The following is a 124489-nucleotide window of genomic DNA, read 5'->3' on the forward strand; positions in this document are numbered from 1 at the left end:
AATCGGTTACATATTACTAACATAGTTGTAAGCAAACATTGTCAAAATATTGAACTCCCGGCCCCGTTAGGCTGACGCCATATGAGCCTTAATAAAATATATATTTTGGATTAAAAAAAATAGTATGCGTTGCTATAATAATTTCTCAAATATTGACGTCAGTCGTTGTGTTCATCTTTGATTGCCCACCGCATCCATGTGAAAATGCTATTTTCAGGAAGTAACATCGTTAAACTCTTTGATTACGATTTGGAGGCCCTGAAAAGTGCCGTTTTGTTTGGTTGTTGGGTATTGTTTGTTCACTCCACCAGTGTTTACCGTGTGATGATGACAGAAGGATGGTAAACAGTTGTTGGATGGTGCGTATCAGATAAAATATACCGAAGTGGAACGAGATATGATGAAAACCACCCTCTGTGATCCTAGACGAGATGCCTCCAATGTTATGTATGGATGAAATAAAGAAAAAAAACTCACCAATGTAATATAAGATAATTAACAATACCGAACACAATTATCAAATTTTCTCATCAGCAAAAACATGTTACTTTATAAAAAAAAGGTAATTTTCTTTTATAACTTTTACTTTCTGAGTGTTTATTCAACCCAATGCGAATTTTATTGGACTAACAACACCTAATACTATATGTAGAACATATGGAAAATCTCTTTTTCTAATATTTCTTCACTTCTCCAGTGAAAATGATCACAACAAAACAGACAGCTTAAACCGAACGACCCGTTCTCGAGTGGAAACACACCTTTGTTTCTATTTAGAAAAATTGAAATAAATCGTGTTATATATCAAGTCAATTTTAACACAATTGCTCCCTCTACTTTTATGTATTTTCAATGCCGATTTCCGCCAGGCAGCTTGGTTTTGATGTCTCTGTTAGGGACCCGCCGCATGTGTCGTCAATTTCGACCAATAAGAAGTGGGTATTTCCGTTAGGATAGGGGTTGAGTTTTTTCAATTGTTCGATATTTAGTTTCATGACATATATTATTTCCTTCAATATAGAAAATTGTTATGGAGTGCCGAAATCGGTTAACCCAAAAATTTCATCAATCCATCATGAAATGACTGAGCAATAAGCGTTTGAAATCGGACAATTTTCATAATGTGCTTGATTTTTGATTTACAATTTGTACCCCAATATGTTCCCGAAACACGTAATCCTACGTCAAAACAAACAGTTGAATGATTTCATGAGAAATTTGGCTCAAATTATGCAACCGTGAGTACTTTCAACATTGTTTTGTTTCTTCTATATACATTCCATATTGAATGCAAATAATTACGACATGATATTTTGCTTGCCAATACAGATATACTTCGCCTACTCCTTCACCTAGATATGTACCTCATTGAGTCGATAGATAATCCAGGGGTTAGACATCAATTGAATATAGGCTACCCAAAATCAAAATCAATATGACGTAATTTGTTTACCAACATATCATTTGCGAGGATTGAAATCGTTGAAATCACGGAGATAGCGCTGCTTCATTTCTAAGGGTGGGTTTAGACTAGGGATATATTCATGTGAAGAAATAGGATGAGATTCATAGAAATCACATCAATCGTTTACACTAGCGTGAACTTCTATAATGAATATATTCATATTTTCGGTGAATTTATTCACCTGAAGTAGAACTGCATCCAACTTTAGTGATTTCTCACCAGTGAGAAATTCACAAGCGTTTACATATGCTGAATTTATTCAAGTTATATATACCTCGAATAAGTGTATCATATTTATTCTCACCCGTTTACACCTATTTTCAGGTGAATAAATCCATCTATAGCATGAGCGATTTTCATATTTCGGTTTCACATGGATGTGTTCACATTTAACATGGAGTTCAAAGTTAGCCACTATACGACTATATAACCGGACCGAGTTGTAAACAACAGTAATTGACAGAACCAAAATGTCAGTGAACCGCAGCAATATTAGGTACACTGGCAATATGAGGGATTTGACGTTTTAGTCATACCCCTGAGATAATCATTTTCTGCATCCAGTGCTGTAATTCGATTTTGAAAAAAATAGCGCTTGGTTCGTTATGGCGGTTTTGGCAGAACCCCGTCTAATTGCGGGTTTAAAATTCAGGGCCCTCAATAGACCATATTTGTGTTGCTAAAAAAATACATACAAGTCAAAATTTCAAGACAATCTGATCCGAACCTGAAAACTACAACAGAAAAAATATGTCTCAATTTTAAGCTGGTGATTTTCACCGTTTGAATAAGATTTGTCCAAATATTCAACTTGGGGTTTTTCGAGTATAAAGAGAGCCAGAATAAACACCATTATACTCACTTGACCATCATTTGACCGAGTGTTGATTCCTTCTCCAGCAGCACCTTCCGGTATACCTTTTCCGTCCTGGCCGCAATGTTCTCCCAGTTGTACAAACTCTCCACGATACTGTTCCTCTCAAATGGACACATATAACCACTCGCGCGATTATCCATTCCTCCTTGCAGTCCTCCCAAATCCCCATTGAAATACATGCATCCGATCCGCTTCTTATCAGCCTCTTGTCGAATCGCTAGCAGCAAGCCACGATACACCGATTCCACCGTCGGTTCGGTCAGTATGATTAAGCCCTCGGGCAGAACCTCTGGGATACCGCCAACCCGAGTTGACACTACTTGCAGCCCACACGAAGCTGCCTCCACGATAGCCATACAGTACGCCTCCGTCAGTGAAGTATTCAGAAATATGTGCCCCTGCGTCAAAACGTCCCGCACCTGGGAGTGTTCCAATCCACCGAGCATTGTGACACGATCTTGCATATTATTTCGCTCCCGAATCTCTTCCAACAGCGCACGTTTTGGTCCATCTCCTCCGATAATAAAGTGTACATTGGAAAGATGTTTGAGCTTCGGCAAAATTCCCGCCAGCAAGTCAATGCCTTTGCGGTAAACCAGCCGAGAGACTACGATTACATTGATACGATCCGAATCCGACGGACGATTGCAAGGGTTTGGTGTGAAGTGGGCAGTATCTACAGCGTTCGGTATCACCGACACCTTATCCTGATGGACCTTGGCACGGAGTACGGTATTTTCCTTTCCTAGAATACGACCCTATGAATTATTGAAACGAGATGCACCCAGAAGCACTTACCTGTATGAGACACACATATACAATGATTACAATTAGCTAGAGAAATCTCCAAGAACTTGTTAGTGACAACAGCCGACAGATCCGCAAATCCGAACAAGCTGTGATCGGTGAACACAGACTGCAAGAAGGAAACTGTTAACATTCTTCAACAATTGGACAACATACAATTACCCTCAACCCCATCAGCTGACCAACATTCATTGCTTCGTGTGCCAACGTACTGAAAGCCGAATGGCCATGCACTATTTCTATTCGCTCCCGGACAAAGATGTACCTCAGCAGAGGAATGTTACAGATCATCGTAGGAAGAATCACTTGATTGTAGAACACCTTGATCGGAATGTAGTAAATTTTCAGCCCATTGGTCATGTAGCGGATACCCTTTCGATCTCCGTAGGAGTGAGTCACGATCACCACTTTGTGACCCCGGGACAGCAGACACTGGGACAGGTTGAAGATGTGCTCTTCCACTCCGCCCATGTTTGGGTAGAAGAAATCCGATGCGATGCTGGAAGCAAAAATCACGTCACGACTTCTCGAGCTGCTGGTGAGTTGAACCGAAACACATACCATACTCTCATCGTAAGTGATCACAAATTTAGTTGCTTATGTTTCATCATTTGTTTTGGAAAAATGTCCACAATTTCAAGGGATGAGGACGCCGGAACGCCGGCGTAGAAAACTGGAAGATGAAATTGTCAGCTGATGCTAAATGTAAACAATACTAAGTGGAATGAAAACGACCGGGAGCCTGAAGATCAATGAATGAAATGTTTCACACTGTCATTTTAAATTGATGCGATTGGCAGTTTTTTATTCCTTGAGGGTACCTACATCAACTATCAAAATTTCAGAAAAAGTTAGTTCTACAAACCTTCTTAAATCGAGTTTACAAATATTCGTTCGTTTGAGAAATCCTATAAGTCCATGTTTCTAATTATCACCACGGGCAACGCTGCGATAAATATATAATTTCATTAATTTTTTAAATCCGAACCGTTAGAGGCATGCGCTACTCAACTTAATTTGGATGACTTCTGATTCGGAATCAACGAAACACAAAATGACTTCTAAAAAGGGCAAATATCAATGTAACGGTACATAAAAATAGGAAGGAAAAGGACGTTCCAGCTGTGAAAGTAGAAGATTGCAGCTGCAGATAGGTTTGCTTGGTTGAAAATACAAGCGAACCGGACTGATACCTGCAAAACTTGATCGTTATCAAACATCATCAGAAGAGAAATATCTCGAATGGATTAGGTGAACCATTCAGAGGAAATCCTTATGGGTAAAATGTTCGACATTACTCTAACGATTTGAGAGGCAAAGCATCTCCCGGAAACTGAGAACTGTAATTGACCTTGTTAGGCAACACATTTCGCCGTTTCCCATAAAAGTGTACCACTATACCACCGTCGAGGAAACTACGAGAAATTACGCGCGAAAACAACTATTTCGTTGGAAAGCAGTGGCCGGAAAACTCTCAATGGCCAAAAATCCACTTCAACCTTCGCTCCTTTGAAAGACTTTAAGGAGATCGCGGTGGAAAAAAAACACATACGTGACGCAGTACGTTTCGGCTACTGAAATCGAAATCAGATCAATTGAATCTCCTTGAAAATCCTGCATAATCAGATGGAAAAATCAACATAAATAATATCTCATATTCCGGATATAGATTATATAACACAGAAACCCAGGATGAACATGGCCAATTATTGTTTTCTTACTATATTAAAGTGACTTTCAACACTTTGGCTGGTTCGTCACTGTTACTTCCATTTTGGAAGAATGTCGGGAGTGAGAATTGGCCCTTAGTGTGAGAGATATGGGTGTTACCACTAAGCCAGATTGCGTCCTCCTCCAATAATTCAATTCAAGTAACAATGTTCATGATATGAATTGTCCAACGAAACCTTTTGAAAGTTTACTTGCAAATAAAATGTATCGCATTTAGTGAATATACAATATACACCTGCCTCATAACTCTTTTTTACCTAAAAAAAATTAAGCATTGTATGACTGTAAAATCTGGCAATAGCGCAGATATAGCACTCCGTGAGCGTATCGCATGCAGCCGTCATGCTTTCGTTCGTACGAAGCCAACATCGCACAGATGGTTCAAAACTAGTGATGAAACGGATAGTAGTTTGGCCGGACACCAGATACCGGTATCCCGAGAATTCGAAAAACGGTAATTCTCGCGATGTTTCTTTTTCATCGATGAATCTGTATGTTTTCGTGTGCGTTCTCTGTGGAACGCTTGTTTGGTTTTGGTTAAATGGCGATGCACGGAAGATGGCTATAGATGCGATACCACTAAGCAACACCAAACAAGATAAAGCACGACACTTGATACTTGCAAATATTGCCATTTTTGTTGCTTTATAGGCTGCCAAAGGTGTATTGAAGTGGTTAAGGAATGTGGAATAACAGTGGGTGCTGCTAGAATAAATATTCAATCTCATTTGACCGAGTATGAATATGTCAAACGCGAAAAAGACCGCCGGAAGTGCGATGAATACTCAGTGCAATGCATGCATTGAAATAAAGAAATAATTTGCGATATTTGACTAGTTCATGTATTGTTCTCGCAAGGGCAAGAAAGAATCACTGCTTTTAGAACTCCTTCTACAAAGGCAAGGGTCAATGACTTACCCTCTTCAGGCTCACCGAAATTTTCTAATAAAGAGTGATTCATAAAAATTGTTTGCATTTCTGAATAATATCCGAAATGATAAAACACCAAATAAAATGAAGCGGTCTTGGCTTGGAAACAACCCTCTATAATTTTTTGGTAAGCATGAAAAAGCATCTCGTCCTGTTTTTTTACTAGAAAGAGGAGGACACAAACGATTGTAAAACAAAATGATATGCGAATGTCTATAAAAAAGGAAGTTTTTTATGTTTTTTTTCAATGAAATCGGTTCGAGCTCTGTGGACAATCCAATATTTTCCAAATTTTCTGGAAAAAAGCTTCAGCTTGAGCTTGAGCTTGGATAGACTGTACATTTCGTAGTTGCTCTCCGTGATTGACTTGAACCAGCAAAATTGCACAAAGAACACACCGAAGTACGCTTGGGAGGAGCAAATCATTCCCATTGTGCATGTTTCGGTGAATCGAACTTTAAATAGTTAATAACTACGCCGGCTACGTCCTTACAGTCACCAGGGAAAGAGATAGAATGTTAGTTTGATATCGCAGCCCGAAGGCCAGAAGGGCCGCCTCTATAGCGTGGTTCCCTTGCGATTATCAAAAAAAGGATAGTTGTTAGTGGGGGAAGGTAAGAATCAGGAATCACTTTGGTGAGCGATGTGATTAGGAGTTTATCCATTCCTTTCTTTGCATAATAACCATGGATAACAGTTATTACAATCATTCTTTTTAGGGGCTTTGGATCCTCTGCTCTGGTTCTCAATAAATTCAGGTTCTTTTTCGCTACTATAAAGATCTGGCGTTTTTAAATGACTCGACAAAACATGGTCCTAAAAATCTAATGTATTTCGCGTTACGATGATGGAGATTGTTAATGGGGTATCTAAGAAGGTAACCGGAAGAACTCCACTATAGTGGTTGGTATCGGTGGCATATTATGAGACTTTTCGCGCGTAGTACTCTATTGGGATCTCAAATCGTGACGAAGGAAATTTTTATTCGGCTACCTAATAAGGTAACAGAAAAAACTTCTAATAATGAATCGAATCGGTCATATATAGCATGACTTTTCACGTCAAATACTCAATTTTGTTGTCAAATCGCGATGCCGGAGGTAATTGATTGGCTACCTTAAAAGGTAACCGAATATACTTTTCTATGACGTTATATATTGTGTGACTTTTCGCGCGTAGTACTCTATTGCATTTTCAAATCACGACGCCGAAGATTATTAGTGAGCTACCTAAGAATAACCGGAAGAACTTCTTTATAATGAATGCGATATGTTCGAGGGTTTATCATTCCTAGAAGCACACAAGGAGCTAGCTGATAAGGAAACCGAAAGGACTTCTCTATAATGATTCGAGTTGGCAATATATTATGAGACTTTTTGCGCGTAATACTCTATTGAAACTCATCTATAACGAATCGAGTCATGCGATATATTCTATGATTTTTATCGTCCAGTACTCTATTATATTCCTGAAACATGAAACCGGAAATTATCAATGGGCTACCTGAGAAGATGGCCGATGGAAATTCTCTATAAGAGCTCGAATCAAAGTGTTGTGTTTCTCGCAAGTAGTTCTACTATATTCAAAATTCAGAGTGCGAAGCTGAAGATTATAAGCTATCTAAGAACACTTTTAATAGCATAGAAGACACACAATTTCATATAAATACTAACTACAGTCAAACACAAAACATTATTACATCAAATTGAATGATTTTAATTGAAATTACATTTAATTGAAAAACTGTACCTAAAATCTGAGTTCCGTGAGCCTTTAGAAGGAATACACAAATTCACAATTGAATGTATCTTGTAAAAAAAACTATTGTTACATATAGAACAGATAACTGAGACAAACATAGAACACTATTCAAGCTAGTTATAAGACATATACTTAGAACAAACCGGTGAAGAAAATCGATACCTGTCGCGTGTAGAGTCCCTATTAGACACACAAATGCAAAAAAAACGCGCATTCATATTCACATAGGTATATGCATAAAATTTTGTTTGGTCCAGATCCAGAATCCGGAATCAAAATGCATAATTTTAAATCTGTAATGAAACTCCAAAGTTTTAAACCTTTACTATGAAATTAGAAATTTAATTTAGGCTCTACAGTCTCTCTTGGGAATATTCAATTGGGATCCCTAATAAAAAAATTGATATAAATGGATTGTAAACCCAAAATAAAATACGAAATTCATTGAAGTTAAATGAACTAAAAAGCATTGCATACTGGGGAAAGTGGGAAGGGTGGTATTAATCCAGTCACACAAAATGTAGAGACCACTCCCCCATATGTTATAAAGTTATTTCATACACAGCCAAGTATGATACGTATACGGAAACACACGATACGTACACAAAGTCACTAGAATATTTACAACAAACCAAAACCAAAATGGGATGGGATATTGAATGAAGAATCTGTGGACTACCTAAGTGAACGACATCAGACATTGTGTACAACGTTTGAGCAGTAATTTGAATTTTAAACATTACAGAACATAACATTCGTATAACTTGAATGATATCTACGTTTATTTTGTTCACTACTTTCTTTTTCGAGATTTTATTGGATAAACTCCAAAAAGGTTTTTTTTAAAATCAAGGGTTTTCAAAAAAAATCGGAAAAACAAAACCGAATTTTTGGATTTTTTTTGAAAGCTCAAACAGCTTATCTTACGTTGGTTAACAAATAACGAGATTAAAATCACAAGTGATGTTTGGATATGGAAACTGAAGAGCGATCGAAATAACTTACAGAGATGCACATTCAAGAAATGAGAATAAATCAATGATATTAATAAAGTAAACATTTCTGATTGATAGCACGTTATATGAACATAAAACAGTATTTGAGCCCAATGTTTTTTTTTCTCCACTGTTTATAAAAAATGATGAATGTCCACGTGAACAACATCAGGAGGGGTAAAAGAAATGTCCACGCTAGTCCACGGAGAGAGAGAGGAGGAAGGGTTTGTCTAAAATAGTGTTTTTTCTCTCCACGTGGTATGTGGACAGCCCCTATGTTATCGACTCGGGTATCAAATAGGAGCTGAAAAGAAAAGGGACTTCCATGATAATGTGAGAAACTTCTGCGGGCGCTACACAATTCGTCCAACGTTTCACTCGAATGTTGGACTCAAACATTTGACTCGATGAATCGTCAAATGTTGTGACGAATGTGCTGCTACACGGTGAAGTGAATGTTCGATTCAAAGCAATCGGCCCAAACAATCGGCGAGTATTTGGATCGAATGTTTATTGTTGTTATCTACCATCAAAAACGTTAGGAAACTGAATGACGATGCGAGTACTCAAATCGCTGCCGTAGCAATTGTACTGATATCGGGCTGTAAATTAAAAATGCTTCAAATCAACATTATTAGAATGCAATATTTCGCCGAATATTTTGAACTTTGAGAATCAATTTCACAGTTCCTTCACCTAAAACTTGTAAACAAACCAATCTGTCAAAGATAGATTCAGACGAATCGTGTAGCGGTGTATCGAATGTCATCGAGTGTCGAATCAACGAATGACAAAAATCCTTTGACTCGTGCCACTCGCGTTGGAAGGTTATCTACAACGAACGGATTACCTTCCAACACGAATATTCGACACTCGACATTGGTGGTTCGTAGCTCGTCAGTCGACTACACGATGCGTCGAATCATCGAGCGTCCAGCATTCGAGGGTGTTCGTAGCATCGTGTAGCGCTGGCTTTCGCTATCTCGTGTCATTCGCAGCGCGGAATAAAGGGATTGTAATTTTTGAAATATTTCAACTATGAGCGAAACATTTCTCCCAAACAGAGGTGAGTGTCTGTACTGAAAGTTGGCATGTTTGATTTTCACGTTACAGTTTTAAAGTTTTCATTATGCGGCGGTTACATTGGATGTAGTTCTGTGCGAAAATGATGCCGTAAGAATCGTGCGTAATCGAGAGAAGTAAACAACAAGAGGAACCGCGGGTAGGACGGACAGTGGGGGTATAATGGACAGGTGGTTGATTTGTATAGTTACATTATGAATTTCAAATTTCTGTTGATGGAAACCCCTCCTACATGCTATTCTATAATATTTAAACCATCCTATGACAATGAATACTGATCAAAGGTGGAATAGTGAAATAAAAACCGAAAATCAAACATGATTCCGCGTGTGGATGTAATTTTTGCCGCTTCGATATTTAGCATTTTGAGTGGTTTACTTGCAAAATTGAATTCGCTGATGGTTATATTTCGGTTTGTGAGTTAACAGAGAAGCGATATTAGGTATATACGGAAAAGTAAATTCATTCGTAAGTGATAAATTTAAATTGTTGAAATTATTGCACTGGTGGGGTTGAAATGGACAGTCACATTCAAAATCACATCCAATGCATGATGGAAATTGAAGGGAATAAATCTTAACTCTTTTTTATATTGCTTTCTCTTTTTGTTCTATTTCAGCTACTGGACAAACACTGAGAGAGAGCGAAACTATTCCTCTCGCGAACGATAAACTTCTACGCTTCGTATATTATTAACCTGTCCATGTTCCCCCCCCCCACTACATGTCCATCATAAATGGAAATGGAAAAACACATTTTAATAAAACATTTGGCCAATTATTTCGAAAATCAGTATATTGAACTGTAAGAAACTGCTTTTAAGTTTTGGAAAACATGAGTTTCCAAAGATACAATTGAAGTTCTTTTTAACATGTCCGTCTTACCCCCATCTCCCCTACATAGGCTTGTATTGGTGTGGTTACATTGAGCGAACAAAATAGTTTGAGCCAAACATTTCCAACAAACTCGTAAGTAAAATGTGTATATCGAATCAGGTATCCGAAAAAATGCTCATGAATTTCTACCACTGCTCTATAATGGGTACTTTCGGATCAATCAAGGCGAACACAGCCTTGTTTTTGAATATCAATAATTTATTTACTTTTTATTGCATTTAAAAAATTATGTATGCTTATCAGTTTTAAAATATTTTTGTTGCTTTCCTTATTTGTTATACTAATGAATCAAGGTGTATATTTGATAAGAAAAAGGAAAAGATAGTACAATAAAATAATGTAAATATATGAACTAAATAAAGGCATTCTAATAGCAATAGTTTTTTTTCCCGATTCTTTTTTTTTCTCAGTTTTATAATAATAAGTATATATGAATGGAATCCAATTTCAGCTATACTCGTCCTTATTCTCCCCTCTATCCATTAGTCATGGGTCTTTTGTTTTGTCCTGGAATACATACATTTACTTTTTTAATTGTTGTATATACGCGTTTGTGTTTCAGATTAAGTAATTTTAATCATTTTGCCGCTCTCTCGTCAGTATTTCCATGCGGGGGAAACTCATAGTTCCCCACAGCCGTTTCATGCGCTTTGCTTCATTGCTAACCATTTTACCTACGTTTTAACCATGTTTATGCCCATTCCTGTTTCGTCTCTCTCGCTCTCTAATGTCGATAGAATATTTTCGCTTTAGTATAGTTTTGAATAATTATAATAATTGTTTCAGAATACCCAGTGTCCTCCATTTTCAATCATAATAAAGTTTTTGAGCCCCAACGAACGCTTTTTTCTATCATTTCCAGATGGGTGACCGGAATAAATCGCCACAGTAAACAACTGCAACAGAAACAACCGCTTAGAAAAAGTGTAGTAGGCTAGAAATATTTGGCGCGGGAAAAACATCATGTGCCTCACATTTCTATTATAAATTTATTCTCTTGTTCTCGTTTTTCGAAATTTATTCTGAGGACAATGTAATGGGGACGAAGTCCCCATTTGGCGAGGATAAGGAATCGAGGCGGCCCATGCCGCCAAGATGACGCAATCCGAGTCCACCGCCGACCCGCCGTCGGAAGCGGCGGTGTCTCGCACGCAAACCTGGGATCCACTGATTGCCCGGTTAGTTTGAAACATAGGATACGATCCTTTAGCAATGTCCGACCGAGCTCTAGCGAGCGTCGGACGGTATACGTCTGCCCGGGGCGTTACGTTTGCCTGGGGCGATACGTTTGCCCGGTTAATTCTTGTTTTGAAATACAATACCGCGCCACAATATTTATAGCCTACTACACATTTTATAAGCGGTGGTTTCTGTTGCAGTCGTTTTCTGTGGCGATTTATTCCGGGAACCTCCAGATGATACCCGCTTCCGCGTTCGTAGATTATATCCAATATTTCAGAGTTTTTCTCAATTATAACAATTATCCCTCCTCCGTGGGTTAGGAATAAATTTTAAGCAACTTTTGAAATCAGTGGGTGAAACGTAAATCGTGGACTTGCATTGAGGACAACACATACAACCACACCACTTCCCCTTCTTTCCACTTATGGCAAATTATGTCGCATAGCACCACTTCGCATCGAGAAACAAATGGGAACACGTTCCGCAAAATTGTGCTGCTCTCGTCAATTCAATTAAGCCCGTTCGGAACGATTACTAACGGAAATGTTGCATAACACAACACAGGCTGAACGGACCGAAACAGAGATGCATGCGTGACCGATGTCGATGCGCGTTGCAATGTGAAATACACGACACTGTACGAAAATACCTGCTGCTGATATTTTGTTCTGATTTTGTAAATTTTGGATGCAAACTTGTAAATGTTCCTATGTTTTAAACTGCGTTCTTTAAATGCTTTCGTGCTCGTATGATGATGCAATCGTGTTTGTGTGTGTGTGTGAATGTATGTGTGAGTGAAAGTGAATTTGGTGATTTTTTATTTTTTTGTTTTGTAACTTTTATATGATAAAATTGACCATAAAATCATTACTTTTATCCACTTGCCGTTGCGCGCCCTTGGTATGATTAGATATTTAACTTTTTAGTCGTATGTGGTTTGTTTTTAAGGTATTCATCAATTTATTTGAATTTGTTCTAATCTACGATGTTTGCATTAGGGTTAGCTTTTACACGTGTTTTGTTTCCTGGTTAATTTTTAGCTTGCGGAAGATAATTTTTTGAATAATAAGCCCTTCCCGTTTAGCTTTAGTTATGTTTTTTTTTCTCCTCTAGTGCATTGGTAATCGGCTTTCCAACTTATCGCCATTTATCAGTTCTACTGTGTATAATTACATTACATAATTCCTTATGGCCATCGTCGTATCTGAATGATTTGTGTTGTAGGGGTTTTCACCACGCTTTCCGCTAGTAATTTTACACGACCATCGAGTAGAAACGAAGGGCAAATTTATGTTCCTTAAACGCTTTCGTTTTTTTTTGCGTTTTGTCATCCATTCAAAGATATCAGAACAGATTCTTCAATTCAATACACATGTTACTATCGTTTTAAAACCCTACGCGCGCTTGCATCTAATTCGTTTAATTTATCAAAAAAATCGAATTACATAGCGCCTTCAAGTTTACAGTTTTATTAATGGTTTGCCCTAAATAGATCATATGTACTGCCATTACTTAAGATTACCTATACACGGGGGTCTAGTATTTCCATTTTTGTAGTTTCCTATCGTTCATTTAACATGTTCCAAAAAATGTGTGTGTGGCTAATGAATTTTATTTTCATTCTGTATGTGGAGTGGATTTTTCGTTTTCGTCTCTCTTGTTTGAGTATTTGATTAGTCTGATGAGGCTATTTTTGCTATAAACGCACTAATATAGATACACTTACTTAAACCATCGTACTTCGTTTATTTGTTTATTTTACCTTCTGCTCTCTCTCTCTTTCTCTCTAACTTTGCGTGTTGTTCAAACATCAAGATAACGTTCATATGATCGAGTGGAGACATATTTATTATGGTGTGCGGAAATTGTTGATCGTTACAGTAGCGATTAGAACAGAGCAAGACACTTAGGATGAGACGACCGAGTACAGTTTGATAAGAGCACATTTGGGTCTCTTCTGGGCAATGTGTTTGAGTAAAATGCGTGAACAAAAAGTGCATGTTTGAGAGTAAAACGTTGCGCGTCCACCAAGGTGAGTTCGAACTGCTGATGATTCGGCGTATTCCTTTTGAGTTTCCTCGAAATTTCTACTTTTTTGCCTGTTAGGATTTCTTCCCATAGGAACAGAGATGGTAAGTGGACACTGATTTAACACCAACGATAGATTTGGAGGATTTTTTGGTGTACTGAAATTTATTCCGAAGTAACCCAACCATTGGGTGGTAAGCAGTGGCGTAGCGTAACCGGGTGACACCCGTAGCGGGTGTCTTGGGTGTTACCCCCTCCATTGAAACTTCGTTTTCAAGTATTTTGGCGTAACCTAGCTTCGAACGAGCTCCAGCCATTTGCTTCTAAATTCACTCAAACATATTTTCGGCGCTAGTGAGATATGATTAATTCTGCACCGAAAGCGATCATGGCGTTCTAGTTCGCATACTTGTTTATAATGAATTGCTAACTGAGGCAGAGTTCTCTCTTTCGTTCTGATGGACTCGTACCAGGGTCCTGGCATCCTCATCCCAACCAATACAAATTGAGCGTAGGCAGCCTAGAAAGGGCTCACATTGCCAATTCAATCAAGCTGTGAGGTTTCTGACGTTTGAAGATTGTTTCGCAATGTGAGTGTTACTTGGGGTTATATATCGAACTCAAACTTTGTCTTAAACCCATTCTATGATTTGGAAGCGTTTGTAAACCTTGAGCTGTAACACATCCAATGCAATCCAATGATTGACCTTGTCCAGGTTGATTCCAGCGGCCCTGATAATGTCTACGGAATCTTGATATCTCTAGCGAAAGCTCTCTTTCCAAAATTTGGTCGCAGAAAATTTAACAGTTAAGGAATGGACTTTTCAGCCCGCTGTCAAATGCTAACATGTATTGAGCTTGAATAGCTTCAACAATGTTGGCTACTTCCTCAGACGATTTTGACAGTCTTTGTAATTCTCCTCCATTCTTATCCCGGGTCCGGAAGGTCTTTAATACAGCCTTTTGAATGGCTTCCGACTAGACTATTTCTTTCAACGGCAAGAAAAATTATCAGTGCATTGAGTCTGGTCACAACCTTCCCAGAGGTAATCCTTTATCTTAAGATCTACTTCACGTGGTACATCATACCAGAAGTACTGATGACACAGAATTCTGAAAGGAGTTCCCGGCAGGATTATATAAATCTTCATCGTAGGTCGCAAAATTTGGGTTCACAACATTATAATGAGCACATCAGCTTTCATGTCTTTTTCATGTCTAAAATGTTCCACACTGTGAATTTACAAACGAAATAAGCATGTTATCCTCATAAATTCAAAGATCGGTCTTCAAACCCCATGAATACCACTTTTTTGTTGCTTTCTCTACAAAATCTAAACACCTCCGGTTGTCTCTGAAAAGATCGTGAACCGCACTTCATGAAATTTAAACTGTCATTCTCCATTTTAATTAGGGAAATCGTTGCTCAAATCAGCAACCTATTTCCATTCAAAACGGAAAAAAACACGATACATTTTTTTTCAGGAACTTTTCCATAGCGAGTTTGTCACAGAACAATATCAACAATCGCTGACGAGCAACGAAATCTTGAAGATCTTTTGAAACAATATAATATAGTTATCATGATGATAATATAGTTATCATTAGCTTTCAGCTAAGCTAAGATCTACATCTTTTACTTTATACTTTTATAGTTTTTGAACACCACTGATAACTTTAATGTTGGCATCATCCGAATAGTGATCCCCGATTTTTGAAATTAATCGTTCATCAGCTAATCGAATACTTTTCAGCAGTTTGCTATTCGATACGATTAATCGCCCCAAATAATCGATTAATCGATTAATCGTCACACTGAGAGAAATAATTAGTTAGACTAATATTTCTCATCTGCTAGAAAGCCATCTGGAATCAAAAAAGTGTTCATTCCGCATGAAAATCAATTATCATCTTCTACGCTCCCCCAAACTCGCAAGAGAAGCTCAATTCGTGTTGACTGCATTGAGCTCCGTTTACGAGTCTAGGGGAGCGCCAAAGATAGTGATTGAATTTCAGGATAAAACTGCTTTTTTTTTTCTCTGGGTTTGGATCGATTAATCGACGTAAATTATTCGTTCGCTTCGATTATTGGTTGCGAAGTATTCGTTCGATTAATAATCGATTTCTTTAGGAAGTATTCGATTAATCAATTAATCAATTAATATCGGGGATCACTACATCCGAACACATGGGAAGAAATAGCCGGTAGCAGGACCCTAGTGTCACCCCTCTGAGGGTTTGGGATCTTGTTTAATACTGTATTTTGTGAAATGAATGCAACTGCTTTAGAGTTGTATTCACTCTCTAAGTCACTCCTCGGCCAAACATAACGTTTCCTGGCTTTGCGAAGACGATTTCGTAGATGCTGCAGCTTGTTGCTCCACCACGACACCACAGACTATTAGAGCACAGCATCCTCGTCGATGATGCACCTGTTTAGATACTCGTCCCAAAGGACAGCGGAAAACATTAAGTTCAGCAACACAAAACCGCATTAACTAAAACCAAAATCGCAAGGGTCCGAGACGTTCGAGCTGTGGCTTTCGCTAGCGATTTCGAAGGCTTATGATGATGATCGATGTTGGGCATTGACAACGGTGGCTCGAGTAAATCGACATACTTCTCATTGACAAATACCAAATCAAGCAGCCTCCCATTCACGTTAATCAGGTAATTAATTTGATAGAGACCGCAAACTACAACAAACTCTATCAAAGCTACTTGGAGGAAGCATTTACTGGTAACAAAGAATTTATGTTCTCATCATGCATCTAACACAAGTGGCAAAGATTGTAATCCCCTACAACCATACACGTCTTTTATCGCCGACAAGTTCAATTTGTTTCTGAACACACGCAGAATGATTCTCGTATAGAACCGATCCACTGTTGGGTTTGAGGTATACACTGACTTAATACGATGAATTAGCTATACCAGATTTCCAAGAGATCTTTCTTAATGTTTCTAGAGAAAAGTACAACCCTTGAAACCAGCATTGGTTTATTTTCTAGATGTTCCCACGCATACGTTGTTTATGCTTATTCATAATTTCATGCATGACATATCTTCACTGGGTCATGTCAATTCACAACTAATCGATTATAGCTGAACCTTTTCCATTTCACACAAGTGTTGCAACTTAATTAGGGCACTTGCGTTCCCAATCATTTAGCGTTGACTCAATAATCGATATACATGTTGCACCATACTAGAAACGGTCTCATGGCATCGTATTTCATGGAACACCCATCGCGCTAAGCAATTATATTCTTTCGTTCTTTCTATGAGCCATCCGCACACGCCTAGAACATAGCGACAATGCGTTCACGTGTGCATATTGGTATTTGTCATTTCAATTCACTTACTTCTGATTGGATAATCAGTAAATAGTTGTTCCAGGTTTCTCCCACCAATTTAACATGTTGTATTAGAAGTACTAGAATTAAAAACTTTCCTGATTGTAAAAGAACGTGAATAAAAGGATGATGTTGTCAACCATGAAGGAGAGCAAACGTCTCTTTATTTTAAACCAAATGAAAGGAAACAAGTCCTTTAGTTAGTGTTACGTGTTTAATGCAATGTGTTGCGCGTTAATTTAAATACATCGCGAGATATCCCAAACTCATTTGCTACATTCTTTTGTACTCATGAAACAAAAACATCTGAAGCACAATACCAACCGTGCGCGTATAACAGTTGCACAACAAAGCGGCTGTTATACTCTCTTCGGTGGACGAAAAATTGCGACTTCCTTCGGCTCTTATCTCTGAAGCGCTATAGAAGACGATTCCGGTATCGTGCGCGTTATAGTTACGAGTGATTGTAATTCGCGCTTTTTTCGGCGGCTTTTTCTAATGCTCGATGAGAGCGTGCTATTCACGCCATCTTGGAAGAAGCTCCTGGAAGGACCAACTGCGCATTGCAATTTGGCGAAATACGACGCGAGCAACTAGAGGATTGGCGGTGCGACTAGTGGGAAATTGATGACAGCTTGACAGAAGACACCTGGAGAGTACTTGGAAGCCCGATCCATGTACTTATTGTGTTTGTGTGTGCCCAGGAAATGTAGTTATTTTTTAGTTATTAGAAGGTCTAGCATTATTAGCCAAACTTGCTGCAACATTCAATGTCACACACAACATTATATATGCTCTCTCATGCGACAAAACGCACCACGCATGCGAGAAAAGCTCAGTTGAGCGGTAAACAGCACAGCGAAGTTATTGAGAACAAAATCAATCGCTCGCACTATGAACCAGCAAGAGTAGCAGCGGCACGAAGCTGTATTCTATCTTTTAAGGGTACTTGTAGTGATCCCCGATTTTTGAAATTAATCGTTCATCCACTAATCGAATACTTTTAAGCAGTTTCTTATTCGATAAGATTAATCGATCCAAATAATCGATTAATCGATTAATCGTCACACTGAGAGAAATAATTAGTTAGACTAATATTTCTCATTCGTTAGAAAGCCATCTGGAATCAAAAAAGTGTTCATTACGCCTGAAAATCAATTATTATCTTTTACGCTCCCCTAAACTCGTAAACGAAGCTCATCTCGCATCGACGGCATTGAGCTTCTTTTAGGAGTTTAGGAGAGCGTCAAAGATTATGATTGATTTTCAGGATAAAACTGCAGCGGCTGTACGGTTTTTTTGCTCTGGGTTTGGATCGATTAATCGACGTAAATTATTCGTTCGCTTCGATTATTGGTTGTGCAGTATTCGTTCGATTAATAATCGATTTCTATAGGAAGTATTCGATTAATCGATTAATCGAACGATTATCGGGGATCACTAGGTACTTGCTCTGTTACCACCGGCGTGCATAGACGGGTTATAGACGGCGGTCGTCTTTTTCATCCTCCGAGACGGGAGAACGGATCATGTTTGAAGTAAATTAAGGTTATCCAGCACTGCCTCCAGTGCTGGCGGATGCATCAGCCACGGAATTCAATGCGATCGAGATATTGTGGCGGATACAGAATATTCTGGTCCGATTAATCGCTGAAGATTCGCGAGGATTTCGCAAAACGCAAATAAAATATTGAGCTGAAGTGGCTCTTGATGAAAGTGCGTACATTGTTGCTGGTTCTTTTGAAAACAGGCCCCGGCCAAGAGGATATGATCCGCGAGTCAAGATGTGTTGCAAATTTAGCTGTCATTGCCAAACTATCAAACTACTCGGTGAGCTCAAGGCAGATCTATGAAACTAGGTGCGCCCATTCGCTAATCATAATTATCTCGAAACAATCGTCAAATTTGCGAAAAATTAAAGAAGGCAGTTTTACAAATAACATATTGAAAATATCTTAAAATTTGAATGGAGATTCTTAAATTCGATTACTTAAAACACGACGCTTTTTTCATCATTTGGCTATACATTTTACAACACACAACATTTACAAAAACTCCCCAATATGATATAAAATCATCATCAGACACAATTCCAGTTCAATATTACGTAATACTGTATTGCATAGAATACATGTTCGAAACAGAAAAGTAAATTTTAATTCATTATTTTTAATTTTAGAAGTGTGTTAATGTCATCCTGTAAATTCTGTAGAGTGGTTTCCACATTTTGACCCACCAGGTAGTATGTTAAGCGCCTTGATTTACACCAGCTTAAGAGTTTGGCAGTTCTCGCAAGTGACAGTGGTGGAGCATACAGCTCATCAATACATTCCTTAATCTTGTGGAAGAAAATTTATCGCCCACGCGGTGCGCAGTGTAAGAAGTCAAGATGGCAGATACGCGCGGTGCGAAAGAATGTGGTTCGGCTGCTTCCGATAACAAACGTGGATAGAAATAGGGTTGGAAAAAGAAAGCAATCACTGGGTTTTATGGCAAACGCGGTGAGCAGTGCAGAAAAGCACATGGTGAACGGTGGATTTTGATGAGAAAGAAAAAAGAAATAATAGAAAATGAGTGTAAAGACAAGTAAGGCGGTGAAGAAAATAGATGGTGAGAAAGCAGTCGCTTCCGGTGAGAGAACGAAAAAGTGAAAGTAAACATAAGAACAAATAGTGCGGAAAAGAAAGCTGCAGTTTAATGCTGATTATAGGCCAGCGGGGCATCTCGCACAAGTGCAGATGAAATTCCGCAACGAAGGATGATGCAATTTGGAATTTGCTGCTTGTGAGCGATGTAACGAAGGACTTCTCTATAACAAGAAATAAATAGAGACCCTTCGTTATAAGACTCTAAGTTGCTCGATGAGGACCCATGCCAAATGCGAGAAGAGCTTGCTCCAGCACTAGAAGTTACCTGTCAAGTCGTTTCCAAACGATTGCGTGCATTGGAAATGATTCAAAAACACCTAACCTCACTATGATTCGAGCCCAAGAGTCGATTGAGCTTTTTTTTTCGTCTGTGAGCAACAGCTCCTGAGACATAAACGAAGGTAAGGAAATGCCTACGTGAGCATAAGAATGTGGTGGAAAATGAGCGAATCAACGATTCGAGTATGACAGGATTTGGACAGATCAATTTTTCCCATTCCGATTTTCATTTTCTATTATTTGTACCGTGAAGCTCCCCAGTGCAAAATTCCATCCACTTGACATAAAATACTGTTTTTCACACTAGCTACCTTATTTCTTCTGATAAATTATTTTTGTGTATACTTGCAAAACTATAATTGTTTGAAAAATTGGCAGCCAAGTACTATCAGTTAAGCTTAACTATATAACTTTCAGCCAATACTGTTAGTCGATCTGTCATTCACAGTTTTTGTTGTTTTCCTTAGCAAAGTGGCAAAGAGCAAAGCAAAGAGTATTGTCCACAGTTGTTATCAATTTACAAAGTAAACCATTGAAAATCTCCGGAAAGTAGAAAAAAATAACGATACAGGTACGGTGCATTGATTTAATACTTTTTTTATATCTTTCCATTGCAAATTCGATCGGTTATCACCAAAATAAACATGGCTGGAACAAGAACACCCATATTTCTACTTGTTTTTATTCCACCCAACAGATTTCAATTGCTATCATGCGATGAGTAAAACAAACGCCGGTCAGAAACGCATTCAATAGAATAGGCCGAAAATAGCAGACGCTGTGGAAATGGCGAGAACCGGAGTTCCCTTTCGAAAGGCGGCCAAATTGTACGGAATTCCGTATTCAAAACTGCGCGAGAAGGTCTTAGGAAGTATTCCAGATAATGTCCTGGAGAATCAACCGTTCTCGATGCCACAGAAGAACGAATAGTTGAATGGCTTTGGCTAACAGCGAAAGCTGGATTCCACGTGAACACAAAGAGATTACTGTTGAGCGTAGTACATTAAGTGAAGAAATCAGCTCGTTCCAATTCATTTAAAAACGAAATACAGCTCGTAAATGGATCAATAGATTTATCAAGCGGCATCCAGGAATATTAAAATGGGTGCCAAGCGTAATGTCAAAGCATCGTGCAGCTGTTCCCAAGCAACAAGGAGCAGGAGCTGGTTTCACGAAATCCATGAGTATTTCGAGGAAGAAGCGCTTTCCAATGTGTTAAAATTCCCGGAACAGATGTTCAATTTGGATGAAACAGCAGTACGTACAATACATACAAAGAAACTAGTTTTAGCTGGTTCCGGCCAAAAAAACGTCCAGGCAAAGGTAGTTAACATCGGTCGAGAATTATACACTGCACTTTTTTTGTGGAGACGCAGCCGTGCAGTTAGCGGCAACGTTGATGCTATACCCGTACAAATCCAGGATACCAAGAGATCTGGCAGAGATTGGCCGAAAGCTGGGCCGCAACAAGAATGGGATCGGGTTGGATTTCCCAAATTGTTCCTGTTTCTCAAGGATGTCTTTTACCTTTGGCTTGTCCAGCAGAAAATATCGTTCCCTATGACTCTCTTTCAAAATGGACATAAGTCTCATGTCTCTTATGAAATGATGCTGCTATGCATGAAAAAAAAACATAATCCTTGTTTGTCTCCCACAAAATTCCACCCAAATAACTTATAGCTGCTGGACGCCAGCCTTTTCAGACCACTCAAAAGCTGTGGATGGAATGACGAACCTACAATCGACATTGATCAACGGTTTCCGGCGATGTGGACGTTAGATCCTGATGCTGTTAATTACTCAGGTCTTATTGGAAAATCCAGTGAAGCGTCTTCATCACAAGATGCGTTGTCAATAAATAAACGTCATATTACTACTGTAATTCATTCGATTATTGATTTCGACTCATTCACAACATAAAACATTATCAAATCTACTACTCAAAATGATTCATTATTATAACAATTTGATTATTGGAATTAGGAAAATAATGTTTTTGTGTTTTTGCCGGTTGGAATTAGGACCAAAAGTTGCAAAATGTTTTCCATCATTATAGGTGGTATGCATACAACAACACTCTCATCCGTTTGTTTATCAGTAGTGGAACTAATACAACGCAAGTAGATTTGAGAACATTATACACGCGTAAGCAGTAATTTTTAGAGTACACAAACGTTAAATATTGTCTTAACTGAGCGGTATATGGGTACTTCACGGTACTACTTATTTGAAATCGTTACCAATATCATCAATCTCGAAAAGTTTGAGCAATAGTTGTCAACAAAAGTCCTAAGAAGCAGTATATCTTAAGGAGATCGTATCAGATTAACAGAACCTAAGAGATTTCAATTGAATTCTGCTGATTAACTTCTCAGCCTACGATATTTATTGCTGAGTCCTAACGTCTAATAGTATCCAAGTACACCACGAGTGAGACTCGATGTTGTAGGAAGATGTTGTAAGTTAGAAGATTTTAGAATCTATCTAGAATGTAATGAATGTACTTGACTGAATATCAAGTTCGGCTTAACCCTTTATAAGACCGCGGCAACTATATTACCACTTACAAAAAAAAATTTTCGTCGCACTTGGAATATTATTTCAATATTTCACTCAACCAAACACTTTTGAAGGTATCTGGCAATACTCCAATTTTCTTATAACTGCTAAAATGTACAACATGAATTTGAGAATCATTATTATGTAGAGAAGAAAAAAAACTGTAGAAAAATATTGTTTTAATTTTGCATTACCTAAGCCACAATAAGTTGTGCTTACTAGGTAGCGGAAAACAGAGTTTGCCACCATTTTTCTCAACTATTTCAATAGTTTATTTTTCATTAATGGTAAATATGTGTTATTCCTCATGTAAGGATTATATTCTTTGAAATTTGAGTCGATCCCTTGCCTGGTTTCCGCGGCCGTATATAAAGGGGTAACAGAAAGAAAATCCGACTCCACATACAGAAGAGGTACTTCTGTGTGATTGAGTAGAGAAACATGCGTGACGAGTTTCATCGACAACGACTGATTCACAGAGTCACATAAGTTCCCAAGCTCCCTGTAATCACGAAACACCTGCTAATCTTTTCCCGGTATACTTTTACAGAATCCCCATTTACACTTTACACCAATCGCGAATCAGCGTCCTCAAACCAATAAATTTTCACTTTCTCCGCTCAATCTCAGCGGAAAAATCAGTTTATCCACCGCCATCCAAACCAAGAAAGTTTGAAATCCCCCGCGTGAACGTGTAAACGCCGAACCATCAACAGTACGCGAATAACTTTCAGAGTTTGTGCAATTTTTTCTGCTTGTTGAAACCTTCGTCGTATGTGTCCCTCTCGCGTAACGTTTATCTCGGCCCGCGCGGATATCCATCTTCCGCGCACTCGGTAGTCAAACAACAAAAACTAATATTTTCATCTGTACACCGAAATTACACGACAGAGACTGGGGCAGGGAAGGAGGGGGGATGCGGGGGTTAGCAGTTTCATTGTTTCATATGGTTACGACAATGCTGCTGCTAGCGGTGCGTGTGAGGTTGATGAATGTGTGTGTATGAGTGCTGGAAAACTTTAGATTAGATGACTTTCTTGTGTTTTCTTTTGTTTTAGTTTAACAGATTATCATACGATTTGTTTCGTTCTTGTCGTCGGGAAGGTAAATCCTAAACCTGCGCGTGTATGTATGTGTGTGATTTTTGTTTTAGAGTTGCTTGATAAATAGGGGGGCTATATGTGACTGATTTTTCCAGAGCGTGCTGACGAATGTAAATTTTCTGATGGTTAGCCATGTAATATATTACTTTATAAACCTATTCTACGATTTTCTGTCTCGCCATTCCATTTGCGGTTTGCTTTTGATAGTTATTCTCCTTGAGTTTTCGATTGCTTTTGAAAAGCCCTCTATATTTACCACCGATTACCACGATTTGGGTTGGGTTTGCTTCGTCGCCACTAATGATAGACTAAACGAACTCCACCAGGTGGCGTCTGTACCTGCTTTAGTGTTGCAATTGTGTGTTATATGTTTATACCAGCTCTAGTAGCTATTCTATGTGTGTGTGTTGCTGTTTGAGCTACTCCTCCGACTATCCTGACAAATCGGACTCTGCTTGATTGATTCATCTGCCTGTAATATAGAGAAGATTTGTTCAGCAACGATTAGAGTGAATTTTCTCGAAATGTATCTTACCCATTTTGACTGCACCGTCACTCGGTGGTAACGACATGGCTTGGCCGCCGTTATTCGATGCTTGCTGCCTCTTCATCGTTCGGTCCTCGTATCTGGTACCACCTTGGGATGCCATCGGACGGTTCAGAGTGTTGTTTGGTGAATTGGGTGAGTTGTCACTGTAGCTGCCACCGTTACTGCTATTCACGTTCCGCGAGGCAATCGTTTTCGTTACAAAGTCTTGCTCCTTCCAGCCATGCCTCTTGTACATATCCCTCAGCTCCTGATGCTGCCACATGGTGAACAGCAACTGTCCGGCGAATTTAAGTACCCTAGGTGTATACTTTAGCCGCTGTCTCGTCATATTCATCAACCGTTCGACCCCGCCTGCTTCCAGCAACGATCGGGCGAACTCGGCATTCTTTTTGATCACCTCATTAAGCGTGGCAAGCACCGCGGCAATGGTGTCATCCGAAGTGCCCTGATCGCACTGCGGATTTCCGGAGGGTAACTTTTGAACCAAATCCCGCATAGCATACTTTCCAATCAATTCTTTATTTCTTTGGTCAATAGCTAGGTTCCGAAGTGCAGTCGCCACCGCACACACCACCCGGTCCACCTCCATCCGCAGCAGCTCCACCAGTATGGGGAGACCTTTCTCCTTCCGCACGGTGGCACGTATCTCTATGCTTGGCTGCCAGTAGCAGGCCGCCAGGTTCTGCAGTGCCCCAGCTGCCGCCTCCAGCGTTTCGGGATTCGAGCAACTCTGCAGTAAGGCAAGATAGGAATGTACAACGTCGGGCTGCCACAGTTGCTCCGCTCCTGCAAAAGGGAATGTTTGTGGAAATTTAGAAGAATTAGTGCAAGTGACGATGAGAGATGAAAAATCTTAAATTTTTCAATTCAAGACGAAAGAGAATAAAATAGAAATATATCTAGCTAAATTTTAAGATCTAGATTCTAAGTGAAACAGATGTTTCTCGAAGAAACAAGAAATTAAATCAGGATTTAATTCCCGTTTCTCGAAGAATATTATAGTTCAACTCATTGTTCTTGAAGATAGCAAACGGCTTTTACTATAAAAAATCAAAATAGTACACTTTTCATCATTAGAAAAAAAGGTGTACAATCGAATTTTTTTTTTGCTTGGAGGTAAAGTAGTCACCTAGTGGGGACCAAGTGGTCACCCGCCAATATCAAGCTAAATGGGATAGATTTATGCGTTTTTTTGTCCAAACTTATTCAAATCATATTTGTTATAGTAGGTACATGCATGAAATAAGCTTGGCCTATTCACCTAGAATCTCAATTTAAATTTTCTCTTGCATACAAAAGCGTTGTAAGAAACACATAACGTTCCGCATAATGAGGCTTGGTTTAGTTGGAGTGGTATATTTATCCAGTGTCAAAGCCACAAAAGTATCTTCTTCAAGAGCAGAATGTGATAAGGTATATCAGCTTTAGTAAACAGAACATTGTAAGTTGTTATTCACCTATGACCACTTTGCTCCCAAACATGAAAATAATGTCTATGCTAATTAATCACTGAGATTAAACAAAATATCTGTTCACCTCTCCCAGAATATGTGAACAGTCGTCCAAATTGATGAATTGTCCAACATATCAGATTGAATAAACTAAATTTCACGAGGAATATCTTAGATACCATGCGCACAGAACTACGGCCGAATGGCTATCGAGAGAGTAATTTCTGTTTTTATTTATATTTTGACATGCGACAGCTCTGCTGAAGTACAGGGTGACTCAAAAGTCATTAAATTCTTCAAACATAAGGTGACTATCAATACGGCATCTACAGTCAATAACTACCAAACAAGCAGGTGAGCACTTTGCCCCCCATGACCAATTTGCCCCCACTACCCCTACTAGAATTTAATGACACGCTTTCAGCAAAGCTATTGCACTCATTTCTGGTTGGAAAGAACAATAGTTTTCTGATTATAAAAAAACCCAGTGAATTGCTAAACTGAAATACTTTAAGCTTCTGGTAGTCAAATATGGTAGAAAACTTTGATGACGTTTTTCTCAGTTGCCGATTTTGGAACATGGGACAACTATGCGTAGAACATTACTATCGTTCTACGCATAGTTGTCCCATGTTCCAAAATCGGCAACTGAGAAATCTCGTAATAGGGAAATGGAGAAACTAAAATAAAACTGTATGATGTATAGAGCAATTCTAGGCCAAATCGACCAAAAACAGTAAATTTTTACTCGACCCTCTTCTATATCCTATTTTTGGAACTTGGTACTTATGAAGGTGGTGCCGTGCCGGACTTTCTTTCTGAAATTTCAATACTTTGCAAAATCGTAACCGTTTTAGTGAAGTAATATGAAAAATAAGAACTACATGCGATTCAACATGAAAAACTATATACAGGGCGGACTCGATTATATACAGTCTCTGATTTCTATTTACTGTATGTTAACGAGTCAAAAATATATTTTTTTAATTCGTTTTTTATGCATGTGCTTTTCTTTTTTTTAATGTAAAAGGAGAATTTAATGTTTGATTCATTCTCTTAAAGTCGGAAAAAACCTTTCTCGCATAAAAAAAATATATTCATCCAGATTCTCTCCTGAGGGGATAGACCAGGGGTGGCCAAACTTTTAGGCATTACGGACGACTAATTATATAAATATTAGGCCGCGGTCTACCATCGTTGATTATCAAAAAGTCATTAGAAAATGAATGAAGTACTAGAAGATAAAACAGAGTTTCAATCTTCCTGTACTCGCTTGCAAAATTGTAACTCGTCACAGACTATGCGTGTTCGTGTAATTTTGCTGTAGTGTATTTTCACGCGTTATTGGTATCTATTTAAAGTAAAAAAAAAAGATAAATTGAATGGAAAAATTCCAGAAAATATTTTTCTTCAACATCTGTTTCGATAGTCGTTATTTAATTCAGCCTCCTCAAAACAGAATTTTTGACTCTCGGTCTGTGAGACCGTATGCTCGAGTATAGAAGGGTTAATCAAAGGAAAACATAGGTCTTACTGAAAGGGAAATTGTCATTAATGAGCATACAAAATAATTATTTTCCATAAAAATATATCCGACATGGTTATTATATTCCTCAATTACCTAGAGGTATAAGAACTATCTATTGTTAATATTTGCCCCTATTTTGTAAATTGATTCGAAAGATCAATTCGATGCTTATAACTATCACACCGAGCAAATTTTCGTATTTTGTGAATCGATTGAATCTTATCGAAGCGAGTTCTCTCTCGAACGTCATATTTTGTGAATAGCATATTTTGAAACGTTGCCGAAATGTTTCCTAAAGCAAAATATCAGGAATACAGCAAACCAGCTCTGAAAATTATGCCAACAGCTTTCACCCGTCTGTATTTCTAACAGCAAAATAGAGCTAACGAGCTCTATTAAAATATAATTACATTATAGGGCTCAATATTTAATTTTAGAAATTACTAATTTCACATTCATCATTATTCTGTTCTATTTTTGATCATATTTCTTGCAAGAAATCTGCACAATTAATTTGCATTACTTATCATAGTTTTAAAATAAAAATCCAAGTACTTCATTAAAACTCGCATTCGCAGTCGCCAAAGGTGAAGTTTTCTCCAAAAATGTAGTTTTTTTGATTTTATTGATTTTCGAAACCTTATGCCGGATGTTTCCAACATTTTCAAATGGCTATTCAACAAATAATATGCCTAGAGGAAACATTGTTGAAATTGTTCCAAGTGACATTTGTTTGCTTTATTACAAGTTATGGTCGAACAACTGGATGTGTTAAGAATCAGAAAGAAAATATTAAAACGGAAAAAAATTAATGAAATCTCTTCTCTTACAACTAATAGGTTTTATTGAGGTTAGCATAAACACCTTATAGAATGGTCACGGCAAAGGGTGAAGGGATAATTAATCCATTACGTTTGGAGGTGTAACTATCCTAGACCAGCTGGCGGGCGACCAGTAGACCGCGGACTACCGTTTGGCCATCCCTGAGATAGACGATCATATTTGATGGAAAAAATCCTTCTAAGCATATGTTCGAACTTCAACAATGACAGAGTTATAGAACTTTTTCTTTGTTTTGGACTCTGTTGCCTCAAACTGGCTCTACATTAGAAAGTACGCTACAGAAGACGATTCTGTTGCTTTAATTTGAAAGATGAAAAGTTTAGTACAGGATATAGTAGTGGAACATCTAAATTAGTGGATTTTACTAACATTTTGGAAGTGATATCTTAAAAGTTAATAATTTTTAATGTGTTTATAGTTATAGTTTTATCCTAAAAATTATATTAAACTTGATTGTTTCTATCAATTAAATTGAAGCTCTCTAATCGCTCTAAAAGTTGTTCTTCGAGACCCAACTACTATACTTCTTAGTTTGGCTGCAACATCGATATAAACAAGTTAAAATTCAAGCAAAATCTTCAAAAAATCACAATATTGTAATAGCCACTTAAATTTCACTGTAACGTTGAAAGGTTACCTTTTTTTTTGAATAAGTCTTATTTAAAATATAAAAAAAAAATTTTTAACTGTATATAATCGAGTCCGACCTGTATAACGTTTTATCCTAGGACTTGAAAACGGTTAGTCCTAGATAAAACATTTTATATATTGTTTTTCATGTTAAATCGCAAGTAGATTCTATTTTTCATGTTTCTTTTCTTATTACGATTCATATTCCGAACACTAATTTTAAAAGATTTCTGCATAAAATATCATTTTATTACATCCATTTATTGTAGATTCTTACCATTTCTAGCATTTAAAATGAAAACAACAAAGAAAATAGTTGAAAAAACTACAAAAACTGAAAAATTAACGATGCTTGATTCTTACGGAATTTGCTAACGCAAACATTTTATCATTGGTTTTGACTGTCACTGTGACTGTATCGATACCTGTAAATGATGTCAAAATAAAGCCTATACCTCAAAGAATGTTTGTGTTTTCATTATTGAATTATTTATCACATATAAGTTTAGTAAATTTACATTTAAAATTGAAGTGTTCGGAATTTGAGACTGACGCTAGTTTGAAAAGCAACCTTGCTTGGAAGTTGCCATTCATCAACGAAGATAATGAAGTAAAGAAACTGAAGTTTGCTCAAGAGCATTCAATTCAGATAAGTCGCTAGAGTATTAGAAGAAGATTCTGTGGGTTAATAAGTCCATGTTTGAGCTTTTCCAGAAGAAAAGTCGTGTACGTGTAGGGCGCAATTTGGGAGAGCAGCTCCAGGAACGACATGTTCAAGGCACTGTAAACCATGAGAGAGGCAACGTTATGGTTTGGGGTGTTTTCATTGACCGGCCGATCGCCACACCAACATTCTGCGTGAAAATCTCCAGGTTAGATTTATTGAAACTGGTCTGGAAAGTCAATGTTTGTGCTTCAGCAAGACAACGATCCTAATCACAGCAAAATACTTTCTCATACTCGATGTCCGCGTCGATGACCGACGTCACAAATAACCAGAACTACTTTGAGGCTCTTAGGAGAACCTAGTAAGATCTTGATAGGTAGCACCTGAAAACACTCGTGTAGACTATGCCGAAACATATACAAAAAGCACTAAAAACGAAAGAAGGGCACACCAATTATTGAAAGACTCAAGAATACATGAGATTGTTCTTTGAATTAAAAGTTAAAGGAGTGTTTTTAACGTAGAACTACGTCTTTCAGGAAGGGTGCCAAATCAGAAAACAGATTTTATGAAGTATAGTTTACGTTAATAACTATTTTCACAGCGACACAAAATGTTCACCACCTCGAAAAAACACCAAAATCAATTTTTCAGATAGAAAAACGACCAAGTGCCAAAAAAACATCTATTTTGACAAAAAATTTTTTTTTAGATATATATGAATCTCGACGAGTAATGCGAATTTAAGACATTTGGCATCCAAAAAATTTTTTCAAAACCTCGATTTTCGGTGATTTCAAAAAAAAACTCAAATTTTAACGCTTGTGACACCAGTAAATAAAGTTCGAATGAGCTAATATTTTGCATAGGGTATATTTATTGTGCAAATCAACATTTCATAGCAAGTTCCGAATAAAAAATCGAGATAACTATTTCTATTGGCACCCTAAACCATACTTTTCGTTTCGCATGCCGAAAAAAAAATACCGATTTTTGCCGATTTTTGAAAAAAAAAAATTTCGAGATGACACTAGATCTCGACGTTTCATGCCATTTTAAGAAATTTGGCATCATTTTTTTTTCGAAAACCCCGATTTCCTTTACTTTTACCCCTTGGGTGATTTTTTCGATTTTCAAAAAACTCAAACTTTGACTGCTTTGCGCCACTCTCCCTTAAGACCGATTGAGCTGATATATTGCATAGGGTGTTTTTTCGAGGTGGTGAACATTTTTTATGGGGTAAACTCGAGATGACCCTTTTCATTGGCACCCTAATAGACATACACTGCATGTTAGGGTGGCAACGAAGATGGTCATGTCAAATTTTAAAAACCGACCATGTATATTTTGTTTGTCGGCTCAAAAAAATTACCTGTGCAAAGTTTCAGCTCAATCGACATGATTTAGGGGTGCCTCAAAGCGCTCAAAGTTTTGTTTTTTTTTATCCTCGAAAATCTTCCAAGGGGAGGGTAAAGGACATTTAGAAAATCGAAATTTTTTCGATGCCAAATGACTTAAAAATGCATGAAACGTCGAGATCTGGTAATCTCGAAAAAAAATTTTTGGTCGAAAATCGACTTTTTGAGACTTAGCCTGAACGTCCAAAAAATTAAAACTTTGAGTGCTTTGAGGCACCCCTAAATCATGTCCGATTGAGCTGAAATTTTACACAGGTAATTTTTTTGATCCAATAAACAAAATGCACATGGTCGGGTCTTAAAGTTCGAGAATTATTTTTTTCCATACCTTCATTGCCTCTCAGGCTGAGTCTCAAAAGGTCGATTAACAGATCTCGACGGTTCATGCATTTTTAAGTCATTTGGCATCGAAAACAAAAATCGATTTTCCAAATTTCCCCTTGGAACATTTTCGAGGATAAAAAAAAACAAAACTTTGAGTGCTTTAAGGCACCCCTAAATCATGTCCGATTGAGCTGAAACTTTGCATAGGTCATTTTTTTGGGCCAATAAACGAGATGTACATGGTCGGTTTTTGAAATTCGAAGATGAAATTTTTTCCATGCATCCATTTCCACCCTACTGCATGCATTCAAATACAGCATCTTTCATGGAAGTATTTTTTTTCAAATCCTAATAGGAAAACCTTACTGTTGGCATGTTCTGGGGTTCAATCACACCTCTAGCGAAATATAGGAGTAAAAATGTTTATAGTTTGTGATCGATATCTGAGTGGGAAGGAGAAGGTCTGGTGCGTTCACATTTCTATACATTCTAAAATAATATCTGAAGTGATTCACAAGCGGATTGAATAATATAATACCGTGGTTCAACGTCGAAAATGCGGTCGTGTCCTAGATACAACCCCTTAAAAATTTTTTGTCGAACTTGTCTCATTTTAACGATCAAAACTGAGTCTCTCTTGTATAGAGGCGAATGAACTGTAAAGTTTAAAGCCTCTCAAAAACAAAGAATCAATCAATCTTTCTTGTTTTTCAATGTTTCATGAATGGAATCAAAAAAGATTGCAAACGATATATGTTTATTTATTTTTCTTTTTCTTCTTGAATGGCATTAACGTTCCCTGTGGAACTTTTGCCTTCTCAACGTATGCATTAACTAGCGTCATTTATCGGTACTTAGTTGAGATTTCATAAGCCAAATAACACGCCTTGAATGTATTCCGAGGGGTAAGCTCCAGAATACGCGTTACCACAATGCAAGTCGAAGGAAATTTCTTTGACGAAAAATCCCCCGGCCACAACGGGAATCGAACCCGAACACCCGGCATGGCAATGTGAGACGCTAACCACTCGGCCACGGGTGCACTATTATTATTTATGTGTTAATCAAATATTTGACGCGGCACTTACCTTTATAGTGCGCCGTATTCTTATAAGCCATCCTCGCCGGATCCCCATTCGAAGTGGAGTGATCCTTCGCGTCCGCTACCTGCTGTTGAGCAGCGGCTGCTGCCGCCTGCTGTTCCTTCTTCTTTTTACTTGCCCCAAAACAGCCCAAATTTTCGCCCTTCGACGAAGCCGCACTTACAATCACATTACCGTGCGAGCCGTCGATGCTGCTGTGATGCGGAATAGGATTCTTGTCGTAGTTCGGATCCTCAACCTCCTGGCAGCGGTAGGACAGGTTCCGCAATATGCACACACAATTCTCCACAATTTTGTTACCAATGTTGGACTTCTCGATCGCTATCCGAATAACGTACAGCAACGAATCGACGAGTCCCTCACATTCGCGCAGCTTTTTCCTTGCGTACTCGCCGGCCGAACTGACATTCCGCAGGATTCCGGATGCGTTCCGGAACACTGTACTCCAGCACGTTTCGCCCGGATTTGTCGGGTCCCAGCCCGAATGAGGAATGATAATGTACGACACGATCACCACGATTGCATCGTCGATAATGAACCGCTTCAGGTCCTCGCAGGAGGACATGTTCCAGATGATGCCCGTAACCAGTTCTTTTATGTCCGATTCGGACGTCCGCCGTAGCAGATGGATCAGAGCCTGGATACCTCCGGCACTGTTGATTGCACGTTTGTTTTCGTCGTTCTGTCGACCATAAGAGAGGTTCCGCAGGGCACCACAGGCATTTCGATAAACATCCGTATTTTCGTGACCTAGCAGTTTCACGAGTGGCGGTATTCCCCCGAGGGTTCGCGTTCGCTGTTTATTAGGGTCGTCCATGTAGCAAAGATGCTGCAAGTAAGCCGCTGCGTTGGCCTTGATGGCGTTGTTAGGATGACTTAAGAAACCAATCACTTCGGTTAGGTTCGGATCTCGCCACTTCATCGGACGCTGATCCTCGAGATCGGGACCTTCCGGTCCATTTCCGGTAGGCCGATTGTTGCCACCCGGCGAGGTTACAATGTGATGCTGTAGAAACACGTGGTTGTGAATTTGCAGGTTCGACATGTGCTGCTGGAGGTCGTCATCACCATCGTAGTAGCAGGCTCCCTCCGGGGGCACACCCCGTTGACTGGCACTAGCGGCAGCTTCGTAGGCAAGTTGCTTGGTGGCATACGTGGGTTCGTTCGCACCCGCTGGCTCGAGATGACCGTGGGAGCTGATGGTTCCATAGGGAGGCGTTGAAACGTAACCGTACACCATTGCCGATGGGTTGTCCGGATAAAGTCTGTCCACGGGACCTCCCGGAGAGGGCGCTATAACGTACTCTCCCATTTCGTCGTACTGTCCCTGCAAATAACCGGGTGGCAACAAATTGGCCGACGGATTGCCCAATTGAGGCACATTCATCGGGAGCGGTATCGAGGATTCACTGTTTTCGCTCGAGTTGTGTGGCGTTGAGCGATCGTTGATCTGGTACTCTCCGAGGTAGGACTGTGGATGAGGAGGATGGTGAACTCCTGCCGGGTCGTAGCCGGAATCCGTGTACTGCGCATAATGCTCGTAATCCTGGTAGTGTGTCTGATATTGTTGTGCCTTATCGGCCGGTCCTCCCATCCCCTTCGCCCCAGGCGGAAGATGGCCCTGAGAAGCAGCCGCCGCAGCGGCCGCCAGCTGTTCCTGTTGGTCTAAATGGTTGTAGTTCATGTACTGCGACCGAGTCGTGTAAATTCCCATCGGCATCGACACATAGTCGATCGGTTGTCCATCGGGTCCCATTTCGAGTGGCATTGCTACATAATCAAACGGCTGCCCATCCGGTCCCAAGTGCTTCACTTCGCGTACAACCTTCGTGATGGTCGTGATCTGCTGCGTCGTTTGTTGTTTGTGAGTACGAGCGATTAGTTCATCCTCACTATGCATTGATGACGGGTTTTCTTCGGAATTGTTGCAATTGGTCAGTCACGTTTCTGTTTAACTTAACACCGTTATATTGCACGTGATTTTACAGCCAACTAACACTCACTGCCTGACACTCTAGCCATCCAAACATCTCTGTTCACCAATGAACATCGCACACTCACTTGATTTTCTTCCTCGCACTGAACAGTGGATTGAATCATAAAACACATACAAATATGTTCCACTTTATTATCACCGAAACGCTACTTCCGGAAGGCTCACCACATCGTAACCTACTCCCTCTGTTCACCTTTCCACTTTCCACTATCCTTATCTAATAGAAGCACTTTGTCTCAATTGACAATTTCGTTATGTTGATAACAGACGTTTTCCAGATAAATGAATGGCGCTGTAATTAACCTATCACTTGTTCTCACCATTCGCGCGATGGCCTCTTCGCCTCCCTGATTTGACCGTGGCAGCCAGATTGAGGTTTATGGTGTGATGGCAGGGAAGCCTGTCATTCAACGGAAAAACTTTTTTCGTTTGTCACCCAAAATGGGGTCCTCTCGCCACCGCTACTGTTGTGAGTCCCAGCGAAAGAACCACATAGATTAGAGGACAAGACCGAGGAGTAGTGGTAGTAGTCCACGTCGTTTGTTTCTCCGTCTTTTTTTTTCCCGTGCTCGTGTGAAGTCAAATCCGCTTCGACACCAACATGAAGGGGGGAGATTGGAACACCCGTCTGCGTCCCCGGGACGCAGTGTGAAAGGATCAATGTAAGAACGCGCTCCCTGGTTCAGAAAGCGTTTGCGTGTTCTTAGAGCGGCAGCGTCGCCCCTTGTGCTTTCTCGTGTGGTCGTTGTCGTTGATGATGAGGAGCAGCAGTCTGTTAGCGCTTAGATGTCATTGGTTTTTCGCTTCTCTTCTTGAGTTCTGAAGCAAGAGGGGATACACCAAACACACGAAGGGAGAGACAACGAGACTTGTTATCAATTCAAAGATACTTGAGAGTTCAGCGGGCAATCCTTGGTGGCTTGGTTTTCATATGCTGCAAAGAAAAGGGAAGAAAATAATTCCCATAAGTATGTATGTTTTTATGTAATATATAAGGAAAATAAAATTAAAAATAATCTTGAGAGTACACAAGAGAGAATGCAAGAAAGCAATCGAATAATTATTAGAACGGAAATTTTGCGTTTGCAAACTATCGTTTTTGAGAGATGACTTCGATTATTTAGATTATTTTAGGTTAGTGTTGCGAACCACCTCCACCGTTACTAGATTTGAAACACTAGACCAAAATCATAAATCACAGGTCAACCGTATATCAATTCTAGTTAGTTTCACTGTTGTGGCCAATGGCCACGTTCATTGTATTCAAATTGGTGCCGCTTCACGTGAAGGACCATTCAATAAAATGTCATCACCATTAAGGGAACAGTTTTAGCAATACACTCTGTAAGTTGTATTATATATTGGTGGTGTTGTGCTTTAAATGATACCATCGAAGAGTTTATGTTTCTCCTCATCGCTATACGGATGAGTCATTCCGAACAGCTGCGTGTGGTCCAATCTACAAGACTTGTGTGTTTGCGCACGGCTCTCGTTCATATTTCTTTACACTATCAATTGTTTGGCTTCTCACACGGGCTAATTAAACTGTGACCCTCAATCAATCGCGTTTATAATGGATCATCGATTGGAATACACAGAGTAAATAATCATAATAATATTTGTTTCATACTCAGAGGGAAATCGAACCGGCAAGGGATCGAATTCCCTAACGAGAGATCGATTTATTTACAAGGGAAGGCCCTTGGTATGTGAGACATGGCATTTTAGAAATGTGAATGTGTTAGCTGCTGTTATTGCGCTTTGTTCATTATTATGTTTTCGTTTAGAGAAATAATCAATTGTCAATTAATGTCATTAATCAAAAGTAGAGGGGTGATAAAGGCTGAATATGTACCGTATCCTGAATAGTAAAATCTCACGACGAATTAAAAAAAATCTTAATTCCAATATATTCTGTGTTAATCCATCTTCGTTGTATCTTTTCGATTATTCGTCTTTTGAATAGACAATAACAATAACATACAATTACCAGTCCGGGTGGTGAGGATTATACAGTAATACCTGGTTTTGTGCGGTATTTGAAAAAAAATGAAGTCATCGGTGTTTTATTTTTTTTTTGACTTTGATATGTATTTCATCGTTCTACATAGGGATTGTGTCAGCTAATTCCCATTCTCATGTTTTGATTTGTTTGTTTTAAAATGTAAGTAGCAGCTTATTGAAAGGAGCAAAGAGTTGATTTTATGATGGAAACTTTTTTATGCAGTGGTACATAGGGACCGTATTAATTTTTGTTTTTTTTAATTGAGTAGCGAACACGATTTTTCAAAGCTACTGGTGAAGTTAAGTATGATTTTTTATGCGATTTTTTGTGCGGTCCCTATCCCTCGCACAAAAACAAATTTGCCTGTACTGCCGTTCTACGCATAGTTGTCACATGTTTCAAATTTTCTTCCAATTTGGCTACCAGAAGCTTAAAGCATTTCAGTTTAGCAATTCACTGGATTTTTTTTCATAATCAGAAAACTATTGTTCAATGAAATGTGAACAGATCCCCTCACTTGAATCAGTCAATCTTGGTTACGGACTTAAAAACTCATGGGGGGACAGTTATGCCTAGAATATCAACATGGGACAATTCAACTTGATGTTGTTTTTTGATATACTGGGAACAAACAATAAGTTTTTTTTGTGTTTTCCGAAAGATTATGCATAAAAACATCGTTTTATGAAGAAGGGAGTGATCTGCAACACCTTTGCAGAATTTAAATCTCATTATTATTAGGCATTCGCTAACAAGGTGCACACATGTTCTGCTAAACTTTGAGAATTAGTTCGTTCTTTCGAACCAGAAATGAGTGCAACAGCCTTGCTGAAAGCGTGACATAAAATTCTTGTACTTGAACCAATTTATTTATTATGGATCCACAAAAAATACATGGCGGGCAGTTATGCTTGGAATATCAACATGGCAATTGATGTTGTTTTGACATAGGACTATGTCTTTGATTTTTATATAGGGGGGTAACTCTACGAAAAATGTAACGATTCATTTTGAGTTTTCAAAAGCATATTACACAAAATCGTTATCGCGACATATGTTGTGTTATATATCATCGGACAGGAAATTTATCCACAATTTTTTTGGCTCAAGACAAGAACAGTGAATATAGTAAAAAAAAGTTACCAATTTGACAGTTCAAATGGGTATGTTTTTTTCGATTTTACCAGCCTCGTTTTCCCCCACAACGCAACGAGCAATCTTTCTGCCTACAATTATGCGTTAGCTCATAATGTGATTAGATGCGTATTATGAATGATCCTCGATTTGCCGATAATAGGCATTTATCAATTGTCAGAATCAATGAAGGGATGATTTAGGAATGATCTTGAAGATGATATTGGATGATTTCACTCTATACTTCCCAAAGATCCCGAGAGCCTGTTTAAAAGGTTGAACGTCGATAGAAATTTTATTAGATTGAAGTTCAGGTTGTTGTCCAATCAATTCGTGCTCTATTCACGTTTAACGTGTAGGCTTGTTACTAACAATTTATGGAATTGTGGTCCAGGATGTCATTATATCGAGCACGTTTTTTGGTTATGTAAAAAATGCAATTCATGAATTTAACCGGCTGCTGATCTAGAAGTTCGAAAAGGTATACTCACGCAAATGTTCATGACTTCCATTTGATGTATCAAAAAAGACAAAAATACAGATTTTGAACAATGAAAAAACTCAATTCAAATTACAATTACTACACACAATCACAGTCCTATGTCAAGATCGGGTCCGTCCGACTCATCTACTTTTTTTTAAAGCTGGGAACAAACAATAACTTTTTATGTGTTTTTCCGGAAGATTAGGCACGAAAACATCGTTTTATGAAGAACAGTGAAAATTGACAAAAAGTAACACGAGACAACTATGCGTAGAACGGCAATGTATACTAGTGATGAAACGGATGGTGGTTTGGCCGGATACCGGATGTCCGGCAAGCTTCGAGGCCGGAGAAACAGCATGGTGTGCATGAATTTTACGAAAGATTACATTTTAGGAAGTAATAAACACATCTTTACATAAAAAAGGGGAGAAAAGAGAGAGAAAAGAGAGAAGAGAGAGAGGAGAGAGAGAAAAGAGAGAGAGGAGAGAGAGAAGAGAGAGAGATGAGAGAGAGAAGAGAGAGAGATGAGAGAGAGAAGAGAGAGAGAAGAGAGAGAGAAGAGAGAGAGAGAAGAGAGAGAGAAGAGAGAGGAGAGAGAGAAGAGAGACAGAAGAGAAGAGAGAGGAGAGAGAGAAGAGAGACAGAAGAGAAGAGAGAGGAGAGAGAGAAGAGAGACAGAAGAGAAGAGAGACAGAAGAGAGAGAAGAGAAGAGAGAGAAGAGAGAAAAGAGAGAGAGAAGAGAGAAAAGAGAGAGAAGAGAGAGAGAAGAGAAGAGAGAAAAGAGAGAGAGAAAGAGAAAAGAAAAAAAGAAAAGAGAGAGAAGAGAAAAAGAGAAAAGAGAGAGAAGAGAGAGTGAAGAGAGTGTGAAGGAGAGAGTGAAAAAGAGAAAGAAAAATGAAAAAAGGGAAAGAGAAATGAAAAAAAAGGGAAAGATAAATGAAAAAAAAGAGAAAGATAAATGAAAATAGAAAGAGAAATGAAAAAATAGAAAGAGAAATGAAAAATAGAAATAGAAATGAAAAAAGAGAAAGAGAAAGAAAAAAGAGAAAGAGAAATGAAAAAAGAGAAGAAAGAGAAATGAAAAAATAGAAAGAGAAATGGGAAAATAGAAAGAGAAATCAAAAAAGGGAGAGAAATGAAAAAAAAGAAAGAAAAATGAAAAAAGAAAGAGAAATGAAAAAAGCAGTGTTTGCCAATTGATGAATTCTCTGGAAAATCGCTTTCGTTCGTTCAAATATCATCATACAGAAATGATTTCCCCCAGCGGCATTCTATTCTTTTTACGTGCTGCAAATCACGACACAATATAGAACGAGACAACTCTGCATCGGTTCGCACTTCATGATACACCAGCACGCAAGCAAAACCATCATATACGCTTTCGGTGCAGAAAGTTTATTTTCTTCTTTGCCTCTAACATATACATATCGAACCTCTCCATGCATCATCAAACAGCAAGATCGTACGGACTACGCAAAGCGAATGATTCATATTCAGCTAATGTAGCAGTTCCTGATTTTTAAGTCTCAGAGAGTGCAAACTATATGATTATTTGGTAGTCAGATTATATTTTCCATTATTAACGCTGCTATCCCTTAAAATATATATATTCATATGGCCGCATAGATTTACTAACAACATCGCTCCAGTGAGAAACAAAAACTCTCTCGTTTTAGGCGTCGTGCACAAATTACGTAACGCTAAAAATCCGGATTTTGAACCTCCTGCCCAACCCCCACCCTACATAACGCAATTTCCTATCTCTAACACACAGTAAGTAACGCACACTCGACCTCCTTCCCCCCCCCCCTTCTCACGTTACGTAATTTGCGCACGACGCCTTATCTCTTTTCCCATTCGTTGCCCTCCGCAAATGGTGACCTAATGATGACGTAATTTTTCTTGAATCATTTATTGCTTTGCACTTGTCTTTGCAGTGGGTTTCGCTACAGTAGAACGGGACGACATATGCGGCTCAAACTTGTATGCAGGCTTCGAAAATGGTGTGCGATGTTTGATACAGCTCGAATATGCAAACAACAGTCTTCGTTCCTCTCTTGGTTTAATCATTTAGTGTAACACAAGTGATTACTGTCATTCATACAAGTATCTGAATGATCCACTCATATTTGGTTATATGTTCGTGAGAGGTTACTTGCATGACACATTGTGTATCATTCGATATTGATCGAAATTCAAACACTGGAAAAAAAGTGAAAGAGAAATGAAAATAGAGAGAAATGAAAAAAAAGAAATGAAAAAAGAGAGAGAAATGAAAAAAGAGAAAGAAATGAAAAGAGAGAAAGGAATGTAGAAAAAGAAAATAAAAAGAAAGAAAGACAAGGAGAAAGCCTTATTGTAGAGGCTTTAAATTTTTGCTTTTGAACCATTTCTAACTCTGACGAAGACATTCGGGTGAAGAACTTAAATTCCAGTTTATTTGCTCGTTAAGTGTTTATACAGTTATGTGCTGGACCGGAAAAAGATTTTTTCCGTCACCAACAGCTATCGATCCATCACCTCTCCTGTTCTCTGCCATTTCGTTAAGTTGTTTGAGAAAGCAATCCAGTTCCGTAAGAGGAGTACACCATCCAACAATTCACTCGTTTTCCATTGTTTTCTATCATCATCCAACGTAAAAAGTAAGTGTCCGAGACGACAGCAACGGTTCTTTTGAACGTTAGAAAGGCAGTTGTCATTTGAAGCAGATAATGAGGTAGCCTACCTCGGACTGATTCTAGACATACATTTGAACTTAAGGTCTTATATTGACCGAAGTATTATGCGAATGCAATTTATCTATAAGGTCTTCGCACACATAATTTATTCCTCTATAGAAGTTCCAGTTCCATGGAAGTGCCGTTCCATTGTAGAAGGGTTTTGTCCGAACACACTGGCTGAGGCTCCAAGTTCTTTGGTTGATGCTAAAGCTGCCTCCTAGACGAGAACAACCGAATTACATGAGATAGTTTACCTATATACCCTTGAGATGAAGTTTAACCGCGTTTGCTGACCGTCGACCAAAAACACCGGCGCTTTGATGATTCAACAGCCGGTTTGGCCTTTTTGAAGCGTGAAACGTGGATTCATTACCACACTCCAGAGTCCAATAGGCAATCTGCAGAAGGGCACTGAGGCATATTTCGAAGACGTTTCGTACTACAGAAAGGGAATCGAACTGTTGGAAATTCACAGCAATACCAAGTGTATTGCCCTCGAAGGAAACTATGTTGAGGAATAAAATACAGCTTTGCCCAAAAAACGATTGTTTTCATTTAAAATCCTGGGCCTTTTTTCAGCCCATGTAGTAATTCTCTGTCACGACATAATCACGACACAACACACGACAGTCGTCCAACAGCGAAAGTACGTATTTCCGGAGCTCTCTCGCCAGAAAACATCAAAAGTGTCGCATCTGGGGAATGGTGTAAATTGAGTTTTTGCGATCGATTCCCGAAAGCGTGGCATCTATTATGATTTCCACAATGTTATATCAACAAACAGCGCAAATATTCAGCATCTCCTCTGTCAGTTGAAAAATACACTGCCAGTAGCCAAGGGCGTAGCTAGAATTCACCCGAAAAAAGGAAGAATTGATATAGATATAGATATATTTATCGCTCCTATTTTGCTCGCCATGATTTACGGTCTCCCGAAACTCACATTACAAAACAACGTCCTAGTTTCTCCATCTACCATTGTGTGTATACAGTCAAGGTCCGGTTCTATTTTTGCTCGTCGCTATTTTTCACATGAAGCAATACACTTTATCTTGTCCTTTCGACGTCCATTGTGCTGAAAGACAGACAGCCAGGACAACGAGACAACACAACTACTGTAATACTGGCAGGCAAACCACCGTTTCCCGCGCACCCTGTTCTGCTATGGTCTACAATTTCCAAAATTATAATTGCATGCCGCTCCCAGCGTAAGCAAGCAGACAAAAAAATGACGAAGGGAGAGCCAAGCAAAACTCTGTATATTATGATTAATTTATTATCATTATTACTTTTATGTTTGTTGAGGAACTGTCTGATGCATAGCGCAGTTATGCTCATTTCCTTTGTCTTTCCCATTTAGCGCTCTCATCTGATAGAGTATTTGCATTTTCATCCTTTTGTCGCCTGCCTCCCATCCCACAGTTTTTTCATCCTACCTCCAACCAAATCTCAGCACTGTCAAGCATAATTGCGGTGCTACTGTGACAGTGATACCGCTGATGATAACTCACAGAGATTTTAGCGGATAGCGATAATGGAATCGTCCCGCCCGTTCCTTGGGCAAATATCCCACAAATCTATCCGTTTTGCCGGACGACAATTTCGGGCTATGCATACATAGATATTCGCTGCTAGATGGCGAATGTCCACCTTATCAGAAGCTTGCTCTGTCCTGCTGCCGCTCTGTGTCGAACGGACGACGATCTCGCAAAAGGCCCTCTCACCATTATCATCAGTATCATCGTCATTAGATAAATACAGAAAGATAGCAGGCTGCTTCCGGTTTGGGGAACATCCCTCTCGTTGTGGGCGGATTTGATTGATTGCGGAAGAGTTTCAAGCCTGGCGGCGGAGACGGTTGAACGCACTACTGCTATGTACTGCTCACCAATGTATCCGCCGGTTGCTTGCTTGGTGATGGTTTGAGGAGGGTGTGGAACCTCGTACGGAATTGGAGGAAATTTTAATCACAAATGATGATTGAGTGGCAGATTTTCGGCACGAGAACAGGTAGAAAGTTTGCCAACGACTGATTCTACGTCAAATTATTCGGAGAGTAACAACAAAATTAGCTGAATAAGTTGTTCAAAAGGTCATTGAGTATCGTATTTGAAATTGGGATTCATTTTCAGTTTGCCCTCGGATTATCAAGCGCAGGTGGGATCAATGTCTTACATTTTCTGGGAGGGCAAGGGCAAAGACCCGGGGTGAAGCAAGGCAGCTGAAGAGTATTTTGAACACTTTCGATACATATTCAAAGAATGATACATCGAAGAAAAAACCAATGTTCAGATATGGTCTTTCAACAAAACAGCCGCTATAAGTCACGAGCGATTTTTATCGGCATGGTCGAACTATCTAACATATAAGCTTGAAGTGTTGGTCACGCACGAACAGTATCGACTCCAAAATCAAGAATAATTTAACCTATTTTCAAGACTGCTCTCGCTGGCAACTAGTAGTGGGTCGTGTACAAAGCATTCGGTCATGGAGAAAGCGCGACGGAAGCAGTCATTTGTCGGGCAATAACCAAAGTGTTAGTCACCGAACGACTGAGGCAGCCGTGTAATTAACCATGGGAATGCAGCGCGCAAAACAGAATTGCAATCGTTCGAAATGGAGTAAGGAAACTAAAATTAAAGAAAAAAAACTGCGAAGAGAATCAATTGATAGAAAAATGACAGTACGATTTTAATCTGTTCAACTTGAGCTTGATTGAAAGAAGCAACATTTTTGAACATTGCTTCACTGTAAACTGTCGGGTTGGCTGCCGACTCTGATTGTGTCACCTCGGCGCCTCGGTTCCTTATCCTCGTTAGATGGGGACTTCGCCCTCATTACATTGCACAATGGTCCAGGAGATGCATTTAAGTGGAAATTAGCATTTAGAGCTAGACAGTTATTCTCCAGACAAAAACTGTCTTAGACAAAGTTATTACATATGACCAAAATTGTCGATGAAATAAAAAATATAACTCTCTTATCTTTAGAGATAGAGGTAAACATAGTTCGACAATGTTGTAGTCCCAGTTTTTTGAGACATCTTTGTAGAAAAAAGTTTTTCTCATTCTCTTAAAATAATCGATATAGCGCCTTTTTTATATGTTACTTTAGGGTCACCATGAAAAAAAAACTATTTTTTCGCTCTAACTTTTATATTTCAAATTATACATGCAAACTTTCTTCGAAAGACTTTTATAGCTTACTAATACAAACATTTTTCGATGTAAGACTTGTCGATATCTCAACATCACTTAAAGTTATTGGTAAGAACCATCAAAAACTTTGAGTAGGATTAAGATATAGACAAGTATTGCATCGCAAAATGTTGGTATTGATAAGCTCTAAAAGTCGTACGAAGTTTTGATGTAGAATTCGAAATATAAAAGTTAAAGCAGAAAAAACACGTTTTTTCATGGTCAATGTACTTAGAAAAAAGCGCTAAATCGACAATTTTAAAAGATAGAAAAAAGCTTTGTTCTACAAAGTTGTTCAAAACAACCGGGACAACAACATTGTTGAACTATGTTTATATCTATCTGTAAAGATAAGAAAGTTAGATTTTTCATTTCATCGACAATTTTGGTCACCCTATTTTTTATAACATAAAAATGAGCGCTCTATCATATGTAACATCTTTGTCTAAGACAGTTTTTGTCTAAACAATAAATATCTCCCACAAAGTTGTTTTTAGCGCTTTCTATCTGAGTTGCATTAGAGTAACTATGAAAAAACGGGTTTTTTTACTCTAACTTTTTTATTTAAAATTCTACATCAAAATGATCTTCGTATGATTTTTAGAGCTTATCAATACCAACATTTTGCAATGCAGAACATGTCAATATCTTAATCCTGCTCAAAATTATTGATGGGTTTTCATAAAAAAACTCACGATTTCAATTTTAATTTACTCAAATACAAAAAATAACATTGTTTTGAAAATTACATATTATATAGAGTGAAATCTGTTCTTACAAATTCAACAAACAAACATTTTTTATGTTTGCCCCAGAAATAATGACAGACAAATCAAAAGAACGTGTTTTTTAGGAAGACATATCAATAACTTTGAGTAAAGTTGAGATATTGACAAGTTCTGCATCGAAAAATGTTTGTATTAGTAAGCTCTAAAAGTCTTTTGAAGACAGTTTGCATGGAAAATTCGAAATATAAAAGTGAGAGCAAAAAAACAGTTTTTTTTCATGGTGACCCTAACGTAACTTAGAAAAAAGGCGTTATGTCGGTTATTTTAAGAGATAGAGAAAAACTTTGTTCTACAAAGATGTCTCAAATAATTGGAGCTACAACATTGTCGAACTATGTTTACCTCTATCTATGAAGATAAGAAAGTTATATTTTTTATTTCTTCGATAATTTTGGTCACCCTATTTTTGACAACATAAAAACGAGCGCTCTATGATGAGTAACAACTTTGTCTAAGACAATTTTTGTCTTGTGAATAACTGTCAAACTCTAAATGCTAATTTTCACTTAAATGCATCTCCTGGACCATGACCATGACCTTGAGCATTGACCTCAGGTTGAAAAATTTCGATTTTCAAAAAACTCAAACTTTGACCGCTTTGCGCCACTCTCCTTAAGTCCGATTGTAGCTTAAGCTTTTTTTTTTCATTATATATGGACGTTTCAATGACTATTGAATATTTGAGTGATCTGATGGATTACGGGTTGTGTTTTTTTAACTTTTGTTTAAGATTCCTCTCCAAACGTATTTGATTTGATTATTTTTAAATTATTTATATTCGAATAAATATGTGTTCCGCATAATCAACAAAAAAAAGTCGATTTTTCAGACCCTGGAGATGATCAGGGTTGCCACTCAATTTCAACTTTGGAATTCTCGCATTTTCCCGATTTTTTCCGCATGATTTCACCAAATTCCCGACTCTCAAGAATGAAAATTTAATATTACTGTGTCGTTAGTTAAAAATTGATTTTTGAAACCCGAATTGCGAAAATATTTTTACTTTAAAGGGTGTCCTACATCAAATTTCATCAAGGAAAAAAACGTTGTAGAAAATCATCCATTGGGTATTTTCTCCCAAAAAATTGGGTAGAAGTAGTTTAGAGTGTATTGTTTACACTGTATTTTTATCGCTGTCAGCTTTTCCAAAAATGGAAAATCGATTTTGCGCTAGCACCTGGAAAATCCTCAACTCCCTTATCGCGACATCGGAAAATAACTCGGAATCGACCCACCGTTGACTAGTCGTGTGATTAAACGAAACTATGTGCATCAAACGGAAGAAAAAATGCGGTCAGAGTGGATGTTCTATTAGTGATCAAGATCACAAGTGTTTAAGCGGAATCCCAATGTTTCAGTCAGGGATGTGGCCAAAATTTTGAATCTGTCCAAGTCCTTCGTTCAGATAGCCAAGAACCGGGAGGGACTGCATACTTACAAAATGCAGAAGGTTCCGAATCGTGACGAACGGCAAAATACGGTGGGAAACTGTACACTAGGATGGCAGTTAGGGGTGCCTCAAAGCGCTCAAAGCTTTGATTTTTTGCTTCTTGAACATCTTTCCGAATTTTTTTTTTTCGATGACAAATGACTTAAAAATGCATAAAACGTCGAGATCTGGTTTATCTCGAAAAAAAATTTTTGGCCGAAAATCGACCTTTTAGGACTTAGCCTGAGTGACCAAAAAATCAAAACTAAATCTTGTCCGATTGAGCTGAAATTTTGCACAGGTCATTTTTTTGGGCCAATAAACAAAATGTACATGGTCGGTTCTTGGTCGATTTTCAGCCAAAAGTTTGTTTTCGAGATGACACCAGATCTCGACGTTTTACGCTTTTTGAAGTCATTTGGCATCGAATCCAACGATTTTCCAAATTTCTTTTACTCCCCCCTTGGAAGATTTTCGAGAATCAAAAAATCTAAACTTTGAGCGTTTTGGGGCAGCCCTAAATCATGTCCGATTGAGCTGAAACTTTCCACAGGTCACTTTTTTGGGCCAATAAACAAATTGTATATGGTCGGTTTTTGAATTCCGATGATGAAATTTTTTCCATACATCCATTGCCACCCTACTGTACACCCAAGATACTCACGAAGCCTCATTTACGTCAAGGCAGACTTCCGGCAACTTCCGGGACTAATGTTCTTCATCGCCCAGCACAAGTTTGATATTCCGGACGAAGTAAGGGGGCAGAAACTTCCAAAGTTTGCCAAGAAATATATGATTTGGCAAGCGATCTGCTCAACGGGGCAAACGGGGTGCGTCGTTCGTGACTACCGGTACTGTAAACGGGCAAATCTACCTCAAGGAGTGTCTACAGAAGCGTCTGCTTCCTCTGTTGAAGCAACACGAGGATCCTACGGTCTTCTGGCCGGATTTAGCTTCGTGCCATTTTTCAAAGCATGTCCTCGAGTGCTACGAAGTCAACGGAGTCACTTTCGAACCCAAGGACATGAACTCCCCTAACGCACCGGAACTAAGGCCCATCGAAAAATACTGGGCTATTATGAAGCAGGCACTACGAGACCATCACAAAAGAGGTCAAATCTAAGGAAGACATGAACAAAAAGTGGGTTTCCGTACAGAAGAAGCTGTAGCCAGATGTTATACAGAAACTTATGAGTGAAGTTAAGCGTAAGGTGTGAACATACGCTTATGGTATTGAAGTTGAATGAAGTGAATATGTAAATAGCTTACTAATGGGTTATATTTTTTGTCTGAAACGTTTTTTCCGTGATGCGATTTGATGTTGGACGCCCTTTATTGTTTCCATGTCCCGCATGGGACAAAAAAATGTACGGTGTGTTTCTCACCAACAGATTTTGGGTTGGATGTAGGGTTCAGGGGATACGGACGGGATCGTTTCTGAGATAAATGCACCTGGGACGAGAAGCGCTTTGAAAATTTTCTAATCTTTGATTTTTATTTGATATGCAGATAATATAATTTTAGCAGAAGACGTTGAACACAATTGTCCATACTCATTTATCAACGAATACTTCCAAGTATAACTTCATCTGTTACTGATCATTCAACAAGAGCCAAAGGTTGTACCGCTCATGACAACTCTACACGAGCTGTGGATTGTACCGCCCGGTGACCAATCTACCCTGGATTCCTCGAGTCAAGAGAGATGCACCACCATTGATATGAGGTACAGACTAGGGGGCGTCGCTGATCAATGGTCAGTTGCACCCCAATAGGAAGTATCCCGTGTCGGCCACACATACATAGTACTGGAGACTGCAACATCCCAATTATGAGAATGTTTGTAATACTAACCTCGAGCCAACCGCGAGTAATCGGTTACATATTACTAACATAGTAGTAAGACAAAAATTTTCAAAATATTGGACTCCCGGCCCCGTCAGGCTAACGCCACATGTGCCTTAATAAAATATATATTTTGGAAAAAAAACTTCATCTGTTCCTTCTCTATATCCGGAATGTTGGAAACCACATCTAGGTTAATACACGTAACAAGTTAAGTAACAAGAGATGGGATATGTCAAAGGTGATCGTATGGAGAATTTCTTTAAAAATCCACAGTAGAACTCACGACAGCTGGTACGAAATATTAGGACATCTTTATCGGATATTTTGGCGGAATCTCTTGCTGGTATGATGGCGGATTTCGTTGCAAATCCATTTCAATACTTCCAGGTAGCAGTAGATTGGTTTCTATGAGTTCAAGTTCAACAAGATATAGATTTCGCTTTCAGCCGTTCGGACTTCGTAATTTTCTCTATAACAGCTCTTACAAGTCCCGTTAGATCATCGAAAAGGAACCATCGGGTACGTCTGATATGCATGCATAAACGATTTAACTGATCCTGCTGCCTCAACACAAATAGTCAATTTCGGTCCCTGCAGCCTATCGTCCACAGCATTGGCAACAATCTTGAACACCTTTGACCGGAAAACTGATGCAAAACTCCGTATAAAGATTGAATTCTTTCCTCAAGAAATCATTGAAACATTGAATTTTTATAAACAGAGCAGGATTTTTTGCAAAACACAGATTCACGCTGCTTAGAAGGTCGTAACGCGCTTAATCACATAACATTTTAGAGCGCCGAAAAAAACCACTGAGAAAAAAAATCCCGACTTTTTCCCGATGGATTTCGATTTCCGACTTTTTACCTCATTTCCCGCTTTTCCTGATTGGGTGGCCACCCTGGATGACGCATCATAAGGGCACAATAATAATGCGGATTTCTTCTGTTAAAGAATATAGAGGTTTGAATACTGAAATAACGTACAATGACAAAAAAACCGTTGCTTTATTGTTTTCTGCCAACAGATTCCAATACACCCATACCTCGCTATACGGCCGCTCTTTATACGGCATTTTGCTATAACGGCCCTCTTCAATTCAGGCACGTCTTCGATTCACGGCCTAAAATGTTTCGTTATAACGGCAAAAAAAATGAGGATTGGTTCAAAAATCAATCTTGTACAGAAGTGAAAAAATATTTGCGAGACTATAACTTAAGCAACAAAAAATTAGGTATGTATACATACACATATTTCATGTAACATGAAGTTATTTCATTTTTATTTATAGATTATTGTTGGTTTTTATGTATGTATGTTGCATCTTTTATGTTTATGTTATGGATGCATTTTTGTTTTAAATGAAATAAATTTAAATTAATTTAATTTTTGATTCAAATTAAATAAAAATGAAAAGATAAAATGCAGTTTGAATGATAACCATGTTACATGTTTGACAAATTTGGAACCGATCTGATTGAATTTGTATGAATTTGTATTAGAATAATTGATTCTTTATACGATTTTTTATAATTTCATGGAACCGATCTAGGCCGTAAACCGAGATATGGGTGTACCATAAATTTTCGCATTTTTTTCCTGCCGCACTCTAGACTTGTTGGAATTCATCGAATAGTTGCCTTTTAATCCCACCTTACGGAGACCATGATTTTCGTCGGGTGAAGCCCCGCTCTGGGCTTAGCTAGTGATGGTTCATTCCGTTCACTCTAAAACTATTTTCGTTCAACGTTATGAGAAATAAGTTATCGATGGGAGGAGCTTAAGTTGCAATATTTACTCTCTCTACTGTGTCCATATAACGAACGTCGTATGCACACAATAGTACAGAACAAATTGTATGGGAAAATAGGAATGCCTCAAATTTTCGTTAATTCCAAACAGTGATGGCCAAACGGTAGTCCGCAGTCTACCGGTCGCCCGCGTAGGTATTCCTAGGCACCCGCCACCTAGTGTAGGATAGTATCACCTCTAAACGCAATGGACCTTTTGCCGTGATCATTTTATAACATGTTTACGAAAACCACAATAAAACATCCTGGTTGTAATATTTATAAATGTTCTGAAGAATGCAACTCCATTTTATCTTTCATGACTCGATTTGTTTCAACTAAACTGGATCTTTTGCAACTGTTTTTTAAGCTATAGGATTATTGGTGAGAAAATAATCCGTTGTTATATTTCTGCTTGGATGAAGATATGGTTCGGCTAACTTTAAAACTACAAATTCGCCCAAGGATGTTGAAGTTCGTGTTTCATCCTTACCTAAGTAAGGGAACCCATTTATAACGTATTTAAATTGAATATCTACTGCCAACCAAAACTTTAGACCTTTCCAGGAAGCATTAGAAGGGCACAGTTGCTCGTCTATTAGAATATTTTCAACATTGACTATTGTGTGTAAATTAGTTCCATATTTCGGATATCATAGTGAATTTGTCGGTGCGTAAATGTTTGGATCGTTTCGTTTTTTTTGTATCAAATCGGAATCGAATGATTTGCATAAATTCATCTCTGAGCATGGTATTTGGTAACTTTGTGGTTGAACTCTTCCAATCTCTTTCCAAAACACGAAGTTCTTCTTTTTCAGTGCAACTCTTCACATGTTCTGTCATGTTTTTCAAATGAATTATTCTTCTGCTTACATACTTTTTTCAGATTCCAGAATCACGATTCCATCCTTGCATCACTTCATTTTCATCTTCTTCAGAACCAGAACACCCCTCACAGATACGAACTATGTTTTGCGAAATTTTATTTCGTTTTCTAGACATATTTAGATGATAAAGAAAGCATTTTTGTTCAAAATTGAGGTTCACAGTAATATTTCTAACTCAAAAAATATTCTAGTATCTTATTTTAAAATATTCGAACAACTGAAACCTTCAGAATCTGATCGCACTCTGACATCAATTGACATTCTGCGATTTTTTTTTTCCAATTGTAGCTTTTCGGCATCTGTTGTTTATCGCTTCTTTGTTTAAGATTACGATTACGGATAATGATGATACATCAATGAAAACTAAATTTTTGGAAAAAAAACTTCGCCTCTAATGACTACGAATGTGAGTTTTAATCAAGTATTGTTATTTTAATTTTAAAACTATGATAAGTAAAGTTAATTAATTGTGCAGATTTCTTTCAAGAAATATAGTCATGAAAAAAACCACAGTGAAGAGTGAGAAATCACAAAATTCCAAAATTATATATTGGGTCCTATTATGTAATTCTAGTTGAACAGAATTTTGCTGTTATAGATACAGCCTGGTGAAAGCTCTCGGCATAATTTTTCGAGCTGTTTGGTTTGCTTGTTGCATTCCTGATATACAGGTCGGACTCGATTATATGCAGACTCGATTATATGTGATTCGATTATATACAATTTTAGACTCGATTATATACAGTTTGAAATTCAAAAAGAAATGTAACCTTTCAACGTTAAGGTGAAGTTTTAGTGGCTATTACATGTACAGCGGGGTAAAAATCGTGATTTTTGAAGATTTTGCTTAAATTTTCACCAGGAATTGTTTATATAGATATTACAGCCAAATTAGGAAAGATAGAAGTTGGGTGTCAGAGAATAAATTGTATAGCGGTTGAAGAACATCAATTTAGTTGATAGAAACAATATTTAAGTTTAATATAGTTTAATATAAATTTTTAGGATAAAATTAATAATAACACATTAAAAATTATTAACTTTTATGTTTTTCACTTCCAAAATGTTATTAAAATCCACTAATATAATTGTTCCACTACTATATCCTGTATTAAATTTTCCCATATTTCAAATGAAAGCATCAGCATCTACTTCCGTAGCGTACTTTTTAATGTAGAGCCAGTTTAAGGCAACAGAGTCCGAAACAAAATAAAAAGTTTTATAACTCTGTCATTGTTGAAATTCGAACATATGCGTAGGAGGATTTTTTTCATCAAATATGATCATCTATCACCTTCTGAAAGAATCTGGATGAATTAATTTTTTTCATGTGAGAAAGGTGTTTTCTGACTTTAAGGTGATGAATCAAAAGTCAAATTCCTGCTTTATTTTCAAAAAAAGGAAAATACATGCAAAAAAAAACAAATACTAGATTCGATTATATACAGTGAAAAGAAATCAAAAACTGTATATAATCGAGTCTGCGCTGTATTGCTTTGGGGACCATTCGGCAACATTTCAAAATATGCAATTCGCAACGCATGACGTTCGCGAAAGAACTCGATTCGATAAAATTCTATCGATTTACAAAATACGATAATTTCTCGGTGTGATAGTTATAGGGATCGAATTGACCGTTCGATTCAATTTACATAATAGGGGTTAATATTTCCCATGGATAGATCTTATACCTCTAGCTGATTGAGGAATATAATAATCATCTTGGGCGTAGTTTTATAGAAAACTAGCTGACCCGGCAAACGTTGTACTGCCATATAATGTATTTCTAGAGAATATTTTGGTTGTTAAAAATAACGAATATTCTTCAAGAGAGTTGTATGTTATCGTTCAGATCTGCCAAATTGATCTAAATGATGATTTTCACAGCGAAACATACATATGCGTACCTCTTATTTTCGATTTTTCCCTTTTTATTTTAAATATCCTTGTTAAATGAAGATATGCATAGTCAATTTTTTCGAGTTTTTCCAATAATCTCAAATATTTTCCAAAGTACTCTATCATTTGGGTGAAGACAAACTCACAAAATATATGGACGGCGTAGATCTGATCAACCGTTCTCCCGTGATGATGAGTTATACGTACGTGAGAAAAACTCTCTTTTATATATAACGATAAATGCTTTGTGTGTTCATAAATGTCTATTTCCTTAAAAAAACCAATGATATTGATTGATGAGACTTTACAGAAAATAAAGTATTACTTATCAATTTTCAGTAACCGATAATTATTTTTATATTTTGGAATAATGTATCATTGAATATTTATTAGTATGACCTATGTTTTTTTATTATTAACCCTCCTATACTCTAGCATACGATCTCACAGATCGAGAATAAATAGTTTTGTTCAGAGAAGGCTGAATTGAGTGATTATTGAAAAAAACTTGAACGAAAAATATTTTCTGAAGTTTTTTCATTTAATTATATCTTTTCTGACTGACGTACAGTCTGTGACAAAGTGCGCGAGAATACGAGTTATGATTTTGCGCGCGAGTTCAGATTGGTTAAGACTTAGTTTCATTGTATCTTAATTTTCTAATGATTTTTTTGATACAGTCAACGTTGGTAAACCGCAGCCTAACATTTGACTATTAGTCGTCCGTGATGCCCAAGTTTGGCCACCCCTGATTTAAACCATTTACGAATTAGGGAAACGTAAGGTATAGTATATTTGAAAAATATTTGAAAAATATTTGAAAATTTCTGATTCGATTGGTGTACAAATCATCAAAATCCGTCCGATGCAAAAATAGTTATTAACGTTAACTTTATTTCATGAAAACGTGACCTGTTCTATGATTTGACATCTCATTTGGCATTCCTAATGAATGAAAGAATAAATTTTTCGAATAATGTGTATTTGTTATTTACATTACATTAATATTAATTAATACATTAACGAGTGCTTTTCGCCATACAAATATTATAGTCAGATTAACAATATAGATGAATGTATTCAACATATTTCAATCGTAAAAAATATCGAAAAGCGACCATTCCATTGCACAACTCTTTCTCTGTCGAAACAACCCCAAATCCATAAAAGTGATGAAGATTTACGCACACTGCAACCAATCAGGAACAATTTAATTTATCAACCCTTTAATTATAAACTATTGTCCCACATTCTGCCTCCAGCGGAGAACCAGTAACACGACATTCGGGGAGATTGCTGTTGATCACTGGACGGTGGTGGCACCGCCCGGGCAGATTTTGCACACGTTCCATCGCACGGAATTTCGTGCAAGTGCATCAACCGAGACTGACTATCAGGAATTGGTTTAAATAAAACATACCGAGATAACGCGTACAATCGGTGCGAATGGGCGAAATACGTATTAAGGCCTTTTCTGGTGGACGAACATTGAGTGTTGGGAGTGTACGAGCGTGAAACAGACCAGCCAACGTGACAGCAGAAAAAAAGACCAGAGGAATTTTACGATTGCAGCATGCCCATCGACTCGCTGAATCATGCCGAATGAATGTATGATACAACATCCGACAGCAGCATCCCCTATTCCACGTTCGATGGTTGCGAGACTTCAGGAACATCCAGCAAACATTTCTGCTCACGCCAGAGAAGTTTTTGCTCACGCCCATGTCTGTCTGCATTAAGACACGGATGAGTAACACTACATGTGTTTGCCCCTCGTTGGACCAAACAAAAGTGACGGTGTTTTGTATGTTTTTGTCGCCTTCCGACGTAGGGAAGCGAACACGACCGCACCATCCACACACACACACACGCGTTTCTAGCGATTGTCCTTTTTCGTATTGTGGGGAGTTACGCTCGATTGGAACGCACGAAGATTTTCTGGCCTGGCCTCTCTGGTGGGCAATATTATCAGTATTGCTTCAAATTCAATTATAGAGAACTTAAAGCCGAAGAAGTGTTTGTCCAGGCTTCCATGTCGAAATGAAACACGCTCTTCGGCGCTGTCTCTACATTCTTTATCGTCTCGGGGATGTGTGGAGTACGCATAATATAAATAATAAATGAAAATTGAAGGAAAATAAATAAAAATAACCATAACCACCAGCCACAGAGAGAGTAATAGAGGGAGGTGGAACACAAGGGGAGATGAAAAGAAAAATGACACAGAAATGCCGACAAATCCAATATCTTCGCACCCGGGGAGGCCGTCAGGATAATTCGAACGTATTTGCCGAAGCCAATGTTATACCGCAAAATGATTGTCGCAGACAAGCGTTCACACACCCAGATGATTGTGTGCGATGGTGCGTTTCCCAGGACTCGACCATGGTTATGGGTTCGTACGGCGGCAGTGTGCTGGTATGTGGCGGGCAAGTGTGTGGTGCTGTGCACGTGTTGTTTGTGCGTGGCTTGCATCCTCATGACGGCTATTATCGGTGTTGCTGCTGCTGCTATCCAATATCTATCGCACGTATTCTAGCAATATAAATATTAAACTGATTCTAGTTCTGCTCGAAAGAACATTCACGTATGGGTGGTGAATTATTGTGCTCTCATGCACTGCGAAATAAAGTACATTACTCTGCAAAGTTAGGATCATTTCCAACAGGTTCCTGAATCTGACGATGCAATGTTTTCTATGTATCGTTATTCAATTTCAACTTCACGTAATATAGAGATCGATGGAAGCACTGGATATCATCATCTTATCTCAACTCCGAGATTGCAACTCGCACGATTGAGAACGTTGAATTATCCCATGCTTGATACGTATTGAACTCCTCAATAAATTCTCGCTGCTTTTTCTTGAAAATTGATAAATAATTGATAGTCATCTAATTGAAATAATGATAAAATTGATAATAATTGAACTAAAAATTTTTTTGAAAATAAATGAAAAAAAATCAATAAAATTTGCACGAGGCTCAGGTGGATTATATATTAAGGGTTCGTAACATTCCGTTGATATATGACAGCATTCGGGTATAATTTTGTAGTTAACAGGGCAACTGTTCTATGCAACAATCTTCAGCAAGGATTGATAGTGCTTCCAGAAAATAGCCACATAGTATCTACAATTCCACGTCAAATTATAAACTTCGATTTTTTTTTAATTTTTGCAAATGATGCCAACTTCCCAAAACAACAATTTTCTTTATCATATGACTAATTTAAATTGCGATGGTTTCTTTCTTGAAGCATATTCTCCCATTTTTTTACCTAATTGGAAAAAATCGTATTGTGTGTAAAACTTAATTCGTCCTTTTTTTGTGAAAAACACTTTTATTTGAATACAGTAATTCCAAATGAAATCGTCCTAAAATGCAGTTTTTAAAAACATGTATTTTTGATTCGAATTTGACGAAGTTATCGTCCATTTAGTTTTATTCGATGGTTTATATGCATTTCAGTGCGGAAAAAGCAAATTTGCGTCTTACTTATCCACTTCTGAGTTTTTGCATGACATGCATGACGTTTTTCTAAGTTTTTGCATGACATGATTTCTAACAGCAACACGTCTCGACATGCAAATAAAAGCATAAAACAGCCACGCGCAACCTTAGAGGTAAAATGTCCCATCGCAAAGCAGGGGAACAAAAGGAAATTGAACGGTGAATGGCGTGGATTTGAGTTATTTTCTTGGGGGAAACTTTTTGTATGCGGTCCCCATCTATCGCACAATTTTTTTTTTTTCAAAATTTGTACCGAACACGATTTTTTAAAGCTGCTGGTGAAGTTTTGCACGATTTTTTATGCGACTTTTTTGTACGGTCCCTATCCCCCGCACAAAAAAGGTTTGCCTGTGATTATGTATTTGGAAAAGTTGTTTGAAATTATAGGCAAATTTATAAAATTTCATGAACAAATTTATAAAAAATCATGAAAAATAAAAGAGCCTATTTACTATAAAAAAGACAATAAATTCTAAATATTTTTTCAAATATTTCGAGAATGGCTGCATTCAGAAAGAGATTGATAATGAGCTGTTCTGTTCCAAATCACATCAGAATTCATATGTGGGGCTAAAAATAATCGTTAACATAAAAAATTTGAAGTTTCGACAATTCATAAAAATTCGATGTTCCACAAAGTTCGTCTAAAATAGTTTTACTACCTTGGACTGATTTTTAAAATTTTCTACATGACTTCTATTTTATATGAAAAAAATAAAAATATCAATTTTTGATACTGCAAGTGTAGATTTTTTTCACGTTTAACCCATTAACGACCAAGCGGTTAAATTTTTTTTTTGTCGAAAGCTATTGGTGTAATTTGGATTATTGATGGTAAAGAAACCCCAATGTTCAAGGATTATTTTTTTCCCATTTTTCATTTTCTGGGAAATGACTGTTCGAAAAATCGAACATTGGCCGAAACCCGCACTTTTTTTTTGCAATCACAAACATACCACGACTGAAAATCAGTTCAATTTACAAATATACGGTATTCACAAATGCATCAATTTTATATTTGCGAACGAACAAGCCCAGGAGGATAGAGGTCTCTAAGTATAAACCTAAGTTAATTCACCTAAGATGAGATGTGACATTTCTTATTTAATGTAATTTCAACTTATTACTGGTAGGCATATACTGTTGTTTTTATTGTTGGCCGTGGACAAATGTCTATGCTTAAGAATTATTTCTTTCCAAGTATCCATTTCCCGAAAAATACATTTTCCAATACCTGCAAAGTACCAAAATGATGCGAAAAAACAATGGAATCGAGGATTGGGTGGTTATTATTCGAATATTCACATCAGCACATCAGCAATCTCATTAAAATCCTCTTTATACGTACTGATCATTTCCACCAGCTCCTCTACACACGAAATTCTACGGGCCACCATTACCTAAGGTTATTACGAACAAAAAATCATACAGATTTTCAATAATATTTACTGAATGAATTGATATTTGCAAACATTCACAAATGAGAATGCAAAAACAAATGAAAAAACTCCCGTCTTCCAAAATAAATGAACCAAAGCGCGCTGCAGAGGTTAGATGTGTTGGTATTAAGGTGAAGGTGGAAGCTAGCCAAAAATGGCTGCCATAATGGCGCTCATTTCTTTCATCTCCCTCCCTCACCTCTCGCCCGAAAATCAATAATTTTGCGAAACAGTATGAAGAAAATGATCGTTTTCGCACACTTCCCATCAAGTAATATCAACCAAACTCTAATCGATTACTCACAAGATATTAAATTTTCATCTGCTTTCGCACCGTATAGTGAAGAACGTCGGAAAACTCGAGCAAGTGCTCTGAAAGTTAAAATTTCGTTTTTCAATCTTCTGCAATGGTTTTGTTTGTATTGGTGGAAGCATCGTTATTTTTTCGACACTGATGCCAAACAACATCATCGAAACAGCTATAAAAACCACTTAATAAAATGTTATTCCGGAGTCATAGCGTCCCATGTCATGAAAATCAATAGAATAAAATTGTGTTGATATCAATACAATTATTATTTTTACGTTTAATGGGTCTATAATGTAAGTTTTAGCAACTTTAACATTGGGTAAGAAAATTGTATTGCAGAGCTCGGAACACTGCCACGGCTGCCTATGCTTTCAAAAACAGTAAACGGAAAAGCATTAAATTCAATCTAAATGCCTCGGCCAACGAAGAGAAGGGTTAAGGCTTTCCAACGTGAATATGTGAAAACAATACGATCAACGAAGGAAAATATTAAGGAATTATCAACATCGAGTTACTATGCGGAAGAACTTGTTAATACCAAAAGAGCCCCAATTCGCATGTGTTATAAATTTGCTCATGTTACGCTCGCGTATAATCAGAATCATATGCAAATGCACCTTCTATATATATTTATATTTGCAATTGTTCATCGGAACATATCGTTCATAGATTTTACTTTAGTATTGAATTGTTATTTGTTTTTTTTTCAAATGTATTCAAAGACTCGTGTCAATGAAGCGCCACACAGTCTGATAAGTGAATTGATCTATTTACGTGTGCTTTGCTCTTCTCTCACAAACACTATTACCCCATTTTTTACACGAGGGTTTACCTATACTACTACAATGGCTAGCTTCCACCTTCACCTTAATTCATCAGAAAAAAATGTTCGTTATGGCCAACGTTCGATTTTTCGAACACTCAATTTTCCCGGTTGTTATTTTCCTGTATGAGGCTCAATCGAACGATTTTTGCCCCATATTGCAATGTATGTTCTTTTATAAAAGTAATACATTAGAAAAGTTCACATAATTTTGTATTTTATTGGGTTTTTCAGATGAAATTAAAAACACGTTCCAAACATACTTGCTTTAAATCGAATTTATTGCCCAATAAAGATATACAAAACTGAGTGAACTTGATAGTAAGTGGTAGCTAATATTTTAAGCTATCTTTTGATGCAAAAACATTACCATATGGTAGCTTTGCAAAGACATGAAAAATTATCAAAGTTGCTGTTCGATATTTTGAACGCTTGGCCTAAAATGGGTTAAACATCAATACTCTATAACTCTTTTTAAAACACTCTTTCGGTACAACTCATAGTTTTTGAAATATAAATAACCAAAGATTTCTCTAACTAAAATCGATATACCCTTTTCAAAAGTTACGCTTGAGTCAAAAAATTCTCAAATGCTGTGGAAAACTCATATTTCCATCAACCCAAACGGAATACAGGCTTTCATTCGAATCTTCGAATCAAAAATACTCATCTTTTGTCATTTGTCGATTTCATTTGGAATTGCTCAATAATAACTCAAAGCGTTCCGCATCGTTCGAAACAAATGGTTGTCAAAAGGGCCAAGGTCTGGACTATAAGGCGGGTGGCCCAGAATTTCTCATCCGCTATTTTTCAAATACTTTTTAACTCGAACAGCAACATGAGACGACCTTTGTGATGGTGGAATATTATCGATTCGTGTCTGGTCGCGCTATCTGAACGTTTTTCGGCAATAGCTCGCTTTAAACGGATCAATTGTTACCTGTAGAAGCCTCCATTGATCATTTGACCAGGTTTTAGCAGCTCATAGTTGATCACACACTTTAGATCCCACCAAATGCAGTGCCGCGACATCGTCGATATTCGGCTTTGGCGTTGATGTTTCTGGTTGACCGGACTTTATATACGATCTTTTGCCATTTGGATTATCTTAGTGAATCCATTTTTCGTCCCCAATAACGATTCGTTGCAAAAAAATGTTTCTTTTTGTGCCCTCCAAGCATCGTTTCGAACATGCATAATCGCCGTTCGACATATCTCGTATCTTGCATGGAACATAATTTCCTTGCTTTCGGATGTATCCTTGATCGTGTAATGTCTCTACTTCTTCGTCTTCAAACTTTTTCGATTGACTCGGACGCTTTTTGTCTTCAACACTCAAATCACCAACCAAACCATTTCCCACTAAATCTATCCGATGACGCCGAGTCACCATAAACTTTCACAAACATTCAATGCGCTTAAGCTGCACTTTTCTTCCATTGGAAACAGAAAACCAAAACTTCTCCCATAGGATGTGCAGCGAAACTCGATATTTTCAACGCAGTAAAAATTGAACTTGTTGTGCAAAGTTCAAAGACTTGTAAGCATAATTGCGGGTGTTGAGACGTGCGTTTATGAGTACAACACATAAACACAACATCATTCAACTACATGGCGGGTAACTAAGGATTTGGAGTTCTACACTACCATATCGATTTAAATCAGTTTAACCCATTAACGACCAGCTGTTCGAAAAATCGAAAATTGGAGATCAACCAAATGGTAATAATTATGTACCAAATGATAGCTGAATTTTTTAGCTACCACTAACCATCAATTTTATTTCATTTTGTATAACTTTATTTGGCAATAAATTCGATTTAAAGCAATTATGTGCGGAAGGTGTTTCAATAACATAACCTGACAAATAACAAAACCTAATAAAATGAAAAAAGTGTCAACTTTTCTACAATATTATCTGATGAAAAAAGACACATTGTGATGTAGAAAAAAAAACCATTCGATTTAAACCATATACAGAGAAAAAAAGCTTTGATCAATGTTCGATTTCTCGCCATTTCCCGAAAAATGGCAGATTGGAAAGAAATTATTTTTGAGCGTTTGGGTTTTTTAACGTCAATAATCAAAAATAGGTTTTCGTCGAAAAATATTTTTACAGCTTGGTCATTAATCGTTACCGTTCTTAGTTACTCTCCGTCATTAACCTGAGCCAGCGAAATTATACAAAGAACACACTGAATGGTGCTTGCGAGTAACAATCCGTTCTCAAACGTAATAATTCTTCAATCTATTCTTATCTTATCCAATAATCAGAAGACATGTTTTGAAATAGTTTTAATGTAAATAATTATTTTTACCGCGAATGCATTTTACTGATTTTCAAACCCATCGAATCGAAAATTCTTCAAGATTTGTTCAATTTGTTATACATTACAGTTCTCTAGTCCGTAAATTGTTTAAACTGACAAATATTGGAAGCAACAGATTTAGCAGTGATGCGCTTTCTATTAGAGGCGAGTTTGAATAAAAGTTTGTTGGTTTTCAACAGAAATAGCTATTCAAAAAATCATATGGCAAATTGGAAAAAGAAATCTTGAGCATTTGGGTTTTATTAACGCCAATTATCAAAACTACACCAATGGCTTTCTTAAAAAAATATTTTATTTTTAATTTAAAAAAAATATGTTATTATAAAATTAGAAAAAAAATCAGCCTGTTCGGTCCACTAGATTCTGAGAAAAACGTACCTCCGCAAGGAACTTTTGTTTTACGCGCCCAGCCCCCAAAAGCATGATTATCACTATATTGGCATTCAAAAATAAAATATATATATATATATATATATATATATATCTTCAAATATACCTCAAACAACCACCAAAAGGTCCCAACATCCAACTTTAATTCCAGCATTCGGAAAAATTGCCATCGCCTTCCGGATAAGAGTCCCACCTTAAGGCTAAGAAAGTCAAAAAGTCAAAAAGGATGAGTACCTGCTTACTAACTGTCGTGGGATCAATTTTAGGACCCTTTATTCAAGGACAGAGGCAAATTAACTTGGAAGTTTTTAAACACTATAAGAGAAAAAAAATCAATTTCTATTCTAATCTCGCTCCAGCCAATGAGCAATCAAAAGTCTTTCTTCATGCTAATGTCGCACACCGTTTTGCTCGATACAAAGTGTGCTTCCGTTGCCGAGTGGTTAGCGTCACCTATAATCATGCCGGGGGCTCGGGTTCAATTCCCCCTCTCGCCGTGGGAATTTCTCGTCAAGAAAATTTCTTCCTACTTGCATTCTAGTCACGCGTATTCCACAGCTTTCCACTCAGAATACATTCAAGGCGTGTTATATGGCATAGGAACTCTAAAAAAATCTAATAATACCGTTAATAAAACCTACGTGTAGACGGCGTTCGCGACCGACAATGCGAACGAAGAGCAACCATACCATTAAGTAGTTTCTAACTCGTCTTAGGAGCTGGCAGCACCATCTAGGATTGCAATGAATCGTAGTGGGTGTAAAAACATTGGTTATTTAAGCACCTTACATACTTGAAATCTCCAAAAAAAACCAGTCTTCAGAGAACACACGCAACGCTGCGCTTGAGTTTAATTTTCATCAGCGCGCGTTCAAAGCAAACACGTATTCTCTCTTGGCGCGAAGTGCACAAACTCAATTGTGCGATGCGTGTCTCATTCTATGCACATACACACATACACATCAAATTCTAGTGCCAGTTTTGTCTTCGTGCGTTCTAAGCAAGGCACAAAAACAACAGCGCGTCTCCATACGAACCGAATACGCTTGAAGAAAAAAATATCTATCTCATATCTCAACAAGCAATCCAGATTCAATCGCGCAGTATAGAAATACGGCGCAAGCACGACGCAAATTCAGCGCAAAATTGGGCGCAAAAACGGCGCTGACAACAAAACATTTCATCTGTGTTTCGAAGCCTGCTCATTCGCCAAAGCGCATGTGTACAAAAGGAGTGGGAGCGCAACTGGGTACAAAAATCTTGTTGCGCATCAGCACCGAGTTGCATTCTGAGGACTGCCAAAAACAATTGAAATTTTTTTGAAAAGGGCCAAAGTTTTTCGCAAAATTTTGCACAAATTTCTTATCCAAAAATATAAGACCTACAACATTTTGATCAAAGAAGAACATGTAGAAAATTCTAATTAAAAAAAAGTGTAGACATTCCTTAAAAATTAAACTAAAAAAAATCAAATTCATCTTTCTCAAACGTATTTCTTAAATATTCTCAAAAAAATATATAAATAGCCAATATAATAGCCACCGAGTTACCCATAGTTATCCATTCGGAAAAAGGGCACTTCTTTCTAACAATGTCAAGGTGACTCGTTGGATATTGTATGAGAGAATGAAATTCTTTTTTTTCTCTATTATAGTGACTTTCAACACATTTGGCTGGTTCGTCTCTTTTACTTCCATTTTTGGGAGAATGTCGGGAGTGAGAATTGAACTTTGCGTGAGAGGTATGGATGTTACCACTACGCCAGATCGCCTCTAACCCCGGAACATTCCTTTTAAGTGTGATTTTTTTAAAATTCGTTTGATAATTTCAATGGAAACATGAGTTTTTTGAGCTTTAAATTTAGAATTTTTTTCAAACGTTTTGAAGAAAAAATTCTAACTTAGATACCTCATTGTTGGGCAGAGAATACATACCTAATTGTTGAGCAGAGAATACACCGAAGTCGCTCTTCACGCGATTTTGACGTAGGACTACGTCTAACTTTTCAATATAGGGGCCCATTTCAATATTTCGGTGTGAAAAAGTGTTCAGTTTTTGAACGCTAATACCTCCTCAATTGATGAATGGATTTTGGTTCCAAATACATACATTGATAGGAAATATCCTCAGCAATTGTTTAAATGCTACACATTACGAGTTTTCAGCTCATATAAAGTTCAAATTAATGAAAAATTGGAAGAAAGAATTCCCTACTCTCCCATACATTTTGTCTGCGCTTCCGCTAAAAACAGCTATTCATTACAAGCAACGGGCGAAACGTATGGACAAGGTGAAGGAGGGAGACAAAAAAAAAAGATTAGAAATAAATATAAAACCTATCAAAGTGTGTTAAAAGCGGTGGAAGCGTCGCGCCTGGTGAATGAGTGGCTAATCGCGCTCGATTTGATAGAATGCTGGAGTTTTTAAACAGTTTTATTTAGCTGTGACATATTTGTATGTTTGTATGTAACATGTTTGTCTATGGTGCTGTACCACATTAATTGAAATTTGACCCCTTTCCTGTTGACCAGTTGATCTGAAATTTGGAACACACCTTTATCTCTGCAGTCATTATAAAGCTGCGTATTTCATGATCTTGAAAATCCAAGACCGCTACAAAATGGCGGATTACATATTTTCTCAAAGCCCCATCAATATGGGTTTTGAAAAAAGCAAATCCAAGATGGCCGCCACCACAAAATGGCGGATTACGTATTATATATGGGTATCAAATGAAGAACTTAACTAGTAGAACACAGTTATTCATGAGGAGTGCAAAGCCCAATTATATCACGATACCAGACGGTAAATTCCTATTACGATATGCTTGCCATCAAGTATGTGTTCGTTGCCGGCTGAACAATAACCCCTGCAACATTTGCACGACAAATTTTGATTTTTTCGTATTTGAATCTAAACGTTTGAGTGTTTGCTGAGTGCTAAGGTTTTATTTTATCCTTTGATCTGTGCTCCATGATATTCGAATTATGGACACCCCTTGGTGTAGTCCTACGTTTCTCCGGTTATGTCCCCGACATTACCCACCCGTCTTTTTATTTTACGCGACTTTTTTACGCGGTTTTAGGAATTTACACGGATTCCGGAATTAACGCGTTTTTTTACGCGGATTTTCAAATCTACGCGTTTTTTTGCGCAGCATGTATCGACCGCGTAAAAATTCAATGTGCTAATTGATGTGACATTTCACGAAGTAAGTTTGTACAATCACTGATTAGTAGCTGAGAAATAAAAGGAGACACAGACAGCATGATTGTAGCATGCAAAAAAAATCAGTTAATCAATTGTAAGAATATGGGCTGCATAATGCAACCCATATTCTAGCAAATCGCATTTTAAACTTATAATTCACTGTTTGTTGGATTCTTATTCGGATTTTGGAGTTTACCCGGTTTCTATTTTACGCGGATGTTGGAACTTACGCGGTTTTTGTTTACGCGGCACGTAACTAACCCCCGTGTAAAAAGCGGCTCCAGTGTATAAGAAATTGTTTAAGGGTTTATTTAAAAATATCAAACGAATTAAAAAAAAACAATTGTTTTAAAATTCAGATTATCTTTCCTCGAAAAATATGACTATGACAAAATATATAAATAGCTTATACAATAACCAGCAAATCATCCATACATCGGTAAAAGGGAACTACTACAAAAAAAAAACGTTTTTTTTCAACAACAATTATTCATGTTTTCATTGCAAAATTAATACTAATCTTTAACTTGTAATATTTTTGTGTGTAAATTATAGCGATTGACATGACATACAAACATTTTACTATTCAGAAACATGTCAATCCCAAGATTTTAAACACAAAAATGCTACTAGTAATTTTTTTTCTAAAATCTCCATGCAGAATGTAATATCTTTCAAAGGCAAAAATAGAAAGAAAATTGCCGTCTTTGTCAACACCATAGTTTAAGATAATCTAAAATTTTTCCGAATACACTGTAAAACCTTGGATTAGTTGTATTTTTTCAAAGAAAACATGGAAAAGTTGTTGTGAGAAAAACTCTTTTTCCTGTAGAAGGGCCCATCTTCCGATGTATGGATAACTTATTGGCTATTGTATGAGATATTCATAGCATTTATTTGAGAATTGAAAAAAAACTTTTTGATAAAAATGAATTTTAATTTTAGCAATATTTTTTTCTGTGTAAAGTTTTTAAATCTTTTTTTTATGTTTTTTTGACGTAGGACTACGTCTAACCGGAAGATATAGGGGGTGAAATGGAAATCTAGGCACTGAACAAGTAGGAAAAAATGCAAGATTTGGAACGCTTATAACTCGAGCATTTCTCAATAGATCGCAAAGGTTTTTGCATCAATTGATAGGAAATATATCTACGCATCTATCATAACGAATAACATTTCATTTTTCTTGAGATAAATAATTGAATAATTGTTAAATATCAAGCATTGTCAAAATGCACTTTGTGCCCATTTTTGATTGGTCCATTTTGTGCTCCTCAAATCGAACCGACCAAAACGGGCAACCAGAGCAGCAGCGAAATAGAATGAACCACGATTGGAAAGGAAAAAGAAAAAAATGAACGAAACATTGGTCGCAGTCTCACACATGCGTAATTCTCGAGCCAGCCAGTCAGCTTAAAAATCCCCGCTCTGCTGCCGTAACGATCATTCTCATTCAAACCGTACACCACATCGGTACAACACATCAACAAACCAACACAAGCAGCCATGTCTGGACATGGTAAAGGAGGAAAAGTGAAGGGAAAGGCAAAATCCCGCTCGAACCGTGTTGATCTGGAGTTCCCCGCAAGGGTAGCTAGGCCGAGCGCGTTAGTACCAGTGCACCAGTCCACCTAGCCGGCGTTATATAGTTTCGGCCGCCGAAGTGATCGAGTTGGCTGGCAAAGCTGCTCGAGACGATAAGAAAACCCGCATTCGGAACAGAACACATTCGGTTCGGTGCACATCAAGACAACAGGCAGTTGCAGCGAGTGGCGAGTGGCAAACGCAATCGCAAAACGGCATCAGGTAGCAGAAGAAAAAAGTTTGTTCTTTATACAAACTGCTTTGGTGGCAAATCCAGAACAAGGCGGCATCGAGGGCGTTCGAAATGGTTTTTTTCAAAACCACGAGTACTAAGTTTTCTAAATTGGAACCATTCCATAAAACAAGGCGCTTTTCAGGGCCATTAAACCTTCCAAAAAAGAGTTTAGGAAATACAGTTCAATGCTTTCTAAAACATTATCCAAAATAATAATAAAACACAAATTGATTTTTTCATAATTTGTTTGCCAGGATCTGATGAGTATGTGAATTTGGCAGTTGTTCTGAGCTTATTGATTGTTGGGGACTTTCCTGATTATTCAATTTTCAGAAATTCTTAAATTGTTTCCAGATTGAAAATACAGTAATTTACTATTAGTTCGACATTTAGCTAATTGGACGGACATGTAATGCGACTTATTTAGTTGGACATTTTTGTAAGCATAGAGATCCAAATTATGACCCCACATTGAAAGTCGACACTGTACCACTGTCATCGCAAATGTTCAATTACAGGTTAAAATTGGTTAAATTCCAATGCGACACTGAGTGGTGCTTCGGCACGTCGCATTGAATGTAATTTACTGTACAACATGTTACAAAGCTGGATGGGAAGAAATTTTCCAACTGTGAAAGCTGTGGCGAGTGGCAAACGCAATAGCTAAACAGGAAGGTTTAACCGAACAAGATAGGAATATCGAGTGATAACAAAAACACAACACCAAAGGTTCTTTTCAAAACCATCAATATGTTCATAAAGAGTAAACAGTAAACTAATCCATTTTTCAGGTAGGAGAGTAGGAGAAGTAGGAGAAGAAAATAAAACAATATATTTAAAATATATATTTAACAAAAGCTGTCCCCTTTGTATAGTCCTACGTCACTCCGGTTATGTCCCCGACATTACCAACCCGTCTTTTTAAAATGAGAATAGACATAATTTCCTACATTTCTCTCTCTGTCTATAATTTTGAAGGTCGCATAGTTTTTGAATAATAAATTTTGACTTTTGCATTGTGACTTTCAATTTAAGGCTTTTTTGAAAAAATTGGAAAACAAAATATCAGACCAACAATGGTCACCCTAACGAAAATATTTAAAAAAAAAGGTCTCATATTTTGCGATAAGGAACAAAGCTATCACTTTTAACGAAAATCTGAGAACCACTAAATCGATTTAGCATGGAATGACTATATACAATTTTTTTTTATCCCATCTATTTTATTTTTATTAGGCTTATTTAGCAATTCAGCTGTAACAGAGCTGAATTCATCGTGTACATTACAAATGGATACAAATGATTCCTACCAATGACATATGTCGATTCCAAATCCAAACTTTGAATGCGACGCGAAAACAAACCATTTTTTAGAAGTTTCCAAGTGTTTTCAATTTTCCTAAAATATTGTATTCAAACAGCCTTCTTCTAGACTAATGTTTCCTGTTCCACAACCTGAGCTTAAATGTTATTCATATATTTATATCAGATTAGCTGACCCAGCAAACCATTTTTTAAGTAGTTTCCAAGTGTTTTCAATTTTCCTAAAATATTGTATTCAAACAGTCTACTTCTAGACCAATGTTTCCTGATCCTGAGCTATCAAGATTGAGACCTCTTTCAGCCTGAATTGGATAAAATCAAAGATTAGGCGGGATCACCCGTTAAATACACACACAGAACAAAACGGTCTTTTTATTACCACAACATGTGTTGATGCAAGGGAAGTTGATTTTAGTATTTTTCAAAGATATAGTCTAACGAAGTTCTACTTCCACTATGTGTTTCCTCAGTTTCGGCTCAATTGGAAAACGCCATTCCGAAGCTTTCTGACAGGATATCAAACTCGTAAAGCTATGTCTCATCACCAGTTTCAATCCGTTTTCTAGATGTGGGGTCAGAATTTATTCGTTCTAGAATGTGCTCAGAGATCTTCATATTACGATCGAATAACCGTATAAAAAACAAATTAATTTTCGAAACAAAAAAAAAGACCAGCGAACATCGAATGATAATTTTCATTTACCTTTTCCTTCACTACATCGATGTTGACTTCAAATGACGTTTATGGTTTACGAGAACGAGCCAAACACATGTTTTCGATAAAGTCAATTCATTGTTTGCCTCTTGCAACGTTTTCAGTGATTCGACACATGGAAGTGAAGTGAAGCACTCTTCACATAGATGCTTTTAATTGATAACGAGGTTCCATTCCGTAGAACTCGTATTACGTGTAATCTGAGGACAAGCTTGCAAAAACGTTGATTTTTCTAAAATTTTATTCTTCGAAAAAACAGTAACCACACTTCCGTTGCCTATATGGCTCTGTTATTGCTGCAACACATAACAAAGTACATGTATGCCATTTAAATTGGATTTTCGTTTGACATTCGCACATTCTTCTTCAATGTATCGGATGTCGAACGTGCGATATCATCGAGCCACATTACCAATGCGGGATTTAGAAACGAGCGGTGTTTCAACTACCCCACCGCCACTTTCACCACCATCATCTCCCCATCGCGATTTCAAACTGTTATCCAATTTATAAAACTGTTTGTGCATTCAAAATAGGAGTGGAGAAAAATAGTGCTATCGCAAACAAAGTTCCAAAAATCGACAAACACACAAACCCTCCCAAAGTGCGGCAACAGTCGTACTTCGTCATCGTCGTTGCCGGTTGGTCGGTATCATCTCTACCGGCGGCGTGTGAATGCGTTGCATTCATTTCGACGCTTTTCAGCAGTCACCACCCGTTCCCCAGCAGTTTGTGAAACAGGACTCTCGCGTCCTTCCCTCAGCTCTGCACACACGGCAAGGGGAACAACCAGAACCAACCAACCAACCTCCGCGGAGCCAAAACCACAAAACGACAACGCAGGAAGGATACCCCGGATACCGAGGAAAATATCGAGTGAAACTTTATTGAAGCGCATACTCAAATAGTAGCAGCGAGTTGTGAGATGATATTCCTCTGTGGGAAGCAGCAGGAGCGCAACTATTGTCGGGAAACAAGCGAAAAGTAGCGACGACGGCAATGTTTGCAACTATTACAACTTGTTGAATCTGGCAAAATGATAGTAAAAGAAGGAACAAAAAAACACGAGAAAACAGGATAAAACTATTTCTATGCAGACGAGCAGAGTTCGCCCAGATTTTGAGGGAACGAGCTAAGTAGATGATTCCATTACAATCTTGTTTGGCGATGTCGATACACACAATCTAGGGTGGAAGTTTTCCCGTGTTTTAATGTCAATTGTAGGAGCAGATGTTTGTTCTTGATGGAGAAGTAGTCGTCGCACTTCGTCGTGTCTTCTCACTGCGCCGCAACTGATAACAGTAGTTATGGGCGACGATCCGCTCGAAAAAGGTACACAATTGCTGTTGCGATTATTCCAGAAAGGCATGAGAATTCTAGCATTTGTCGAGAGCTTCCGGATTGTAAACTGCGGGTGAATATATTTTTCATATCGTTGGATAATATTGTCATACCATGAGTTTGCGATAAGGGATGTATCGTTATGTTGTTGTTGCGTTGATAATGCAAGTAGATAAAGACTGGATGCTCGTCGTTTCCGGTATCGATTGGGGCAATAATACATTTCATAAAATGTGTATAATTATCTTTTAGTTCAAATTATTTTCGGCTCGCTTTGTTCTGTTCAGTGACTAAATGTGACAGTGACAAAGTTGAGGAAAATCGAACAGAAAAGCAAGAAACATCAGACTGAACATTTAAGAGGTAGGCAAAAAGAATGAGACTGCATTTTTCCATTGTTTGTAGTTCTCCTATCATGGATACTCTATCTATATTCTTGCCTTTCGGAAAAATAATACATAACCTGCCCAGAATGCAAATGCGCGAACATTTTCCTTCTTCTTCGTATTATAGGGATATACAGGGTCTTGCAGATTAAACGCTCACACAAAAAAAATCGAATACAGGTCGGACTCGATCATATATAATCGCAATTTCACTTTCAACGTTAATTTTCGAATCCAATACATAATCGAATCACAGAAAAAGCTATTTTTCTATTAATGTTTGATATTCATACATTAACGAAAAAATAGTTTTCTTGAGATTCGATTATGTATAGAATTTGAAAATAATTGTCGAAAAAAAAATGGTTGACTATATAATCGAGTCCGACCTGTAGCTCCTTATAATTTTTTTTACGCTCCGTCAATAGTAACACTGCATTCTCCACTCCGGGACGATAATATTCGGCTACTCGTTCAGTCAGATCGAATGGCAACCGAAGCCTTAATGAAACTTTGTCCTCTTATGGTGAGAATTTCAACATTTCTCGTTGTCGATTACTTCCTCTGGGGGTACGTGGAGGACTGTTGCTATGTTGATAAGCCATACAATTTGGAGGAACCTCAAGAAGAAATAACTCGGATTTTCAATAGCATCGAATTCGTAATGTTAGTGTTGTGCATGAAGAATTTTTTTCACCGTTTAAAACGTTATCGAAAAAAAAGGGGGGGTCACATCGAAATGTCCTAAAATATTATTTTTTTTTTATGAAAATCGGTTCACTTTTGTAGAAGTTATTAAAATTTGTTGCGTGAGCGTTTAATCTGAAAGACCCTGTATCATCATTAAATTTCAGTCACCTCTAACATTGAAATAAGAAAATTTATGAATCAAAATCAACTCTCTCGTAGCTTTCAGGAGAGAGTTAATTTTGATCAATAAATTTCTATAATCTGATTCACACATAGCTATTTATTCTATATAGAGCAATTCCACGCAAAATTAACCGCCCACTGTCACGACTCTTTCCCTTTTTATTCAATTTTATATGCCGTTTTGTCTAAAAATCCCAACAGTCTTAAATTCCGAACACTTCATTTTTGAATGTAAATTTACTAAACTTCAATGTTATATATTATTGAATAATGAAAACCCTCACATTCTTTGGAGTATAGGCATCATTTTAACATTATCTCCGTGGACAAGTGACTTTTACTAAACCCCTTCCCTCATGTCCACGTGGACATTTTTGTTTAGATCAAGGAAATAATTGAATTGAATTGTAACGTTAATCCCGTTTTATCCTGATTGTTATCTTTATTCAAACGGGTTTGTAAAAAAAAATTAAGCAAAGTGGCTTTATTAGAAGTCGTGTTTTTTCTGTTTTTTGAGTTTCTCACTAACATAACCTAATAGATAATTCGCATCGCTATTCGGTTTCTTCCTAATTCCATTTGCGTAGTCTTGATATTTCCGTTGTTGAATTTCGTATCAATAATCCCTCATAGGCTTCGAGCAGATTATTCTTAGATTTGACACGTGCTATCATTATATATCTTATGATATCACATGACAAATTCTAATTGCAACCGGTTCTTAGAGAATCATAGCTTGAAAGCCTGCTGTCTGATTGAAATATGATGTTTGACAAAGTTTTTGGAGAATCAAAAGCCAGTATATTGAGAAGATAGCCGTTTGCTGGCAAATAATGAATCGTAAAGCATCATGAGAATTTAAATTTTTTGTTTTAAATATCAAGATAAGTTTATTTGCATATATCATGCCATCCGGGAACTAATGCGTCGCGAATCTATCCTGCGCGTACGCAATGAAAATCTGGACTATCCTTTCGTGAGTCGGCTGAACTGTTCAACTGCCCAAAACTTCACTTATTTCACGTCCTGTTACAATTTGAAAAATCGACATGGAATCAGGAAATCGAAGAAAAGGCAAAGGCATCCCAAAAACTCAGTCGAAAGTGGTTGATCTTTTCATACGGACCCCGGAGACCCCGGAAATGAAGGGATGGTTCGAGAATTTTTTTTTATCTGTATTATAGTGATTTTCAACTCAATTTGGCTGGTTCGTCACTTTTACTCCCATTTTTGGAAGAATGTCGGGAGTGAGAATTGAACTCGTGACCTTTAGCGTGAGAGGTATGGATGTTACCAATACGCCAGATCGCCTCCGTTCGTGAAATGTCGAGACATAAGTTGTATCGAACCGTAATGCGAAGTAAAATCTGGAAGCCAAGGAACGCTCAAGGATGCTCCACAAGAATTTGCTGATGAAATATGGTTGCGTCGTTACGGATGATGAAACGTACTGCAAGGATGTTGTTTCCGGGAAAACTACAGGACAATAAATTTAATACATACCTCGTTAGATCTGCAAATGCCCGGGCAAACACAAAAAAAATTGTCAAATTCCGTTAATATGCATAACTGCATACTAAAAAATGAACCTTTCACAACTCCTGAAACAACAAACCAGGATTCGTTTTAAAAAGGAGTTTTTACTGAAGATGTTAAACTTTTCTGGCTTGAGTTTATATACTTTTTTGACCCATCTTGGCAATCTGTCACTATTAAGATAAGACCAATCGTTTATGAAGTACAACGACAATGGCGCCACTTTGGTTCCCTAGAAATAATATCCGGGCCAAGCTAAGGCTGATTGAGGAATACTGGTCGATTGCTGAGGGAAAACTGTATAACTATGAGCATTGTGAAGCTGTTCATCGGAAAATGTAATTTGAATGCCAAACAAGAGGTAAAACAAAGTACTAAGGATGGAAAGTTTTGAAAAAAATCTTGAAAATGCAGAACAAATTTCAAAGTGGACAGCCTCTAAGATCTCGATTGGAATGAAGTATATAGTCTAGGATATAATAACTATCTTCGTTTACAAAAATGGCTATTTAAATTTATTGTTTTGTTCATTAAAAAAACAAATACGCTGGTGTTTATTAACTATAGAACCAGATGGTAAAACTCTCACTCCTTTATATAATTAAAGGGTGTGTCACATCAAATTGCATCACGGAAAAAACGCTGTAGAAATTCGCCCAGTAGACCGATCCTTTTGAAAATTTTAGACAGTAAAATAAAAACTATTAAACAACTTTTGGCATTTTCTTTTTATTCATACTTCGAGCCCAAGCCCGTATGCTCGCACCTTCCTCTTTACCCCGTCCATAAGGTTCTGTACAACGTCAGGTTGTAGTTTTTTTTTTGAACAGAAATCCATTTTCTCTTGAAGTCCGCCTCCGATTTGACAACTTTTGGGTTCTTCCGGAGAGCCTGCTTCATAATCGCCCAATATTTCTCTATTGGGCGAAGCTTCGGCGCATTGGGCGGTTTCATTTCCTTTGGCACGAAGGTGACCCCGTTGGCTTCGTACCACTCCAACACGTCCTTTGAACAGTGGCACGAAGCGAGATCCGGCCAGAAGATGGTCGGGCCCTCGTGCTGCTTCAATAGTGGTAGTAAGCGCTTCTGCAGGCACTCCTCAAGGTAAACCTTGTAAACCTATTGAATGCAATAGAGGGTTACTAACCCAAAAATCTGTTCTTTCATTAGATGGAAAACAAATGAAATTTTCAGAGGATTTTGATGGAGCAATCAATTTTTGTGCCGTAATTTCTATTTAATAATCTCATTATTCTAACTGTAATATACAAAGTTAAGCCCAAAATGCTACTCTTTTCAAATCGCTTTCCATTTATAAAAAAAAAACCAACGACAAATACATTTCTGGCTAAAAAATCTCATTGTTTCATCTCGGAAATCGCTACCAATGTAGACACAAAAAAGTAATTGACTCCATCCGATATTGAATTGCAGAATAAATAATTTTGCTGAAATTGAAAACATTTATTCGAATACTCCAAAACAGTATAGAACAGTAGAACTGTACAATGAAATAAAAAAAAACTCTTGTAATCGTACAAACACAACTTTTTCTATTTTCTTTGAAAAAATTACAACTTATCCTAATTTTGATCAAAGTCAAGATAGAAATATAGTGTATTCGACAAAGTTTTAGATCTTAATAAAATATGAATTTTCGTCGAAGACGTCAACTTTCTATCTTTTATTGTTTTTGGAATAAACAGCATTTTGGTATGGAGACCCTTGAACAAAATAATGTTTTACTCGTTACATTTTTGTGTGTAAATTCTCGCATTTGACATGTTCTTGACATATTTCTGATTAGAAAAAAGGTAGCAGAGCATGTAAATCGCGATAATTTATGCATACAAATGTTACAAACTAAACATTAATAGTAATTTTTCAAAGAAAAACATGAAAAAGTTGTTCTAAAAAAATTTTCCCTGTGAAAGTGCCCTTCTTCCGATATATGCGTGGATTGTTGAAAATTGTAAAGGGTATTCATATCTATTTTTTCAGAATTTAAAAAACCACGTTTTCAAGAAAAATGAATTTTAATTTACAAAATATTTTTTTTCAATTAATTTTTTTTTCAACAGTTTAATTGATATTTTTAATGAAAACATAAATAATTTCCTACATTTCATTCTTTGACTAAAATTTTGTAGGTCTGATAGATTTTATGTGAGAATTTTTTTGAGTTTTTTCTCTACTTTTTTTCGAAAAGTCTTACTTAAAAAACTATAAGATCTAAAAATGTTAGTTAAAGAATGAAATGTAGGAAACTATTTATGTTTTCATTAGAAAATATCAAGCAAATATTCGAAAAAAAAATTAATTGAAAGAAAATATTTTAAAATTAAAAATTTATTTTACTCGAAAACATGTTTTTTTAAGCTCTAATAAAATATATATGAATAGCATACAATTATCCAACAAGTCACCCATACATCGGAAGATGGGCACTTTTACAGGGAAAAAGTTTTTCGAACATGAACTTTTTCATGTTTTTCTTTTTTTTTTAAATTATTTTTTTTTTTTTTGAAAAATTACCATTAATGTTTCATTCGTAACATTTGTATGCATAAATTATGACGATTGACATGCTTTGCTAACTTTTTTCTATTCAGAAACATGTTGAGAACATGTCAAATGCGAGAATTTACACAAAAATGTAACGAGTAGAACATTATTTTTTTTAAGAGTCTCCATACCAAAATGCTCTTTATTCCAGAAACTATAATAGATAGAAAGTTGACGTTGACGAAAGTTGATACACTATATTGCTATCTTGATTTTGAACAAAATTAGGATTAGTTATATTTTTTCAAAAAAAAAACATGAACAAGTTGTTGTTAGAATATCTTTTTCCCTGTAAAAGTGCCCATCTTCCGATGTATGGACGACTTGTTGGAAATTGTAAGAGTTATTCACAGAATTTTATTTGATAATTTAACAAAAAAAAACGTTTTTAAGAAAAATGAATTTAATTTAAAAAAAAAATTTCAGCGATTTTTTTTTCAAATTTTGGTTGGTATTTTTTTTATGAAAATTTAAACGATTTTCTACATTTTATCCTTTGACCTGATTTTTGTAAGCATTATAGTTTTTGAGTTATTGTTTTTTTTGGTAAAACATCAAGAAAAAAATTTTGGCCCTTTTAAAAAAGTACACTATTTTTTTTTTAATATTTCAAGTATGCATAGTTGTCGCCAAGTCGAGTTGGCATGAAATTCGACATGTCTGCCTATAAACATTGTGTTTTTGTTCTCCCATAAATCGGCACAAACATTCCGGATAACCCAATATGAGCTATCCTGATTTTAGAAATTATAGTGGGCAACGCTGCTCCTACCCCAACTTTTTTTTTCCTTACTACGTCCATGATTTGTCGAATGATCATATTATTTATGATTATTGAATAATTATTTCCATTTGAATTTATGATTTTTGAAGCAAAAAGTACGCTGTGGTCTGGTTATCCATTAAACATACTAAACGGACCCTGCTCATCCTAGCTAACGGGTGTTAAATAAAAAATGAGAATTTTTTCAATACCTTTCAGTAACTCAAATAAAGAGCGTAAAATTTTCTTTCTCCAAGAAAATTTCTCTTTGGGCTCCCTAGAAACAGTAGGCGTGTTTGGTTTTGCTAGTTTGAATTTAGTCAAAGCAAAGATGGCGTCGAAACAGCACGTGCTCCGCGAACGCATTGTACGGTTCTACGAAACGCATTTCCAGCAAGGAAAAAAGTTCACGGTGGCACATTTTAAGGAAGAAAATGTACCTGTCAGTACGGTATATCGTATCCTGGGTTTCCTGAACGTAGAGCGGAAGGTCGGAAGTGGTCGTCCGGTGACGATAATGACGAAGCAGAGGAAGACATCGTTAAAGAAGCTGTTTGACAACAAGGACACAACCAGCCTGCGTGACGCCGGTCGGAAATATGGCTACTCCCACGTATTGATCCTTTCGTTCTGGACGACGAAAGCTATTTTCCGCTGTCCAAAACGCATATTCCAGGAAATGATAATTACTACTCCAACGACAAGTCATCCACATCGACTGAAGTGAAACACAAGTTTGAAAAAAGGTTATGTTGTACATCGCCATTTCCGACCGGGGCATTTCAAAGCCTTGGTTTAAGCCGAGCGGTCTGCCAATCAACCAACAAATCTATCGAGAAGAGTGCCTCGATAAAATCCTGCTGCTGTTCCTGAACGAGCATCACGCGGATGGGAAGTACGTCTTCTGACCGGACAAGGCGTCTTCCCATTACGCCAAGAAGACGCTGGCGTATCTTGAGGAGAAAAAGATACCGTTCGTGCCGAAAGATCGTAACCCAACAAACTTGCCCCAGTGCCGCCCAATAGAGGATTTCTTTGGCTCACTCAGTGCCCTAGTGTATAAAAACAATTGGAGGGCCAAGGACACGAAGCAACTGACTACAAGAATCCGGAATTGTATCCGTAAAATGGACGTAAGTGCCGTACAACGTTCTTGTGAGAACATCGCGACAAAGTTGCGTCGAACAGCAGACCACGGCCCTTACTCAAACATTCACTGACATTTTTTTGAAGAAAATACATTATGTTATTAATAAAAAATACTGAAATCGATGAAAAAAAAAATATATATTTTTTATATGTGATTGAAAAAAATCTCATTTTTTATTTAACACCCGTTACACCCATGTTTTATTAAATTACCATATTAGGTATGTTTAAATTGTAGTTTAAAGTATTTATTTGAATTTAGAAATTTCTACGTCTTTCAACGTAAAAATATCTTGGTTAAGAATATCTACTGCGGATAATCGAAATTAATTGTATGGAACAACCACTATTCCAGCCCCCTCCTCTACCTACACCCAAACTAGCGTTGGCAGAAAACAGTCCATCTTTGGCAGAAAAGATGCCATTCCGTGTGCTAGAGAGTCAAATGCGCAAATAATGAGCTATTTTAAAAGCTTAAAAATGGTTTGTATGTATGCGAGCAGACATCTCTTTCTGTTTTCTTTTCTCATTTCGTTTGAGATTGTGCCAAAAAAAGTCCATACGACGTCAATGGGGATCGAACCGAGGCCGGCTGGAATGCAAAGCTATTTTACACGACCAAGCTATCCACATGGCTAATGATGCTTCAGCAGTTGTTCAGCAAATACGTGATAATATTGCACCTGATTATAAAATGAAGTTGGGAAGTGTTTTATAAGAGCAAAAAAGGAGCGCATGAAGGAGAACAATATCTATCTCGGTCTGGGCCGTGTATGTGGCAAGGTATGCGGAAAGCTTATTTGTCTTTTGTTTCGCTCGCTCGTATTAATCTTATATTGCTGTACCATGTATATTATACAAATGCTTACCAGTATTTGTGAGTCATGACATTTTATGTTATGTTAGGTCTCATTTAATGTCATAAATCGGGAAGACAAAACATGAGCTAAAAATCAATTTTGGGTATAGCTACATTCAATTTTATTCAAATGTTATTCAAAATTTCTGATCTAGAAAAAAAAAATACTCCGGATAATCGAGTCCGACCTGTATTACAAAGTTCATAACTTCAAAGCAAAAAAACACCTCTCTGATTTTTAGATATGTTATGTAAAAAATCCTCAGCTTTCAAGAAAAAAAAATTAGCGCCCTTGGTCCCGAGACCATGAAAACTATGAAAAACAAATACAATCAATAATTATGAAAAGAAAATCCAATTTTTTTTCAAGTGGTTTTTTTCCAAAAAGAGATCATTACATTTCAAATGAAGGTCGTCATAACACTTACTTGATCGGTTGTGTAGTCGAATCCGTTCGATGAGTTGAGCAATTGCCCTAGAAAGAAAAATAAACAAATGTTGGAATCATAAAAAAGTCACCATTCAGAGAAGAGATCGATAAAAATTTATTTATTCCTTTACCGACAGCATACTATAAAGCTATCAAGCTATCACCAATAGAGTTTCCACACCGATGATAACCATGGTGTTGAGACGTGAAAGCAATAAAGAAATTGAGAAATGATGTCAATCATAATATATTGCAATTTGATACAGACAACGACAACGTTTAAGCTGAAGCTTCCGTCGCAGCAGCAGCAGCCACCATCATCAAGGCAAATAAGCAAGTTTGAAACGAGAAAAAAAACGAAACGGAAAGTTGCACCCTCTTTCTCCGCTCTGCTGATTATTGCCATTATAGTCTCCGGTGCTGTCAAACGAGATGGCATCTCTCAAGCGTCCGCCGTTCGTTCGTCCATCCTTCGACCATGTTTTGGGACTCATACATAATATTTGGGGCGACAATGTGCGACTAATTTCGCTAAAATGTTTTTATCTGTCTTCGGCAGTCAGCCAGCCATCGCGAGTTTTTTTCTGTTTCTTTTTATCTTTGCGCTTTGTTGCAACCCTGAATCGTGTCCGGTTGTGTGAACCTAAGCGGTTGTTTACGGGAACTGCATTACTCGTCACGTCTGCGGGTTTCTTTTTTTTAGGAAGCAGAGACGTCGGCACAACAATATTGGATCAATTTGCGTTTAAAATGTGTTGTCTACACTTTCCGACGAGAAGATTATCAACAATCTTCAAATCTGACCGAACCTGATTTATCAAGAGAAGGTTTATGACCTCATCATGTCCAGTTAAACTTGTAGATTGTTTATTATTTGTAAACGTTAAATATAATGTCATTTGATTCATTCAGTAGTTAAGTTTATAAAATTGATGTAAATTACACAGAGCCATTCCACCCCAAGTCTGCCAATTTTTTGAAACCTTGTACATAAGGTGGTGACTACCCAACATAACAATTTACATTGGCATATAAGAAATTACGACCGCTGTTCTATGAGGGCGAATTCAAATTCCTGCTCTATGAAATATTTAGGAAAAACCACAGTTTAGTCACACCGTTACAAAATCTTAAATTGTTTTTAATGATAACAGCTTTCATATCTCAAAACATTCGCCTTTTGATAATCATTAGTAATGACATTATCAGTACACTGGTTAGTACCAGTAGACATTGATGAAGTTTCAATGTTCACAGTGATTATGTATCGAGACTAACGTCTCGATTCGTTTCATTATTGCCCGTAATTCCAACTCCAAATGGCCATTATTATGGATATCCTCATAAAGAAATGTCATCATTGACACGTTGAGCCCCGCGTCGGTCCCTGGAAACTGACACTGAGTTTTCTGATTTTCCGCGCCGGTCTCATCAGACAGAGGGTGGACTTTTCATTTGGAGAGAGTCGGCACAGTTTATAAAATTCCACTATCGCAGTTCAATTAATTTTTTCATTATTTTCTGAATTGTTTGAAATGAATAAAATGTCAACCAAGAGTATGATGCTACAATAGAACAATAAAAGGAAATTTTTATTTGAACATCGGGGGCTGCTCAGTTTCCATGTCTTTGGATGTCAGCGCTGTTATTCTGGATAACATCTTGGAAGACATCATGGCATTATACTTTTCAATGGCAACGATGTTGTAAAGACGAAATTTAACGAATTGAAAATAGAAGTACCAACGCCTAGAACGATATTGTGTTCGCCAGATTTGGCTCCTTCCGACATTCCTCCCAACACTAAAAAAACTCTATGTGGAAAGTGTTTTTAAAGAAAAAAAGAAGTTATTGCAGGAGTAGGTGGGTATTTTGGAAGGCTATCTGAAAATCATTTTGGGGATGGGATAAAGAAATTGGAGGATCGCCGACAAAAATGCATCGGGCAAAGGAGTAATTCATAAAATCCAATCAAACATTTCTGCTCCGCGAACTTCTCGACCTAGCCTAAAATACTCCGTTCTCAAACCTCGAATTTTATATTCCAAACGTACGAATTCAATTCAATATTGTTATTTTAATGCTGTGCTCCCGTGGCCGAGTGGTTAGCGCCAAAACCTGACATGCCGGTGATTCGGGTTCGATTCCCGTTCTGGAGCTTGCCACTCAGAATACATTCAAGGCGTGTTATTTGGCATAGAAATCTCAACTAAGTACTAATTAAAATGACGCAATTTATACTACGTTGAGACGGCGAAGTTTCTCTAGGAACGTTAGTGCCATTAAATAAGAAGAAGATTCTAATGATGTTAAAAAAAATAACCAACTTACCTGATTTCTCAAAAATATTTTTTTTTATTTTTGAACGGAAATCCTATTTTTTTTCCTAATTTCCTATATTTAATTTTCCTAATTTCCTAATATTTAATTAAAATATTTCCTAATTAAATTTTCAAGAATTTATTTATTTATAAATTTCACAACAAAGTTGATTTTTTTAGATCACCCTAACTAAGGTGGGTGCATACTAAGAAAACAAGAAAAAAAAACGTTTCTAAAACTTTCCGACGATGAACGAATATACCAGTTTTGAGCAAAATCAGAGCAAACTTTTCTCGAAAAAATTAATGTGCGAATTATTAAATAAATTAGGTTATAATCATTCAGAATACAGTAATTTCACAAAGAAAAAAAAATGTCGAGAAAAGTTATTTGCTCTGATTTTGCTCACAACTAGTATATTCGTTCATCGTCGGAAAGTTTTAGAAACGTTTTTTTTTTCTTGTTTTCTTAGGACGCACCCACCTTAGTTAGGGTGAGCTAAAAAAATCGACTTTGTTGTGAAATTTATAAATAAATAAATTCTTGAAAATTTGTTACTTTTGAGCCGCTGGACCGTTTTAAAAGTTATTTCAGAAATTAAAAACTTTTGAACTTTTTTCGATTTATTCTAGGAAATGTAAGTTATTCAAATGAATTCGTATCTATTCCCGTTAAAAACTAAAAAAGTATCAATCCGATGATTGTATGAATTTGTATATAGGGATTTTCGAATACGACGAATAAGATTGTTCTTTATGTTCTGCTCCATTTCGAAGGGGGATGGGGTGCCTTTATATACGGAAATGGTAATGGATTCTAGTGAAAAATTATCCACTCTAAAAATATTTAAAAAAATGTTTGTTTTGAAAGTTAATAAAACATCTTGAAAGAAACTTGTGTCTGATAATTATTTTATTTTGTAATGACGGAACATATTGAAAACTTCTAGAAAAATGATTTAGTAAGGTTCCAGACTACGTATATGAGGCATTCATGCAACATCAAGTAATAAATTTTATTCTATTTCTAACAAGTCGAAACTGCTGCCTTCTCATCTGAATGACACTATTGATTTTGATTGATTTTTCCTATAATGGAGACTTCAAATTACAAAGTCTTGCCTTGAAAAAGGCCAATCAGAATAACAATCAATTAATACTTCTGGAATTGCACCCACGAGCGTTCGCGTGGTAAAAAAAGTGAAACCTCGAAAGAATTCACACAATTTATTTTTTAACTAAAAATGAGTCGAAATACAAATAAAAATGAAGTTCGCCGAATCACCTAATATAGATTATAAGATCATATAAAATCATGCAAAGAATCATAACGCCGAAAAAGACTATGAATCCTCAAGATAAAAATTTTAAAATGGAAACATTGTAGAACATTTCTTGAGCTTGAGCATGGGTGAACTGTACAATTTGTAGTTGCTCTCCGTGATTGGTTCGCGTGGTTCCCTAGCGTTTATCATGGGAGGGATAGTTGTTAGTAGGGGGAGGTAAGAATCAGGATTTACTGAGGTAAGTGATGTGATTATGTTACAATCGACGGAACCAGAAAATGAAATTTCAAAAATCCTATGTGTCTCAACGCGCGGCAGAAATTGTCTCTAGGTATCCTGAGAAGGAAAATCTGCAAAATTGATTGGACCGACTATATATTCTATTATTTAATGCACGTACTTTTTACTGGCGGAAAACTGTAGATTTCAAATATCTTGTCCTAAAGCTGAAATTTCTAGTCTCAAACTTCAGATTGAAAATTGAAATATCGAATTCCGAATACCAAATCTAAACTTCTCAATTTCGAATTTCCAATCCTTTAAATTTTATATTTCAAAGCTATGTTTTAATTATAAATTTCAATTTTTGATTTTTTTTTGAATCTAATTCCGAAGTTTCATTATCTCACATTCTATTCTTGCCCGTCTTGCATTGTGCTCCCCCAAGGGTTTGGCAAGTGAGCCAGCAGCTACCACATTTACGCACATTTTCTGTCTCACTCTCATTCACAAATAGTTCCCTCTCCGGAAAAGCTGCTAAAAAACATTGTAGAACATTTCTTGTAATTTTACCTCAAAATGTTTAAATCACTTTATCATTTGTATGGATATATAATTTATAATATAGAGTGATTCTTTAAATGATAACTCCATAAAGAATTAGAATTATGGGTTCTTTTTAGTGCTATTTGTATTTTGAAGAAAAAAACACAATTTCGGAAGACCTCGAAAGGTGCGAAAAAAAAATTTAAAAAATAAATAAAAAATTCTTTAAAATCGACACGGCATCCCTTTACATCATAATTCATCAAAATACTTAAGCTAAAAATGGAGAGTTAAATTTTTCGGTGTTCAATTGAAACTATTGGAGCTGATTTATTTTCGAGCAAAAGTAGGGTTATTTGACTGAAATTTCTAGGAAAAAATACCGGACTGAAATCCAAATGGCAACTTTTGGAACATTAAAATAGATTAGTTTATTATGGTTTTCGAAGCGTCGAAACGGAAAATTACCATCGCTGATATATTTTATGGAAAAATGAGTTTTTGTCATTAAATATCAGATTTTTTTTTTGTTTTTGAGCCTATATTTTTGTCCAATTTTCGTGTTGATATGTTTTATAAAAAAAAACTTAGCTTGCAAAAATCATATGAAACTTTTTGATCTCAGCAACTCAAAACCCATAGAAGCAATTAATTTTTTTGCCAGACTTATCTCACGTCTTGACTAGGCAAACCTAGCCAGAATATTAACCTGCCCCCGGGTTTCTGAATGCCAAAGGGAGACTAGGTTCTGCGGAATGCACGTATCTGCATGAGAATTTAAACACTTCACCGATTTGTTTGAATCCCACAACTGTGTTTCGACATTTATACATAACAAATTAAATTCAGGTGACACTTGCTTTCTGAGGGTACCCAGAAGATACTTCCACACGATATGTATGATGTTTTACTACCGATTTCATCGTTCGACCTCCAGTTCGTAGAGGTACACTATTCAATAGCAGCGCGATTCAGTTATATGAAATATGAAATCAGTTGAATTCAATAGAGTCAGGTATACTGATGAGTTCATGAAAAATCGTATCATATTCTTTAATTTTTGAAAACAGGAAAAGAAATCTTTCGGTCCTCTGTGGAACTACACGGGAACATCCCGTTAAGTTTGACAGAATTGCTGCTGATAATACTCGCGATTACGAAACCGGTCGATTCATTACCGTCTGTGAATATTTGCACAAATTGTCATGAATTTCTACGAGCTCAGAATCGCATGACATATCATAGAACCAAGATAACGAGTCTGAAGGGCAAACGGACAAGCGCACAGCGAGATAAGCGATTGCACTTTGTTGTTATTCGCCATTCTAGCCATCGATTCAAATTGGAATCATTTGTTGAACACCTTGTTTTATAATTCCGGTCCGTACCGTTTCACTTTAACGTGAGGAAAATAAACTTTTTATTGTGCGTCAATAATTATTTTTACGGTGCACCATTAAGCGTCTCTCTAACTGCACTTCTCCCACATCTCGTAAACTAGGCTCAAGCATTTGATCCCTAATTCGATAATTTGGGTCGGTCAAATCTCATCCCACCAGCCCGACCTTTTCCATACATCACACCGTATCGGTTGGGTATCCACAAAAAGTTCCGCCATTCGTTCCAAAACAATACGCCTTCCGATCAGTATATATACCCCCCAATAAAGCTCCCAATTTAGCGGGAAATATGCAACAGAATGGCAATCAACACAAAACCTATAATCAGCCCCAAAATTCGGAATTTTATCGAGCGAATACGTCCCCTTTCGCCCTCACCTCGCAGATATTTGTTTTTGTGCCAGAACCGGCCACCAAATTAGCTCTAGATTAAGAAGAGAAATTTTCACCCCCTCGCTACATTCCTCCCGGCTCCTATCGCCCCAAATGATGTGATTTTAAAGCTTTCGCATTCCTCCACTCTTCCACCTCTTTTGGCATCTGAACAGAGTTTTCGATATTGAAACAACTTCAAGCCACTATCGGTACTTAATGTGACACTACCAAAAAAGAACCGTGGAAAGCGATCGACAGCGAGAGGGTAGGAAAAAGCCTGGTCTTCGCCCCGTCGTAGCCGGGAGGAATTTCTCCGTTGATAATAGATAATCTATTGCAGGGACCTTTTCCCAGTTGCCTTCTGCCCCATATTTCTAGCCACAAATCGCATTCCAGTCCAGGTGAAGCTGGTTGGTGTTGTGTGTTGGTACGAAGAAAGCATAAAATGAGTCGGAAACGAACCAACAAAATAAAGATTATCTTATTATCAGGTGGTTTGCTGCTGTCTGCCTGCTTTCCGAACCGGTTTTGGCGTAGTGATGGCCACAAGCAATAGTGAAGGACACTCTGGCCCCTTTAACGGGGATGGGGGCATCGAGAGCACAACAAATCCGTAGCGAAAAAGTTGTTTGCAATCAGATTAGGACTTGGTGGAAAAATGGTGGCAGGGCAACAAGTGGAGCCAACAAGAACAAAAAATAACTTTCAGCCTTCTCCAATATGTTTTCGATTTGATAGTAAAGGATGAGCTTGGTTGGAGTACAACAAGTTTTATCTTTTGAACAAAATATAAGGCAATAATTTGCCCCCACCTTGCGGAACTTTCCCACTCGTGGTGCGAAGCTAAGAAGCGTCAATTTGCGAAGGAGAACAGAACGCACTTCGCGACCTTCGGGGTGACTTAGAAGTTGTTTTTATGGAGGCATTAACGGAAAATTTGACCACACAGCATCGAGCTATCGTAGCATAGCGTAGTAGCAGATGTGACGCTCAAGCTTAAGGTACATTTTATGGCAAAGTTTGGTACATAGCCTTTTGCCCCCGGTTGTCATGCCTTTTGATCGATACTCGCCGGAACCGGGAACCGGAGAGGAAGTTGACACCACCGCACCAGGAAAAGTAACAGACAAAAAGGGGACCAGGCCAGGCCGAGCCAACCTCTGTCAACTGGTCCCTTCCGCGGCAAGGTAAAGAGGTACGGAGGCGGTTCAAGGTGCGGCGGAAGGAGGAGAAACACTGAAGCGCTCAGAACGAAAATTTTATTATCATGGCGCTGCTTCCTGTAATAACGTGTTGTACATACTTGTCTACTACTACTTCTCGGCTAATGTCTTGTGCAAGTGATAGCATCTACACCGGAGAATGGAAGGATAGTTGGCTCCTTCTGTGTGCTCTCGTTGTTTGTTATATGTTATATGAACCAGTGGATGAATATTGTAGTTTGATTGAAATAACCCTGTTGTCATAACTTTTGTATGTTCTTTTTTTTCGCAACAAGTCCAGACGGATGCTAGAGGGAGTAGAGCTGTTAGTTTATTCCTACATATGTCGGAGTTTTATGAATTTGACCCAGGAATGACAACGGACAGAAGCGCCTGTGGAGCTGAAGTTGAAGTTGATACATTTCATGTTATTTTTACATATTTTTACTTATAACTACTTATATTTGCGAATAGAATTCTCTGTTTTCTTTCAATTCCCAATAACTATTGTATTATTCGACAGCTATGAAAATATATAATGAGCCCCACCGAAAAAAAACATATTCAGATAGCAAAAGCTTCTTTAAATCTCTGATATTAATATGTTTCTATTTAATAACAATAAACAATGTATAAACGCTGAGGATGCAACATGGATTGAGTCCATACATTCGTAAAATTATGTTCTTAGCGGAATGGAAAAAACAAAAGAAAAACGCTGACATCAAAAGAAAAACCCTCTTTCGAAATTCATTTGACGGAATGATCCAGTATAGCAATCTTGGGAGCTTTAGTATTCAATATAACCACCGTGAGCTTCGACCACCTTCTGAAGGTGTTTCTTTATGCTCTCCAATAGTATTTCAGGCTCGTAACGAGACTGTGAAATACATGTCCTTATTTAAAACGGTCTTATCCACGTTACTCTCGATAGGGGTCAAATCTGGGCTCTGAGCAGGCCTCTCCGGGAAGTTTCTCCGCTTAGATTCTAAGAAAGCCTGAGATTTCTCGGTAGTATGATTTGGTTCTTTGTCATGTGTGGTCCCAACCCAACTCAATTTACCCAACAGAAAAAATAGAGAAAATTCTCACTCACTCCTGTTTTTGCTAAAGATTCTAGTGGATTGTCATTGATGTTGCCGATTGAAAATGACTTGTTCATTATTTTTTACGAAAAATCAAGCAGTGCTTTCTTATTTTTGGGGAACTGATATACCTTTTTTTTTTGCGTGCGAATGAACTCTTCAACCTGTGCCCCTTTATTTTACCTCTTTTTTGTACGGTCGGACACTAAAATCTGAAGATATCCGAACAAATTGTTATCAATTGAATTTGAACATGGAAGGTTTTTAATGGGCTGAAAAGACATTTAAAAGAAGATCAAAATTGCATCTTTTATTCACAACACACTTCGAAGCATTCCGAAGCAATTTCACTCTCAGACTTTGCGTCAGCCAAACCTACGCGTCTGACTGTTGCCTGCTCGTTTGCTGAAGCGTTCATTCTTGCAAATGATGATGATGATGATGTTTTCAATTACAGAGGCTTCGAATTTTCTCATCTCATTTATCTCTAGCCTCGAAAAAGACCAATTAGAAAAACTGGACTAAAATTTCGTCCTTGAGAAAGACCATTTGGAAAGCCTCACCACGATGACAGCTAGCGACCTAGCTGGATGACTAATGAATCGTGAATGAGAATTCAAATCGCGAATTGAATTACTTTTTATTAAAACCGAGGGGTTTACGGGAGACTGATTTGCACCGCAGATCCATCAATTCAAAATCCAGTATTCAGATCCAGCAAATCCGAAATTGTTTTTACAAATAAGTCCGCGGAGAAAATTATGATTTGCAATCTATCTGTAGTTACGGCAAAAAACTAAAAAATTACAATATTAATAATTTAACACCGAGTTATGAAAAGAAAACGAATTTTACGCTTTTAAGACTCTACGATTTTGTTGCGTCGGCAAGTCGGGCGGTTCAAAATGTAAATAGTGGTTTGGTTCAAATACTGCAATAGTGGCATCGTTTCCCGTCCGGTGATTCTGATGCAAATTAGCAATAAGTTCTGGTCAACTAATGTTGATTCAGAATCAAAATAATTTTTTGATTTCAAGCCAGATTTTGAACTAAAATTTCAGATTCAACCCTTATATATCATAACAGAGTCGTCTTCTTCTCATTCATCTTCCTGTTCTTCTTCTTTCATTTTTCTACTTCTCCCTTTTCTTCTACTACAGTTTCCTTTTCTCTCCTTACTGTTCTTCTTCGTATTCGTCTTTTTCCTCCTGAATTCGAATTTGAATTTGAATCTGAAACTGAAACTGAATCTGAATCATTTAGTTTCAGTTCCAGATTCAAATTCAAATTCGAATTCAGATTCTTTCTTTTTTTAATTCGGACAATTTAAAATTCGAAGATTGAACAATATCAGAAAATTTTGAAAATTCGGAAGATAGAATTTGAAATTTCCAAAAATCTAAATTTATCATAAAATTTAAAATTCATTCAAACATCAGAAAATTCGAAAAATTCAGAAAATCCACAAAATTCTTAATATTCAGAAAATTCGGAAAAGTATGAAAAATTATAAAATTCGGAATAATCAGAATTTTAGAAAAAACGAAAATCCAAAAAATTGAAAAAAGTTGAAAAAAATCGAAGATGTCAGAAAATTCAGAAAAAGCCAAAAAAAAACTCAAAAAAACCAGAAAATTCGGAACATTTGAAAATTTTGAATATTTAAAAAATTCAGATAATTCAGATAATTCGTATAATTCGGATAGTTCGGAAAAACATTCAAAAAAGTGAAAAAATCAGAAAACCGAGAGTTCGAAAAATTCAGCAAATTTTTAATAAAATTTAAAAAATCAGAAAATTATAAAAAAATAACAAAAAAACAGGAAGTGGGTTATATCTATGGTATAACCGCAAGGGTGACGTAGGACTATCGTTGATTTAGAGATCATTTGTTTGAAGTTGAATCTGAATTCATTCTGAATGAATGAATATTTGGGGGACTTCGAAAACGAGAGCGTTACGTTGAAGGCACAAGGTTTTATGCATTCAATATTGGATACGGAAATATCCTACTGATGGGGAAGAATAATCTTCAGAAGCTATCCTGTTAATTGCGATTGATTGAAAAATCACAAAACCAAATGTATTTGGTCACAGTGTTACATGGATAGAATACATTAAAATAAACTTTTCACATGAATGTATTTTTAAATTCCCAGAGGAACTGGCAGATTATTTTCCGGATCTTTCTCGATGCTGAATGGCATCCAAACGGAAAGAATTCCGTGCGTGTATGTGTATGTGTGTGTGTGTGTGTGTGTAGCGGCTGCTTTGATGGTCACCTTCTCTTCTCCTGAAGGAGGGATTGGTTACGGAAATATCCTACTGATGGGGAAGAATAATCTTCAGAAGTTATCCTGTTAATTGCGATTGATTGAAAAATCACAAAACCAAATGTATTTGGTCACAGTGTTACATGGATAGAAAACATTCAAATAAACTCTTTAACATGAATGTAATTTTAAATTCCCAGAGGAACTGGCAGATTATTTTCAGTAACGATTAGATATTTCAAAAATTCAAATAAACTCTTCCACATGAATATATTTTGAAAATTCCCAAAGGAACTGGCAGATTATTTTCCGGATCTTTCTCGATGCTGAATGGCATCCAAACGGAAAGAATTCCGTGCGTGTATGTGTGTGTGTAGCGGCTGCTTCGATGATCACCTTCTCTTCTCCAGAAGGATCGGCTTCTCTGTGCTCCCTCACAGTTTCAAACAAACTGCTTACGTTTCAGGGCAGATCTCGATCCTTCGCCGTCGAGTACCCTCAGCAACGATGTTGTCTTGTCGATGTCCTCACGAAAAAGGAATGCGTCTCACCACCAGAATATCGCTTAAGTATGCTTTTTGTGCGTGATTGAATCGAGAGAAGGCGTGGTTTACGATGGCAATTTGGAAGGCAAACTAGAGGGGAATGAACTCTCTGAGCTCGGAACTTTCGGCGACTGAGCAATAATCGATTGCGGGCGCATACAATATTGGATACGGAAATATCCTACTGATGGGGAAGAATAATCTTCTGAAGCTATCCTGTTAATTGCGATTGATTGAAAAAACACAAAACCAAATGTATTTGGTCACAGTGTTACATGGATAGAAAACATTCAATTAAACTCTTTCACATGAATATATTTTGAAAATTCCCAGAGGAACTGGCAGATTATTTTCAGTAACGATTAGATATTTCCACGTTTTCCTCGATACTGGAATCCCACCAGTGGTTAATGCCAACTCGATAACCACCTGTTAATAGCCGCGCGTGTATGTGTGTGTAGCGATGTCTTCCCAGGGAACCGTTTGTGGCATCACTCTCCTCCTGATAGATTCCCTTCTGGCCTAGGGTGCACAAACAGGCTCTTGGTGACACCGTTCATCCGCGCTTTCATGATAAATAAAGAGCTTCACCGCAACAGCGACAACATGCTCCAATCGCTGTTCAATTAGAACTGAGTGGATTTCCGAGCGCCGCTCGCTTATATACCGATTGGTGATTTCAATAGCCTGTTTTGAAAGCAATTTTAAGACTATTGAAACAAGTTTTTGGATCAAAAAGTAACAAGTATAGAACGCGTAGACATTTTATCTTTCGAATGAAGTGTTTATCATACCATTTCGTTCAGTTGTTTAGGAGCTATTAACGCTCAAAATCTCGGTCTCCGGCGTAACGCTTTCGTTTTCGAAACTTTGATTTTACACTCCGGTATAGAAATGAAATACGTAGTCCTACATAAAAAATCCAGGAAATTCAGAAAATTTAAATGATTATAAAAATGAAAAAAGAAATCAAAAATTCAAATTTCTGAAAATGGAAAATCAGAATATTGATAATGAATGTTTTCATAGTTTTCAATTTTCTAAAAACTAAAGTATTCAGAAAATGTGCTTTAGTAGGAAAATGATGAACAGTGTTACATATTAAAAATGGAGTTAGCCGATCACACAGACTTTTGCATCATTTCGCCTTGGATCGAACATGAGAAAGCAGGGCTTCACGCTTCATATGAAGCCAAAAAGACTTAGAGCCACACTGATTCGAATTATATATACAAAAAAATTGGTGAGATGGGAAAACATATTATTGACATGAAGCCATAATAAATATTGGAACGTTATTTTAAAAAATCTGTAAATCTGTATGAAACCAAAAAAAATACTGTAATCTGTAACTACAGATTCTTGGGCTCAAAAAGTCGAACACATTTGTACAAATACAGATTATTCTATTATTCTGAAGATATGATAACCCTGGTTTAGTCTAGCTAAAGTAGTTCGAGAATAACACAACTCGAAAATACTGAATTCCCCCAACCGCCGTAATTCCGGTCAAAAAAGAAATATCTAAATATATAAACTGGCACAAGAAATCTGTGGGCAAGTAACGTAGCGGCGAGGCACTATTCCCCAGTAGAAAATTGTGATATTTTGTGATTTCTATTCCACGGTCTCTCTAAGAAGCAAGCAGCCAATTAATTTGTTAATTTGGAAGTTCTAAATTGGCTTTTTGTTGCCAATTTGTTATGATGCACGAATCATCAAATTCCTATTAATTCCTAAGATAATATCGAAAGTAATAAACATGTGAATAAATTAAATGATTTTGTAATTCCACGTTAACAATGCGGTCAATGCGGTTTCTATTTTCCTAATATTCTAAAATTCAAATGATATTTTTTTATTTGTAGACAATTGGTATTTTAACCCTTCACGGCTGGAAGCCACCCAGACCGGAAAGGTAAAAAAGGTTCGATAACTGAAAGCAAACATACGACCACAAAGAGTTGAAGCATTCCATAACGATTCAATTTACACGGAAACCGAAATGATCCACCATCCAATTACCGAAAATTTATCCATTTACATTTACATTTACTCGAAAAATGTCCTAGTAAAAAACTAGGATAAAACAAATATCCTAGTAATAAAAACTAGGATATTTTTCGAGTAGATGATACACTCGGATAAATGGATGTCGGATCATTTCAGCAATTCCATAAAAAATTTATTCCGTGAAAACGAAAACCCGGTATTTCATTACGCTCGTAGGATACATATTTCAGAATTAAAATTATCTTAAAATTCTACTTTATCTATTTTAAGAAACCACTTTTTTCCGCTTTTGTCAAATTCCTTGAAACCCATCAGATGTTTTCTATGAGGATTGTGCTTCTGACCGACGCTGCTAGCCAGTTTCTGTTTAAATAATGAAATCAAACCTCATGTCCCGTTTATCAAATTACACGAGAATGGGAAGGATAAGAGGATTAAACTTCATAATCCCATATGGGAGTAGCTCAGATTATACTGATCGTGAGGTGGATAAATTCGGGTTTGTTCTGAGGTATAGAAGATATTATTATTTATCAAAATTGTAGAAACGGTTCATAAAAAATGATTCTAAATATTTCTCACTATTGAAACGAGTAAGACTAAGTTCAAGAGTATGCGAGATTTCGATTATTAAACATAATAGTCATGTTTTATCTCTAGTTCAACAACTACATTATTCCCGAGCAACCAAGTACTCCTGCTCATCTTTGAGCCAGCATTTGATTCAGCAAACTAATCATCGAGGTATAATCGCAAACTTGTCATTCTAAAATATACGATTAATTAAATGGAATATTATCTCATACGCTGTATTAATTTTACCTACATAACATTCGATCGTCCGAAATTATGCAACCGACACAACGTTCAAACACCCGACATTATGCAACCAACATGTCTCTTATAAACGGGAATGAACACTTTCACCTCACGGAGTTCATTTTTACACGCAACTGTCCGTGACAATGATAGACACAGAAAGATTAAGTGAAGTGACGTGAAAACGTATGTGGCAGTGATGTTCGTGATCAGGCCCATTTTTATTTTATTTTTTTTGTTTTCGTAACAGAGATAATTTGTTCACATTTTTATGATGATTTCGCCAAAGTTCAATTCCAAACGAGATCGAAGTAAAAATACCGATTTTAAAAACTTGTATTTTTGATTCTAACGAAAGTTTGTATTTCGTTTGGGTTGGAGGAAATATGAGTTTTCTACAGCATTTCGGAATTTTTCGACTCAAATGTAACTTTTGAAAATGGCGTATCAATTTTAGTAAGAGAAATCTTTGATAATTTATATCTCAAGAACTATGAGTCGTATCGAAATAGTGTTAGAAAGAGTTACAGAGTATTGATATTAAAACGTGAAAAAATATACTCTGAGAAAAAAAAATTAGTACAGCGCAGACTCAATTGTATAGAGTTTCTGATTTCTTTTCACTGTATATAATCGAATCCTGTATATAGTCGAGTCAAAAAAATATTATTTATTCGTTTTTTTTTTGCATGTATTTTTCGTTTTTTGAATATAAAAGAGGAGTTTGATTTTTGATTCATCCCCTTAAAGTCAGAAAACACCTTTCTCACATGAAAAAAATAAAATTATCCAAATTCTCTCAGGAAGTGATAGACGATCAAATTTGATGAAAAAAAAACCTTCTACGCATATGTTCGAATTTCAACAATGACATAGTTATTGAACTTTTTTTTGTTTCGTACTTTGTTGCCTCAAACTGACTCTACAATACAAAGTTACACTACGGAATACGATTATGTTGCTTTCATTTGAAAGATGAGGAAATTTAGTACAGGATATAGTAGTGGAACATCTAAATTAGTGGATTTTAATAATATTTTGAAAGTGAAAAACTTGAAAGTTAATAATTTTTCAAGTGTTAATATTACTTTCATCCTAAAAATGTATATTAAACTAGATTGTTTCTATCAATTAAATTGAAGCTCTCTGACCGCCCTACAATTTGTTCTTTGACACCCAATTTCTATCTTTCTTAATTTAGCTGCAATATCGATATAAACAATTCTTGGTGAAAACTCCAGCAAAATCTTCAAAAATCAAGATTTTCACCCCACTGTACATGTAATAACCACTTAAATTACACCTTAACGTTGAACGGTTAAATTTCTTCTTGAAATAAGTCATATTTGAAATATAAAAAAAAATCCAAACTGTATGTAATCGGGTCCGACCTGTACTCTTTTTTTTTATTTACAAAAAAAAACTTGAATTTGCAATTTATAGAATACATTTTTTTAAATTTTCTCATATAGGAAATTAAAAAAATGGGTACAAGATGGTAAAACTATTTTTGACGAACTTTGTGGAACATCGAATTTTTATGAATTTCGAAACTTTGAATTTTCGTATGTTAACAATCAAATAATAATACAAATACGTAATACAAATTATGAATTCTGATGTGATTAAAAAAAAAAAGCTTTTTATCAATCTCCTTTTTCGAGATATTATAAAAATATTTCTAATTTATTGTCTTTTTATAGTAAATATGCTCTTTTAACATGCTTGTCGAGTTATACCGCCATGTTCATGAAATTTTATGAATTTGCTTATAATTTTCAACAACTTTTCCAAATACATCATTATGGTAAAACTAAAAAAATAACTGATGCTCAATAGAAAGAGAATGTTCTATAGATTGTTGAATCTTGCTTTCATGCCAATTCTCTTGACATTCCAAGACATTTTTGGGGATTTCACTATGTTATTACCTACTTTGTTTTCAACTATTGTATTATCCAATTTTTTTCAATTATAACTTTATTTTTTATTTTTCATTGGGATGAATGTAACGAATTCGAGTAAAGTTGTTTCGGAGAATGAAAAGATGAGAGAATGCTACAAAACCATGTTAAAGATATTCTTGACGATCAACGGAACGTTTTTCAAACAACTTGAAACCTTATAATGGAAAAGAAAAAAAGGTAAAGTTTTTGAATAGCGTTCCAAAGTATCAACGTCTGATTTAGAACAAACTGTTTCTCTGGGTATATCATTCACAACATAGAAACATGAAATATCAAAAACATAACTCAATCTTCAACAGTTACTAAACACTAGAAAAATTCAGCCAAGTAAGACATTATCATCGCTTTAAGTCTGCTAATAATTATCACCTTACTTCGGTCTGCCAACTCTACCGGGCACGGTTGTCACTTACCAAGGAAACTCTTTTGGCACCAGTAGATAATGAACACAGTGCGGTGTGCGCTTATGCTCCATGCAAGCAAGGTAAAAAATGCACCATGCACAGGGGCAAGCAATGGGCGAAAGGGAGGAAGGTAGCGCAACCACCAGTGCTAACCTTAATTCACCACCCAATCCAGTTACTACTATCATATATATTCCAGCCGAGTCACCTTCAACCCAAGATAGAGTACCAGATAATCCACCTGATTCGAACGCGATTCCTTTTCTTCTTGGTTTGCTTTCGCCTCGAGCAATTGGCTCTGCAAATGCGATAGTGTAAATCGGAAAGTCACGTTGTCGCGCGATTTTGTACATAGGTATGTACTCGCGCGCCCACACACACACATACACACACATCTTCCTCACCTTCAGTGCATTGATTTGAGCCCACTTTCTCCATTCAATCCCCTCTCCACCGCCTCTTTGGGAAGGTAATAGGGATGGAATGGGAAGAATGGGCTGAAAAAAAGATACTACCCATTAAATCCGTCACTCCGCGGAAAGTGTCATTTTCATGTACAAATGCTATAAGGGGTAGAATGCACGGGACCCGTGCGATACTTGAACCTTAATTAAAAAGTTCTACCACCAATGAGTGTGTGTGTGTGTGTGTGTGTGTATATGTGCAGCACAATAGTTTAAAAACACGGCCAGCGGATGAGTTCTCGCGGTGACACATATATCTGCCGCTGCCATTCGCTGAAACATAGTACCAGAGAAGGTTGAAAGCAATCAAGTGTGTAGTTCCTTTTTTTTGCACCGAACCGCTGCAAGTTGCAGTGTTCTTTTTATGATATCAAATTTCTGCGGCTTTGGGGTGACTTATAGAGGGGAACAGTATGAGCTGAGCTGCACAAGCACTGAAAATGGGAAAACGCAAGCCGCTGATAACGGATAACAACTGCAAACTGCATCCCGTATATTAGCGGTGGAGACACGAAAGAAGCGGTATAATTTCTCTACCCGTGGTTGACATCAATTTCAAAACAGCAGTAGTATGTGGTTCGCGTTCGCTTTCTCTGTTCGGTTCTTTTTTCTCCGCTTGTTTTCCACCACTTTCCAGATAAATGCACACTCCCGCCGATAATAGTATCCGCCGAAGAAAAGCTAAAGAAAAGCGAAAAGCATATGACGCGGTGGTGCAAGGTGCATGCAATGGCCTGAGAAAAAAACGCAGGGACAGACCGAGCGCATATCAAAATAAAAACGCTGACGTTTGTGTTTTTCGCTGGAGAAATCCCAGCGCGGCGTCGTGGCCCGAGTCGTGCTTTACCGGGCGGTGGGTCGAAAAAGATTAGAGGAAAAGTACAGAAAACGGGTGTGGATCGCTTGCTGTGAGAGCGATGAGAGAGGGGTGATGAAGGTGGCGGCGGTGACGGTGATTCTCTGCAGTGCTGGCAATTAGTTGGGATAGGTGAACTTTTTTTCCACCAAGGACCAATATAAATTTGTCCCAGATGGGCAGCTGGATATGCCATTAAATTTATGAAAGCTAGACTTTTCTTAACATTAACGACACTTGCTCAAACATTGAACGAAACACATACAGCTAAACGAGTTTTCTTGCGGTAGTGCAATTCGACCAATTTGGCCGTGGCGACGGCGGAATTTCCATTTTTTCCATTTAACTAAAATCCGCGAACACGCCCGCTTCCACACTCGGTCAAAACAAAGCTACGAGTCCGGTTCGGCTGAAATTTTGACAGGAGCCGTTTACGAGAATGTACTGCACGATAAGTGATTTCTGTTGCGATACTGACACCATCGGGCGATGAGGCTAAGTACTAATCGGACCGCCCGCGTACATTATGTCTGAGTCCTAAACTCATAAGCTTCCGAAAATCGTTCAAAAATTCAAAGTTTTTTGGTAATCAGAGAGAACAATGCTGTAAGTTTTTTTTTGTGTCTATAATCCTAATCTGGTCGTTTCGCCTTTTTTGCTCTGAGCTCGGTTCAAAGTATTATTCGCACCGTTCACAAGTGATTGTTAAAAAAAAAGGTAGGTGCTTCAGACCCTTTTTTCCAAAAACACTTTTTTCAAAAATTCATAACTTTTGAACCATTGGAACGAATATGTATATGAACGTTAACACGACCCTGTACATATACTCGGCTTCAACAATCACATCAGAAATAAATGCACAGTCGCGAACACGATCGTCAGTTGAATGTTTATATGTTCTCTTTTTATATCGAAAATACACACAAGACCGGTGAAAATATGCTATTTTCAGTCATAACTTTCCTTTATTTCCGATCCATTTGATTGTAGTTTGAATGTCATTTGACTGCCAATTATTAGAATGTTTTTTCTCTATTTATCATGCTTTCGATCTGCACATATGCATTTACATCCACGCACATCCATAGACGATGGACGATCACTAGGGTGGCAGCGAAAATGGTCATGTCAAATATCAAAAACCGACCATGTACATTTTGTGTATTGGCCCAGAAAAATGACCTGTGCAAAATTTCAGCTCAATCGGACGTGATTTAGGGGTGCCTCATAGCGCTAAAATTTTTGATTTTTTGATCCTCGAAACAATCAAAACTTTGAGTGCTTTGAGGCACCCCTACATCATGTCCGATTGAGCTGAAATTTTGCACAGGTCATTTTTTTGGGCCAATACACAAAATGTACATGGTCGGTTCTTTAAATTCGATATATTTTTTGAAATACCTTCATTGCCTCTCAGGCTAAGTTCCAAAAGGTCGATTTTTGGCCAAAAACTTTTTTTCGAGATGACACCAGATAAAATTGCATGAAATGTCGGAATCTACTGTGATCTCAAAAATATTCTTTTGTCAAAAATCGAAACTCTGGGACTTTTTTTCGAAATACGAGACAAAACGTATGGTTTAGGGTGCCAATGATAATCATCATATCGATTTTTCATACGGGACTTCCTACGAAATGTTGATTTGCACGAGAAAACACCCTCTGCAAAATATTAGCTCATACGGACTTCATTTACTATTGTCGCAGATCTCAAAATTTAAGTTCAAAACCCCCGATTTCATTTACTCCCCCCTTGGGTGATTTTTCAGTTTTCAAAAAACTTAAACTTTGACCGCTGTCCAGTTAAGTCGCAAAGTTTCGATTTCTGACAAAAAAATTTTTGGGATCACAGTAAAGGGTGTGTCACATCAAATTGCATCACGGAAAAAACGCTGTAGAAATTCGCCCAGTAGACCAATCCTTTTGAAAATTTTAGCCAGTAAAATAAAAACTATTAAACAACTTTTGGCATTTTCTTTTTATTCATACTTCGAGCCCAAGCCCGTATGCTCGCACCTTCCCCTTTACCCCGTCCATAAGGTTCTGTACAACGGCAGGTTGTAGTTTTTTTTGAACAGAAATCCATTTTCTCTTGAAGTCCGCCTCCGATTTGACAACTTTTGGGTTCTTCTGGAGGGCCTGCTTCATAATAGCCCAATATTTCTCTATTGGGCGAAGTTCCGGCGCGTTGGGCGGGTTCATTTCCTTTGGCACGAAGGTGACCCCGTTGGCTTCGTACCACTCCAACACGTCCTTTGAATAGTGGCACGAAGCGAGATCCGGCCAGAAGATGGTCGGGCCCTCGTGCTGCTTCAATAGTGGTAGTAAGCGCTTCTGTAGGCACTCCTTAAGGTAAACCTGCCCGTTTACCGTGCCGGTCATCACGAAGGGGGCGCTCCGCTTTCCGCAAGAGCAGATCGCTTGCCACACCATGTACTTTTTGGCAAACTTGGATAGTTCCTGCTTGCGAATTTCCTCCGGAACGCTGAATTTGTCCTCTGCGGAGAAGAACAACAGGCCCGGCAGCTGACGAAAGTCCGCTTTGACGTAGGTTTCGTCGTCCATTACCAGGCAATGCGGCTTAGTCAGCATTTCGGTGTACAGCTTCCGGGCTCGCGTCTTCCCCACCATGTTTTGCCTTTCGTCGCGGTTAGGAGCCTTCTGAACCTTGTATGTACGCAGGCCCTCCCGCTGCTTGGTCCGCTGGACGAATGAACTTGACAAATTCAGCTTATTGGCGACATCCCGGACCGAACTTCTCGGATCACGTCTAAACTAACTACGCGCTTGTGATCTTTTTCACTGACGGAGCATCCATTTTTGCTGTTCTTCGCCTTCCGGTCGATGGTTAGGTTCTCGAAGTATCGTTTTAGTACTCTGCTGACCGTGGATTGGACGATTCCCAGCATCTTACCGATGTCCCGATGTGACAACTCCGGATTCTCGAAATAAAGTTAACGTGAATAACTATTTCCACTGTGAACGAATTCTCATGATTTGCATACCAATCGAATCGGAAATTCTCTGAGATTTGTTTGATATGCTATACATTACAATTCGCTAATCTTTAAACGGTTTAAATTCAAGAAAACTGGAAGAACTTCCTTTTTTCCCATACATTTGTTCTGCCGATTTGTGTGATAACACTACCCGTATTTCGAATGCTTAAAATTCGAACATTTCTTAACAGATCGGAAAGATGTTTGCATCAATTGATAGGAAATATTTCTACGCGTCTATCACAACTAATAAAGTATTATTTTTCATGAGATGACCAATTGAATAACTGTACAATATCAAGCGTTATTTGAACGCCCTAACTGCCAAGTTTCGATTGACCCGATTTACGGTTTCCCCAACACAGACTTCAAAATCGATGTACCTATGGAAAACCGCTCTGCAAATATACATGCAAGTCGGGGGTGGTTTTGTTCCCACCGAGCTGTGTTTCCCTAACATGGACTTCAAAATCAATGTGCCTGGGGGAATCCGCTTTGCAAATACACGCATGTCGAGGGTATTTTTGGTGTTGAGTACTTTTGTACTCGCTTGTCGTTGTGCCGACCGAAATATGTTTCCCTAAAACATACTTTTAAACTGAGAAGCCTGGGAAAATCGTCATTTCAGATACTAGAGGTGAATGAACTTTCGCGGTTCGAGAACTACGTAAACATGAGATGTGCAATAATTTCGGAGAGAAATGTAAAATACAATGAACGTTTGAAATTCTTCCGTTTACATATTCCGGTTGTCCTAGGCATCATATCAAACGTAAAAAGACGTTCATAAAATTTATTTGTAACGAAGAACATAATCTTCTACAAAAATTTCGATGCATTCTAAAATAATATTCGAAGTGGTAAACAAGTGTATTGCATAATATAATTGCGTAGTTCTACGTCGAAAATATGTCTGTCAGTCAGTGGCAGCTCACGTAATATGACCATTTCACGTTGGTACCGTTCATCGTCACTAGAAGAAGTTTGTTCAAATATATACTTCCCAGACATTCTCTAAAAGCTGCAAGTTGATCTCTGATGTTTGGCAACGTTCCAAAAACATTGACGTCATGTAACGATGTACCACCTCCATCTCTTCTTCATCCCAAAATCGGACATTCAGATCCATCTGCAGCCTCTTTGTAGTCTTGTTCAAAGACTCGTCGAAATCAACGACAAAGCTCAGATTTAGAAAACAGAACAAAGCCAAACATCATCATAAAGTTCATTTTATCACGCCCTAGACCTTCTCAGCTTTTGGTGGCATCAAAATTTTCTAATTACTGAAATAATAAAAATTCTAATTGACAGAATTTCGTTTTTTCCAGATTGGTTACAAAATTCCCTGATTTTCCCTGACATTGTTCGAATTCCCTGATATTCCCTGATTGTTAAGGTAGTCGACACCCTGTTTGATTGATTCTCGAACAGATATAATCATGAAAAAAACAAAAAATGAGCGGCTCCGTTAAGCTATTGCGAAATGAATTGAAAAAAAGAAACAAAATAATAACTTCGTTCAAGTTCATTGACTAACTTCAAAGGTAAAGGTAAATGACGGATAAGTATTTTGAACGAAGTTCTGATAAAGTCTTCAACATTCCACCAACATAATCATCTTGCTCTTATCGCAGCTTCCTCACTAGCAACCCTGCCTCCGATGAATTTGTACACACGGCGAGATGCCACTCCGGACTCACCTCCAGCTTCCTGATAGATAGCTACGTAGCCTCCCTCAATACCGTCGGGTCTCATCCGCTATTTCTTCGGCTCCCCGTCTTATCCAACCCCACAGCCCAGAATCCGCACCTTCCTTCCGCCGGTGTATCTTTCCTTTCGCATCTCCCATACAGAGCACTGCTTTCCCCGCACCTTAACCACTGCACACAACATATAACGGATGCATATACACACACACACACAGACTGCACACGTACAAATTTTCTCGTTGCTACTCCCTGCTACCACTGATGATGTCAATGATGCGGATGACGGCACGGAACTCCCAATTTTATTTTTTGTATTGTGATTGCAGTTTTACGAGATGCAGCAGCGAAAGGGCAGCAACATCGGCTGGTTTCAGTGGCAGTATTTTAAAAATTTATGCCGTTCAAAAATCTCACTTTTTCAATGACTGGAAATCATAGGCGTGTTCTATGCGTAAACATCCATTTCTACATATAGGTTCTAATAGTTGCACCGAAACGTGACCCATGCATGTAGAGATCCCAAACTCCCGACAGCCCAACCGGAAGGCGAAAAATCAATCGTAATCCATTTTTGCGTACGGATAATCTCCCGGAAAGGATGTACTATTTCTTCATGCGTGCAGCACGAACTCTGGTGTGGCTCGAATATCCCGATTTGCTCACTGTATGTTTTCTTCGGTCAGCAAAACACACCTAAATTTTTCCTGTTCCAGCAAATCCAAACCAGAAAAATGACATTGATCACTTGCACTTGCCCACGAAAAAAACACCCTTCCAAGCACTGCTCAATTTTCTTCTCTTCTGGCAAACAGGAAAACCTCTATTGCACACATAGTCCACACACGAGAGCTTTTCAACTTCACATCGGTAGTAATTATCCTCGCAATTCTGCCCCAGCAGAGACCATCGACTGTCGATGAGGTGGAGAACTTGCATTCGAAACCTCGAAAAACGTCGTCGCCGTCTTTACCGTCGACATCGCTCTTGTCAAAGTGTGTGCCTTTTTCTGCTGGCTGCCTCTCCCCTCTCTTCTTCTTCTTCTTCTTCTTCTTCTCTTTCTTGGGGCACGTAGTGTTCTTCTTCCCGTTTGATACCCACTGTCAACCACAACCCCATTCCACAGATTACTCCGAGGCGCTCAGTCTCACGGTGGGTTCCACGGCACTCACTCCAGCGAGAGCCTCTGAGAGTCTCTGTTCATCCTGACATCCTGAGACTACACTGAAGGAAAAATGGGGTTTCAAAGCATTGATATAAAATGTGTGTAGTGATGTCTCATTCTTCAAAATGGCTTAATCGAGTATTTGGTAATAATTTCAGGCTGATTGGTAATCGTTTCGTACAATTATCTCAAGATAATTGCTTTGACGAAGGATTACGTCTTTCGGGAACATATTGGGGTACAAATTGAAAATCGAAAATCGAGCACATCGTGAAAATTGTCCAAGTCATTTAATAATGGATTGATGAAATTTTTGCGTCAATCGATTTCGGCACTCCATAGCAGTTTTTTATATTGAAGAAAAGAATATATGTCATGAAACTAACTATCGAACAATTGAAAAATCTCAACGTCTATCCTGACGGAAATACCCACTTCTTTGGTCGAAATTGACGACACATGCGGCGGGTCCTAAACAGAGACACCAAAACCAAGGTGCCCGGGGGAAATGGTCATTGCAAATATATGCAAGTCGGGGGCATTTTTATATTGCAAGTAAGGTGAGTGATACGATTAATTCTAGCAAATAAAATTCAAATTTGGAGCTTCAATGTTGGTTGCTTCGTGAAATGTCATATCAATGACCGATCGTGTATTGTGGAGAATTTAGCACAAGTGTAAGCGTAAAATTGTATATGATACATGAAACGATTTTTTGGAAAGTAAGGAAATATTAGAAAAAGTTATTTCCCATATGCTCTACATATAGTATTAGGTATTGTTCGTCCAATTAAAATTCGTATTGGGTTAAATAAACACTGAGAAAGTAAAAATTATAAAAGAAAATTACCTTTTCCATTTCAAATATGTTTTCTCTAAATTAAAGTAACATGTTTTTACTGATGAGAAAAATTGATAATTGTGTTCGGTATTGGTAATTATCTTATATTACATTGGTGAGTTTTTTTTTCTTTATTTCATCCATACATAACACAGGAGACATCTCTTCTAGGATCACAGCGGTTTTCATCATATCTCGTTACTTCGGTATCTTTCATCTGATACGCACCATCCAACGACTGTTTACCATCCTACTGTCATCATCACTCGGTAAACACTGGTGGAATGAACAAACAATACCCAACAACCAAACAAAACGGCCCTTTCCAGTGCTATCAAATCATTATCAAAAAGTTTAACGATGTAATTCTTCAAACATATCCAAAATCAACAGGTAGCTTAACGGAATCCTACGTCTACTATGCGGTCTTCAGTGACTTTTTCGAAAAACTTGAAATGGAGAGGTATCTTTGTCTCTTCATTGTTTACAGCTTCTCTTTCGTCACGATGGGCGCCAATTATTGACATCAGAAGCCTACCTATCGAACTCAACTACACAGTCAGTAACTTGACTTGATTAAACGGCAGATTGCTATCGATGAGATGACTATGGCACAAATCATTTTTGACGTAGAACTAAGTCTCTCAGGAAGGGTGCCAAATCAGAAACAGATCACGTTTTTATGAAATAAAGTTAAGGTTAATAACTATTTTCACTGTAAACGAATTCTCATGATTTGCATACCAATCGAATCGGAAATTCTCTAAGATTTGTTTGATGTGCTATACATTACAATTCGCTAATCTCTAATCGGTTTAAATTCATGAAAACTGGAAGAACAATTCTTCCGTTCACATGTTTTGGTAGTCCTAGGATCATATCAAACGTAAAAGGACGTTCATCAAATTTATTTGTAAGGAAGAACATAATCTATTACAAAAATTTCGATGCATTCTATAATAATATTCGAAGTGGTAAATAAGTGGATTGCATAATATAATTGCGTAGTTCTACGTCGAAAATATGCGGTCGTGTCCTAGTTACATCCCCTTACAATTTTTTTGCTGTGTTTTAGTGACTTTCAACAATTTTGGTTTTCATTTTCGATTTCAGAACATTGAAATTAATTAACATTTTTTATAATTGTTTGTAAATTCACACTAAATAATGAAACAGGAAGTGGGTTATATATATGGTATAACCGCAAAGGTGACGTAGGACTATCGATGATTTAGAGATCATTTGTTTGAAGTTGAATCTGAATTCATTCTGAATGAATGAATATTTGGGGGACTTCGAAAACGAGAGCGTTACGTTGGAAGCACAAGATTTTATGCATCCAATATTGGATACGGAAATATCCTACTGATGGGGAAGAATAATCTTCAGAAGATATCCTGTTAATTGCGATTGATTGAAAAATCACAAAACCAAATGTATTTGGTCACAGTGTTACATGGATAGAATACATTAAAATAAACTTTTCACATGAATGTAATTTTAAATTCCCAGAGGAACTGGCAGATTATTTTAGGTAACGATTAGATATTTCCACATTTTCCTCGATACTGGAAGCCCACCAGTGGTTAATACTAACTCGATAACCATCTGTTAATAGCACTTGATTGAAACATATTTGGTCACAGTGTTACATGGATAGAAAACATTCAAATAGACTCTTTCACATAAATGTAATTTTAAATTCCCAGAGGAACTGGCAGATTATTTTCAGTAACGATTAAATATTTCCACATTTTCCTCGATACTGGAAGCCCACCAGTGGTTAATGCTAACTCGATAACCATCTGTTAATAGCACTTGATTGGAACATATTTGGTCACAGTGTTACATGGATAGAAAACATTCAAATAAACTCTTTCACATGAATGTATTTTTAAATTCCCATAGGAACTGGCAGATTATTTTCCGGATCTTTCTCGATGGTGAATGGCATCGGAAAGAATTCCGCGAATTCCTAAGGTGCACAAACATGCTCTTGGTGACACTGTTCATCCGCGCTTTCATGATAAACGAAGAGCTTCACCACAACAGCGACAACATGCTCCAATCGCTGTTCAATTTGAACTGAGTGCATTTCCGTGCGGCGCTCTCTTATATACCGATTGGTGATTTCAATAGCCTGTTTTGAAAGCAATTTTAAGACTATTGAAACAAGTTTTTGGATCAGAAAGTAACAAGTATAGAACGCGTAGACATTTTATCTTTCGAATGAAGTGTTTATCATACCATTTCGTTCAGTTGTTTAGGAGCTATTAACGCTCAAAATCTCGGTCTCCGGCGTAACGCTTTCGTTTTCGAAACTTTGATTTTACACCCCGGTATAGAAATGAAAGACGTAGTCCTACGTCAAAAAAGCATAGTGCATAAAAATTAAAGAAACGATTTTCATTATAGAAAATTTGTTACCTTTCCAGAACGGTGGATTTTTGTACAGTCATTCCTAAATATTTTTCGTGACCGGAATAAATCGCCACTGTAAACAACTGAAACAGAAACAACCTTTTAGAAAAAAGCGTAGTAGACTAGAAATATTGTGGCGTGAGGAAAACATGTAAAATGTGTAAATTCCTCACATTTCTATTATAAGATTGTTTTCTCGTTTCCGTTTTCCGAAATTTATTCTGAGGTCAATGTAATGGGGACGAAGTCTCCATTTAACGAGGATATGAAAACGAGGCGGCCCAAGCCGCCATGATAACGTAATCCGAGTCCACCGCCGACCCGCCGTTGGAAGCGGCGGTGTCTCGCACGCAAACCTGTGTTCCACTGATTGTCCTGTTAGTTTGAAACACATGGTACGATCCTTCAGCAATGTACGACCGAGCTTTAGCATTACGTTTGCCCGGTTAATTTTGACGTGGGGCTACGTCTAACCGGAATATATGGGAGGTAAAATGAAAACCTAAACAAAGAACATACAGGAAAAAAACGAAAGATTTCGAATTCTTATAACTCGAGCATTTTTTAATAGATCGGATAGATGTTTGCATCAATTGATAGGAAATATTTCTACGCATCTATCACAATTAATAAAATGATATTTTTCCTGAGATAAACAAATGAATAACGGTAAAATGTCAAGCGTTATCTAAACGCCCTAACTGCCCCGTTTTGATTGACCCGATGTGTTATTTCCCTTAACACAGTCACCAAAATCAAGCTGCTTGTGGAAATCAGTATTGCAAATAATTGCAAGCTGAGGGAACTTTTGTTCCCATCGACATATGTTACTTACACAGTTATCAAAACCAAGGCACCTGGTGAAATTGACATTGCAAATGCATGCAATTTGGAGGAACTTTCGTTCCCACCGACATATGTTCCCTAACACAGCCATAAAAAAACTAAGGTGCCTTACATTACATGGCGTTTGTTCAAAGTCTTTACTTACACAGCAACTATGTTGAATTCAATTGTTTTTTGTTTGTTTTGAAATACAACACCACGCCACAATATTTGTAGCCCACTACACTTTTTCTGAGTGGTTGTTTTGTTGCAGTCGTTTTCTGCGGCGATTTATTATGTGAACCGTGTTTTCATGCAGCCTCGCATATACATTTTTTAAATAACCATTCTCCCAGTTTTTGAAAACAATATCTACATTTCCGTGAACTAAAGAGACATTACTAAGGGATAAACTGTAGAAAGTTACTTCTGTATTCTTATAAAAATATATAAAAAGAAATATCGAACGGAGCTGTCTTGAGATACAAATGACTGTAAAAAGATCAGAACCAGGTGGGCTAGAGTATGGGACTATTGTGCTAAGTAAAATCTTGTACGCTAAGTAGAACCATGTTCAGTTGCTCATGGTTCAGCAGTCTAGATTTGTACCGTAGTCATAAGAAATTTGCTGTTTTAGGATATACACCAAAATTGTTCATTAAACATTTAACTGAATTTTCGTAAGTTAACATTTTTATTACAAAATCTTTGATGCCTCTATTAGTATATCCTGTGTTACAAAGCTAATGAAATGTTTCTTAAAGTGTGACAAAAGACCAAATTCATGGGATATTTTTACGCATCTGATGGAATCCCTACCGCCAGAGTCATTAAAATTTCTGGCGCAGGACAACGTCTTTCTGGAATATATTAGGGGTATAAATTGAAATTCTAAAAACTGATCGCACCACGAAAAAGTATCGAATTTTTAGCTTCTAATTTTCGATATATTTGTGCTACTACAAGATATAGAACGTAGTCAGTAGTGGTACGGTCGTATGCTTGAGTATGTTTTTTTAAATAAACATCCACGAGCTTCTGAACTGGATTTCGGACCTCCGACATTAAGCTCGATAGGATCAACAGGATGATGAAATACTTCAATGCTTATTTGGGAAATAAGTAAATTATCTCTGTCTTCGATTTTTCACAAATGTACAAACGGATTAGGAATTTCGAACTTGTCAGAAATCCACAGAGTTGCTAAACTGTCGTAATCACAATACTTTCCGGAACTGACAGCTTTAATTTATTCTATGAATGAATGTATTCAAAAATCGATCCGAGCCATCTGGTAATATACTGGTAATACACAGAGTTGCTAAACTGTCGTAATCACAATACTTTCCGGAACTGACAGCTTTAATTTATTCTATGAATGAATGTATTCAAAAATCGATCCGAGCCATCTGGTAATATATAATGTATAACTTGATTGATTCCTCAAGTTATAACAATATAATGTATAACTTGAGGAATCAATCGAATAGAATTTTTTCCAGTTTTCAACAATGTCAATAATAATGAGTAAATTTTATTTAATTCAATAATTCGCCCGGAACTTTTTTATTTTGACGCCTGAAACCGGTAGACATTTAAGGTAAATTTAACTCCATTTAGTAGTATGAAGAAATAAGTGTTTTGTCTTGTCTCACGTCGAGGATTCATCGGAGCACAAATTACAATGGCAATAGCAATTGCACAAAGCATTTTGTGTAAAAAAAACTGAAAACTATCGCGACTCCCATCGATTTTTGACAATGTCATCTTCCGTATAATTATTTCACGCATATTATCAACTGTTTGATAATCGATACGAAAACAACCGAGAAGATTAATTTAAGACAATCGACTAAAACTTTATTTGCAGATTTTTCTATTCACAAAACTGGTATTGTGATTAAATTAAAAATAAACAGTTTTCAATTCTGTTTTATGGAAAATTGCACAGTGCATTGCGCAGTTTAAAAATGACACGATATTTGAGAATAAAATTCCTGTACTACAGTGTACGTTAAACAGTTTTGGTGTCTGCTTCAGTATAGAAGATTTTAATACGAAAAAACATAAAAGCGTAAATTCATCATTGATCCCGCATTTTTGAACAGTGTATTGATTGGTGAAGACTTAACATTTTTTTGGATCACTTGCAGGGACAAAACTATGTCAAAGGGAGTCGGACAATCGGACAGTAATTTTTTGCTATGAGTATTCTGTCGATAATTCTAATAGCAAGCATTTATTGCTATTAGGCTGATAAATTAGCTAAAATTGTCCTTGAAAACAAACCTTCCAATGGCAATCCCTTAAATACAATTTCTCAAGTCTAGAGGCGAATGAACTTGAAAGTTAAAAAGTCCGTTAACACTAACGAAGTAATAAATGTTTTAACATAACTTTCGCATTTTACTTCACAGCATTAATACTATCTGAATTTGACAGCAGTTCCTCCGTGCATTTGATTTCTTTAAGCCACTACTGATTCGAAAATCGCCCACACTAAATGTGATGAAATACAAAAATTCACTAACAAGACATGAAAATGGAGATTCTTTAGAGGTGGAATGAAACATCAGGGCATGGCAAACTATTTTTGATCATACATTTTGCCTAATTATCAAACGGAATGCGTAGAAGTTCCGTGAGCTGGCGACAATATCTTCCAATGCAGTCTTGAATAACCGAGCTAAAGCGTTGCATTTGTAGACCGTTTTAGCAAAACGAATTCCGAAGTGTAAAAATGCATGAGGGTATGAATGTACTGCCGACTCCAATGCCAATTTCCTCAGCCTCCGTGGTTTTTAAGTCTGCGTTAGGGAAACATTTCAATTTGCAAGAACGCAAGCGAGTACAAATATACCCGCAGCTTGCATCTATTTGGTAATGCCGATTTCCCCATGCTCCATGGTTTTGAAGTTTGTGTTAGGGAAACAATGATTCATTCCAGCGATCGTACCTCAATCGTTGTGCAATCAAAACTAAGTGGATTTCAAAGCAGCACTCGCTTATGTACCGCTTGTGTGATTTGTGAAGCCTGTTTTGAAAGCAAATTTACGGCTATTGAAACAAGTTTTTGGATCAAAAAGTAACAAACATATAACGCGTAGACATTTGATCTTTCGAATGATGTATTTATCATACCATTTCGTTCAGTTGTTTTGGAGGTATTAACGCTAAAAAACTGGTTGTTCCGACGTAACGCTTCCGTTTCCAAAACATTAAACTTAAACCCCGGTATAAAAATGAACGTCGTTGTCCTACATCAAAAAATTATAAACTTCCTACGACTTACACTTAAATTCGCTTATCGCCATTTATGTTGTATTCCTTTGTTCCATTATTTGTCAAAAATAGATGAACGTAGATTCTAGTATATTCAGTTAAAAAAGGACCACATTCCTCTGAGATTTTCCTTTCCCCTTCCTATCAATTCCTATCAATCCTATCAATTAAACACATTTTAAAAGAACAGGATTTGTTAACAAATCAAGCGTTAATTTTGAGACAAACCTTATGCAAGGGAATAATTTTTACTCATTCTCAATCGAAACATTTGAATATTTGTTCATTAAATAATAACACCGGGATACTGGGAAACTATACAAATGTTATAACAAGTGTTTATTCAGATAAAGTTATACATTTTTTCATGAAACTTGATCGAACTTTTTTTTTTGTTGGACGCATAATCCCCTGAGGATGGATCATTAGCAATTAATTTGAAGACATGAATACGTGAGACTATTTAACATAAAATATTTATTATATATACGGAAAAAAATCGTAATCATGATTTTATGTAATGTGTTTATTCATTCTGAAAGTTAACCACATTGTTCGCAACATGCTCGCAAGCTGTTCCTCTCAATTTTGAAATCACGAATAATCTTTCCAGATGAGTATTCAGTTAATCGAGTGATTACCGGACATCACTAGTTCAAAGGAATCTGTCTCGGAAATTAATCTACACGTATAAATGCATTTAACAACGATCGGAATTGCATTGGATGAAAAGCAGAACAAGCCCATTTACATTCAATGCAAATTAACTACAAATGATATATGAGCTATCTCCAATGCTCGTTGGATTACAAAACAGAAGCAAACGGGTCCAACGGGTAATCCCAAATGGTGGTACTGATTTGTTTGAAATTAAATCATTGACAACTCCAACACGATTTGTTTCATATTTTTCTCTTCAATTTGCGGTGGTTTCTCATTGTGTATGCACTAAATTTCCACTTAAACTCGATCAGATCTCGTAGAACATAGACTAAAATGAGCTTCGCGTAATTAGAATTAGGTATACTGATAGGGTTATCTATGAGATTAACATGTTAATTGAACGATCGGCTGACAAATGTTAATAAAATCTGCCAAAGGAAATTTCTTGTTCTTGGATTTTTTTTTGTTAATTATGTTTTTTTTATTTATTTTTTTTTTGTTAATTATTTGTTATTAACAAAAATGCATTTAATTAGAATGTTCTACAATTATGGCATTGAGAATAGACATTGATCACGAATCAAATTATAACGAGTCATATAACATATAGGTCCATCAGAATTATTTAGACCAAACATAAAAACCAGTCTACACACACTCTTTACAGATGCACGGACCAAAGGTTGTGCAGTCCACTGATCATTCAACAAGAGCCAAAGGTTGTACCGCTCATGACAACTCTACACGAACTGATGATTGCGCCGGCTAGTGACCATTCTATCCTGGATTCCTCGAGTCAAGAAAGACGCACCACGCTAGATATGGGGTACAGACTAGGGAGCGTTGCTGATTAATGGTCAGCTGCATCCCAATAGGAAGTAGCCCGTGGCGGGCACACGTATAGAGCATCGAAGACTGCAACATACCAATTATGAGAACACTTGTAATACTAACCTCGAGCCAACCGCGAGTAATCGGTTACATATTACTAACATAGTTGTAAGACAAAAATTGTCAAAATATTGGACTCCCGGCCCCGTCAGGCTAACGCCACATGTGCCTTAATAAAAAATATATTTTGGAAAAAAAAAAATAAAAACCAGTCGCAAGATAATCCACCGAATGAAAGTGAGTTCGTCGGATAAATTGAGCCCCCAATTCATCTCCAAACAAATCATTGCATGTCTCTCCCTCTCTCTCAATTTCCGAACCCGAGTGACAGCATCACAGAAAATCAAAACTCACCCAATCAAATGCGGCTGCCAGTCGTCACTCACAATGTTTGGATTACTCTCTCCGCGAAAGTCTCCACTTGCTCTCGCTATGCGCTCGCCTCTCGGGCCGCTCTCAGCAACCCCCCTATCTTCTCACCCGCATACACACTTCATACACAAACGGTGAAATCTCGAATGATTCAACCAAAAGCACTCGAAATGCCACACACTCGCGCACACACACACTGCCAGCACTTCCAGCCCTGGACAAAAAATATTCACTTTTGACTCGGCTAGAAAATCACTTCCTGCCCGTAGAAGACGCAAATTCGACCACCATCGGAATTGGATCGATAGCGCGAATCTGAATGCACCTGTTTCGATACGCGGAACGCCAATTTGATGCACTTTTTCACCGAAAACTTGATCCGAACCAGCAGCGCCGTGACAAGATCATCACTTATTCCGAAAGAGGAGTCGCCATTTATGTTTTGAGAGAGAAGAAACGAGAGATAGCTGAGAGTGGGTGCTGTTTGCTTCAGCGAGTGTGTGGACCAGCGGCAGCAGGAATGTGCGCGTGGGTTAGAAAGGGACGACAATTTACTTCATGACAGCTTGCGATTTTACCGAATTAGTCAAAACCCTGCGGTAAAATGATAATGAATAACATTACACTGAAAAAAGAATCATAGATTATTTTTAGTTTTGAATTGTTACCAAAAGTTCCTTTTTATTGTTTGTTTCTGTATTATTTTACGAGCTGCACTGATAAACTACGCTGATTGTAGAGCATATCAAGTTCAGGATGCTTGAGAGGCATAAAACTTTAAATTGAAAAAAAAGACGGGTGGGTAATGTCGGGGACATAACCGGAGTGACGTAGGACTATAAAAAGGGGACAGCTTTTGTTAAATATATATTTTAAATATATTGTTTTATTTTCTTCTCCTACATGAATACCTACCTATCTGCCTGAAAAATGGATTAGTTTACTGTTTACTCTTTATGAATATGTTGATGGTTCTGAAAAGAACATTTGGTGTTGTGTTTTTGTTATCACTCGATATTCCCATCTTGTTTGGTTAAACCTTCCTGTTTAGCTATTGCGTTTGCCACTCGCCACAGCTTTCACAGTTGGAAAATTTATTCCCATCCAGCTTGTGACATGTTGTTCAGTAAATTACATTTAATGCGACGTGCCGGAGAAACACTTTGCTACTCACTGAAACTAATTGTTGCCTTGATGAGCGCCGAACCGAAGCTGCTCTGTTCTTGATGCGGGTTTTCTGATTGTCGTGAGCAGCTTTGCAAGCCAACTCGAGCACTCCGACGGCCGAAACTCTATAATCGCTGTTAGGTATACTAGTGCTCCGGCACCAATCCGTTCGGCCTAGTTACCCTTGCGGAGCAATCAGTGAATTCGACCAACAGGGAACTGGAGACCTGCACGGTTCGAGTGAGACTTTGCCTTTCCCTTAACTTGTCCTCCTTTGTTGCGTCCACGATGCCGATGCCGTACAACCACACGGGTTTACGGTTTGAACGAAAATAAGATATTTTTTGGGGTCCGCGTGTTTTATACTCTAGCGGTACACACTCACAGGATAGAGACAAATCGGCAGACTCGACCAGAGGGGCGAGTCCAACGAGACGAACGAATGAACGTTAAAAGGGAGCGATGGCAAAAAAATACATTCATTACGATTTGTTCGCTCGTTGGATTCACATGTAGGCTAAAAAGGGTCCTTTTCAGGATCACAAAATTATCTTCAATCTAAAGAGTTTATTGTTTTGTTATCACTCGATATCCCCATCTTGTTCGACTAAACCTTTCTGTTTAGCGATTGCATTTGCCACTCGCCACAGCTTTCACAGTTGGAAAATTTCTTCCCATCCAGTTTGTGACATATTTTACAGTAAATTACATTCAATGGCACGTCGCATTACCACCACTCAGTATCGGATTGGAGGTAATTTTAACCTGTAATTGAACATTTGCGATGACAGTGGTACAGTGTCGACTTTCAATGTGGGGTCATAATTAAGACCCCGAACTCTATGTTTACAAAAATGTCCAACTAAATATGTCGCATTACAGGTCCGTCCAATTAGCAAAATATCGAGATAAGTGTAAATTACTGTACTTTCAATCTAGAAGTAATTTAAGAATTGGTGAAAATCAATAAGCTCAGAACAACTGCCAAATTCACATACTCATCATATCCTGGCAAACAAATTATGAAAAAATCAATTTGTGTTTTATTATTATTTTGGATATTGTTTTAGAATGCATTGAACTGTATTTCGTAAACTCTTTTTTGAAAGGTTTAATGGTCCTGATAAGCGCCGTGTTTTATGGAATGGTTCCAATTTAGAAAACTTTGTACTCGTGGTTTTGAAAAAAACCATTTCGAACGCCCTCGATGCCGCCTTGTTCTGGATTTGCCACCAAAGCAGTTTGTATAAAGAACAAACTTTTTTCTTCTGCTACCTGATGTCGTTTTGCGATTGCGTTTGCCACTCGCCACTCGCTGCAACTGCCTGTTGTCTTGATGTCCACCGAACCGAATGTGTTCCGTTCAGAATGCGGGTTTTCTTATCGTCGCGAACAGCTTTGCCAGCTAACTCGATCACTTCGGCGGCCGAAACTATATAACGGCGGCTAGTGGACTGGTGCACTGGTACTAACGCGCTCGGCCTAGCTACCCTTGCGGGGAACTCCAGATCAACACGGTTCGAGCGGGATTTTGCCTTTCCCTTCACTTTTCCTCCTTTACCATGTCCAGACATGGCTGCTTGGGTTGGTTTGTTGATGTGTTGTGATGCGAACCGATGTGGTGTACGGTTTGAATGAGAATGCTCGTTACGGCAGCAGAGCGGGGATTTTTAAGCTGACTGGCTGGCTCGAGAATTACGCATGTGTGAGACTGCGACCAATGTTTCGTTCATTTTTTTCTTTTTCCTTTCCAATCGTGCTTCATTCTATTTCGCTGCTGCCTGGTTGCTCGTTTTGGTCGGTACGATTTGAGGAGCACAAAATGGCAAAAATCAAAAATGGGCACATAGTGCATTTTGACAATGCTTGATATTTAACAATTATTCAATTATTTATCTCAAGAAAAATGAAATGTTATTCGTTATGATAGATGCGTAGGTATATTTCCTATCAATTGATGCAAAAACCTTTGCGATCTATTGAGAAATGCTCGAGTTATAAGCGTTCCAAATCTTGCATTTTTCCCTACTTGTTCAGTGCCTAGATTTCCATTTCACCCCCTATATCTTCCGGTTAGACGTAGTCCTACGTCAAAACGCAGATAAGTGTTGTTAAATAGCATGAATTACAATTTTCATCATATTTATTTGAAAACATGACTTCCGACATATTGTTATTCGACTGTCTTGGATAATCCAATAGTTCAATTTTTGATCACTTTTTTCATCAATGGAGACCGTATATGAATGCTAACGTGGCGAATGTTGTCTTCATACGCGTCGATCTTATGCAGTTTATCAGCAATGGGCTGAAGCATCACACTGCCCCACAAAAATAGACTACAGCACTCGTCCGCTAATTGGGTTTTTTTTCAGTTGGGAGTTCACTAATTGGGACGCGACCCAATTAAAGCAGTCATCCGTCAGAATTGTATGTCAGTTTTGCTCGGTCGTTTCAATATCATTTTTGTTGAGGGGTCTTTCAAAGTTTAGGTTAAAAAATAAAAACAAAATAAAATTTTGCACAAAGGTTACATCTCAACTTTATTCTAGGAATAATTATACAATGCAATCAAGTACAATGAGATACAATAATAAAAAAAAAAGTTAGGAACATCATTTCTTCCACTCTGCTTCCAGCATTTCAGAACGTAGGATTTCACACTTCCGTTCAACGACTTCGCGGTGGTATCCAATTATTCCTGCTCCACGGAAGTAAAATCATCTTCTCTGTTTGGAACAGACTTGACTATTGCTTCGTCCGTTAACTCTTCACTGGTCATTGAAACAGCTTCGCCATCGCAATCTAGTACTTGGTCCTTGAGCCACAGTCGAATTTGCTCGTCCGTTGTATTTGTTCCAGCCACCCCGTCTATCGATGTTACAACCCCCTCTACATTGTTGTGTCAAATCGGTCCCAAAAAATGGCGTCGACAACGGTGCCGACATCGTGCCATTCTGCAATGATTCTGTCGACCTAATCTTCGTGTTTGACAAGCAATTTCGTGCCAACACTGTGCCAATCTGGCACCACTTCGATCGGATGCAAAATTGCTCGACCCTTATTATGGCTCTATATGTTTTCGAGAAAGTTGAAACAAACAAAAAATTGTTTATAAATATTTATTTTTATCATAAATTAAAGCTATTGTTACATTATTTTTAACTCTAACATAGCATTATGAATCCGCTAGACGGAATAAGTAACATTTCTTATGAACTATCTGGAGCTAAACATTTTCAACTACATATTAAAATTAAGTAACACATTACTGAAATTCAAAGTGAAAACGTCGGGTCCAGCACAACCGTTCCAATGCTATCGGTTTCCATCAGGTTTCCCTTTTCGGTGAAGTCCAGGAATTCGTGCGTTATTGCAACTGGTGTTTGCGTTCCGCCCGCTCTATAATCCGCAGCAATTGTATCATCTGTGAAATCCCAACAGCTGCATTTTTCTTCGCCGCAACCTTTGTCGCATTTGTGCACTACAGCGGAAGCTGCAACACCTTATTCCGGTGGCATCGATGGTTGAGTTTGTTCCTGGAATGAAATTGAGAAAACGAAATTTATATCATATAACAATAAATTACAATCTACTCATACTCGCGGGACTTCAACTTGGTTATGTTCGTAACAAACTTGTTGTTGGTAATTACGAGACGAGTGTATTGATCCATCATCGGCAGGAGAAACTTGTAACTCAATCAAATTGGCTTCGCTGCCCTTTTTTCCTCGTAGATATTTCCAGTAGTATCTGCTCTGTGAAATGATGTTCGCCGTTCGTTTTTCTTTACATAAAACAACAACGATTTTCTCGGTCGTCTGCATTATCGCACATTTCTGCTATTGCTGCTACTTTGCATACCTCGACGTAACATATCAACAATTTTGTCTCCGAATCGTTGAACTTGTCTCTGAAAATAAATTAGGAATACATAATTTATATGCTATAAGTAAAAAAGAACTATCCATAACTACCAAATTTGATTCCGGATTCATCCTCTGTTGCGCTTTAAATGACAGTTTAGAGAGAAAGAGAAAAAGCAATCGCTGCAGTGATGTCGTTTCGCTCTGTTCAAGTTATGTTCATAATTATAGCAGAAACGATAGGCAGTGCTGCTTGCAGGGAGGCAAGGAGGGGTTAGATTCAAGCGCTTTTGTAGCACATTTCATCGCTCGACCGACATTGGACTTATAACCGCTCGAAAATATAAGAATCTGGGAAGGGATTTAACATCCACAGAAAAATTCTCCACTTGCTCAGACATGTTCCACTCATACCCTGGAAACTCATCGAATAACTTTTTCCAAGAGTTCTCAATGGTAGCCTGACTGATTTCGTCCCATGCTTCAGCAATCCAATCGATGCTCTGCCGTAGAGATACATTTTTCAGACGCTGTTCGGAAGACAAGTCCTCGTTCTCCAAAACAAGTTTTAGCATTAGTTTACGTTTGTATCTCGTTTTGATTGCGTTGATCACTGACTAATCCATTGGCTGACATTCTGCCGTCACATTTGGCGGTAAGTAAATGACTTGAATCAATCCGTCATCACTCTTCAAATCATCACATCCGTCGTAGTGGGCATTATAGTTATCTAAAACCAAAAGTGCTGTTGGCTCTAAACCTCGCTCAACAGAAAACTCACGGACAGCGGGAATAAATTCATCATGAAACCATGTGCGAAACAACTGACGATTCATCCAAGCTTTTTTCGAACTATAATAGGACACCGGTAGTGATTCCTTGAATCCACGAGAAAATTCACGAGGGTTGCCGGCTATCCCAATGAACATCAGCTTCATTTTCAAGGATCCCGTTTACGTCCCGAGGCAACTGTCTCGTCCCATAGTGCGATAGTGCGTGATGTCATTAGCTTGGTAAAGAGGGCTGATTCATCTGCATTAAAAACTTGAGCTTTTGTCAAATTCATTTCCAATATTTTCTTCATGAGCATTTCTGTGAATTTAAGATCAGCCCCCTTATCTGCAGAAGCTTTCTCTCCCGCGACTACCAACATACGCAATCCAAACGTTTGAAACGGCACACCCATCTATCCGAAAATTGGAAAACGTGATCCACATAAACTCCATGTTTTTGGACGCATTGAAATAGCAATTCTGCTTTGACTTTGATGGCATCTAAAGTAACAATAATATTCGACTAACGTTGCTGCAATATCCATAGGTAAAGCGCTTCCTCCACCGATGGAAAATTATGCTCCTTCATGGTCTTACGGTTTTCTACGCCATGTTCTCTGAATTTTTCTAGTTTCGCTCAAATAGACACTTTGTTCTGCACAAATCGGCCAATGGAGGATGCTCCGACACCATATTTTTTCCTGAGTGTTTCGTAGGAACAGGTAGGAACTGTTTCCTGTCTCAAGCTCCTCTATTATTATAACTTTCTCCGCTAAGGTGAGCGTTGTATGCTTTCTTTTTACACCTTTCTTGTTATTCGTTCCGGAGTTCGACGTTGATGTTCCTTCCATCGTGTAAGCTGAATAAATTAGAGGCAAATAATTCTTCAATACATAAAGTACCCTGTATCGCAAGATTCACGAGAGAAAAAAAACAATATTTATGAAGTACACGAAGCAGCTACTCACATTACGTATCAACTTTAGCGAACAAAAACATAAACCAAAACAAACAATTCGAGCGCTCCTCGCTTTGACATTTGTCGATACCCCCCAATTGGCGAATGATATTCGTTTATTGGGGGGCAGTCGTCCCCCTATTAGCGAACTTGCACTGTATCTTGATTTTTAGTCTTTTGAATGAACTTGATTGAAATCTTCTTCTTCTTCTTTGTTTTAAAGAGGCTTTAAACTTTCAGTTCATTCGCCTCTACTTGATTGAAATAAAGGTTGTAGATTGTGTGAAAGAAAAATGTGCAAATAATAGAGTTTTAAGTCGGGTTCAGACGGTGCGAGTAAGCGTACGAGTAGGTCTAGTCAGTTACTGCAGTACAGCTACTCACACCGTGTGAACACATCATGCCAATTAGTGTCATGTGTAATCCGGCGTGCGAGCTACTTCAAAGTTTTTTTTTAGTTCACTCGCACTCGCATCCCTGAAAACGTCAAAAACAGAATTTAGCGTTCGAATCAGGGATGCCAAATGTAAAGAAATGTCTCTATTTTTCAGATATTTGAAAATATGCGAAGATATTTATAGACTTGGAAATTATTGGAAAAACAAATAAAAACCTCATATTTTCTAAACGAAATCGTTGTTATTTTGTTATGCACGCTTGTGGGGCACGCTTTCTTTTTGAGATAGTTTTCTTGAGAATCTTTAATATCAGGCACAATTTTCATTCAAAATTCCCTCACAACTTGCAAATAAAGTATTGTTCTAAAAAACAGAATACATATTTGATATTAAAAAGTACATTTTCATTCATTATTTTTGTTTTTGACGCGTATTTATTCCACCTGCAAATCTACTATCATTTTTATTTCACAAATTGGCACACGAAGCTGCCAACAAGGCGAAATAAATAAAATTTAAAAAAATCTTTTAGGTTGCCATTTATAGCATCACATACTTCCGGAATTATCTTAGCTATGAATGCTTTCGAGAATCTAAAAAATATCGACAACAATCTGAACGATATTCCAGAAGTAAGGCACATCAATGTCGTTTTTTAATTGCACTCTTGCAGGTATAGTATCCCTCATTAGTGTATCTTGGCGTTGTATTTTTGGACCAATGAAATCCAACAGTGTTTCCACTAATTCAGGTGTTTTCAACACTGCTATGTACTCTAGAGGATCATCATCGTAGAGTTCCTTCAAGATTTTATTTGTTGCTCCTTTTTCTTGCATCCAATTCCTGGCCCAAATCCTTTTGCCTTTCTGCTTTTTCGGATAGTATCTTCAGTTCGAAGAAATTCAGCAAAAAGTATTTTTATACACGGTCAGCGTGTTTTTCGCAATAAAATTGTGCAACCAAATAAAATAAATGCAACTGAAAACCTGAGACGAATACTGCCAATAGAGAAGTCGATTTCGGATCAATCATCTGTCAAATTCGGACCTGAATACTGTTTCTGACTATTTGATGGACATTTGAGAAATCATCTGGCATCCCTGGTAAGCCAATGCTGTAGTATCTAGTTTCTCGTCAGTAGCTCACACTGTGTGAACGGACAAGGCGAGTCAACCAATTGTCAAGCGAGTTCACCGGGTCAGTAGCTGCTCATTCTCAAGTCAGCTACTAGCAACGTATAAATGGGCCTTTAGCGTTTAGAATCATAAAAACCTAACTTATGAAAAATTGTAATAAGTAAATTTGGAAATAAATAATAAATTTTAAGAAATTAGTGTAGGCAAAATTAACATGATGTCTTCTTTCCTTTCCGTATTGATCTTTGAGGCTAAGAGGTCATTTTGAAATAAACTCGGAAAACGAAATATTTTTTTGGAAAAAAAGCAGATAATTTTAACATAAAAAAAAAATGTGACATAAATGACATAAAAATGTGAAATGAGTTAGGTCCGACTTATCGTTAGCCAGTTTGGGATTCATTTTGGATATCAGTTAATGTATAATTGTGATCATTTTAATAACGCGTATCAGAATTAAATTAAAAAAAAGAAAAATACATTCTAACCAAATGTAGCAGTAAATGGTACATTCGGGTAAATGTTCTTCTTCTTGGATGACACTAACGTTCCCAGTGGAACTTTTGCCTTCTCAACGTATATATTACGTATATTTTTTTGATAGTACAGTAGAACCCCGATTATCCGCGGAATAGTCTGGCTAGGTCACCGCGGATCACGAAAGGTTGTGTACACCAGAAGTCAAATAATGTGAAAGTCATGACCAATACAAAAATGCAAAATCTACACCTCACTGATAATTTCCGGGAAAGTCCATAGCATTACTATGGAATCCGCTTTCGTGGATCATCCGCTCACGGATAATCGAGGTTCCACAGTACTTAGTTGAGATTTGTATGCTGGATAACATGCCATGAACGTATTCTGGAGTGGCAAGCTCTAGAATACGTATGACCACGGTGTAAGTTGGGAGAAATCTCCACGTGGACAAGAAGAACAAATATATCTTTTAAATACAATCACCTATACATTCAAAATTAAATAAAATCTGTTAAAGGGTGTGTCATAGGGGGGTCTTCGTAGCCACTTGGTTACGCGTTCGCTTAATAAGCGATCGATCGTGAGTTCAAACTCAGGGCCCTCAATTGACCATCTTTGTGTTGTTATAGAATCACTACGTCCACGCAACCATCATCATCAGCTATGGAGATCGATCCACGGTGGAACAAAGATCGATTCATCCATACAACTGCTCTGCTCTGCAAGAAACATCGGGCTGCTGTTCTATAAGTAACCCAACAATGATCGATTTCAACTGTCTCCGCTGTCCGGTCTGCTGAACAATGGAAGAACAGATAGAATACCCTTACGCCTAAATGGCTACTACAGTGTAATTTACCATAATGTTATGGAACAGAAAACCTAACGCCTAAATGGCTACTCTACTACTGTGTAATTTACAATTTATAGAAACATAATTATATGTACATGTACACGATAAAAACCCGGCTCTGTTACAGATAAAATGCAAATGAGCCTGATAAATAAATAAATGGGATAAAAAAAAGGGTGTTTCACATCAAATTGCATCACGGAAAAAACGCTGTAGAAATTTAATTTTTAGGAATTATATCTTCAGCTTTCGCTTATAATCAGATAAGAGTGTATAGATCACGTTGGCCATGCTTCACTGTCAATTTTTCGTAAATTCGGAAAAATGTCGTCGAACGAAAAAGAGCGTCGTGAATTAATCCTGCGCACTCATTTCGAGAATCCGGAGTTGTCACATCGGGACATCGGTAAGATGCTGGGAATCGTGAAATCCACGGTCAGCAGAGTACTAAAACGATACTTCGAGAACCTAACCATCGACCGGAAGGTGAAGAACGGCAAAAATGGATGCTCCGTCAGTGAAAAAGATCACAAGCGCGTAGTTAAGCAGTTTAGACGTGATCCGAGAAGTTCGGTCCGGGATGTCGCCAATAAGCTGAATTTGTCAAGTTCATTCGTCCAGCGGACCAAGCAGCGGGAGGGCCTGCGTACATACAAGGTTCAGAAGGCTCCTAACCGCGACGAAAAGCAAAACATGGTGGGGAAGACGCGAGCCCGGAAGCTGTACACCGAAATGCTGACGAAGCCGCATTGCCTGGTAATGGACGACGAAACCCACGTCAAAGCGGACTTTCGTCAGCTGCCGGGCCTGTTGTTCTTCTCCGCAGAGGACAAATTCAGCGTTCCGGAGGAGATTCGCAAGCAGAAACTATCCAAGTTTGCCAAAAAGTACATGGTGTGGCAAGCGATCTGCTCTTGCGGAAAGCGGAGCGCCCCCTTCGTGATGACCGACACGGTAAACGGGCAGGTTTACCTTAAGAGGTGCCTACAGAAGCGCTTACTACCACTATTGAAGCAGCACGAGGGCCCGACCATCTTCTGGCCGGATCTCGCTTCGTGCCACTATTCAAAGGACGTGTTGGAGTGGTACGAAGCCAACGGGGTCACCTTCGTGCCAAAGGAAATGAACCCGCCCAATGCGCCGGAGCTTCGCCCAATAGAGAAATATTGGGCGATTATGAAGCAGGCCCTCCGGAAGAACCCAAAAGTTGTCAAATCGGAGGCGGACTTCAAGAGAAAATGGATTTCTGTTAAAAAAAAACTACAACCTGACGTTGTACAGAACCTTATGGACGGGGTAAAGAGGAAGGTGCGAGCATACGGGCTTGGGCTCGAAGTATGAATAAAAAGAAAATGCCAAAAGTTGTTTAATAGTTTTTATTTTACTGTCTAAAATTTTTAAAAGGATCGGTCTACTGGGCGAATTTCTACAGCGTTTTTTCCGTGATGCAATTTGATGTGACACACCCTTTACATTTTTAAGAATTTCAAAACTCTCCGTATTTATCAATAAACGGATTGATCCGTCTGAGAGTGCAGCTCAGTCAAACGATAATTTTTTTCTCATATCATTGCACTTTTTCAGTAGAATCTATATTCTAAAAACATCTCATGTAAATTTCCTTTGATCGAAATTTCACAGTTACGGAGTATGCATAGACGCCCATAACCCAAAACTATAAAAATTAAACGATTCCAAGGGATTGAGATTGAGATTTCATGGTATGCGTAAATGGTTTTTCATGAGATATAACTTTCTATACATGTTGTTTTATATCGAGAATAGTTAACCTTAGGATAATAATGTCTGTATTGTTTTTCATTCAGAATTGCGTGTAACATGGATGCAATTATAAAATATTCAAATCAATGAAACCAAGTTACGAAGAAACTTGAATTTTTGTGTTTTAATGGGGTTTTACAAATTTTACTGTTTTTTACTCAAATTCGGATCACTTCATTGTAAAAACTAAGTTTACTGAACATCAATGATATTTTGATACCTATAAATGTTGCTATACAGATAGGATTACCCTAAAGAATATCGGGGTTTTCATTATTCAATTCTTTATAACATTGATGTTCAGTAAATTTAATTTCAAAATGAAGTGTTCGGAATTTGAGTCTGTTCGGAATATATGTCAAAACGGTACAGCGTTCCGAAATCACTCGACCCTTTGCTCATCAATCCTTTATTAAATGTAGATATATAGATATCAGTGCATGCTTCTTACTTTATCTTTTCTTTCCTTGAAATTATTTTTTATTTATAAAAATAATTTATGTATGAAAAATTGTTCTGTTCGTTCGTGTGCGCTCGAAAAGTTCAATACTGATGGAGCTCATGTTATGACAAAATATACAACACACTTCAAGGATTGTTTTGGCTACTGCCAACACCTCAGGAAGCTTTATGATTTCCAGATGTAATGAGCACACTTCTGAAATAAAGTTGTGAACGTAAATGTACCTTTTAGTATTGAATATGTATTCTATGTGATAGCAACATATTTTTTGAAAGTGTTTAAAAAATTGTGAACTAAAGTTGTATCTGAAAATGATTTTAAATCCATTTATTTTTATTAGATTTGCGTTACTCAGAGTCAATCTTTGGAACTGTGTGGTTTAAATTCGGATGCGGATGGTTCAACTGTATTTTGCACGTTTCGGTGTTGGGAAATCAGATAGACTTTATATCCTATCGCAGATAACACAAAAACAAAGTATTTAAAGTATCTAAAATTCAACTCATAAGAAAAATATGCTTTGATTTATTAATCGTTTCTCTGCTATAAAACCTCAATGTGCCACAGTAAAGCGTGACAGGGTACAGCTAGTAAAATTTAAAACAAATAAACTTGAATAGAATTGAAACGTAATTTATGCGCATTTCAGTTATTTCATCAATTATTCTAGTAAAATAAGGAGAAATGTCCATGTGGACAACAGGGGCAGGGGTATGAAAATGTCCACGCTTGTCCACAGAGGGGGAGGGGGAGTCTAAAGTCGTACTTTTCCTGTCCACGTGGTATGTGGATAGCCCCTTTCGGGTAGCTGTTGTTCGGGTCGTTCGGGCCGTTCGAGTAAATGTGACACAATCAGTGGATTATTATAAGAAATGTTACACTTGGATCATTTCATTTCCATTGGATTGCCATTGAATTTTTTTGACAACCAATGTTAATCTATCCGCATGACGGCATGGTAAAATGTATTTGTTGACAGCATGCGACGAGAGTTGAGGTTGAAGTAGCTTCCCAGAAGCTCGAGCGAAAAAATGTTGTTCAACTAGGCACGAAACTGTACGCGGGCACTCCGACAAGGAAAACGTGGTTGTAAAACCTTCGGAAAACTGAAGAAATTCGATTTTGGTATATCCTGCTGCTACGATAGTTTTATTCAGACTGAGTGATCGATACAATGGATTCTATTTTTTTATAATTGTTATTTGCATATGTATGCGTGCAAACAGTGATAGGAAGTAGATTGACGCGAACTATTACGTTACGTTGATGGATTACGTTTTATAGCAAACAAATTCCCTACACTACAATTAATTCTACGACAAATTCATTTAGGATACAATTCATTTTAGGTATTTTATAATTTCAAATTAGGATAATAAATTTCTGCCCTCAACAGTATTCTCTAACACATAGCGAAGCGGTTTTTAAAAATTCTAATAAAATCCAAATGGCGGCTACACATTTTTTCAATTCTCATAGCAAAAAATCGTCATTCAAAATGCTCA

At 37.5% G+C, this 124489-nt stretch overlaps 2 protein-coding genes and 1 long non-coding RNA gene across 4 annotated transcripts in view; all 3 read right to left on the reverse strand.

The window, feature by feature from the left end:
- The window catches only part of LOC129771780 (phosphatidylinositol N-acetylglucosaminyltransferase subunit A), a 14157-nt gene extending 10302 nt beyond the window's left edge, over window positions 1-3855 (reverse strand). The window contains exons 1-4 of the mRNA XM_055775811.1: window positions 3711-3855; window positions 3312-3648; window positions 3141-3258; window positions 2328-3087 (exon numbers count right to left, since the gene is read on the reverse strand). Of these exons, the coding sequence (XP_055631786.1) occupies window positions 2328-3087; window positions 3141-3258; window positions 3312-3648; window positions 3711-3721 (1226 nt within the window). The 5' untranslated portion in view covers window positions 3722-3855. The remainder of the gene's footprint in view (window positions 1-2327; window positions 3088-3140; window positions 3259-3311; window positions 3649-3710) is intronic.
- Window positions 3856-10722: 6867 nt separating this feature from the next.
- On the reverse strand, window positions 10723-111535 carry LOC129764344 (catenin delta-2). 2 transcript variants are annotated; one of them, XM_055763325.1, is made up of 5 exons: window positions 111091-111535; window positions 78167-78213; window positions 32200-35144; window positions 24236-25036; window positions 10723-24172 (listed from the first exon to the last, which is right to left on the reverse strand). In XM_055763325.1, the coding sequence occupies exons 3-5, from the start codon at window positions 34112-34114 to the stop codon at window positions 24165-24167; spliced, it is 2724 nt and encodes a 907-aa protein (XP_055619300.1). In that variant the 5' UTR covers window positions 34115-35144; window positions 78167-78213; window positions 111091-111535; the 3' UTR covers window positions 10723-24164. The 2 variants fall into 2 exon arrangements, with proteins under 2 accessions (XP_055619300.1, XP_055619301.1); XM_055763326.1 differs by lacking the exon at window positions 111091-111535 and adding an exon at window positions 100643-101769.
- A 3869-nt stretch (window positions 111536-115404) lies between these two features.
- On the reverse strand, window positions 115405-116346 carry LOC129770705 (uncharacterized). Its single transcript, XR_008742182.1, has 3 exons — window positions 116253-116346; window positions 115878-116188; window positions 115405-115814 (listed from the first exon to the last, which is right to left on the reverse strand). It is a non-coding gene; the product is annotated as an uncharacterized LOC129770705 (long non-coding RNA).
- Between the last annotated feature and the right edge of the window lie 8143 nt (window positions 116347-124489).

Source organism: Toxorhynchites rutilus, chromosome 2 (assembly GCF_029784135.1).
Source record: "Toxorhynchites rutilus septentrionalis strain SRP chromosome 2, ASM2978413v1, whole genome shotgun sequence".
NCBI lineage: Eukaryota > Metazoa > Arthropoda > Insecta > Diptera > Culicidae > Toxorhynchites > Toxorhynchites rutilus.

Excerpts from the sequence above, each read along its gene's own strand:
- LOC129764344 (XM_055763325.1), bottom strand. The coding sequence starts at position 34,114 with ATGCATAGTGAGGATGAACTAATCGCTCGTACTCACAAACAACAAACG. Across the intron at positions 25,037-32,199 it reads GAATACGGCGCACTATAAAG|GAGCGGAGCAACTGTGGCAG; the intron begins GTAAGTGCCGCG and ends TCCCTTTTGCAG.